Source organism: Tinamus guttatus, unplaced genomic scaffold (assembly GCF_059628265.1).
Source record: "Tinamus guttatus ecotype Peru unplaced genomic scaffold, ASM5962826v1 Tinamus_guttatus_pri_ptg000012l, whole genome shotgun sequence".
Lineage (NCBI taxonomy): Eukaryota > Metazoa > Chordata > Aves > Tinamiformes > Tinamidae > Tinamus > Tinamus guttatus.
This window is the reverse complement of record NW_028288546.1, coordinates 2,383,204-2,526,958: the sequence shown is the minus strand read 5'-3', so window position 1 is coordinate 2,526,958 and position 143,755 is coordinate 2,383,204. Positions and strand designations below refer to the sequence as shown.

At 41.1% G+C, this 143,755-nt stretch overlaps 6 protein-coding genes across 7 annotated transcripts; 2 read left to right on the top strand and 4 right to left on the bottom strand.

Annotated features, from left to right (window-relative positions):
• Positions 1 to 12,713: 12,713 nt before the first annotated feature.
• LOC104580128 (carbonic anhydrase 3) lies at positions 12,714 to 23,560 on the bottom strand. The gene is made up of 7 exons (XM_088522959.1): positions 23,519 to 23,560; positions 23,203 to 23,400; positions 19,484 to 19,602; positions 16,895 to 16,987; positions 14,960 to 15,025; positions 13,627 to 13,782; positions 12,714 to 12,855 (listed from the first exon to the last, which is right to left on the bottom strand). Exons 1-7 carry the CDS (start codon positions 23,553 to 23,555, stop codon positions 12,736 to 12,738), a joined length of 789 nt encoding a protein of 262 aa, XP_088379085.1. The 5' UTR covers positions 23,556 to 23,560; the 3' UTR covers positions 12,714 to 12,735.
• A 45,818-nt stretch (positions 23,561 to 69,378) lies between these two features.
• Positions 69,379 to 86,124, bottom strand: LOC104580129 (carbonic anhydrase 13). Of its 2 annotated transcripts, XM_088523117.1 has the most exons (9): positions 86,005 to 86,124; positions 80,554 to 80,751; positions 80,148 to 80,196; positions 79,224 to 79,249; positions 77,422 to 77,540; positions 74,039 to 74,134; positions 73,155 to 73,217; positions 72,371 to 72,526; positions 69,379 to 69,691 (listed from the first exon to the last, which is right to left on the bottom strand). In XM_088523117.1, exons 1-9 carry the CDS (start codon positions 86,033 to 86,035, stop codon positions 69,578 to 69,580), a joined length of 852 nt encoding a protein of 283 aa, XP_088379243.1. In that variant the 5' UTR covers positions 86,036 to 86,124; the 3' UTR covers positions 69,379 to 69,577. The 2 variants fall into 2 exon arrangements, with proteins under 2 accessions (XP_088379243.1, XP_088379251.1); XM_088523125.1 differs by lacking the exons at positions 79,224 to 79,249; positions 80,148 to 80,196 and having other exon boundaries at positions 86,005 to 86,121.
• Positions 86,125 to 86,996: 872 nt separating this feature from the next.
• On the top strand, positions 86,997 to 88,837 carry RBIS (ribosomal biogenesis factor). The gene is made up of 3 exons (XM_088523063.1): positions 86,997 to 87,125; positions 87,416 to 87,532; positions 88,737 to 88,837. The coding sequence occupies exons 1-3, from the start codon at positions 86,997 to 86,999 to the stop codon at positions 88,803 to 88,805; spliced, it is 315 nt and encodes a 104-aa protein (XP_088379189.1). The 3' UTR covers positions 88,806 to 88,837.
• A 19-nt stretch (positions 88,838 to 88,856) lies between these two features.
• E2F5 (E2F transcription factor 5) lies at positions 88,857 to 99,096 on the bottom strand. Its single transcript, XM_088523050.1, has 9 exons — positions 98,969 to 99,096; positions 96,607 to 96,716; positions 95,840 to 96,001; positions 95,039 to 95,082; positions 93,689 to 93,753; positions 91,845 to 92,112; positions 91,019 to 91,219; positions 90,523 to 90,567; positions 88,857 to 89,599 (listed from the first exon to the last, which is right to left on the bottom strand). The coding sequence occupies exons 1-9, from the start codon at positions 99,086 to 99,088 to the stop codon at positions 89,490 to 89,492; spliced, it is 1,125 nt and encodes a 374-aa protein (XP_088379176.1). The 5' UTR covers positions 99,089 to 99,096; the 3' UTR covers positions 88,857 to 89,489.
• Positions 99,097 to 100,963: 1,867 nt separating this feature from the next.
• Positions 100,964 to 119,946, bottom strand: LRRCC1 (leucine rich repeat and coiled-coil centrosomal protein 1). The gene is made up of 19 exons (XM_088523034.1): positions 119,881 to 119,946; positions 119,583 to 119,788; positions 119,167 to 119,232; positions 117,375 to 117,542; positions 116,173 to 116,336; positions 115,863 to 116,072; positions 114,904 to 115,106; positions 113,591 to 113,771; positions 113,082 to 113,230; positions 111,624 to 111,828; positions 109,529 to 109,668; positions 108,193 to 108,394; positions 107,194 to 107,379; positions 105,766 to 105,940; positions 104,775 to 104,938; positions 103,786 to 103,994; positions 103,457 to 103,594; positions 101,960 to 102,095; positions 100,964 to 101,171 (listed from the first exon to the last, which is right to left on the bottom strand). The coding sequence occupies exons 1-19, from the start codon at positions 119,943 to 119,945 to the stop codon at positions 101,049 to 101,051; spliced, it is 3,090 nt and encodes a 1,029-aa protein (XP_088379160.1). The 5' UTR covers position 119,946; the 3' UTR covers positions 100,964 to 101,048.
• A 2,301-nt stretch (positions 119,947 to 122,247) lies between these two features.
• Positions 122,248 to 128,768, top strand: SLC7A13 (solute carrier family 7 member 13). Its single transcript, XM_010220434.2, has 4 exons — positions 122,248 to 122,824; positions 125,652 to 125,783; positions 127,374 to 127,738; positions 128,494 to 128,768. The coding sequence occupies exons 1-4, from the start codon at positions 122,323 to 122,325 to the stop codon at positions 128,737 to 128,739; spliced, it is 1,245 nt and encodes a 414-aa protein (XP_010218736.2). The 5' UTR covers positions 122,248 to 122,322; the 3' UTR covers positions 128,740 to 128,768.
• The last annotated feature ends 14,987 nt before the right edge of the window (positions 128,769 to 143,755 follow it).

Here is a 143,755-nt window from a genome sequence, read left to right as displayed (position 1 = left end):
GGCTGGAATGCAGGGTAAAACACTTGCTGTATTTCAGCATATGTTCCCATCTACCCGCTTTGCAATGCAGTGCAGCCACGACACATAATTCTGAGCTCGTTTGGATACTTTCTGAATACCACCCAGCAGTTTCTTTCAAGTGTATTATTTTGCCTACTACCTTTTAATTTCTTTCAAAACTTTGGAAAATATTTGCTTCTGTACATACACATACACACATGTGCACATGCTGCCCATGGTTAATTGCCACAGCCAGTTTTTCCTTTATACAGAGGTTAGTGAAGCAACTAAGACATGCCTGGGAAGCAGACAGTGAAAGGACCATATTAGGTTTGGATAATAGGTGTAAGGTCAGCAGTGGCAATGCTTTTGAGAGACAAACCCAAACAAAGAACTTTTATTGAAAGATCTTATCTGAAAAGGTTATCTGGCCTTCCTATTAAGGGTCAGGGAGCTCATAAAGTGTGTAAAGTACAAGTTCAGCCAAAAAAGCCAATTAAATGCATGTTTCCTTCCCCGGTACAGACTGCAGCCTGGAATGACTATCTTCACAGCATGCTTTTCTAGACAGAAATAAGTAAAGAAGAAGACCTCACCAGAAGGAAGATTAATGGAAGAAGGGCCAAGAGCAAACCCTTTCAAAATTTAAAGAAAAAAATCACAAGAGCAGATTGGATCAGAGCCTGCTGCTATAGCAAGCCCTGGAACAACAGGCCAGTCTGGTGATGTGTTCTGGTGGTGTCAACAGGTACATGTACATACAGAAGGAGGAGGAACCACATGCGCAGCAAGATCAGAAACCAGATCCATACACTGAGCCATAGATCGTTTTGGAAAATGTAAGTGTGTATGTGTGTGTGTGTGGGAGGGAGGTGGGGAGTGTGTTCTGGACTATGTTTATGGAGTTGGATTTAACTTCTGTTGTGGTACCAGCTACTGTTCCCTTCCCTAGGTGCAATTCAGAGCAGATTCCAAAGGGAGAACTGCAATGGAGAACTGTACATAACAAAGCTATTTCTGTTTGTTGTTGTTGTTGTTGTTGTAAAACAGCAGCTCAAACACTTATGGAAAATCAGAATCAGATCACAAATTCCGGCAAAATCTAGGATAGATGGATCAAATGGTAATTATTAGTGACAAGGCATGGAAGGAAAATCTTTCTGCAGGCAGTGCTTAGTGCTCTATCCATCTGAGATGTTGGCAAATCTCCACAGCCTAGCTTAAAATTAGGTAAATATTCCCTTTCCCAATTCAGACTACTGATGCTTGATATTTTTCATGCAGAAGACAGACCGACCAGACCATGAGTCAGAAGCTGAGGCAAGCAGACATTCAGCAGTTCCTCTTCTAACTGGTTATACAACCATCCATTGCTATCCTGCTTATCTACCAGTCAGAAAATATGTTCTATGCATGCAGAAGTGGGAGTCACCTTTCTCCTTTTTGTCTCGTTTTCTGCCACATGACATATTCTTGAGTTCCCTTGTGGATATGGAAATATTTGCATTTAGATTCATGACACCTATCTAGGCAGCAGGTTTCAGAGGATGTTTTCCATTCAACATCTTGGTCAGTGTAAATACTGCCAAGTGAGGATGCTAAGTGTGTTATGATCCTGTAATATGAAGATATGAATGCAAATACTAATTTTAAAAAGTGAAGTAAATGAATCCACTGTTTAACTCTGAAAATTCTCAGATAATATGTATGGGATGCTATTGTGAGACAGCCCCATGCAAATGCTTTCTGAATCATGGGATTCCACTTGCCGATTAAAGGTGCTTAAATATAATATGAAATAAATATGAGTGCTTAGAGTGCAGTGATAGACCAAACCAAATGGAATTAGGAAATTTGAAAAATGGAATAGTATTGCTTTTTGTGATGCACCTAGAGATTTACAGAATAAGAAGATAACAGAAATGTATTTAAGAATTATTTCAGTCAGATCTGTGACAAACAAGCACCTTGTTTTCGGCATGGGTGACAGAGGAGAACTAGCAGAGCTGAGCTCATCAAAGTAACATGAGCAGCAGAATTTGTTGAGTTACTAGAAGTGGCTACTAACTAGTAACACTTTTATTAACTGCAATTGATAAGTTTTTAATGTTTTAATTTAAATTTATACTAATAAATGTAAACCTTGAATATTCATATTAAATGACATAGAAAGCAACAGAAACCAAAACTCTGTAATTCAGATCATATATGTGAAGAAACTGTTACTATCGGGGTCCTGCAAGAAGTCATTTTTGTAAATAACTGTTGTAAAAAACAAGATTAGATCTCACTCCTCATCTCCTCTAAGATGAGGAGGAGAACCCCTGTATCCATGGCGAATATATATTTTTTCATTTGTTTTTTAAAGCTATGAGAAGCACATATAGGAATTCTGCTTGGGAATGTTCCAAATATTTTATGGGACTTCTTACAGCAGCATTGATATGATGTGTTGATGACAGCTTATATAAGAGCCTAATTCTTTTCACTGTTAATTAATACAGTGCTGCATTCTCTTTAAGTCCTAGCACAACGGCTACCTTAAAGGCCAGATAATCATTCCGTATCCTCACCTTTATTTAGATTACACTGACTCCATGTTGTTTTTCAGAAATTTTCAACAGGAATTAGAGCAAAGTGCACTAATACGTCAGGCATGGAAAGTATTCTTTCTGAATTTGCATCTCCTGCATCTCTTGATAGAGACAATGAAATCAGTGTTTCAATTATAGGTCTTACACACAGTTAGGCAACAAATCAACTTTCTTCTGTTTATTCAGGTGTCAGTGACATTTGTTTAGCTATAAATTTAGGTATGCTGCAGACACTGATGCCATCTGTTGCTGTATTATGTCTGACAAGATAAGTTATCCATTCATTCTGTTCTTTTTTCCAACAGAGATTTATTACACAGACAATGCACAACACTGTGGAAGCTCTTAGATTGGGGCTTAATGGCAGCAAGGCAACATTGTTAGGAAAGAAACATCACTATTCTCTGAAAGAAGCATAGTTTCATGCAAATGTCTTTATTTTAAATTCTGCGGATATAAGAACACTAGCCAGAAGAATAATTGAGGCATCATGTGCACAGGGAAAAGGGATATGTAGAGAGAAGGAGATAGACAGGCTATGAATAGTATGCAGGGCAGTGTGTCCTGCAGTCCTGCTCTCATAATTATTCTCATCCTATTTGTTGCGTATCAATGAGAGAAAATTTCACCTGCAGCTTCTCATACCTTATAATAGGATCCTCTGGGACTTTTTGAATATTTACAGAACCCAGCTGGAATTTTCTCAGGCGGTAGAAGCAAAAGCATTGGTTGTGCATGCTGGCAAAAATAAGAGATTTTTCCATAGAAATAGATACCGATCTGTTACCTTCAGAATGTAATTAATCACAAGAACCCTATAGCCCAAGCATTAAGTAAGGCAGTATTAAGATAAAGGCAGCATTATTTTCTTAATAAATTCTATTCTAGACTCTTCCTGGCATGACTTTGCTCTCTGTTCTCTGCGAGATGGTGTATATGTGATTTTATGTTGAACTTTTGAGTTCGGCCTAGCAAGCAGGAGGAGATCCAGACCTGAAAAAAATTGAGGTTAGACTTAAAGGTCAACATGTAATAATGTATATTACATTATATTAATGTATAATAATAATAAACAGGGGCCAGGATCTGGTCAGACTTATGGTCTGGTCTCAGGTTCAGGGGCCTATGGACATGTGGATCATCTGTGGATCAACAGAGTGTGTGCATAGAGAAATCCCTAGAGAAATCAATCCCAATCAGCTGGAGGGGAGAAACTGGACATGTTTTTGGGAGTGCTGTTTATGTTCATCTGGGTGCAGGAAAAGGCCCTGCTCTCTGTGCTACCTGTGTGCCTGGCTCTGTATATGTGTACAGATGTGTATGTGTATGTGCATGTACCTGTTCAGTCACAGTACTGCCTGGGCCTGCAAATGGACCTGCAAACAGCCTGGGCAGGATTTAATTCCACAGGATTTTGTTTCCCCTAACAATGTGGTCAGTAGCTGAGAGAAGTTTGCCCAATGTAAGTCACATCTGACTGACTACGTTCTGCTTGTGGGGCCACTTTCAAACTGAGGGCCCCAATCCTACAGACCCATGTGTTAAGATAAATATCAGTGATTAAGGTAATCACTGATAGGAAACACTTTTAGGATACTAATATTTCCATAATTAAATCAGTAATGCTCTAACCAAGAGACTGTGCCTGAGTAGCACCTCCTGCATGTCCCAGATCTGATCCTAAGACCACTGAAGTTAGTAGGACAGAAGACAGGAACTACAGGGAAGTCAGCAGGACAGAAGACAAGAAATACAGGGACCTTGAAATATGTGAAGAAGGAGATTTCAGCTTCTCTCACAGATATTGCTTCCAGCTTCATCTTCTCAGAATTTTACTCAGGTGTCATATCTGTCCCTTAGGTAAGTGGCTGCTACACTTGTGAAGCTTGAGACACAGTATCTTTCAAGCTCAGTCACCAATTTCCTATTCAAGGCTCACAAGAGGAACTGTGGAGACGAGCCAGGATCTAGTCACCAGGTGGCTCAAAAGCAGGAGGGTATGTCAGAAACTGGCACCGTCAGTGAGAATCCAAATAGCGCAAGGAGTCCCAAGGGCAACAGTGTGGGAGATGTGCAGTGTGTGAAAGGGGTGTTGTCCTGTGGATGAGACTATGATAATCTCTCTCTCATTCTGTCCTTCTTTCTAGCTTTCCCAAATAATTCCCAAATTTATTCCATTTCTTGTACCACTATTTATTTCTGTCTCAAAACTGTTTCAGCTCAGTTATTAGATTTTGGACAGATTAATTTAACTTTGCTGTCATTCCTGGAGCCAGAAAGCAGAACAAAGGTTATCAGAGAGCTAGATGGCTATAGAAACCAGGGGGAGTCACAGAGTTGTGATTCTGATGGGTAAAAGTGCCTGCAGTTGGGGTAGCAGGCAAGGCTGCCGAAAGTGTGTGCCACACCATGGCTATGAACCTCCCTAGCCTGGCAAAGGCTGCCTCTTCTTTAGTCTGTGAATTCAAATTACTTTGAATTCCGAGGACCAAAATCTGAAGTCTTTATCATAAAACTAATTATAGTTGAATAGCTTTTCTATTGATTTCAAAAATATAGAGAGTACTGACAACCATAGTGATATTTTTCACCAAATGGAAGGAGACTATACCAACAACTTTGTATTAAGAGTGATGGTAGAGTTAAGAGCTTGAAGAGCTACAGAGAAATTAATCACATTGCCCATGTTGCTTCTGTGTCCTGTTGGTGCCTGTACTTCTGACTGCCCTTATCCAGAATAGGGTTTTAAATTGGTGAGGAAGAAAATATCTTCATTTCTGTGTCACGACACAGAAAAGAGACTGCTATTGCATGACAACAAGCTTTCTTTTTCTTTTTATAGATATTCCTTGAAGGATTTTAAGGAAAGTCTTACTGCTTGAGGCTAAAAGAAATCTCACCGATATAAAGGTTAGCAAATACTTCTTTCCACAGTAAGGATTTTGTATTTGTTTAGAAAGGAAGAAAAACTGCAGACCTCGAGAAGAATTTTGTACAGCCTGCAGTTGCCAAGAATTGCACAACCCAAGGAAATCAAAGGGAAAAGATAGCACCAGGATCTCACAGAAGGCAGTTGCTATAGGCAGTTTCTTTGGCAAAATGTTACGGGACAAAAGTAGTACAGTTTAATTCAGTAGAATTACCCTTACCTTGCTGCTGTGTAATCAGTGCAAGGTGACAGAAATCTTATTACTGCAGAACTCAAGCCTTAGTTTCAGCTTTATATTGTTACACTTCAGGCGCAGCATTCAGAAAATGTATATCCCAACACAGTACAGTTTCAATAAATCACAGAAATTTTCTTTCTGTTGATTCCTAGTGTGAGGTGGCATGAATCACTCCTTGGTAAAGAACACAAAGGAACATTACAGATGCTAGTTCTTGAATACACTCATATTTCATAAATTTCCAAGTTGTTTTGATCTTCAGCTGTGTTGATAGTATCCTTGAAAAAATCTGGTTATATTACCAAAACTGTAAGACTTCTTGAGAGTGGAGAGCAAGAGAGAAACTGGGTGATTTGATTATATTTGCCAAATGCAATCTTGAAGAAGGGACAGATATCAATGTTCTTCACACAGCAAATGATACAACTGCAGACATCCAGTGAAGCCCAAGAGCCGCCATGCAGCCCAAGAGGCCATCTCTTTGGTCTGAGGCATGCACATACGTGTCCCTGTATGGGGATCCTGTGGGTGTAAGCATGGTGTGTGGTAGTGGAAGTTATATGAGGAGAAAACAGTCTGAATAATGTGGGTTTTCTGGAGTCCAGAGGGAGCTTTGAGAATGGCCCTGAACTCCCTGAACACTGGACTTTGAAAGCAAATACTGCTTCTAACAGAAACGGTATCAACATGGAATGGCCAAGGTGGGAAGTGAAGATCAAAGTAAGTGATGCTAAACAGTCCAGCCACAGATATATGATATCTATTATCCTGCAATAGAGTTTTATTTTGATTTCCACCTTTAATTAACACATGGAACATGCTTAGATGATCAAACGTTTTTGCAGGAGTAGATCACCGTCATCACTGAACAGAATAAACCTCTTCCTGGCTTGCTTGAACAAGAACAGATATTTTGTAGGCCAAAGTACAATTTCACAGATTTTGTGACAAAAATTAACTCCCCAGAAACTTTAAGAATGCCTGGGTCATTTTCATTCACTAACTAGATGAACTTTGCTTCATTTTATTCAATGTTTGTTTACTTGTGCAGCTAGAGGAAATCTGCGCTACCTTGCAACTCATGCTGCCTCTGTTTACGAGCAGTGTCAGGAATGTGAATACTGAGGAACTGGCTCCCCCAAGTGGAGAATGGGAAATGAACATCAGAAACCAGCAAGAAACTTTAAGGAACTTCTGAATAACAATAATGAAATGTTTTCTAGTTAAAAAAAATAGCAAAATATGTTACCATTTCTATAGGTTGTTAATGTTACAATGGTTATGGGAGAGCTGCTCTCCAGAAGAACAGACTGTGGGAGACTAGAAGAGCAGTACAAATGAACGACATTTCTTCTCCTATGTGCACTTGAACTTAGAGGAAATAATAAAATGAAAATATTGATTTACTTCATTTCCATACAATATTACCAAGGTCCCAGATATTTCCTCGCAATATGCTAAACGTAGGTATCCTGTTGGTAATAAGAAGCAACAGCACTGGGGTTTATTTGTGAGGTGCTCGGTCCTGTTGTGGCCTCTCTTTTGAAAGAGCGATGGGATGTGCTCTTGGAGGGTGGTGGGGTTGGCGACGCAGAGAAAACCTGCCCGTTTTCTTGTTCTGGCTGCTTCACAGTGGCTCTGGATGGAAGGCCCGGTAGTGTCTGCCTCCTCGGGAGCAGGGGAATCTGCTGGGAGGAGCGGCTGGCAGGGCAGCCCCGCGGGGACGCGGTGAATAAGGAACCGGCAGCGCCAGCTCAGTCCTCAGAGGGCAGTGGGTAGAGGCACGGCCAGGCCTCCGAGGGGACCTCCGCTGGTCACCTACTACACTGAAATTGCTTCATTTTACCAATGTCATCAGCCGTTTAGGAGTCCCAAACCGGACTCCGTACTCGAGATGCAGCCTCACAAGTGCTGCTACCCTCAGCCCGCTGGCAACTCTGGTACTGCTGCAGCCTGCTTTGTGTGGCCTTCATCGCAGCCAGGGACTCGGGTTGAACCTGTTTGCTGCCCACCTGGACCTCTGCATCCTTTTCTGTACCACTGAGTGGGTTGTTCCTCCTCAGGTGTGGGACTTTGCATTTACCCTTGTTGAGCTTCATGAAGTTCTTGTCAGCCCAACTCTCCAGCCATTCTAGATCCCTCTGAACAGCAGCTCTAATTTCTAGAAAATAAGCTTCAACCCCCAATCCAGTACCCTCCACAAAGTCCCTGAGAGTGGACTACCTCTCCTCATTCAGGATGTTAATAGAGGCATTAAATAGTGTAAGAGAACTATCAGTAAAGAAAGCATGGTTTAGAAGTCAAGGGCAAGCATAAAGTGTGAACTGCCAAAAAATCAGACTAGCCTTAAATTAATGAGAGAAATTAAAACAAGCATTTAATACCTCCTTAATTATCTATCTAGAAAGAGAATGAAGAACTGTAATCCAGGGAGAATGGATAGGAATTAGTCTTCAAACCAAATGAAAACTTTCGCTTCAGTTTTCAGTAGGGTTGCTTATATTAGCTGTGGATAAACAGGATGAATAGAGGGAATGACAATGAAAAAAAAATAGAAAAAGAAAAAAGAATACTTGCAGGGATTGGAAGAAATCAAAAACATATTCTAGTAAAGCTACCTTATATCCACTATAGAGTTCTGAAAGAAGTGGCACACAACTCATTGGTCCAGCCCAGGGAGTTTAGAGAGCAGTTACTCAAAGCACAGCTTTCAGACAGATTTTCTGTAGTGTGTTCATTATTAACAGTGAAAGAATAAGTGTGCTGCTCAGATTCACCCAACGCATGATTTTTCTTTCTTTCTGTTAAGTTCCGCTTGAGGATGGTACAACAGTCTCTGACACAACTGATACAACTCTCTTAAAAACCAGTCTGGGAGATTAGTGCCCCGTCAGGAAGACTTAACTTGAAGAGTTCCTGTGCATGTAGCCTTCTGTACAAGCACTTCCACTTTCAGCAAGTCCAGGAATGCACTGATAGTATGACCTCTTATTTTGCACAACGTGGCACTTCCAACCTTTCTGCTGTATTTTCTCCTGGAAAGGCAGGATGCAATGTCCATAAAGATCTTGTCACATACAGTAATTAATGGGAGTGTTGCAATTCATTGTGTCAAACTTCAGCTTTCTAAAGCAGAGACAATCCCATCCACTGATGGAATTTGCTGTGCTGTCCTCTTTAATTTATGGCCTCACTTTTGGTAACCTTCATTCTCACATATACATTCTTATCATTCCTTCATCATTTACACCCATGTTCTGCAACATCATCCTTATTGAAAGTGACAGATTTATTTAGACTTATTGGACTGCACTTAAACCATCACTAATCTTTGTCTCATTCTCATTGCAAAGAAGCTGCATTCCCTTTTCTTCTATCTTTTTAAGGCTCATTTTTCATCTTACCAAGCACTTTTAATGTATTTCTTTCTGGGTCATAGTTGATCAGTAGATGGAATGCTCCTTTTCTCTGGTTCCAGGGATTTTAGAAGCAAGTGTTTTTCTTGTTTAAGGTAGTGGACTCTTAAATTCACTTGTGTAATTACTGCAAAGCTTGCCTGTTTTAAATTAAAAGCTTTAAAGACACATTTTATTTGCTCTTTTTAATTTAAATGGAAGCAATATAGGATAATATATGTAAGGTTAATTTCAAAGGCAAGCGCACAATTCACTAAAATCAAAACTGTAACTGTATATTGCAGCATCTCCCGTTGGATCCATGTACATGCAGGAGCAACATTACGGTGTTTGTCAAAATCTAATAGCTTGGAATTCATTAGAATCATTTGCTGTCCCGTTGAAAATTAATAGGTGCATTATATGCATTAAAATAGTCAAGCATTTAGTGTACCACACTATCCAAATGATTAGGATGGTTTTTAGAGTCTTGTTTTAACTGACCAGTGCTCAGAGGCTTTTTTACTCTATATATGATAGGTAAAGGGCAGGACTGGAGTCCACCTAACATTCTTCCTTGGTTACCAAGGTCATCAATACTAAGCTACACCATAGTTCAGTAAATGTAATGTCATTACAGGTATTCATCAAGGGAAAAGGCATTGGGGCAAAACTATCTGCATTGTACAACAGAAAAGTGAAAATCTAAAACATATTAACAATGAAATATTTGTGAGCAGTAGTAGTAAATGCAGAGACAGAACCGAATTAGAGCAAATGTATGGGGAAATATAAACTTCAGGCAACATTTTCCTATGTATCAAAATATTAACCACGTGTTTAGGGCTGGGACTACAGCTACCATGTCAGTAGTTAATTTACTTTTGTCTATTCTGCAAGGCAGAAGCAATAAAAGTAAAGAAAGTAATACAGAGAAAGTAACCTGCATTCAGAGTCTCATTGTGTGGATAATAACTGTACAGTATCACAAAATTGAGATAGTATTTAACTTTGGCAAATTTGTGTACTTAAGAAAATATAAATGAATTAGGAAACTTCAAAATGATGCAAAGGGTTTTCAGCAATTGTTCCATCTGCTTCTTGCAAAGCAACACAATTCATATCCAGGTTAGTGATACTCAAGGGGATTATTTATGGATATATGAATTTTGGGAAGATGCAAAAGAATATGTGTGTCCAAAGAAGAAGTAAATAGTTATTTTGCATCTGAAAAGAGGTACACCAGGGCAAGTATGTTTTAGTTGATGTCTCGTGTTTCTGAGAGGCTGTTCTATTAGACACACAGAAACCATGGGGGGATTTCAAAATAACTGCAAAATAAACTGCAACAGCTAAATGTGGCCATTAGTAGTGTGCCCATCTATCCATTACATTACAAGGACAAGTAAAATTTGTCTAGAAAGCTCTTGTCATTTTCATTACTCAACATTATAAATAAAACCCCAAAACACCTTTACTTTTTTACATAATTTATTGGTTCTCTGAAGACAAAAAAAGCTATTAATTCAATTGCAGAGAAATAATCCTGTTTTATTGTCCCAATAACAAGGAAATAAAATATCACAGTCAGTATTTTTTAGATAGAAAGATGGTCTCACATACATGTGTAGAAATTTCCTTGACACCAAGATCAATTGCCCATAGATATGAGAAGAAATTTCAAAAGTAAGACATAGCATAGTTTAAAAAATGTTGCTTACAAGCATTCTGTAGAACCATTTTTGTGTACTGAGAGGATGTGGAGATTCAGGAGATAATAGAAGGTAAGAGACTCAGTATTTTTGTAAATGCTGCACTAGTAAAAATCAGAAGTTGATTTGATATAAACACACCAATGCTAAAACATTTTAACTAGATTCAGACAATACTTTCTCCTGACATGAGTTTGATTTTTAAGATGAAACTGCTCAATACTAAGCAAGATATGCTCTCAATAAATTGCAATAATTATCAGTGGGAATTCAACAACTTTTTATCCTTTCTAAATTAATTAAAAGGACCAAATTCTGCCTTGTTTCACTTATGCATCCTTACTGAATTGTACTGTAATAGCAGCGGAATTTGGCCAATATTGCCTGTTTCATTAATTCATTAGTGGAACACTTTTTCTTTCTAGTAAGGGCAAAATGTGAATTAGTGAAGGATAAGTGGGAAATGCCTGCTCTAGCCATTTGTAACTTTGCTTTTTTCATCCTTTGGCATATTCCTTATGAATGTTGCTGTAAACACATCTCTGTCCAGAAGAAACTCCCTTAACCACCAATGAAAGAGTTAAAGGAAGACAAAGAATCCAAGAAGCTTCATTTGCAGGAGCTTTAGCCACCACAACACCTTTAACCATCCATCTCCTGTATGTAGGATACTCATCACCCTGATGGTGAACGTAAGACAGCAGATCTTTGCTCATACTCTGGATGAGGGGTCGATCTCAATGGTACTTGTGTTACACTGCTTAGGGAGCACACTGAAGTGTTGACACAAGGAAAGATGATTCAGAAATTCCTGTCTGCAGGTGTTTCTTTGGCTGCATCCTGCCTGTCAGCTGAGCTGTCTCCCCAGAAAGCAACAGAACTAAATAGACTTAAACTAAGCTTGAAGTCTCCAGCTACTCAGAGACATGGTAAGCAAACACCTAGGGACTTAACCTGGATTTCTTAGCTGTAGGGAACACAAATGACAAATATGAGTCATCAGCAAAGCCCTTCTCCCAATGCAACAAAGTTCCAAGTGGGTGAAATCACTATTATATAGACTTAGATGTGAAAAACCAACCAAATACACACACACGCATCCCAGCATTAAGGCTGAAATGTGTCATCCTGAGAGGTAACACAGTCAAAGCAGCAAAATAAAGGCACTCCCACAGCAATCCTCCATCTGCTATAGTGATTACAAGGCAACAAGACCCCAGCACTGCTCTATGGCTGGCTGGCTGAAGTAACAGCAGCACTAGAACAAGACCAGTGGGCAACAGTAAAAGATGGCAAAGAAATATAACAAGGTTATCTCTTTTCCTCTTGGCGCACAGAGGCCAAGTATATCTGAGTACCTCCAGAATACGAATCTTAGATAACAAGCTATGAACAAGAGCAAGAAAGAGAAAGTGGTTCCTTAAAGGAGAACTTATTCTTCAGAAGTTCACAATGGGGTATCTCAGAAGTTCACTACTGAGGATGCTGTATGAACAAGCATCTAACCTTGTGCTCATGTACTGTTGATCCACCATTAATCTACTTTCCTAAAATACTGGTTCATTTTTCTGCCTTTACTACATTTCTTTTGAACTTTATTTGAAATATTGAAGTATTTTCTTCAAAGATCATATGGCTTGCGCATTTGTGATGAATAATCACATCTATCCCACGTTTCCATGTTAAGGTTAGTACTTGTATGCAGTATATTTTTTTTTCTGGTTTAAATTCAGCTATCTGTCATGTTTCACCACTCAGATTTCAGGCTCGGAAACACAGATCTGGATCCAGAGGAAAAGCAGTAGAAGGCAAAAGCTGACTATGCTTTGGGATGCAGAGATTTTCTCACTCAGGTTCAGTGGGAGCTTTATTTGAATGAGGCTTTTACCACTCTGCCCTTCACAGGCTGAGGTGGGCGCCAGTTATCAACCAGGGGGATCATGGGTTCATTCTCAGGATTCTTGGAAAGGCTCCGTAACCTTGCCATCTGCAAGGAAGCAAAATCAAAGTGTCAGCATGAATAAACCTGGAAGCAATGTGGATCCTGCTGCCTACAACTAGAAACTAGAGGATTTTTTTTTACACCAGCATGACTGGTAGAAGCCTGTGCAGCCCCCTGTCTAGCCCAGGATGAAGCTGTGGAGCTTCATCCACAGACAGCAGATGATCTGACTGACCCTGGCCTCGGCTTTTCTAGATTTTTCATTGAGCTGCCTGCACAGGGTCAAACAAGGAGAGGGCCCTCCTTTGTGACCCAGCTGAAGTTCAGTTTGGTCTCTGGTGTAAAAATGGTGATCGATGATGGGGGATGCCAATCTAAGTGTGCACAAGGCAGTCTATAGGAACAGCTGGTCTGCAGAAGTCCAACAACTGGATTAATAATCTAAAATTTCAGATTATATTCAGAATATAGTAAAGCATAGAGCATGTTGCCTATACTTTCAGTAAAGACTCTCACAATAACTTCTAAGGCAACTGAATGTTCCTACAACGTTATAGTGCCATACTAGCTCCTGAGGCCAGTGGGCTCCACATGGCTGCAAAGAGGCTGCAGACTGCAGAAGAGATGGGCACTCAGAACAGCTACTCTTAGCAAACCTGCAGAGTTAGCAAGATTCTGAAACTATAAATCATCATAGGACCATTATCATCCTATACCCCTCCTCAGTATGGCAACACAGAGCTTGCAGATCATCACACCCACATGGTGAGAGAGCACTGAGAGCAGGAAAAGGAGGGCAGAGCTAGCAGCAGTTACCTGGTCTGGACTGACTTCAATGGGCTCCCTCAAGAGAATCCAGGTGATGCACTCTTCACAAGGAGGGGTAGTGAATGAGCCGTGGTATGTCCAGTAGTCCCGGGATTTGGGAAAAAGAATTGATGGATCGAAGTGCTGAAAAGGAGCCTCTTTCCCCTAAAATAAGACAAAGTAAAGCTCTGCAGTAACTCTAGAGATAGCCATGTTAAAAGACATCAGTATGTATGTTATTATGGAGGAAGCAATTAAATATGAAGACCAAGAGATCAACTCTTTTCTTCCTGTCAGGCATCTGCCCTGTAATAACAGACCTTGATTCCACTGACGTATAAAAAAAAAAGACAAAGTGAATTGTGCAAGACCAAGCAAATTCTTTGTTCCATTGTTCTATTCCCCATATCTTCTAAAATTCACTTGGTATTATCAAGATTTTGTTTTAGTTTGGGGTCAACTGGGGTAAAAGTTAAATGCTGGTGCACTGCAGCTGCAGGATACTTGCAGAAGTGAGAAGCTATATGTTTACTTAAGTAAAAGAAACAATCCTGCTCCACAATTCACAGTATTCTCTGGGACTACTCTTACATAACAGAATGATATCAAGACTTTAAATTTCTGATTTCTGCTTCTGTTGCTTTTAGCTATATTATAGCTAAAATGGACGACAAGTTGACCATGAGGCAGCAGTGTGCCCTCGTGTTCAAGAAGGCCAATGGGGTCCTCGGGTGCATTAAGAAGAGCGTCTCCAGCAGGTCGAGGGAGGTGATCCTGCCCCTCTACTCAGCCCTGGTGAGGCCACATCTGGAGTATTGTGTCCAGTTCTGGGCTCCACAGTACAAGAGGGATGTGGAGCTGCTGGAGAGAGTCCAGCGCAGGGCCACAAGGATGATCAGGGGCCTGGAACATCTGCCCTACGAGGAGAGGCTGAGGGAGCTGGACCTGTTCAGCCTGGAGAAGAAAAAGCTGAGAGGAGATCTGATCAGTGTATATAAGTACCTCAAGGGAGGCAGTGAAGAGGATGGTGCTGGTCTCTTTTCGGTGGTGGCCACTGACAGAACTAGAGGAAATGGCCACAAACTGAAGCACCAAAAGTTCCACAGGAACTTAAGGAAAAATTTCTTAACAGTGAGGGTGACAGAGCCCTGGAACAGGCTGCCCAGAGAAGTTGTGGAGTCTCCTTCTCTGGAGATCTTCAAAACCCGCTTGGACGCAGTCCTGTGCCACGTGCTCTAGGTGACCCTGCGTGTGCAGGGGGTTGGACTAGATGACCTCTAGAGGTCCCTTCCAACCTTAAGCATTCTATGATTCTATGATATTATAAAAAGCATTCTGATACCTTGGTCTTAATGTTATCAATTTCTTCAAGTATTCTCTTCATCTCTGGTTTGGGAGTTGTTCCAACCTGCAACACAGAGCACAAGTTCCACGATGTTTCATAATATGAAAAATGAATTCAGTACATCCCATCTGTCAAGGTAGGCAGGAATATTCTCAGGACATCTTGTACAGACTGGCATAAAATGGTGTCTGTTAAAATGCCATGCTGAGTAACAGACTTGAGTAGCTGGTTTTGTAATTCAGAAATGTACTGGAAGTCTCCACAAGGCATCTTCCTGTGACTCAGCAATCAACCACATGCTCAAACAATGTCATTTAGACCCCACAGTGCTTGTCCTAGGCCCCTGGTCTGAATGCAGGCCACAATGGCTGCGTGATGATATACAGATACTCAGCACAAGTGCTGTTAGTTTGAAGAGCTGGAGTTTCTGCACATGCTTAGGATATTCTGCAGCACACACACAGTCAGATCAGACTCAGCATAAAACAGTGATGAAATTCCTGTCACGGCCCCATCATGGAATGAGGGACTTTACACTTGTGTCCACAACATTCAAAGCTTCCAAAAGTTCTGAGGTGACTCTGCATCCAAGTAAACAGAGCATGTGTAAGATATGCTTTTGTTGTTATGTTTTGTTCCAGAATAGAATAAACTGAATTCTTCAGTAGGGAAATCAAACTCTGCCCTAGAAATAGAAAATCAGTCATGGAACACAACAAAACCTGAGCAAAACAACTGCTCCTACTGTACAGATCAAGGAGGACACAGAGGATGCAGTGATGCCACTTACTTCTTACTTTTGTGGACATTTTAGCTGACCTTAGCATGGTTAATAGGAACATAATTTTATACTTTATAAGTTGTGTTTTACAAGCTAAGGCTTTAGCCTAAAATAAAAGCGACAACAACAACAACAAAAAAAACAATCAAAGGACACAGGCATAAATGAAAATCTGTACAGGTGCTAAACCTTCAACTCGCATCATTTTAAAGTAACCACATGGAAAGAAAAGAACAGACTGGATGAGCTAATAACAGTATAACAGAATTAAAATAGCATTGGCTCTAGTGTCCAGGGACAGTGTGGCAAAGTTAATTATATCCACTTGCTACATATGTACAAAAGCAACTTACTATTAAACAATTATTAAACAATAGAAGGAGGGCTATTCCCTGACACTGATTCAAAAACTGTGTTCAAGCTGAAGTTGCCACCTACAGGTATAATGAGCCCTTTACTTCTCTACACAGCTGAAATCTGCCTAATTGATACCTATTAGGTTGTCTGCCCTCTAATATTTTCTGGTTTCATAGAAAGTTTTCAGATTTGATATTAGGACTTCTTTCTTTCTGTTGTATTAAAAATGCAAAATATCCATATTTTCTTATTTTTTATTAACCTGTTGTGTTTTGAGGTTTTAATTTTTTCAGTGAACTTCTGCAAACCATTCTTTGAGGTACCCAGTTCCTTTGGAGCAGTTCCTTGAACTTCCACCCCCAGCTCAAGCAGGGATCAGCAAGGAACCAAGCAAGTGACTCACTGAAGGTAACGCTGCTGATGGGTAAACAGAGCAGCCGCTGGCAGACTAATGGCAGGAAGGAACACTTTTCCTACGTGGCCTCGCTGCTCCCACTCGCCACGCGCAGTGCATGTCACAGCACACAGCTGGGGAACTCTGTGTGCTTCTTGTTCAGTGCCACCCATGCAAGGTGCCTCTGTTGCCATCCCTGCTGTCAGAAGTCTGTTCTGAATGGGCTTGCATGTGGAATCTGGAGAGCCCAAAGCACACGTGTGACTTCTGATTGTGCATCGCTTCCAGTTTCCTCTAAAATGATACAGTGCTGGGAAGCACAATGGGAACATTTTCCTCAAAGCTAAAAAAAAAGATGAAAAGTTAGAAAATCTGTAGAGACCAAATACTTGTCACTTACTTTCAGAAAAATGCCTACAACAGCCACACCATCAGGTTGTTTCAAAGCTCCTGCAAAATTACCATGTTTTGGATTCCAGTGGACCATATGTAGCTGAAAGAAAAAAAATTAGTCACTTGTAAGTGTAAGAAATTGCTAACAACTCAATCTTACAAACAGTTAAATTATACTGGGAAAAGTTTTCAGTACACAGTAAGTAAAGGAATGGATCTGAACAAGGAAACTGTATATTGTATTTTTGTTATTCCCATTCCCATGCTTTCATGTGCTCACATTTTCTATTAGCACCACTTTGTATATAACTGAAGCATGAAAGACAGAAAATGGAATTTAGCAAACTTTTTAAAAAAAATTATTCAGAAAGAATTAAATCATGGCCAGTTTAACTCATGCATGTGACATGCACACATGCAATGCAGGAACACCTACTGACATGCACCACTTAACCAAACCAAGTAGGTTTTTATATTGTCAGGCTACGCACATGTAAGATCGAGGTTTACACTGGGCTGTATGTAGTGCATATGATGCTGCTTTGCATCTTGTGCTACTTTTGCATATGTATATCACAGAATCACAGAATGGTTGAGGTTGGAAGGGACCTCTAGAGATCATCTAGTCCAAGCCCCGCTCTAGCAGGGACACCCAGAGCACAGGGCACAGGGTGGCATCCAGATGGGTTTTGAAGATCTCCAGAGAAGGAGACTCCACAACCTCTCTGGGCAGCTCTGTCACCCTCACAGGAAAGAAGTTCTTCCTCACATGGAGGTGGAACTTCCTGTGTTTCAGCTTACCCCTGTTACTCCTCGTCCTGTCACCAGCCAGCACGGAGAAGAGCCTGGCCCCATCCTCCCTACAATCACCCCTCAGGTACTTGAACATGTTGATCAAATCTTCTCTCAGTCTTCCTTACTCCAGACTGAACAGGCCCAGCTTGCTCAGTCTTTCATCATATGACAAATGCTCCAGTCCCTTAATCATCTTGATGGCTTTATGCTGGACCCTCTCTAGAAGCTCAGTGTCCTTCTTGTACTGGGGAGCCCAGAACTGCACCCAACACTCCAGGTGCGGCCTCACCAGAGCTGAGCAGAGGGGCAGGATCCCCTCCCTCGACCTGCTGGCAACGCTCCTCCTGATGCAGCCAGGATCCCATTGGCCTTCTTGGCCACAAGGGCACATTGCATATTTCACTGGAAGGCAGCAGAGGGAGTAACCTGGCATTTCTTTCTCAGTTTTACTTTGAGAATGCGCTATTTTCAGGGAGTAATTCAAGTTTTTACATTTCCTTCCAGAAAATCTCTGGCTTCTATATGTAGCCGCAACCAGCCATGTGGAATCTCAGGATAAGTTCTTTCTAGAATAAAATGCTGCACAAAAATTCGAATCTAAGGCATATTTTGAATGTCTTTTCTTTTGTTTGTTTTCTGAAGCACAGTCAAAATTATTTAAAATAGCAACAAAATAATTTCCCCTGAATGTTAAATAATATGTTGCTCAGTTTCTTCTCCTTGTGGATTAAGAGATCCTTCTCAAGGATAAATGAAGGGGGCCCATACATCTTTGGCAGTGTTCTAGCAGTTTCATGCATTCCAAGCAATTGTCTCCTGTCTATAAACACCAGATTACTTCAAACAAAAGCAAAGTAAATATCCCCTGTTTGAAATACCTAGGAAATAGCTTGAGGAAGCAAAATTTGTCCATCTACTCAGCCAGGAGAAGGCAGTATATTAATGCAGCTATGCTAAGGCATGGGGAAAACCAAAAAGCATCACCCACAGTCATCCCCACAATATTGGCACCCAGTGGCCCTGCGAAATATCTGCCAACATTTTTCTCTATGATAAGTGGGCAGAGCCCTTGGAAACTCTGCATCTTGACAGCATAAGTGGTTGTATAGTAGGAAGGCACTGTAGCAGGCTTTTCATGGACAGAAGCATGGATTATAGCCTGTTTTCAGATACTATAGAGAAAAAAAAACACATTTGTTAGTAAATGACTTCCATCACCAGTAAATTCACCCTTATTTATTATCCAAAAAAGTCTTCAGGGTTGAAATCGGCCATCAATTCTAGTAACTATGGATACTAGTTTGTATCAAAAAACACAAAACATCTCTTTGTCACAGTTCTTAAAAATAAATACAGAGATTTGAAAGCACAGATGTTTAGAAGGTAGAAAATATTCCCTACCTCTCTGAATGTTAAGGTACAGGAACATCAGCTTAGTGAAATGTGCCTTTAGCAAATTTTGCATTATCATCAGTAATGCTTTCTGAAACTTAGGAACAGAGCACTCTGTTATTTGAAAATAGTAGATCATTTCGTCACAAATATTTTGAAAAATATTTTTTTAAAAAAGTAAAATATCTTGCTGAAAGAAGCATATCCATTTTAGGATATATTTGCAAAGACATGTTTGTTGGCAGATACATCTTACCCCACTGTACATTGATGAATATTCACAAGTTTTATGAGAGATTTTAGAGAAAAATAAATAAATACTTGCAAAGGGAAAATAGTTAATCTCTTCAGATGCACAGTCAGTCAAATTCCAGTTAGTACCACATGATGCTCTCAAAAGAAGTCCTACCTCTGCTGCATATTTCACCCCATCTATAACATGCTCAGAGCCATGGTCGTCAGAGGAACCCCAGTGCAAGTGGAGCTGGCGCAGCCTGTAGGCTCCTGAGAGTGGCCCTCCTCTCAGCACTGCAAGTGACAATCTACATCAACACTGCCCTACAAAGTGGTGACACACACGTTTTACTGAAGAGGGATCCATACCTTAAAAGTGTGGAGCACCTCGTGCAAATCCAGCTAATTGCAGTGGGAGTCACAACGCTCCCCAATTCATGAGCCTGGGCCTGGAGGCCTTTATGGTTCAGGACAAAATTATTTGCTTTCAAAACTGCAAAAACCTGCTGTGAGCAAAGCACTGAATCAAACCCCAGCTGCCAAACACTACCCTTTCCTCTCGCAAGACATGTTCCCAGTAGGGGAGACAAGGAAAGTATTAGTAGCTTTTCCTTTCAAGAAAACATTCTCTTGGGATTAACTCTTGGGATGAAATTAATCCCAAAGTGTCATGTAGTGCCTTGAGACATGCTTATCATCCATGAAGAGTTTCAGCTCTAAATTTTATCTAACAGCCTGCAGAAACTTCATAATAGGAGCAGATGGGGCATCCAGAGGAATAAGGGACATGATAGGGATTGGAGGGAATGGGGGGAAGATGGGGAAGATGGTTTACATGAAGCATAGCAGTAAGCTTGGTAAAATCAAGGTTTTTCTTCAGCAATATTCCCTGGGCAGGCACTTCCTTGAGCAGCTTTTGTCTAAAAGTTTCCATCTTTAGGGAGCTATAAGGAAGACAGAGAAGAACTACCACATGAGAAGACCCATAATTGGTTTCCTTCATCACATCGTTTTGATGTTCGTATTGCCCTGAAATTCATTTGTCTCTTACTTACCCTAACACACATTTAGGATTTTCTATGCACAGAGCTGTGATATGGTTTCATAGGCTTGAAACACTAGCAGAATGGGGAAACAAAAGCTACGGTTTGTGGCTTTGATTTCTCTATATTGCAAATTTAGTACTATCTGGGGATAGTAAAGTAGGGAAAAAAAAATCTTCTCTCATAAATACTACTTGAAAAACATATTGTGATATAGGTGGTGCAGTAGACTTTTCTGAACATATGTTAAGGTCAATGGCTAGGGTCAATCAGGAAAAATGAGAAAAAAATAAAAAAAATAAAAACAAAAGATGTTTCGTTCATGGTATAGCACAGTAACCACATCCAAACCTGTGCAAAATGAGAAGTGCCAGGAGACACAAACCACCTGCACTGACCTGAGGTATTTTCAGGGTTTTTTTTTTTTTACTTCAGAACTAAACACTTAGTGAGTGGCTAATCTGGAAGATTTTTCTCTATACTTTCGAATAAAACAAACAGCATTGATTTCATACAGTTTTTGTGGTGGTTCATTCCATGTTATAAAAAAAAAAAAAAGAAGCACAATTTATTATTTGTCTGAGGCCACTGTGTATAGACTGCAGGCATGGCTATTAAAGCCCCATACAAATACAGATCAATAAGACAGTCCCAATTTGTTTACATTCTGTCTTCACAATGTGGAACAAAAGCAGGTAGCTGAAATGGTAAATGGAGGAGTCCAAGCAGACAAAGAGCTCAGCAAGATAAAAAATAGTGATAGCGATCTTTGAATACACTGCAGGTATGTCAATAATTACATACCTTACTAAAAATAAAATTCCAATACAAGTGCCAGAAAAGCTGATGCAGAAAAGTACAATGGAAAGTAACTGTATTTTCCATGGCTTAAGTTACCTTCCTTCTTCCTAAAGAACTGATCGGTAATGTTTGCTCTTGAGCTGTCTTCACATGACACAGCACGTGAAGTTTATTTTTTGTTTTGGCAGATCTTGCTCATCTACACTCAGAATTTTGCACTTATATAGCTCTGGAATCAAGTTTTGAACAATTGGACTCAGAAATGAAAGACTGATCCTAATTAGCAAAACCATTCCATAACTTTTCATAAAGGAGTTTTACAAAGTACAGGGGGAAGATTTATTACAAAATGTCAGAGTTTAAATCAAAAGAATTTAAATGTTTCTATTATATTGGAATCGCCCTTCAAAATAGATGATTGCTGCAATCATTAAGTTATGCTGTCTACATGTAGCACACCGAACACAGATGCAATGTTTCTGTAGTATTTTGTAGATCAGTAAGTAAGACTGATGATTAACACCAAGGATTTTCATGTAACTGTTTTCAATTACTTCCTTTTGTACCTATAGGTTTCAGTTCTCAGTTTATAAGCGGTCTATGTCATTTTGCTTGGGATTTGTGTAGCTGCTTTGTGCTATCAAAAGTATGGCTATACATGTTTTTAGATGATTGTGTTATGGCTCAAATAATAGTATACATATGCTATGAAAACATCACTCTATACAGTACATAAAAATGCATAATATTGGGCTTTACTGGATGTTGGACACAGTTGCTTCATTCAGCATAGCTGCAAGCATACTGACCTTCTTTAGGGACTAAAATAATTAAAACTGAAGAATAGGCTTATGAAGGACTCTCATAAAGGGGTCAGGATTTGTAGTTTAGGTTGATTTTAGAAAGAAGTAGCCTGTATGTATGAAAGAAGAGGGGGAATGTATTTGTATAATGAAAAGCTGTGTCAGCTTAAAAACAGATAAAAACCTAGCACTGTTTGAACAAGCATGGTGGTAACTATGACCACCAGGAAAAGAAATGAAAGGCCCCTATATAGTAAGAGGAACTGCAAACAGTTCTTTTTAGTTGCTTGCTTTGTTCTTTATTCATGGAAATCTGTCTTTGCAGATTCTTAAGATTAATTATAATTGCACTGGTGATTTGACTGCCTCATTCATTTTTCCTAACTGGAACAGTTAAGAAAACCTCACATTGTGCAATTGCTTCGTTCAAAAGCATTTAGGAGAATTTTGCCAGGAGTAAATTCAAGGTACAAAGTTTGATTTTTGTATCTTAATGCTCCTATGATAAAGCAGCAGTTGAGATACTTGCAAAAGTAGAAAAGAAGAAAAACAAAACACTCAGAAGGAGCTAAAGATCAAGACAACCATGTAGAAGTTTTCTTGAATTATCTAAAATACAACTCGCATATGGAGGTGATATCTCCACTGAAGAGAGAGGAGCTGTTTATGGTGTTCAAGGAGGACTCGAATACACTGGAACAGTCAGTTGCAAATGCCCGTCTGAAATAGCCCTAAGGCCAAACAAAGCCACCATTAACCTGCCTGTAGAGGATGGAAGCAACCAGGAGCAAAGTCACTGGAAACGTGAGGGTGAAACATCGTGCTTGCACGGTGTCTGTGGAGTACACGAATCCCTTCCAGGTGAAATCCTCTCCTCATACACAGTGCCTAAGCATTTGGTTCCATGTGGGAGGAGGCTACTCGGGGAAGAGAAATTGGCCTTCCACGCTTCCAGAGCTGAGGGTACCACTTGGCCAACGTTAGATGCCTCCCTTGCTGGCCCAGCCTCCACCTGAGAGCAGTCCCTGCAGCAACAGCCTCCCTGCCCCACATGCAGCACATCTACAAACAGCATGACCCACCTATAGACGCTCCTGGGCCAACTCTTTTCCCCACCCAAATAGTTTTTCTCTGCTAGCCTGTGTAGACCAGTGACTCAAGGATGGATTTTCACCTCAAGCACTTTGCAAACCTTAATTCAAAAATTAAAAACTTCCCCCAAAACTCCCAAACTCCCCCCAACTGACCTGATCTATCAAAACTGTCATCAAAGACAACTCTGCAGGTGCGCCCGTTGTTCAGGATGGTTTTGGCGGCGCCGGGGTCGTAGCTGGCGTGCCAGGCTGGCAGCGACGGCTCGTGCTTCACCTCCTTGCTGTTGATTTCAATGGGCGACTGCTTGTCCCCTTTGGCGTTGGGGTAGTTCTCGTGCCAGCGCGCGGGCCCTGGTGGGAAGGCGAGGGACTGTCACAGGAGCCCCCCCTGCCCGGCCCCCAACGGCTGCTCCCCGACGGCCGCGGTGCGCGGGCCGGAGCGGGGGCGGCAGCCGGCAGCCCCGCTCACCGTTGTCGCTGTCGTAGCCCCACGGGGACTGCGCCATGGTGCCGCCACTGCCTCCCTCGGCGGCTCTCCGCTCCCCGCAGGGCTTTTATAGTGTCCGGCGGCGGCGCGTCCCGCCTGGAGGCGAGCGGCAAGGGCAGGACCGGGGGCGGGCAGAGCCACACACCGCTGGTCTCCCGGAGGCAGGGCCCTCCCTTCCCCGGGAGCGCCTTTGATCCCACCCAAGGGGATAAACGCGGGTTCAATCCCGATTGTGCTGCCCCTTGGCGAGGCAGAGATGCTGACGGCTCTCCTGAAGGGCTCCAGAGGCAGCGCAGCCCGCACGGAGCCCGCTCACACCTGGGGGTCACTGTGGCTCTGGCTCCGTCACCCTTGGCAGCCCCTCTCCATCCTGTCAGGGCACGCAGCGCTGGAGCTGCCTCCCGGGAAGCTCCCCTGCCCCACAAACAGCAGGAGCAGCCAGGCAGGCAGAGCCTGCAGGGTTTCACCCTCTCTCTGTGGAGCTTGAGCTCGTGAGACCAAACACCCACGTACCTGCTATTCTTTACAGGTGTTTACTCTGATGGCGTCCCAAGAAAAGGAGCATGGAGGAGACGTAACTGGTGGAGATTCAGACTGAGTGTGTCCCAGAATATGTCTGTGTATCGAGAGAAATGAGAAGAGAGGGTGGATATTTTGCCTCCCTGAGTGAAAGCAAGCATTAGTCGATTTAGCAATTGATACTTCCTTCAGGAAAACACCCATTTTTAAGTGATGGAGAAGATGGACTATGGCTCTGATTGCTGGCCTTCCCTCTATATCTAGCAGTAGTCAAAGCTTCTTTCAAATACTAGTTTCACCAAAATCTTCAAAACCTTACCATTCCATGTTATGGCTGCTACAATCAAATCTACTTCTAGCCAAATACAAGCTCAAACTTGTACATACCTTAACTGGGAAATACCTCAAGCTAAATATTTTTTCTGCCAAGAGGTGTTGTGAGCAATGGAGATTTCCAACAGAACTGCAGCAAAGTTGCTCACATGCTCCGTGCTCCCTGTCAGCACGGGAAAGCAGTGAGAGAGCTCCAAGACTGCGGAAGTCGCACCGTGCCGGTTGGTGGAGTGGAGTTCAGAAGCTACAGCATTCAGGTCACTGGTTAATCTGGCCAGGTTTGATATCCCACAGCCAGCTGGAGGACAAGGGTTCCACTTCCAGCTTGTGTATGTTGTCGTTTTAATAAACAACTAAATTTTGACTTTGTTTAGAGTAACTACCATGGCTTCTTGGAAGTTACTTCTTTAATAAAGCTATATCTATATATATTTAATCTATATAGACTTTCCTTTCTTCTTGCTTTGAAATAAATCATGAATAGAAGACATTTTTCCTCAAATGATGCTCCTCACGTGAGAGCTGAGTGAAGCTTTGTAGGCAAATGGCTTGATGCACAGCCAAGGCTGACCAGGCAGACCCAGAGCAGACCCCAAAAGCCCCTAAAGGAACCCCTAGAAATACCAGATCATAGGTATGGACATGCTGATTTTTGTATTTGGAGTAAGACAGTTATTCTATTCACAGCCAGACTGGAGCACACATCATTTGCCAAAACAAAGCAGCACAAGAAGTGAAGCACTCTTGCAAACATACAAAACTTGTCAGTGAGCCCCACTGCTCCAGCTGGGACTCCTTTCCTTTATGTCTGTGAGCATTTTCCACCTCATTTGCCAACTACAAACATGAGTGAAAGTCAATTAAAGAACTTTTCACCAAACTGAAATTATGAAGGTTTTACATAATACCTTTGTGTATATACATACATATATATATGTTTATCTTATTGATCAAAACTCATAAAACTGCAGAGGTGCTGCTTGTCAGCTTTAAAGATACTAAAATAGACTCATTGTAAAAATGTCCTTCTATCTTATTTAGGTCGAATTAAATTAAGAAGATAATATGAAATGGTTTAGAAATGAGAGTATGAAAAATTATGCCTTTCGCTTTTAAAAAAGAACTCTTTAAAACAAAAGATAATGTAATCTTTTACTCCATCATCAATCAAATGCATAATGTCACATTTGTAAGGACAGACATATAAAATTGACACCTGTTGGAATTTTAATTCAGAAAGCTTAGACATTAATCCTTTTGAAATGGTTTCTACCTCATCTTGTTAGACAGAAGCATTTATGAGCTCATGAAATTCTAATTGGAGCAGTTTATTTTGTGTCTGCATAAACAGACAGCTTTAGGAGGCTTGTTTATTGAAGGCTCTCAGGGACATTTAATCAACTTCATGATGCTTACTCCAGCCTTTTATGGAGGTAAGGACATGATCTGTATTACACAGAAATAGATGAAAGACAATTCGTTCACTGAAGTTTCAGCTCATGGTTCTGAATGAGAATTTGCACAGTCTTCTCAACTAAGGAGTCCCACAACTACAGGGACTCCATAATTTAGTCTCCATAATTTAGCTTTCCAGTGAACTTTACCTGGTCCTGTTGCACACACAGAGGAAGCTCTTTGCCAGCTTCTGCACGTCGCAACTTCCAGGCACATGACAAACGTGAGGATCAGCACCTGGAATCAGCCCCAAACGCTGAGGCACATCACAGTGTTTCACTGACTTTTTGTTGTTGTTCTTTTGCTTTGGCTTTCCTCAGGAAAGGTGGAGCAAAAGTTGAAAATAGCACTTGCACTAAAGGATAATCACAATAAAATGACTTTTGCATCCCTTAGGTCCTTAATATTTATCTTTTTCTTCTAATATTGGCTCATTTTTTTTATTTATACGTATTATTTATGACCTCTCTTGCTCTAGAAAGTAAATGCTTCTGTAATTGAAAAGCCCAGAATAATAAAGAAATGCACAGAATTTAAAATGTTTAAGAAGATCAAAATTATCAAATATATTCACAGGTGCATTGAAATTGTTTATTTTTCTAAACTTCTGACATGTTTAGAAAGTCAACATGCATCTGAAATAGCAAAGATGAGAGCATAACAGGATCAGCTTAGTTAATTTGTGAAAAACAGAAGTTTTTCTGTCTACCCAGTTGCAAAACTACTCACAATGCTGCAGTTTCCTAATAAAGCATCTTCCAGTATCACCCAGAAAAGAGTATTATACCTAATATTCAGGTGGAGAATTGAAATGCAGATTTTTTAAGACAGATATTCATAAAAGTTGACCTCCATCTCTTACTTGCTTTTAAAAATCCTGTCTCAAGTTGTATATCTGAGTACATAAGAGTGCAAAACCACAGGGAATCCAGGGTGGATCCTCCTTAATCTGGCCTTAATCAGAAGGTTATTCTCCCTCAGGAATGCAATGCAGTAGTACTTGGTCTTGGCACTGTAGGAGTCCATGGAGCTCGTAGAAAATTGACATCTGTTTCTTCAGAAAGTTAAAGATTTTAGAATTCAGAGAAACAAAAGAAGAAAATAAGTGAATAGAACCAAACCAATCAAAGAGAATGGCAGTTTTCAGCAGCAGCATTAATGGTTGGGTCTAAAAAGTCTTAGTAAAGTTCATTTGTGATTTTACTTGCAGGAAGAAATTTGTACATTTGTTCCAACTCTTCTGATTTTGCTCTTAAAGACAGAAATGATCTGAGTGTCTGCTGGAGATTGCTAGGTGAAACACAGACTGCATAAATACTATCCCGGGCTTCTCTTAACCTGTGTTCACAGAAAGGTTCCATAATACAAGCATATATAGTATACAGAAAAATCTCAGTTACTTTATTTGCACCCTGTTTTTATTTGGGACTTAACTGAGCAGAAACCATGTGACATAAAATGGAAAGTGATTTAATTAAAGAGTGCTGCTGATATATTAGCTTTGAAAGATGGCTGACAGCTTCCATAACTGCTGTATCTGTAAATACATAATAATAAATAGTAGTAGAATCCAATCACAATGAAGCAAAACAGCTCTCTTCATGATAAACTGCCTCTCTCTTATACTAATAAACTTACTCACGCAAAACAGACAGGTACATGCATCACACATTCATGTAACCAAAGAGAAATATGGCAGGGTAAATGTGGCCAGCGGAGGAAAAAAGTGAGAGATTTTAGCTTACACATCAGTTGTAGACATAATCTTGTCTGAGCTGGTACCCAATCACAGGATCACAGTTTATTTCCAGAGCTTTTCAGAGTAAGTCAAACATGATCCTGTTAGATACATAACTATAAGGTACTATTCATCCAAAGGAGATTTTGCAGATTTGCCGTCTAAAACAAAGATCGACACAGGTGGACCAGTGCTAATTAATGTGCTGTCACTGTTCGATACTTTCTGTTGAATGTGCAATTCAGGCACAGGGTTCCTCTCTGCCAAGTAAACAACTGGCGCAATCTTGCTTATCTTTCTCATGAAGATAAGTGAAATCAAAGACACTGTCTTTGAGTAAGGAAAGGAGGAATAAGGAAAGTCTGGAAAATGGCTCAGACGCAAAGTGCGTGTGGAAGAAGGATGCATGGAAAAGTGACATACGGTGGCTTTGGACCCCTCCAGTCATGGTTGGCTTGGCCGATGCCTTGACATAACTAGAACAACCAAAGTGCTGCCCTGCCTTAGCAGGCCCATTTCCAGCAGTCTCCAGAGGCCAACATAACAGCTAAGAATGGCTGCCTGTAAGGGGACACAGAAGTAAATATACCAGCAGGATGTAATTCAAGAATTCCCCTGCTCAGAGCTAAGCTTCCCAGGTTCCACCGTGCTTAGGGCTATTTCACATGGGTGATTTCATACACAGGGCTTTACCAGAGCACACAACGTGCTCACAGTGAGCACATTGTTAAATGAGCAAGAGTATTTACTCAGTCCTTATAGCCTATCTAAATATAAAATATATTCCACTACATTTAATAGCTTGTGGAAGAAAACAATACAGCAGAAAGGAATCTGATAATACAAAATTTGGAAGGGGCAGCAATATTTTTTGACATATTGCACATTGCATTCCAGGCAGTGCAAGAAAGGCATGTCACGCTGCTTTTGATTGAGGGATGCCATGGTGACATGCACAGCCAAAAAGCCAGATTGTCATATGTCTTCCAGTCCACTGAGATGCATGCCACGCTATGGAAAACATTGTAGGCATGAATGGAAACCCCCATTAACAGCCAGATATTTGCTGGAAGATCTGCCAAAGAAGAAAGAGATATTGGGTCAATTTTGTTGTTTTTATACAATATGAGTTACTTAGCTATGTTTACTTAATTTAATGACGAGCAGAATCTAGCACACCTAGACAAACATTAGGCAGACTTTTAATGGACATTCCTATTTCAGGAAAGTGTATAGCCTAGCAGTGTATCTTCAGCTCTGTCTCTAGCCAATCACTTGCAAAATCCCTTCATTCCCGTGATATAGTTCAGAACCTACATTGCCATTTGCAAATCTTGCACATAGTCTGTGGGAGACAATAAATGTGAAAACAGTGAAAACAGGAAAAAGGAGTTCAAGTTTAGCAAACTGAAACTGAAAGATAACTGAAAGATAAACAAGGTTCCTTTTGGCAGCCTATTGACGTGCACATGGACTTAAACAGTAGTAAAAAAAAGTCTAGCGATTTATTAAATATCTCATAGAGATTTGGTAGAACGAAAATATACTGTCTGCATAAGACACATCTTTTAGATCTGATATCTGCAGGAAGATGACTCTCCTAGTTTCTCACAGGAATTTGTTTGTATGGCATTCACACTGAAATCCAAATCTGAGCTGGGCTGTCTACTTTTATACATGCTGGCACTGTCTGACTTGAAATAATCCAAGTATGAGAATATGACCTATACTGTTTGCTTTCATAAGCTCTGGACGTGTCCATTTGGAAATTTCTGCAGATTGGCAACTCTTCTACACCAAGGTAGAGCTTTATGCATGACCTTCATCTTGAACGGCAGTAACATCCACCTGAGAGCAGTCCTAAACAATCCACAGAAATGCTAAAATGAGGCTAGGAGAGTGTTTAAGATACAGACCCAAGCCTTGTGTAAGACATCTCAACGATACATGTGGAAAATCAGAAATGTTTCATACTTTTTTCTGTTTTTTCTCCTGTAAGACCCGTTTTCCTAAAAGGGTGTTCTGTTAGAAAATCAGTAGATGTGTTTCCAGTCCTTGAAATATGCCCTCTGCAGGCAGAAGAGATTTCGGCCCTTAATCATCTTCCAAAATTCCCTGGGTCCATGCATGTTCCCCAAAGCCCTGAGAAAAACATTTTTTATGAATCCATATAATTTGTGCACTTCTAAAGGTCAGAGCCCATCTGTTCCTATCAACGCTTGTGGTTCTACCCCTTTTAATGGAGTCAAGATTTTACTCTGAGACCACATAACAACTTTGCAAGTATCATCTCTAGGTCAGAAGAGGATGACTTGACGTATGGAAGTATAAACACTGCACAGGGCAAGTGTAAGGAGTGTGTACTTATAAAAGAGTATATGGAATCCTATCTGTGCCACAGAAGTTTCAGCAACACATAAAGAACATTAGTTCTTACCAGAAGAGAGGAGGCAAAAAAGAGAATGAAAAGTCTTCAGAGACTGAGAACAGTTTAGGAAAATAGCAATACATAAAAAAGACCAGCAGAAACAGACTAAAAGAATGATGTGCAAGAGATCCTACTATGTAGCTTTTGGAAATCTACTACAAAATTCAGTAAAAGAGCAGATCATTTTGCAGTTGGAAAAGTTTATTACAGTTACAGGTTTATGTGTAAAATTCCCAGGTTCAATTCTTTATGTTCTATTCTCCATTTCTATTAATTTTACTGATGCTTATGCAGAGACTCCTACTCTATTCACCTTAGTATGAACCCTTACAAGTTTAGGCTATGCATTCTGCAACAGATCTACACTTAAAGTTACTAGTGTAGCTAACTGAAATGCTGCTTATCTGACAGTTTAGCATGTCCAACAGTCTGGCTAGCACAAAAGATTTTGCTAGTTTCTGTCCACCATTCCTACCCTTCTATGTCTTTCTCTTCATCAACATCTTTATTTCTCCACAGTGTTTTTTCTGCATTCTTTACAAATGTGTCAGTCAATCCACTTGTACATCATAGTTTTAAAAAAATCTTTTCTCCTGAGTTGGTGCCAAGACTTTATGACTAGTTTTGATAAGAGATGTTGGATATATTTTATATGATTGAACCACAGGCTGCTATTCAAACCTTGTGGTCATTTTAGTACTATCCACATACCAACCGTGTATGGACCATGTAACAGCATACCATGTGCAGAAGTACAGAAATACATTTGAAATACAGAGCAAAAGCACTCAGGACCTTTCAAAACTAAACTCTTAAATTGTGACTTGAAAGATGTTTCAGTGCTACCTATAAAAGCAGTAGAAATATCAATGTACCTTCTGGATACTGTAGTGGAAAAGTTTTTATTTGTAAACACTGTATGTCATTGTGAAACTGTCCTAGTCAAGAACAGAGCATGTTGTAGCACAAACACCTCATATTTTCCTGACTTGTCTGCTAAGAAGACATGAAGGACCTTGATATAATAGGTTAGGGATAAGGAAATCAATGCTTTGTGCTCCCAAGACTGATAGTAACTGCTGTGATTTTGTGTTGCCCTCAAAGTTTTTTTGGAAACAGTGACAGCATCATTCCAAGGAGTGACACTGGGATGTGCTCTCTGGTATTAACTGCTGCTTCTGCAACTGCAGTGATGGTCGTGGTTTATAATCTACCCATAAAGAGCTCTGCTATAGTCACAACTTGTAGCATGCTGGGTGGAAAGAACTGCAGATTGTACATTGTGAGCAACACAAAATTTATGCTAATGTTTCTCTCAGCTTGCTCTCCTAAGGAAGGAAGTAACTATTTGACTAGCTATTTTCACTGTTTATTCTTCTTCTTTGAGCCTCTAACTGGGCACTTTCCCAGTCTTAGCTACGTGCTTTTTCAAAGGTTCTCTGCAGAAATTATAGCAAAGTATTCTAAGGCATTAGACATGGAAAATATTTTTCTAACCTTGCATCACTATACCTTTCCTGACAGAGGCAATGAACCCCGTGTTTCAATTATAGACCTCACGCACATAACTGGGCAACAAGCCAACAATTTTCATCTGTGTATTCCAGGACCAGTAGCATTTGTTTAGCTATAAATTCAGAGATACTGTAGGTTGTGATGCTCTACTGTGACTGGGAAAATGCATCCCATGATTAAGGCCTTTCTCAAAATAGTTGGATTCAATTAATTGCTTTCCAGTTGAACCCCAGTTACTAAAAACTACAACATGGACAACATGTAATAAAATCAGGAATTTCTGATGAGACATCAAGGGAGCATGTGCAACTGTAGTCATTCTATGTCTTCCAGTTCAACAGCAATGTTAATATCAAGTCTTACCACAGGGTAAAAGGAGAGGCAGAGGTTATAGAAGAGAACATTATGGTCATGTCTTTCCCCTATTACCTGGAATATTTAGCATTAATTCAAGCAAAGCAGCAGGACAGTTCAAGACAAATCTTGACTTTCTCAAGAGATTGGGACTAGATAACTTATCCATCTGTTACTTGGGTCATTTTATCATTTGAAAACATTAGACTGCAAAGGTAGAGCCAATCTACATGTAGACATGTTTTCATTTTCTGGTAACAAATTTGCATACATAAAAACACATATATTTGCATAACCACATATGTGTGTAAATATTTGCAAGGTACTACTTAATACTAAATTCTGAGTAATAAAAGGTATAAAATCAGAGCTACATGTTAGTATCACCAGAGATGTTCTGAATTAATGTGTGAATTAATAATGTCAGTTGCTAAAGGGTAAAAGTTGCTAAAAAACGTGGTGAAAATATGTTTGAGTTAATATGATTTTTTTAATTCAATGGATCACGGGCCCTGGTTCTCATGGGGGCTTTGACCACCCAGATCGTGGCTGGTGAGGAAGGTCAAGGGATTTGGAATTAGCATTAGCAAGAGATGTCAGGGACAATAGGAAGGGCTTCAACAAATCCATTTTGAATATATGCTGTTATTTGAAAGTGAAAATGAATGTGTCAAAACAAAATGCTTTTCTTTCTCTTATTTGTTTTAATGGCACCTATCCCCAAATTCAGCTCAAACACGCTGATTGGAAACTGCATAGATTGCTTGCATGAATAATTTTGCTGAGCTCTTTTTAGCATTACAAACCCCAGAGACCAGTATGAGATTCCAAAAAGTTTTATCATTCTACGTAAACCAAATGCAGGAAGACCTGTGATCTGCAAGTATCTGCAGCTGAAGGTTACATCTCTACTGCAAGATGTTCAAGATTAGACTCTTACATTTTACCCAAATCATTCCTTCACCCTCAGAGTTTCTGTAATAATTTCCAACAGGTATCTTCATGTTCTTCTTATGGAATAACCTCAGCTAAATAGCTTACCTGCATCTACCCTGCAAATAGCATTCCAGAGTTCAAATCTCAACCATCTTCTTTGGAAGATAGATGACATCTGTAGCTCTCCAGAACTGCCAGTCAGTTGCTGCTGACTCCAATCAAAGATGTTCTCAGTTGGCAGCTGGCTGCAGGGGAAAATACTCATCTCAATAAACACCTGAAAGGGAAAATGCAAGTTTTAGTGTTTTGACTACTGAAGTAAGAACGTTCATCACTAAGGTTACTCAGCTAAGCTCTCAAAGGGCTAAACAGTCACATGGAAAGGTAAAGTATGAAACCCAGAGATCAGGTCACTCTTCCAAGGAGCTGAGCAGCTTCCCAGTCACTGGCTCCTCCTCTGGTATCTTCGTTCTTCCATGAGGAGGTTTTCCCAGAAAGCAAAGGAAAGCAGTTTTCCAAGAGGTCTCCTTGGCTGTGGTACTGAAACTGCAGACAACCTTGGGCGATCACCCCCAGGCCACCCCAGGGAACGCATGTGTGAAGCCATGGGTGAGCTCGTGTGGGTGGATGTGCACCAGCTGGAGCTCCCCAGACAGCACTACCTGCTGTGGTCGCTGACAGTCACAGCGCAGGTGATGGTGCTGCTGCTGGTTGACACGAGTTCAGCACTGATGACAAAATAATCTGCAGCTAAGGGTTCCCTCGGGTCCTCAAGGTCTAATTAGATTTGTTTATGGAGGAATGACACCTCAGGTTGCTCCTCTTCCTTCTCTCTTCTAATTTTAATATGGCCACCAAGCATGGAGAAATTGTAAGATAAGAAAATGTTTAGGAGCCTTGTAATATTGCTTTATCAACTCTACACACGAATGCACCGTCATTTGTTCCTCACATGCGTTTCTTTCAATAACTTGACATCCATTTTCACCATGTAAAAGTATTTTATTCTAAATTACAGTTTGTAAAAAAAATACGTAAGAAATAAAAGAAATGAACCGTCTCCTGAGTCCTGAGAACTATGTGTCCTCTTGACTGGACAAATTCTGTCAGTGATTTATCAGTGTTGAAAGTGCCAAGAATATTTTTGCAAGCTCCTTTCCAAAGAAACCTCACTTAGACAGAAGATATTCTTTTTCTTAGGTCAGAGATCCTTTTGCATGAGTAGCATTCTCACAGAGTCAAATCATTGCATTGGGAAGTGTGGGAGTGTCAATATTTTATCTTTATGAACAAGTTTAGTTTTACTTAATGATTTTATTGCAGTACTCCAGATTGCCTTGAGATGCTCAAACACAACAAAGATTTAAGTAATCTCTTAACACCACCTCAGCATCCAGTGCATTGCTCTCAAGTTTTTATTTCTACTTGTCTGAGGTTAACAAAGTTTCACTTTTAGATTGGGAGTAGAAAAACAAAAACTTAATCATGACAAAATATTGTGTTCAAATACAGCAAAATAGCAATCTACCTGAACCACACAAATAAATAGAAAGAATTCAACTTATATTGTTGGATATATTATCTGAGAAATCAGCTAACCTTTACCCAACACAATCTCTGAAGTCAATCAGATGTTAAACCATTTCTGTGTGAACTAGTAGTGCTTTTAAAAAAGCAAGAAAAATAGCAGTATCTTAAGTATTTTTACACATCAGTTTATTTCACAACATTTCACTGTGTTCAGGACATCATCTTTATTGAATCCTACCAAATTTACCAGCTTTGACAGCAAGCTGCTGCTTTTGATAATAATTTATAGCCTTCTTACTTTGTGTGGTAAACACTTAAGCAAGTGTTGCACTTGCTATCAAATATTCTGAAATTACAGAAAGTTGAAATTCTGGATATACAGAGTAATTTGATATGTACATGACGTACTGCCATTCTGCAAACATTTTCTTGTTTATTATATTTGACTTTTGGATTTGCATGTGGAGTTCAGCAGCGCAGTGTGTGGGCAATGGCTTGATGTGTGGCATAAGTAGTGGGCAGAGGAGCTTTAGCCTCTTAACCCAGCTGACCACCTGGGTCCTGTCCTTTCCTTTCCTTTCCCTTTCGTTTCCCTTTCATTTCCCTTCCCTTCCCTTCCCTCCCCTTCCCTTTTCATTGCAGGCCTGCTGCATGAGTCAGTTGATATTATGAATATTTTCTTGATTTCTAGATACAAGATGCATTAGACATAACGATGCCTCTCCATTGCAAACTGCCATTTTAGCACTGGTGTCTCAGTCGAGACAAGTAAAATCCTCTTTAACATGCTTGAATAACCTCCGGTCGTAGAACTAGATTAGGTATGAAAATCTGCAAGTATTTTACAAAGATCTGGATGTAGATACTAAAAAAGATTAGATCCATTTCCTTTAAAAGGAAAAAAAAAAAAAAAAAAAAAAAAAGTATCTATTGATGCACAGCAAGAGCTAAAGGGCCAGCTCTGAGCACTCCCGGCAGTCCCCGCTATTTCCAGTAGCCTGGACAGCCGGCTCCCCCCAGTGGAACAGCTGTGGAATGGGACTTCAATGTTCATAGCTGCACAAAACCTTCTAATAAACCTTCCTATGCCATAGACAACTTCCTATTCTGTTTATCCTATATGCAAACTTAAAATGTGGATTAAAAACAGTTGCTATCACAGATTATTTTGAGAAAATAAGGAATATGAATAAATATTTCATCAGAATAGCTCATAATTGCAGAGCAGGCTTTTTTCAGACTCATTTACTATAGTTGCTGTAAAAGAGCTACTTTGGTCTACAAGCATCTATCGTATGAGGAAAGACTAAGCAAGCTGGGCCTGTTTGGCCTAGAGAAGAGAAGATTAAGAGGAGGTCTGATCAACATGTACAAGTACCTTAGGGATGAATGACGATGGGGCCGGGCTCTTCTCCCTGATGGCCAGTGACAGGACAGCGGGTAACAGGTGCAGGTTGAAACACTGGAAGTTCCACCTCTAGGTGAGGAAGAACTTCTTTCCTGTGAGGGTGACAGAGCCCTGGAACAGGCTACCCAGAGAGGCTGTGGAGTCTCCTTCTCTGGAGATCTTCAAAACCCGCCTGGATGCCACCCTGTGCCACGTGCTCTGGGTGTCCCTGCTGGAGCAGGGGGGTTGGACTAGATGATCTCTAGAGGTCCCTTCCAACCTCAACCATTCTGTGATTCTGCGATCCTGTGGTCATATCACATCAAATATATGATGTGATGTGACACATCATTTTTCATATAAGCAGATCATGAAGTCTTAGCCTTGACTTAAGACTAGCATTTCACAGATTTTTTTAGGCAATCACTTAGGTATTCATCAAATCATTTCTTCCTATTGCCTAATAATTAAAGCTTTTGCTTGTTTAGTGTGATGAGGAAGAAAACAGTAGAGATGGGCCAATGATACACTGTCATAGTGGCCAATCTGTGCTACGGAGGACAAGGTGCAGCCAAGATGCTCTCTAACTGTTTCCTGCCTCCAAAACAAGCAAGAAAGGACTGGGTAGGAAACCAGCTAGCACGCTGACCCAACCAGACACAGCATTTAGGAACAGGCAGAATTCCAAGTTTACCATTAGCTCTTCTGATTTCAGACTCCTCACAATATGTGTCAGCAGCAAAGGCCAAGGCAGCACTTCACTGGTCTATGGGAGGAAATGAGGGGAAAAATCTTCCATGTCCTGTGTTCTATCAGCATCTGAATAGTACCCTAGCTGTGTCCTCGAGAAAATTTTGGAGACACAGAATGTGATCCATGCAGAAGGGACAATGTCATCCTTCATCAGATTTTTTTTTATATTGTTATTATTAATATTTGTAAATTGTCATTAAAAAAGTAATGAGAACACATTTGAGAAGAACAAGTTTTCTTTTAAAGAAAAAGGGTCCTGTTTTCTTCAGTAATTCAACTACTTTCATAATCATTTACAATACAGGTTATAGATCTTAAAAGTGTCATCTATAGACATGTAAATCAAATTAACATAAATTGATGACAATTAGTTCTGATGTAATAACTATATTCCAACATGATTAGTAAACAGTCCTTTGGAAATCTGAGCATCATTAAAAGCAAGGTATCCGTTACAGCAGACTTACAGGACTGTCCTAAAATAATGGCAGATGAGACGAGGCTTGTAAGATTTTTTTCCCTGTCTGTACTTACTACATGACACTTGATCTCACTATGGTATTACACTTTGGAATGGAAAAAACCCAACAGTTTAGTTAGGCTTTTCGGAAGCATTAGCTAATTATAGCTTTTATAATCCCCTTCATTTAGAACTAGTCTCTTGTAATAGCTGAGATCATCTCTATCTTGTAACATCCACACAGTCACTTGCTGGATAATCTGTTTTTCCTACAAATATGCCTGTCTAACTCTCAATTCTATCAGTTCCTCTTAAGCAAATTTAAACATTCTGGACTGTTTGCTATTTTAATTTATTAACATGGTTAACAGATACACAGATAAAAATTCAGAGAACAGCCGTTTATCTACAAAATTTATTTATGTCTTACTCTAAATATTATAAAATACAAAAATCATTACACAGCAGTCTTCCCAATTCCATAGAAGATATCTATATCTTTGATTCATTCTCCTTATTCTTTAACTCAGAGTGTACTTTGTACAATGACTTTTTAATTCCTATACTTGATCGCACAAGAAAACAAAAATTATGTATGTTAAAATTTGATATAATTCCTACCTATTTTTCTTTATTTTTCAGGAAAATACTTTTTAACATTTCAGACAAAATTTCAATTATGGGACATAGAAAAATTCAGGTTGGAAGGATCTTTCAGGTTGAAAGGGACCTCAAGGAGTCAAACAGTCCAAACTCCTGCACAAGTAGCTACCCAAAAAATATTTCAGATATGCTTCAGAATTTACATTAAAACAGCGTATTGTTAATTTATCTTAGCTCACACATCCATGCAAAAGCTATTCTTGAAGTGGTTACTGAATTAATTCTGGTTTCATTTCATTTATTGATATAAAATTTGGGAAGTAAAAGAATAAGTAGTATCAGTGGAAAAAATTGCATCAAAAAATATATGGTTAGCCCCATAAAAAATGTGCAGTGCAGTGTTAATGCATAGGAACCGTCAAGATAGACCATAAACTGATGTTCAATAAGATAATACTGAAAAAGTAAAGGAAAATAGTATTTCTGAGGTCCAAAGTCTCATGTTAGATAAGGTTAGCATCCCTACAAGGGCAGCTGGTTCTAATGCAAAGACAATAACAATATCACATTGGACAAACAAGAAAACTCTCAGAGTAACACACCTAGTAAGGAAAATAGAAAACAAATTTTGTGGCTGCTGTATTTGACAAAGAGAAATACAAAGATAAGAAAAAGAAGAACCCACTCTCAGTTACCATTAGCATCTCCATCAGCTGAAAATAGTATCAAAGAAAAAAGTTTATTGCTGCAGAAACATAAATTGCTAACATCAAACTTGGTAAGATATCCTAGTTATTTGAGCCTGCATTAGAGATACTCAAGGCAAAGGAGGGAGTCACAAGCCAAAACACTTACCCACCACGTACATCTCCTCCCATCTTGCTGCATGTCTTCAGTTCCAGTCTGGCCTCATTTTATTTTGCACCTCTCAGACTTTTTTCTGCATCCTTAATGCAGAAAAGTTCTTCAGTTCCTTATTCCTGTTGGCATCCAGGCATCTCCCTGAGGCTCTTCACAAATTTTTGGTCAGGATCTAAATAACAGAACTCAAAATTTCCCTATTTACAACTGTTTCCTTGGCACCTAAGAAAGTTTTCAAAGACTATTAGTCTTTTTTTTTTTGAGAGGATTTAAGTGACTTCAATATTTCACAAAAGAAACACGAGGCAACAATCAGTTCCAGTAAGAACTTTTTAAGACACTGCTGTTGGGAAATATAAAATTAGGGAAAACTGTAAAGAAATGCACAGAATTTGGATTCTTAACAACTAATGATTAAGGTTTTTGACTAGTAATCATACCAGGTACAGATGTTATTCAGAGCTGAAATGAAATAGTTGGAAGGCTTTTCTGTGGCAAATTGCTCTGTGTTGGCTAGGACTGGTAGTGAATGTCCTGTGTTTTTAGTTAGTGAGAAAACAGAGCTGAAAAAAAAAAAATCCTTGGGGTAGTGAAGTTGACTGGAATTTCAAGGTGTTTCTTCATAGTGTCATCTTAGACTCCAAGAGGGAGGAGGTGACTGTCCGTATCCCTGCTCTGTGAGCAACCAATGGAACAGCAAAGTGGTGAAGAGCAGAGAGGCTCTTCGGCACTGCTTCTTACTTATTTTTTCCAAAAAAGAGTAAGAGTGCAAACATATTGGTCTACAAACCTGCATTCTACCTTCAGTAACATTCATGTATTGAGTGCGTTAAGCTGTGCTCTGCTCATTGGCTCCTTTCCTCCACCTCAGTCTGTTCACATCATTTCAGGTTTTGAAGACCTGAAAAGGGCTGGAAAACTTTTCTTTTTTTAAAGTGAGAGGAGACCCACAGTCTGCTCTGTTGACCTGAGGTTTGCACAATACTGTCTCATCCTTTGCCAGAACATCAGAGGTGGTTGGGGTATTTTTTCATCTTTTAGAGGAGCATAGCTTGATAGTGCTGGGTGTGATTTCATGTTGATGGGGAGCATGCAATATGTGGTTTCTCTAAACCGCTGCAGATATTGAAACACTGGTGGAAACAGGGCAAGCAGGTCTTATTTTTGACATTTTCAGGCCTGTTTAGCATCCTGGGCTCTCTTATGTCCCAGGGCGACTGCCAGTGGTGAAGAAGGCTTGTACTCAATATGTGCTCAATATGTGTGGCTGCTGCAAATATCTTGCTCATTTCCTATACAATATGCATTAAATTCTAATTATTCAGCACATTTCTGCATTCCAGGTTTGCACAAAGGGATTCCCAGTTAGGGTGCCTGTTATTTCCACTTTTGTAAGAACTTTGAGTGTGAATAAAGTTTATGTTGTTTTCTAATGCAGATACACAAGTGGGTTGGCTGTAAGCAGCAGCGTTGGTCTAACTGTTATTATGGAGCACTCATGGATTCTGTGGCATTCCTGAATCTATTTCCAATTTTTAGATTACAATTGCCAAATCACAGGAAACAAACTGCTGTGGAAAGGCAGAGGTACTGACCTTGCACCATCCATGCTGCAGACATGCCCTCAAAGAGGTGCCTGCAACTACAATTCGTACTGAGTTTGTGAGATTTAATGTAGAGCTCTCAAGTACAATACATGGCTAGAGCCATAATATCTTTAGAAACTAATGACATGACATCTGTGATACATGTTTATTTGCATATGTATATATCTGCCTTATATATTTGAAAAAAATCTACTATATGTTACATACGTTACAGTACCCCCAGAAGAGAAATACTTCCACAGAACTAAGTTTTGCGACACTGAAATTATATTCCCTTCATGTGACTTCATTATTAACGACTCTTTCTGGAAATTTAAGAAATTAAAAGAGAATCATCACAGTCTTAACAGGCTCACAGAGGACTATTTATATATGCCACCAATGAGAACAGTAAAATTAAAAGGTATGGCAAATTAAAGACAGAATAACCAGCCAGAAAACATTTCCAAGCCATATACAGCCTTGAACCAAGATTTAAGCAGGATTTGATGAAAAAGGTCCATTAATCATAAAATTAAGCTTTCAAAAGCTATGTATTTGTTTTTCACTGGTGTTTTGAAGGAAGAGTTGGCTTTTTTTTTTTTCCTTTACCAACTCTTCCTGAAGACATAATGAATTTTCATGCTTTGTCACTGATGGAAGAAAAAGCTACTCAAAATTGCTACCACCCCCCCCCTTTTTTTTTTCACTATATGAGATATGGCTTAATCTCTCAGGAGACTAGAAACAAAAAATATTCACAACCAACAAATACGGATTACAGTGAAATTTAAACTTTCTATAACAGTTTGACAAAAATCCCAACATCAAAAATTGCTTTCAGGCAAAACCTTAAGCCAGTAGCTACGCTAGAAATGCTGCTGACTTGTCCCATTTCACCCATGTTTCGGGGTAAAGGTGCTTGATTTCTTGCAGCTGCTCCTTCCTCCTGTTCAAGCAGGCAGCAGAGGGCACAGTTCACTGCTGCAGCCCTTCAAAGCAGGAGGCTCTGTGGCTGTGCCTCATCCTGGCTTCCATCCATCACAAGTGCAAGCTTTCATTAAAATACCCACAGCCAGTAACTCAGAAGTACCTCTGAAAGAAGGCATTTGTCTGTCTGTATTTCTCCCCGTAAATGGGTATAAATACACAGAACCATGGGATTTAGCTACGCCTAATTTACCTTCCAAAACACACGTGTTACCACACGTCACTGAAGTAATCACTGACATCCTCTTTCTGCTGAACTCTCAAAATTGAATGCATTTCATATAAAAACTGCTGGCCACTTAGGACAAATGTCTCCATGCTCAATTTGTTTACCAGCAGGAGCAGTAACTCGAGGCAAGGCCGTACTGCAGCTGCTCAGAGGGCCCAAATCTTGAGCATTTATGCTCAAAGGGCCCAAATCTTGAGCATTTATCATGCAGAAAACTACCTTGCCCAGTCCCATGGCACGGAAATGTAATTTTCGATTTCTGACTTCAGATCTTGGGATCTATAAATTCTTTTCAAAAGAAAGGGAACTAAATGCAAGCCTGCATTCAGTAGGCTTGGATTTTACTTTTCTTTGCAGGTAAATGTTTAAAGGTCTGGAAGACAGAGTCTTGAAAACCCTTAATACAGGAGAAGAAAGATTCACCATCATTTGATACAGACACATGCCATTCTGCATCTGTATATACTTCTTACATACCAAGAACAGATTTTAAAAGGAAAGAAACATAGAATTCCTCCATTATTTCTCACACTGATTGTTTAATGCTGCATCAGTATAGCTGCAAATGGATAAAACTTGTATTTATTAGACACACCATGTCTACCATATGAAGTTGTTTTTTGTTTGGAGCTTCAGGCCTGTTTTAGTATTGAAATGTATTGAAATATCTTAGATCAAATTCAATAAACTCTGTGAATATAAGATGCGAAATAACACTAAATGTTCTGTTGCCATTTGCTAGGTTGGCTCATTGAACACCTAGAAAAGGACTGGATATCTTGTTACTTGGGCATAATTTCTTTTTTTTTTTTTTTTTTTTTTGGGGGGCTTCAGACTTTGATTGTTTTCACAACTAGGACAGGGAGTTATACAACCAACAGTATTATATTTTATCAGTCTGTCTGCAAATAGAAATAAAGAGATATATTATCTTTCATCGCTTGTAACTGAATGCTCTGTTAGTGTCAAGAACCCAAGTCTCTAGCTCGTACCAAGTAAAACTCTTCTGTTAGGCACCACTTTCCCGCACACGAAAGGACGCCAGGTTTGATCCCGAACGCACTAACCAGACACACACAGACAAATTGGGCTGCATCTCTCCCCTCAAAGAAACCCAGGGTGTGAAGCATGTACAAGATAAAATGACCCAATAGCTCTTCCACAGCCCTACACAACCTGCTGCTTCCCTCCTCTATGCCACAGGACAACACTTACCTCCTCCTCCTCCTCGCAGTTAAGTCCCAAACTTTCTCCACCTTGTCATGTTCCAACCACTACAGTATCTGCAACATCAACAGGGGAAGATTATCTAATACCTCCTATGTCATTTAATCTAATAACAATGATATCTTGATAGTCTGTAAACAAGGATTAGAAATGAGCACTACAGAAGCTAGTGAAGAATATTTGAAACTTCTACTATTTCATTGGAATTTTTACACAAAAAAGTCACTATGGAGAAATGCAGTGTTTGACACTTTGAAAATGCTAGTTCTTTCAGCTTAATATTTTTCAGAATTGCTTTCCACTTTTCTGGACAATGTCCTTAAAACATGACTGTTTTTCGTTAATTCTTATAATAATATTCATGTTTAATTTAACATCAGGCAAGTGTCTTCCTATGTATAAACACACCTGTAGTATTTTGCAGAATTAGAGCTTTCTACATAAAAACTTGGTCTACACTGGTCTGGAAAGCCAGGGACCCACTTCTATTTATACTGTGAAAGTTTTGCCAAGGATATCACATTTCTTTAATCTAGTTTCCTGGAAAGGTGCTAACACTTTCCCTGCAGAGTGTGGATTGCCTAAAATGTGGAGGCAATAATCAGTAGCTGGTGGAATATAGACTTGTTTTTTTAAGAAGCTTATTATCATCTGTGATCCTCAAACTTTTTAGTCTCGGTACTTGTGGGACTTTTTTTTTTTTTTGTGGTTACAGACTTAGCAATTTATTTTCCTGATTCTAATGCATTAGTATAATGTGACAAAGTTTGGACCGCAAGTACTCTAGAGTAATGCACAAAAGCCACAAATTAATTATGCAATGCTTTAAATCATGTTATTTTAAATTACATTTATAGATATTTATAGGCATTTTACTGCAATCATGATTGCAATTTGTAGAAGTTTTTTATTTCAGAATAATCTTCTTTGGGCTTTGCATTCAGAATACTTTCCTCCATTAAGTCTTTTTTTTTAATCTTTTAATTTTCTTTTTCAGGTAGAAGAGAGAACAGAAGTTGCCCAAAGTGCATGTGCTGTGCAGCAAGCAATAACGAGTGTCAACCACCCTTCCTAAGTTGCCTCAATTGACATCCAGTGACTTTGTCTAAAGTCAAACACAATTGCCAAACTGTATCTCCAGGAATCAACAAGTCATGAGAGTCTATTTACAGAAATATTACCTTTGTGTTTTGTTTCAAGAGCTCTTAAAAAGTGCTCCTTCATAATTTTCACATTTTTAATCTACATTCATGCAGCAAAACTGTATTTTTATTTACAGTTCTTGACAATTAAAATTGTAAGAACCAGCAGCTTAGGCTAGAATTAAAACAATACAAATAATGAATCCATTCAGCAACATGGATAGAGTCATAGTTAAAAACTGAAGTACACTTAGTGGGTATAAAAAGGTGCAAGGGAGGAGTCATAAGCCAGTTGTGTTAAGTTTCAAGAAGAAAACCAGTTGTCCTGTCAGTCACACATGATCTGCAGTGTTTGAATTAGAGATCTAGAATTACTTTAGAGACTGTCTGATGAGCCAGTAAAAAGGTCATAACTGTGAAAATTGGCTCCTGTTCCAAGCGATCATTTTACTGAATCTGTGCCATGCTCACCTCGCACAGAAGGAATATTTTTCATAGTCAGAAAATTGTCATTGATTATCTGAGCAAGCAAAAGATACTATGGCAGTTTTTCCACATTAAATTCCTATTGCATCTGTCTAATAGGACAAGATTTATGTTTCCCTCGGCTTTATTCCTAATATTTAATTTCCTTCTTTGTTAGAAAATTCAGAATGAATCTCCCCAGCCTTCTTTGTCACCACATTTCTTAATATTATATTTTCCCCATAACATGGTGGAATTCAACAGCTGTTTAACTCAAATTATAAACACGATTTAAGATCTCTTTGGATGACTCCTAATAGGTCACTTCACTTATGTTTTACCACGGTCTAGAAAGTAGTTCTCAACTATTGACAGAAGGTCTTTGACTTCACCTTCATTGCTGCCTCTCACTGGCCACCACTGCCTACCAATTACTTGTACAAGGAATTGAGGGGTCTCCTGCTCTTGTTACCAACTGTAATAAGGATGTTTCCTCTGCTCGGTGTATTAGCTATATTATTCTTAAGGAAGAGTAATGATTAACACAAGACCGGGTCAAAGATCAGGATTTCTGTTCTGCAAGATACATGTTTCAAAATGGTTCTTTAAAGAATTCACAAATTTTACTGATGGCTGCTCAATTCCTCCCATCCCCAAATTTGGTGGAAAGAGTTCTGATCTCAAAAGGAGAAACTATTGACCCTTGTGGATCTGTGCCCCAACTTCCCAGGCTTGGCCTTGCAGGTTCAGGAGGCATGCAGGAGGCTGCACACTTCATGCCATTAAAAACAGAACTTTGCGACTCAGAATCCCAACTCCTTCTTCAACAGGAGAAAGGCTGCAAGCCCTGAACCTCTTTTGAACCAAGAGAGGATATGAGGGGCAGCAATTTTTCAGGCTCCTCCTGGATGAATCAGACCGGAACCAGGATTCCTCATGTTTTCAGGTGCTCTGCCAATTTTGGTGCTGTGGTTGATCATGTACCTCACAGAGCAAGGTTGCCCAAGGGCAGTAATTCATGCACCCTTCACACTAAGCAGAAATATCCTAGCATAGCAAAGCACTTAGTGGTCTGGTTAGAAAATCGGCCAGGGATGGAACAGGTGAAGCTGTCTTTTTCCAACTTGTGGTGGTAATTTTCTTCTTAATGTTTACATTCTGGTAAATCATAATTTCCAAATAGAAATTTAACAGAAAATTGCTATCCACCTACAACTCAGATGCATCTAAAAGGTATTATATTTCTAGGTATCAGTGCCACAAGTCATACAGGTTATTACATTACTTGCACAATAGTATCTGAAATTCCTGTCGTCAGCTGCGGATGTCTGCAAAACCAGATATCAGTAGTTTCCTATTACCGAGAATACTCTGTAAAAAAACAGGAAAATGTCAACAGGTTCCATTTCTGCAACTCAGGATGACAAGGCAATGCTCACATAGTCGGTGATAAACCTTATTCTATATAGAGGTAATTACTCAATATGCTCAATTAAAATGGTTTAAAATACAGATAATAGCAGAACTCTTTAATTTCACTATGGGACTTATAAAGCATATGGTCCTAAAAATACAATCCTGCTTTTAAACACTTATGAGAACAGAGTGTAAGCCAAACAAAATCCCATACGTACTAGCAGAACTTAGCTTTACAGAAAGGAGTTATATCTCATTACTGAAGAGACAAGTGATGGTACATAAATCTTCTCAAAGTACATGACAGGCCCTACTTCAAGCAGAGAACTTGGAGTGCTGTTCCTCAGTTATGCACTTCAGTAGGTTTTAATTCCAAAGAAGATGACATTGAAGGTTCCTATCACTATGAAAATGGCTTGACATAGTTCCCAAAATAGCTGAGGCTGGTAAGACCTAATAGGTTCTGGACACCCTCTTCTATTAATGAGAGCATTGCTAGTAATTTTATAGTGATATTTGGTAATATCATTCGTCATTTTTATTAGACATTGACATTATTATTTGCTTTCCATCACTAAAAAACACTGAGTTTTTTTTTTTTTTTAGTGCATGCCTATAGTTTAGGATCCTTAATCCACATATGGACTTCTCATTGACTCCTATGCCAAAATTATCTTTTGACTTGGGGAGTTTGAGTGTATAAGTCCATAGCCAACATTTAAGTTAGAATGATTTATCTTTGCCATGTAACTCTTGTCATATCTGCCTTAAGATATGCACTTAAACAAAAAGTAAACAAACTGCAAGCTACTGTTTCCTTTTACAATGCTTTCTCTCGTTAGAATTTCTTATGTTGTTCTGAAATCATATGAAATCAATAAAGGTTTATAGAAAAGCCCAGGCATAAGCCAGAAGTTCAGAAGAAAATCAGAGCAAATTTCTTGTCTTTGCAAAAGCTTTTATCAGCACCAGTACCTTTTTAAAAAAGACAGCATTTTGCAAGCAGGAGAAAAAAAAAAGTTAAATTTGAACTGGGCTTATCAAGGCAACAATGGTACAAACTTTCTTTAATAATAAATCAAATTTATTTAAAATATTGAATATTTCTTTATTTTCTTTATAAAAAGTCCTTACGGATTGAGTATTAATCTAAACATATATCTGTTAGGAATACAACTGGTTTCAAGAGAAAGTGTCATCATTGGTATAGAATTTAAAGCAGAAAACTTATTTTTTTTTTGATTTTTGATTTTATTTATTTTTTCATTTTTACTTGTGCTTGGCCACTGGCAGAAGTTATACCCTATTGCCAATGGAGACCATCAATCTCCCGTAGATATTAAAACCAAGGACATCAAAAATGATGCCTTTCTGGGGCTTCTCCAGATCACCTAGAAGCTTTCCATCTGCAAAGAGGTTGTCAACGTTGGATATTCTTTCCATGTGAATTTTGAGGATAAGGATAATCAATCAGGTTAGTAAAAATGCCATCTGCAGAAGGGAACTGGAAACATTTTTTCAATGTTTTTCTTTAATTTGCATTGAAAACAAGAATAGTGTTTTTTCAGGAGTATTTGTAAAGCTCAGGGTATGCTTTTGGATTCTGTAAGCTATATCAGCTGCCAGTAGCCATTGAGCACAAGGGATCCAACTTATGTCCTTTAAATGTATGATTTCTTGGCAAGTGTTCCTGTGCCAATGTCCAAAGGGCTGGTGATTGCCCAGTAGAAAGCCTTAGGATGATCCCCGGTTTTAGAGGGTGGGCAGTAGGAGAAGAATTTCTAGACACAAACATATTTCTGTGTTTGTTTGTTTAACCAACACGGAGTTGGAGATATATCAAAGTTACTGACATGTCTAACTCCATATGGAGACACTCTGGATTACACCATTTTCCTCAAAGAATCTTACTACTAGGGGCCGTTGTGCAAATAATATCACAAGGACGGTCCCATGAGAGCTCCAGGAACACATTTCTAAGCATCATGCACAAGCAAATACAGAACAAGAGCATGAACACAGAGCTACCTGCTTGTAATCAGAGGAGCCTATAATGACCTATAAACAACACCATCAATAATATCCAGGTATCCCTCTAACATTTTAAAAGTTAAATTCAGAAAGCAGGAAAAGCTCTGTGTAGAAAGGGACGGTTAATACTAACACAAATGAGACAAATTTGAAAGGGAAGTGAACTCCGTGAGGTAGGAGTTTTCATTTGCAGCTATTAAAATCTTATTCTTTCTAGAAAATAGCTGAGTTTTTTACTTTTGTTTTCACTCGGGAGCGGCTGGTCTTGTCATATGCCTTTGATCTGAATTTTGGAACTGCATCTGGGAGACGTGCAGGTTTGCTATACCAAAGCCCTCTCATGCACACGTATTTGGAACTGAGGCCTTCAGTAACTGTGGCTTAAGGGCCCAAAATTGTTTTCTTCTTCTATCAATGACTAAATAACTAGTCTACTAGATAAATATGTTAACTTCTAATATCAAAAAAAGGTGCTCATATGTTTCCAAATCTGACTGTCAGGAAGACTTTACTGCTTAATGTTTTTAACTTGTTCCATGTGTTCGCAGTGCTCTGATGGACCACTCACCAGAAATTATGGATTGTGCCAGTTTCACTTCCACTGGGGCCAGACCAACAAGCGAGGCTCTGAGCATGCCATGGATGGTGCAAAATATGCCTCAGAGGTAAAGTGAATCAAAGGCACTATTACAAATTCCAGTCATATACTGCATCCCCAGAAGAAATAAAATTGCATGTGCAAAACTGCTCTAGTAATTATAATTTTGCAAAACAGCATCATCTCTGCATGTGCAAAGCTGACTTCACAGCAGCAAGTTTGGCTCTACGGTCAATACTTAATAAGATAAATTTAGATAATGCAAATCTATGTTTAAATAATGATTTAGGGATGAAAGGTGCACGTACACAAGGCAGTATCCTAACTTTCCAGTGGAAAAAAAAGGTCACATATAGAGGCACATTTGGCTTTTGTCTCAATTAACTTCTTTTCAAAGAGTCTGATCGCTCATTTCGCTACTGTTAGTGTAGCTGGAGATGTACAACTCCTCACAGGTAAAAGTCAGGTAATGATTTTAAGGTGCTATTCTTAGGTATTTTAAGAAAAATAGCAAATAAAGAAAAACAGAAGAAAATGAAGAGAAAGAGGTAGAAAAAGGTATTTAACAAGGGTCCCAGCTGTTTTCAAGTACATTAACCATCTTCAGAGAATGAAGCAAGGTCCATTTTATAGGAAATAAACACCTGCAAACTAACTTCTTTTCACGGATCTTAGTGTCATGCACAGGGTCTTAGTGCCATGCCATTACTTAACAATATGCCAAAATACAATCCACGTTCACCACGTTATTTTCGGCAGCTCTTTGGATTTTAAGGACATTACTACATGCAAACCTAAGGAGGCAGATTAAAGTATTCATATTTAATTTAAGCATTAGGAAAAGACAGCCAAGAGAAGGTTCATAATAGGAAATTTTCCACTGTTGAGAATGCTAGAGCTATCTCATTTGATAGAGCCAAGATATGAAAGGGGTGTTCCTTTAGAATTGCTTCCTGCCATAAAGAGATAGGGCACTTTTAAGCTGTGTTTGAGCAGCACATGATTAAAAGTGTTTATTCATTTTCTTTGAATCAGTGGTTTAAAATACTTTATAATAGTAAAGATGTTATATTGAAAAAACAGCAATTGAGCTTTAAAACATGAAGATTACAAAGATGAAACCACAGTTTTAAAATTATGTGCATTACACAACGAATCTCATGATCTATCTCTAATTGTAGAACCACCCCCTTGTATTTTAAGAAGCTTTGATAATTTCTGTAACCATACTGCTGAAACACTATAGAAATAATCCTGGATAAGACTAATACTGTCGATTTACATAGGTGCTAAAGAATTGCTAAGCCTGCTCCAGTGTTCATGGTTGAGAAGATACTTAAAGAAATTATTATGATTTCCAACTTCTGTAAGTTTTGGAACATTGAATTTCACACTTGAAAAAAATCTCAAGATAAAATAAGCAACACACTAGGCCGAAAAAAAATCATGAAATTTGAAATTCTATGAAAGAAATACCATCAAAACTGCAAATGCTGCAAGGTGTGTTGAATACAATTCATCCACAGCTACGATGTGCCTGGCTCAGCCAGGAGTCTACTGCAGAAAATGGAGCTAGTGTAAATAAATAGTGCATCCCGGGTGACAATGGATTACACTCCTTAAAGCACAGAATCACACACACAATCACAGAATGGTTGAGGATGGAGGAGACCTCTAGAGATCATCTAGTCCAATCCCCTGTTCAAGCAGTATTCAAGCAGAGGACAAGCCGCTTGGTTTGGCAGTTACCACTGCTTTCCTGAAGGTTGGTTAAAGACATCCTGAAAACACATGTGTCTCTTCCCTGTCTTTATCGAAGTTGTTCTCAGTATTAAGAATTAGAAAAAAAAATAGAAAAAAAAAACACATCTTTGAGGGAAATCAGTGGAGATAACCATCCCCTATATTGATTTAGCCCATATTGCCAACTTTGCCCGTGCTTGGACATAAACCCAAGCCCCAGTTTCACCTATACAACCTTCAAGCAGATCTGTGCTTTGGTCTTTGAGAGCTTGGGCTGCTTCATCCACCTTCGTGGCAGTCAGAGCTCCCACCTTTGGGGTTTGCTTTTCACTCCATGTGAACTTTCCCAGGGGGACAGTTGCAGTCACCTATGCAAATACTACCAGAAAAGAAATCTTTAAATCGTAATTTCAAGAAGCCTTGAAGACATGTATGTGGCATATTTGACCTATCAAATCCAGCTGAAGCAGACCAAATAATTCCTTATGACTATATAAGGAATTGTGATATAGCAATATCACAATATAGTGCTAAATAATATAGTGCTAAAATATAATTATTCACAATTCTCTTTGTAAAAAAGTTCAGAGCAGGTACAGTATTGCAAAGAACAAAAACCTCCCTTGTTGTTTAGCTTTAGTGTTGGTATCACCAGCCTCTTTTGACCTTTCACTAGTGCATGTCCATGAAAAAGTAAAGCACCTTGGTATGGTTATACATTTAAGTCACACAGTTACACTTTTACAAAATTCACTTTCTATTTTTTTTTCCCCCAAGCTGAGCAGTACATACCTTTGCAAATGGTTCCAGCACTGGTGACTGAATTGTTCAATAACCAACAGTGGCAACTTTTTGAAGAAGATAAGGTCAGATTTCACAAGGAGTTCCTTGCATTAGAGCAGAAATTAAGTTTTCAGTTGACCCTATTATGTAACTTTAATGGTATTTAACTAAAACGGTGAAGTACCTTCATTAAATTACATTGGTAATTAATATTTATTGGGAAATTATTGTGTTGCTACACAGTTTCTTTTTAATGTTTGTATGCCTTTGACTATACAGCAAAAGTGGTGCTGTAAACATTTACAGTTCCTCACATTTTTTATAAGCTACAGAAAATTTTCAAATGTTTCTTTCCACCACATTCAAAAGCAGAATTGCTTTAAATGCAAAATACCATCTGTGCTGCATTCAGTAGGACGCATCCCCTGATGTGCTCTTCAGTCAGCAAGTGTGTGAAACCAGTGGCTGTAGCAGTGAGTCTGTGACTAGGATTTCCTGAGAATTTCACCATAATATAGTGGCAATGGCATCAGAACATACAAAATTAACAACTAATTACTCACGCTGATAAAATTATCCTATACCTGTTTTGCTTCTATGTCATTTCATTGCTACATTCCTGCATTGTGCCACTGGCCTCTTAATCATAACATTTAAAGTACAAGGATATAGACAAGACTCCAACTTAATCTAATAAAATGCGTTTGTAAAAAACATACTAAAATCACACCTAAATCCCTTATTTCAAGCCCTATTAAAGCTATAAAACCTTTATTTATTACATTTCTAAATAAATGTCACATTTATGGCTGACTTCATACGAAACAGGTCTGAGAGATCACACATAAATTTACATCTAAAACCAGAAATGAAAAATGATAATGAGTTTTTTTAAAGCTCAGAAAAGTGAGCACAAACTACAGATGTGAACATGGTGGTAAAATATAATCCTTAAGTAGAGTCTTGAGACCTCTACCTTTATTAACAAGAATTTCCCTCCTTCAGAAAAGCTTTTCCTAATATCATTTCCGAAAGCAGAATCATATGTAAAATGTGAACTGACTGCTCAAAAGTATCCTCCACTTTTGTGGAGATTAGGAAGAATCGCAGAAAACAGCATTCATTGAAATATGTCAGACATTTCTGCCATTCACATCAGCAATATCTATTCCTATGCCCTTATGTAGCAAAGACAGTATAGTGTTGTTACCTCTTTCTGCCCACTGACTCATACAGAAGATTACAGAGACCCCCAGTTACCTTCTTAATTGATAACTGATACCTTCTTAATGAGCAATCCTGCAACTGCCCGACTTGTCCCTGCCTCGATGCAACAACTGTTTCATTCCTATAACTGCCATGAGTAGGGAAATGATCGTTTTCATTCACCTCAGTTCTCTGAAAATAAAACTAATAGTGTTTTGGGGAAAAAATGAGAAGAGAAACACAGCTATATCCACCGGATTGTGTTCAGAGACGTTTTCCTTGTGGTGGTAAATAATTTAAGTAAACTTCACCTAAAATTCTTGATAGGCACATATTTGAGAAATGGGAACAAATTGATTAGGCAAAACAACAGGTTCTTTAAAAACAAAGGTGTTTCACTCAGTCTCCTTGCTGAGCTAACTAGTTTCCTGAGTTATCATGTGCAATTTCTCAGGCTCAACGTGAACCACAAATCTACAATTTCCCATGTGGAGACATCCACATGTGGCATGGACACGATGGTGGCAGGAGGGGCAGCTGCAGCCAACCACTCATCTTGAGCCCATCTTCAGCATAAATGATTTTACCGCATTTCTTCTTGTGCAAATCCCCTGATAAATTACTTTAACAAAAGCAAAAATCAAACGCATTGGACCAGTAGGAAAATGAACAAGCAATTCCACACCTAGGAAACTGTAAGGCAAAGGAAATGTCCCTGATACATGGTCAAGGGAAAACACGCTCCTGTTATCTCTGGACTTTGACTACCAGTTAATCCAAGATCTCCTATCTTTATGACACAGAAAGTTTAAACAGGAGTTTATTCTGAGGCATAAAACTACCCCTATATTGACTTATACTGATACTTCCTGATAAAATAAAATAAAATAAAATAAAATAAAATAAAATAAAATAAAATAAAATAAAATGAAGGAAAGGAAAATTGCCTATTGCAGTAGTTTAAATGAGTGATTTCCCAATGTGAAACACCTGAGAAAATTCAACAGATGAATGTAAGTATTTTAAGCTTTATTTTAAGATATCATTTCCTGCCTTAACCAGAATGAATTATTTTCTCGTCTGCTGCTCAATACCTTATCCATACAGAGAAATATTTCAGTATCTGTGTGCTATGCCAATAGCCAAACCCAACAGCAAATCATCTATAGTTGCAAATAATAGTAACATAGGCAAATGCAAGCTACCATTTACACAACTCATGCTGCAGTGCTGCTGCTAAGCTTTACCTTAACCTGAAAAGGATTGAAATGTTTCATTTTGCTAAAGCTAAGGTCCCTCAGGTAGTTCCACAACTGTGGAAAAATTAATTACACTTAACATTTAGCATCTGATCAACAGGCTTCTGGCCAGGTTCCAGCAAGAGTTCCCATCTCTGGATGGCACAAACTCTAACAGGCTCATTGCAGAAATAAAACAAAAATATGCTGGTTAAAGTTCCGCACTCATTTCTGCTCTGGCAAATCTCTCCTAGTTCAATTTTTCCTTCCTGCTGAAGGAAGAAGTGCACTATTATAAACATGTAGGTGGTAAATAAACAATGTGAAGCTGGTTGCCTTGAGCCAGTTACAAAAGCTGCCTGCTTTCAGCATATTCTGCTGGATTTTCAGTTTCTCCTCAACTGTCAGCTGTTGCGTGTGGGGTTGTTCCACAGCTTTACAGGAAGAGGTCAGAACATTTCTCTTTTAAAAGCTGGAACTCTTGACCTACTGTTGCTGGTCCTGCTTTTATGTCTTCTTTTTCCAGTATTTTATTATCTAGTTCCTTCACTGTGTTATTACAGGCTAATAAAACACATGAAAATCCCATTGGATATTTTTTGTTGTACGATACAGAAGTTGGTTTAATAGCAACATCCATTTTCAGAAACAAAATGTACAGTTGCAGTCTCCAATATACAAGAGACCTATAAGTAGACAAGTAAAACATGCTTTGCTACACTTGTTAATTCACCATGGCTGCCAAACCTCTGAAAGCAGTGTAAATTGCATTTAAGTAAAGAAAAATGCCTGTTAACTGAAATGAATGCAACAGGGGTGGCTCCACGCGTTATGTAGTAAGCTTAGTTCAATACTTAAATACTTAGTTCAGTGCCGAATGTCCTGAAAATTGCCTTTTTACAAAGGTTTCTCTGAAGGAGCTTTATACTCATACCTCACAGGAGAAGTGAACATTCATTACAAGACTGGAGCTGGTGTATCCTCTTTCTATGAAGAATTTCAAGGCCCCTGGACTACAAAGTCAGGCTCATAAATGCTTGTTGAAACATAGGACTAGGCACAGATTTGCTAGGTCAGTTACAGAGGCTGCAGCACAGCCCTTCCAGAGGGATATTAAGCTTCTAGTCCTGTGATCAGTCTAGCCATGCATCAGAGCAGTGCCCTACCCATGCTGTTCCCCCACCAACCCTGCTGTCAATAGAAAAACTCAACAGTTGGACTGGACATCTATTTGCAAGATTAAAATCCAGTTTACCACAATCCTACAGAGATCCTCATATAATAGGAGAGCGTCATTGCTCTCATCTCTCTCTTGTCTGGGGCCAATGTGCTCTGAGCACGCCTGCTAGGTAAGTTCCTTGATGAGACATTCTGAGAAGGGCCTAGTTAACAACTCCTGTAGAGCTTAGGGACTTTACCTACGGTCTGTAGATCTTTAGGAAATTGAAGGACATTATAGGAAGCACTTACTGGGAATTCTCTGCCACACTGATCCACTCAGCACCAGGTGAAGCAGTGCTGGGAGCACAGCGCGCAGAAAGCCCAGCAGCATGGTACAGGAAACTCAAGGAGCAGAAGCAGCTAACAGCAGTGGCTGGTGTAAGCAACCACTTAAAACTGAAGTCAATCACAGTAGGTCATTTAGGAAATGTACAATGTCTTGAATCTTTTAAAATTATTTTCCAATAAAAACTACTTGTCAAAGTAGTTCCCATTCCCTAGCTATTTTAAAGTTCTTAATTGCATTCTTTATAAAAAAATAAAAGAAGATTTGGAAGGGACCCCTGGAATTCATCTAGTCCAACCCCCCTACTCAAGCAGGGTCACCTAGAGCATGTGGCACAGGATTGTGTATGGACACCTTCTGAATTTCTCTGAGGAAGGAGATGCCAAAACCTCTCTGCGCAACCTGCTCCACTGCTCTGTCACCCTCAACGTAAAGTTCTCCCTTACATTCATACAAAACCTCCTATTTGTGGCCTTTACCTCTTGTCCTTTCATTGGGCACCACTGAAAAGGGTCTGGCCCCATCGTCTTGAAACCCTTCTTTTAAAGTATTTGTACACCCTGGTAAGATTCCACCCCTCAGCCTTCTCTTCTCCAGGCTGAACAGGCCCAGCTCCCTCAGCCTCTCCTCATAGGGCAGATGTTCCAGGCCCCTGATCATCCTTGTGGCCCTGCGCTGGACTCTCTCCAGCAGCTCCACATCCCTCTTGTACTGTGGAGCCCAGAACTGGACACAATACTCCAGAGGTGGCCTTACCAGGGCTGAGTAGAGGGGCAGGATCCCCTCCCTCAACCTGCTGGATACGCTCATCTTAATGCAGCCCAGGATATCCTTGGCCTTCTTGACCACAAGGGCACATTGCTGGCTCATGATCAGCTTGTTCACCAGGAAGCCCAGGCCTTCTCTGAAGAGCTGCTCTCCAGCAGGTCACCCCCAGCCTGTCCTGGTGCCTGAGGGTTATCCCTTCCCAGGTGTTGCAGGACCCTGCACTTGCACTTGTGGAAGCTCATGAGGTTCCTCCCTGCCCATCTCTCCATCCTGTCCAGGTCCCGCTGAATGGCAGCACAGTCCTCTGGGGTATCAGCTCCTGCTCCCAGTTTGGTATTATCAGCAAATTTGCTGAGGGTGCACTGTCCATTTCTTCCAGGTGTTTCCACAAGATACAGAGTCTATTGGCCCAGTTGCTTCCCTTGAAGTCATGCCCAGCTTCTCCTCAGCCTGGAGGGCATGAAACCTGTTCCTCAACTGCAAGTCTGCAGGAGTAAGAGCCTTTCTCATTCTACAAGAAGTCACATTTTCCATCCTTCTTCTACAGATGTACCATTCCACATGACACAGAGCCCTCTGACATTTCCACTGGTGTGGGGGTTAGGACTCCAGTAGCTGTGTGGTCTCTGGGAATACCCTGCCTATCTCTTGCCCACCTTCTCAAATGCTACACAGCCTGCTTACTTCCTCCTGTAACTCCTTTGAGATGACACAACTCGACACCTTCTGCAGAATCATAGAATCATAGAATCATAGAATGCCTAGGGTTGGAAGGGACCTCCAGAGATCATCCAGTCCAACCCCCCTGCATACGCAGGGACACCTAGAGCACGTGGCACAGGACTGCATCCAAGCGGGTTTTGAAGATCTCCAGAGAAGGAGACTCTACAACCTCTCTGGGCAGCCTGTTCCAGGGCTCTGTCACCCTCACTGTTAAGAAATTTTTCCTTAAGTTCCTATGGAATTTTTGATGTTTCAGTTTCCGGCCATTTCCTCTAGTCCTATCAGTGGCCACCACTGAAAAGAGACCAGCACCATCCTCTTCACTCCCTCCCTTGAGGTATTTATAGACACTGATTAGATCCCCTCTCAGCCTTCTCTTCTCCAGGCTGAACAGGCCCAGCTCCCTCAGCCTCTCCTCATAGGGCAGATGTTCCAGGCCCCTGATCATCCTTGTAGCCCTGTGCTGGACTCTCTCCAGCAGCTCCACATCCCTCTTGTACTGTGGAGCCCAGAACTGGACACAGTACTCCAGATGCGGCCTCACCAGGGCTGAGTAGAGGGGCAGGATCACCTCCCTCGACCAAAGAGGAGAAGAGTGGATTGACACCAGGATGAATAGCACACTGCTGCCTATGGTCAGGTAAGGGTTTATAGCCTCATTTGGCCTCATTCGAGTTTTTCTGCATTTACACAGAGGTCAAGTAAAATGCTTTCATTTTTCGATTCCCTTAGCAATTTAGTCTTTTGCAGTCCTCTGAAGTAGACAAAATATAACATCATAAACACAGTGAAGTCAATAAACCAAATTGTATCACTAAGTCCACCATATATCTAATATAGAGTCAAGTCAGCAAAAACAATGGTGTTGTAGGGTGCATGCACTGGTGCAGTTACGTTTGTGTCCATACAATATGGCTTGACAGCTCATGGCGTGGCGGTGGCATCGGGAGCAGACACCGGAGCTGCCGGCGGGCTCTCGCGTCCCCAGGGTGTCCAGACAGCCCAGCACCGGGGGCCATAGCATGCCTTAGCCATTTTGAGACCTGCTCCTGTGCTCCGAAACAAACGCTTCCCTCATGGGTAAGCTATCGCCACCTGATGCCTGCTTCTCACATCTATCACATTCACTTCCTATTTTGTCTGTGGAGCGCCGCCGCTTGCTTTTGGATAAATCCAGGAAATCAGGAGGCTCGGATCTTATCTCTAGCATTCACTGTGCCATGCAGGGGCAGCAGCTACCTCATTTTCCTCATAAACACACATCTGGGTGAAAAATAAGAGAAAACTTGGGGAAAAAGCCTAAGTTTATCTTTCCCTGCAAGGAGGAATGATATTAATTTGTCACATACCCTTTGAACAGTAGTCACCCCACTTCAAAGGACCCATGAACTTAAACTGATCCTGCCCAAGCAGGAGAAACTTGAGGATGAGCAATGGGTTACCCACCGTGGCGCGAGCCCCGTGGCTCCTGGCGCACGTCGCTCTGCAGGGCTCACACGATGCCCCTGTAACTGGATATGGTAGGGAGGGTAGCCTGGTTCCTCCAACAAAAAGCCGCAGAATATGGCCTGAAAGACGGGCCCGCAGCTTGGCTATGCAGGCTGCATGCCATGGCTAGGCCCGTGGCGTCCTGGCTGCTGTTGCGTAACTGAACTTAACAGCAGAGCCCTGGGCCACAGTGCAATGAAACCCCAGCTCCGTCTGGTACATTTGGTAACAGCAGTAACATAATAATGCGAACAAGCATAAAAGACCAAATCACTCATTGCCAATATTGTTACAGAGAGTACCTCTGAATGCATCCTTCCCACTCCACTGTTAGCCCCCTTCTTAGGCCACAGTTGTGCTAATCGAGAGGTGATAGTGGAGGAGCTGGGAAATCCGCTCATCTGGGCTGCTCATAAAGCCAAACTGCTTCCTCGTGATAAGGAGAAACCAGCCCTTGGCACGCAGACAGGTCAGGAAACATTTAGATTTACCCCTGAAAAATGCAGTAGGGAGATTGGGTAGTAGCAGCACAAAGATCCATCAGTAACAGGATCATGTTGTCCTGTCAAGTGGTTCTCCACATGGACGAGCAAGAAGCAGGATACCCACTGCATTCAATTGCAGTAGAGGTGTGTTCCACAAGCATGGGGTGGCAAAGGCCAAAATCAGCACGTTTCCAGCTTTGTTGTGCACACTCTTCTCCTGATTCCTCTGTAAGGTGTTGTACAACATCATATTTCAAAATCATATTTTTCTAAATTGTCTTCATGGCACCATATAAGCTGTTTCTGCAAAGGTCTCATCCTTTTGAGGCACGATCCAATGGAACCGTTGTGTCATCTACCTATAAAAACACACATATGTAAGAGGAATACCTGAAATGGTCACACTCTTTCCACTATTCAGAGTGTTTTCAGTCCTTGAACAGGCCTTTTATGTTACCTTTAAGTAGAATCTTTGCAGGGCTGCCAGCTATTACATTACATTTTGTCTCTTTCCATTACATCTCCCACAGCAAAGTTTGCAACTTAGATTCCTTTGTGATTTGATCAAGAGAAAGCAAGCCTCCAGGGAAAGCCTCCAGACAGCTTTGGATAATTATCGCAAAAGAAAGCTCTGCCAAGTTCTACAGAATTGTTTCCTATTTCACTCATTGTACCCTGCTTCTGGCCTCCTAGGTTTTCCTGGTATGAACACTGCTGACCTATCTCTGATCCCCTAGTCCTCCTTCCAAGTATTTATTGTATGCACATTTCTTTATTCAAGTGACATTTTAACGCATTTGAGCTTACTTGATTGATGAGAGGGGGCAGGGAACAGATGTTTGGCTCAAGCAGTTGCAGGACCAGAAACACATGTATAGGATATCAAGCTCTAGGCCTGCAATCTTATTTCTGTGATATTACAGCAAGTTAGGCAATTTATGAAAGAAGTATAGATTGAATTAAAATAAGTGATTCAAAATTTACATTTTTAGTATAAACAAGTCTATATTAAAACCTAATAGTGGTGAAGAATGACAGGCATACCATTCATATTAGCGTACTTCTCTAGCTCTAGAATAAAAGGATAGCTGTAGAATAGAGATATTGTTATTCTGATGGGATGATTAAACTATTTAGATTTGTAGTAGATTTGACATCTGCTCCCAAACTCCTGTGCCTAAAGGTTATGCTTTAAAATCTTTAAGCATTTCAGCAGAAATGACCCAGCTTGCTGCATACAGGAGCTGCTGTTGACTAGAAGATCTCTTTGAGAGTTGGTACTTCATGAAAATGAGAAGCTTCTTTTAAAAATGTAAGCTCCTAATTTCAGGAAAACAGCTTAAAAATATTAACATTATGTGACTAGTGCAAAGTCACACCAAAAAAAAAAAAAAAAAGAAGTTACAAAATTGGGGAGATAGGACAGAATTTCTGCCCTGATATCCCACATTAGCAATGGTTCAGCTCCAACCAGTAAAACACAGCTTTTTAAAGCTACCTTCTACTGCTCCCTCTGAGATAGATTCATGGCCCACACAGGCTGAAAGTCAACTCCTTCCCACCCAGCCTTCCAGGCTGTGAACCAGGAGGTCCCTATCTCCCCATAAAGAAAGGAACTGAGAGAGGATCCAGAAGATTCAGTTTGGCACTGAAAATGAAACTTAAGCTAAATGTAGGTGGCTAAATTCAGTAAAGAATTCCAGAAAGCATATGCCAACCTGTCTCTCATTTACAAGCCACCTAAATATCACCGTTGTGCAGGAATGCAACGCACATCAGCCAGCTTACAGAGACTTAAGTGTCCAGATCCAGTGGGAACAAGATGCAGAGGCTCCCCTGGGACTCAGAAAGGGAGAGGTCCTCGTGACACCCATGTCATACAGCCAGGCACAGCACTACGGTCAGGCTCTGGATGTGGTCTCTTCTGCTTGGAAGTTGTGAGGAAGCTCCTCCACATGGTTGTGGCAGATGTCCCTGTGCTCTGCCACGGGTGTGTGGTGGGGGTGGAGTATGGGCCAGCCATGGTCCTCTGTGGAGACTACCATGGCCTTGTGGAGGCCTTGTGGAGAAAGGGGCCACAGGTCACATGTTCAGCTGGGCACACGCAGGGCAGCACATGCCACCATACTTGTTCTGAGGACCACAAGGGGCCCTGGCCTGTTCCATTTTCCCCAAGAGCCATACCTAGCAAATTCATTGCGAATCACAGCAGGCCCACGCACTTTCCTCTCTGGAAAAGCAGGGGCTGTTAGCAATTAAAATACTCCTCTGAGAAGCAGGTGGATTTTCCCCACTCCAGCTGAGGAAATCCCAACCGGTAGGTTTTGGAAAAGTCCATTCCAGGGCACCTGCTCCCTCTGTGGTGCGAGCAGGCCCTATACAAGAAGGGATGCTCCCAAGGCTAGTGAAGGTGGGGATGCTCAGCCTTGCAGTCAGGCAACGGCTCCAGTTTTCAGAGCATTTATTTACATCACACAGTCGGTGAGGAAAAACTGGAGTCTGTCACTGGATCAGTCCTGGGAGCAGGGACAGGAAACTCGTCTCTCCCTTGTTGCCTGCTTCCCTTTCCATCTGCCATCTCATTCACCCATGTCTGCCAGCAAAACATCATATTGGCTCACTCAGTTGCACGAAAGAGCTTTTGGTTAGTAGCAAGTTAAGTTGGTATGGCTGTGAACATAGTCTTTTCCCACATGTTACATGATGTCAGTGGTTCTTTATATGATCCCTCCCTGTCATGGCTGCACAGCACTTACGCAGCCAGTGTGATATTATGCTTCCCGATAAATTCAAAAATATAATTAAATTTATAGCACTGAGAAATCATTGCTTCATCTGTCAGGCCATTTATTCTGCTAGTGTTTTTGTGCTTTGACTGGGTAGTTTTTCTCCTGTCAAACATGACAGCTCAGTAACAAGCATTAGCTAATGCTTGCACTGCACCTACCGGTGGGGCTAAACGTTAGAAGTGAAACATGTCTTGGGACTCAGAGCAGTGCAGGTTAAATAATGGATTCATTGCACAGACTGGGACATGTTTGAATCCACAGAAGTCGAATATAGACTTAGCAGAAAAGAGTCCAGGCCCACCATCAGACTTCGGTGCTACGTAGGCAGTATCACACATGGGCCAGGCTTGTCCCCGCGGGCTGCTCAGCCCTGATAGCCTGGGTGTTCCCGCTCCCCTTTAAATGGCCAGGCTGCAGCACCAGATTATTTCCTGATTGCCATAAGGCAGCACGGGTGGTGTTCATCCTCCATGCACTGACGCAGGGAGACAAGATCAGTGGAAATGCTGCCACGAAAGCCAGTGGTGCCCGGATTTCATTCCAGTTTGTGCTGGCTGGCTTAAGGTATCTAATATAACATACCCACATGCTGCACGTGGACCACTTCTGTAGCCACATGGGATAGCTCTATGGCTACTATGGCAAGCACAGACTGATAATATAGGCATTTGTTAGATGTCTAAGAATAAATGGTGCCAATGGTCTTTAACAATCACAGAATCACAGAATGCTTAGGGTTAGAAGGGACCTCTAGGGATCACCTAGTCCAACCCCCTCCTCCAGCAGGGACACCTAGAGCATTTGGCACAGGGTGGCATCCAGGTGGGTTTGGAAGATCTCCAGAGAAGGAGATGCCACAACCTCTCTGGGCAGCCTGTTCCAGGGCTCTGTCACCCTCACAGGAAAGAAGCTCTTCCTCTTATGGAGGTGGAACTTCCTGTGTTTCAACTTACACCTGTTACCCCTCGTCCTGTCACCAGCCACCACGGAGAAGGGTCTGGTCCCATCCTCCCTACAATCACCCCTCAGGTACTTGAACATATTGATCAAATCTCCTCTCAGTCTTCTCTTCTCCAGACTAAACAGGCCCAGCTCGCTCAGTCTTTCCTCATAAGATAGATGTTCCAGTCCCTTAATCATCTTCGTAGCTCTATGCTGGACCCTCTCTAGAAGCTCAATATCCTTCTTGTACTGTGTAGCCCGGAACTGCACCCAATACTCCAGGTGCGGCCTCACCAGAGCTGAGTAGAGGGAGAGGATCCCTTGACCTGCTGGCAATGCTCCTTCTGATGCAGGCCAGTACCTTATTGGCCTTCCTGGCCATGAGGACACATTGGTGACTCATGGTTAACCTGTTGTCAACCAGAACTCCCAAATCCCTCTCCGTGGAGCTGCTTTCCAGCAGGTCAACCCCTAATCTGTACTGATGCCCAGGGTTATTCCTCCCCAGGTGCACTTGTCCTTGTTGAACCTCATAAGGTTCCTCTCTGCCCAACTCTCCATCCTTTCCAGGTCTCTCTGACTGGCAGCCCAGCCCTCGGGAGTGTCGGCCGCTCCTCCCAGTTTGGTGTCATCTGCAAACTTGCTGAGGGTGCACTCTGTGCCCTCGTCCAAATCATTGATGAGCAAGCTGAAGAACACCGGGCCCAGTACTGACCTCTAAGGGACACCACTGGCCACAGGCCTCCAACCAGACTCGGCACCATTTATTACCACCCTCTGGGCCCTGCCATCCAGCCAGTCCTCAATCCACGCTACCAAAGCTTTCTTATGAGGATATTATGGGAGACTGTCGAAAGCCTTGCTGAAGTCAAAGTGGACAACATCCACAGCTCTCGTATCACCTATCCAGCCCGTTACCTCATCGTAGAAGGCTATCACGTTCGTCAGACACGACTTTCCCTTGGTGAATCCATGCTGACTACTCCTGATCACCTTCTTTTCCTTGACATACCTAGAGATGGTCTCTAGGATGAGTTGCTCCATCATCTTTCCGGGGAGAGAGGTGAGGCTGACCGGCCTGCAGTTTCCTGGCTCCTCCCTCTTGCCTTTCTTGAAGACTGGAGTGACATTAGCTTTCTTCCAGTCCTCCATGAGCTCTCAAATATGATGGAGAGGGAGAGCGGCTGAGCAATGACCCCTGCCAGTTCCCTCAGCACTCCTGGGTGCATCCCATCTGGGTCCATAGATTTATGGGTGCCCTGTTTGCCTAAATAATCCCTAACCCAGTCCTCCTCAACCATTGGAAAGTCCCCCTCTCTCTTGGTTCTCTCTCTTTTCTCCAGGCTCAGTACATGGGGACTGGCCTTAGCAGTAAAAACTGAGGCAAAGAAGGCATTTAGTAACTCTGCCTTCTCTGCATCCTCCGCCACCAAGGCACCCTCCCCATTCAGCAGAGGACTAACATTTTCCCTAATCTTCCTCTTGCTATTGATGTATTTATAGAAGCCCTTCCTGTTGTCCCTGACATCTCTTGCTAACTCTAATTCCAAACAGGCCTTGGCAATTCCTCACTGCATCCTTGCATTCTCTGACAATGTTCCTATACTCTTCTCATGTGGCCTGGCCCCTCTTCCATATTGCATATATGCTCTTTTTCTCATTAAGTTTACCCAACAGCTCCTTGCCCATCCACACAGGTCTCCTGCCCGCCTTGCTTGACTTCTTTCTTATAGGAATGCACCGATCCTGAGCTTGGAGAAAGTGGTGCTTGAATAGTAGCCAGCTCTCCTGGACCCCCCTTCCTTCTAGGACCCTTGCCCTGAGGATTCCTCCAAGGAGCTCCCTGAAAAGGTCAAAGTTAGCTCCCTTAAAGTCCAGGGTTGCAATCCTACTTCTTGTCCAGCTTCCTCCTTGCAGAATCATGAATTCCATCATCTCGTGGTCACTGCAGCCAAGACTACCCCCAAACCTCACATTTCCCATTAGACCATCTCTGTTAGCTAGCATCAGGTCTAGCAGCGCCCTTCCCCTTGTTGGCTCATCAACCACCTGCATCAAGAAGTTATCTACAATGTTCTGCAGGAACCTCCTGGACTGTCTGCTCCTAGCTGTGTGATTATCCCAGCAGACATCAGGGTGGTTGAAGCTCCCCATAAGGACCTGGGATTGTGAGGCTCCTTGCAGCTGCCTGTAGAAGGCCTCATCCACTTCCTCTCCCTGATCAGGAGGCCTGTAGTAAACTCCGATGACAGTGTCGCCCCTGCGCTTCGTCCCCCTACGCTGAGCTCCATACATTCCAGTTGCTCTCTCACATAAAGAGCAATCCCACCACCTTCCTTCCTGGCCTGTCCTTCCTGAAAAGCCTAAAGCCATCCATGGCCACGTTCCAGTCATGAGAGCAGTCCCACCATGTCTCAGTAATTGCAACAAGATCATGGCCCTGCAATCACACATGCATCTCCAGTTTGGCTTGTTTATTCCCCATGCTGCATGCGTTTACATAGAGGCATTTGAGTTGGGCACCCAATGTGCCTCTCTTTCTAGCTGGGGCAGCTGGAACATTTATTGAAATTGTCTTCAAATTTATTTAAATTGTCTATGGTGTGCTTTAATTAATTTCTTTTTTCAATGACGTAGAACAAATACGCTTAACTCAGACTTGTGCAGAGCTGTCTAAATGCTACCCATTGTTACCCAGTTGTTAACACTAAAATATCCTTGATGGTCCATAATCTTCCAGAATACACATGAAGTGAAATCCCATTCTCTTGAGTCCCAGGCAAATCTTGTATAAGAGTTTATACAGATGAAAGAGTAGCACTGGCCCATGGAATTTCATGAATAATGGGAGAGTACTTCTCAAGCAATTAAAAATTTGTTTTGAGTGCAGTACCAGAATATCAGCCCAACTCCAAGGATTGAGCTTCTGTGTGGCAGGAAAGCCCAGCTCATCCTGAATCTGCTCTGTTCTATGCTTGGTAGCACTGACTTGGCCAGGCACAGCCAGGGTTCCCAGTACCCTAGTGACCTCAATTCTCCTTTTCTTTAATGCCTTTGAGAAATTTCCATTTGAAAGAAAACACAGAAAAACTTGATCATATAGAGGTCATTTGCACCAAAAAGCTGTTAGGCATGTGCAAACCTATTGTTTATGGAGAACAGGTAAATATTGAAATGTACAGATTTGCCTAAATGTGACAGTTTAGATTTGCACATGGTTTTTGTTATGTATCTAAAACTCATCCTTTTTTGCATAATCCTTCTTTCACTTTTATGAAAAATAAGTAAGTCCTACCCCATGGCATGTCCCTAGTCCCTGAGTTAGTTACATTCCTCAGCCTCATCCCCAGCCGACAGCAGGTTATTCCTGCTGTCACATGGGTGCCCAGACACCCATTGCCTGGCTTGCAGTGACACCTGATGGCAAGAGCAATTTGCAAAGGACCTTTTATTCTATTATAATATTTTCCCAGTGTTTACTCCCTAACTTTTCTATTTTCTGTGTTTTTGTTTGTTGGCTGTAGGTCTCTGCCTTCGGATTTCAGGATTGGTGGAATTCTGTCTTTGTTCAGTTCCACGATGCTCTTTCTTTATAGTCTGCTGAGCTACACAGCCCAGATTTTCCTACAGCCCACACAGAGTCTAGCACAGGCTGCATAATTAAATATGTTGCTTAATAGCACAGCATCAGGACTCTTGTATTATTAACTTTGATGTCAAAAGATATCAATGAGATATTGCTTTTATTTCTGACTATATTTGCAATAAGATGGGTAACTAAAATACAATTTAAATAGTTTTCAGCAATTTGGGGATTGTCAAAGCCATCCACAGATTTGAGAACACAGTAGTCTTTTAACTGTTTATACATAGGCTACTGTTTTATGCATAACCCTGAAAATATTTAAAAGTTTTAAATATAAATTTGGATGCTGAGACTTTCAGTGATTTCTAACTAGATTCTTTATCCAAGACATCACAAAATACATAAGAAGCTGGATTTAAACAGGGCACGAAAAAAACAACAAATAATGAATAGATTCTCTAAGGAAAACTGGTTCCATCTATCCCAAAATAATAACCAATTTATTAAGTTCAGCTACCCACACCTAGATGCCTAGTGCCATTTGAGGTGCTCCAAGTGCTGAAGACATTTGCAGTAGGCTAGTAGATACAACACAGGTCCTAAGCGAGGTCGGCTGAACTGAGCTCTAGCATGTGCCTTGAAACCCTAAGTTTACTAAAAAAAAATAAAAATGCATTTATTTTACACATTCCAAAGTGGAGGTTCAAAATTAGTGAATGTATTTTACTCTCACCCATCATTGCCTCTGCTTCCCTCCTTGAAAGAGATAATGCTGTTGCCTGTTAATGCAGAAGCATTTTGTATATAAAATAGTGAAGAAAACACCTGGATACTATTGCAATGGATGGCACAGAACAGAAAAGCAGTATCTCCTCTTTTGGACCAACCTGCAACAACGTACAGTGAGCAAAGCCTAGGGGAAAGAGGAGGATGCAAAATGTAGCTCATGAGATGAGCGTTCCTGGCACGTACGCAGAATGATGCAGGGATGCTGCAGAAACTACAGTATCTCAGTCTGCAATTCCAAAAAACATATTTAAAGTGTTGGGGGCAGGGCTTGTATTGCTTTCATTTCTGACATTTTGATCTTTTATACATGGTTCTCAACAATGTTACTGCTTACCTCCATATTCACACTTGGTAGCACAAGCCATCATTTCTCCCTCACCCAGGAAAATATACAATAAAAAATTGTTTTGCTTTGCATCTCTGTCACCCTAAAACAGAATATTTATAATCCAGATTGCTCCTCACCTTGCCAATTTACAGAGTTAAGAGTAGTTGATAGACTGGTGAATGAAGACCAAAATCTTGCATCAGCTCTTTGTCTGATTGCCTCTGCCCAGTTTTCTTATTTTTCTATCTCTTCCTTTGCTTATTCACTTTTCATTTCACATCCACGTTATCCCATACTACTTCTGCTCCCAGAACACGGTAGTCACAATACTAATTTTGGAAGCCGCCGGCAGGACACGTGAACTTGTCTCCCCCTTTTCCATGGTCAGTGTTTCCGTCTCACCTGGATTACACCTGCGCCTGAATCTCCTGGGCGAACTTCATCCTGGGCGAATTTCATCCAAGTCACTTGTTTCTCACAGGCACGGTAACATCAGGAATTCGTGCCTGCTGAAAATGAGATATGAAACCGGGAGAGATTAACATGTTATATTTGATTTACATCCAAAAAAACAAGCTTTCAGCAGCATTGAAAAAATATTCAAATTTTATCTATCCGAGTATGTGGATGAGCTTTGATAAAGCAGAAGCCTTGGTCTGACCCTACAGCGCCGCCAGGCCTGTTACACTAGGGTGGAGAATCTCTGTTTTCAGGGGAGAGCCAAGGACCTTTCTGCTGGACTTCCTCTCAGCTGCCTTGAATTTCCTCACTGTTAAGTTTATACAAAATGTCTTATATGTTTCTTTCACACCCTATTTCTGTCATTTTATTGTTTTGCCATATTCAATTATTTACAGTAATTTAAAAAATCAAGTATTTGGAAGACTCTTTTTTTCTGCAGTTGATTCCTTGAATTCCTCTGGATCCCCGTTTCCTGTCTAGAAGATTGACAAAGTCCATTTTGCTAGAACGTGAGAGACACAAACTACGCAGTGGCAGAGGAAGCAGGCAGAGCAAGCGGGTGCACCGCAGCAGACACCGTTGGCCGGGCTGATCCCCATCCCGGCTCCCAGGACGCTGCAGCCAGGGCAGCTCAGGGATCCCAAGGGCACATCCAGCTGCACAGGCTGTGGAAGCCCTGGCTCCCACCCCTTGCTTTGTTCCCACCTCATTCAAAACTTCTTTCCTGGTCACTTGAGTTTGTGGTTGAGTTGTAATAGGTTTTTACCTGAGCCATATAGATGAGAAGGCGGTAAGTGCATGTGCCCTCCCAAGTAGATGAGAGCAAGGGAGCACTGTCCTGCATGACCAAAACGATGTGCAGCACTGGATTCCTCCTTGTGCATTTACAGAGCAGGCCGAGGGCAGCCCAAAAGACCTATTTAAGCCTGTAAGAAGAGGCACTGTATACAGGCTTCTCTGCACAGCTCCAAACTCTTTAACACAAAATACAACACACATTCATAAAATCCATTTTTATTTTGGTAAAATCCTTATTAATATTAAAGCTCTGGATCAACTCCACTGTTTACAATGTGTAAAAACCTCTAACATTTTTGCTTCTGATAAAAAGTAGAAGGTTGACTACTTCCTCTTCTCAAGCAAACCAGCTCTAGAACCTTCATACAACTTGTAAACAATTTGGTCGTGTTCTGCAGCTCCTTACACAACAGAGAATACATCAGATGCAAAACTAAATCTTGAAAAAAAGGGGTGTGAAAATACACAACACACTTGCGCTCTCTCCATGCACACTTTCCACAGGCCCTCCTTCAGGGGCTCAGATCTCTCCAGCTGGATTCTCCTCCCATGCTGGAAAACAAAAAAGTACCTGAAGGTTTCTCCCCGTGGTTAGTACCTGCACTAGCTGCTGCCAAATACCTTTTATTTCTCCCCTGACCTATTTGTGCTTGTTCCTTCAGAATGCACTTATAAGGCAGAGAGGTCTTGCAGCAATCTTAGCTATATTCTGGGGAGGAGAGTGTAAAAATTCACCTATCTTAAGCTAAGCTATAATATCTATGTCTCTATGTCTACTTTATTCATAAAAATGATCATAAAGTCAATCCAGTTAGTTTGTGATTTCCCTCGCAATTGTCCATCTGAGGTCAAAAGAGCTGTTGAGGCAAGAGGCACAGCCTATAAAACCTGTGAAAGAACAAATTTATGGATGTCAATAGCGGAAAATTACTTTAATCAGAAGTATTACAGAGGTTGGTGCTCCTGGTTGCCCATGAAATCTCTGGTTGCCTCTCAGGTATCTTTGGCTTTCACTACGTACTTCTCACAGTCTGAGGGTAATCTATTCCTCTACTAGCTACATCCTATGACAAGTTCATTAAAATCAATAAGAATAAAATTGGCAGAAAACAATTACATTCAATTAACAAAAATTCCTGAGAGAAGCACGGGATTAAGTCAATCCACAAAGACAGTCACTTCAAGATATTGCTATTAAGGTTGATCTTTTATATTGACTTGACTAAGATTTCTTTGTTGTGCTCTGAAGGCTGTCTTTGGTCTGGAACATTAAAAGTGCAGCTATTTGGGCCACCTACACTGCCAGCAAAGCTTTAGCAGGTTTTGCAGGAGATATCAGGTGCCAAAGTAGGGCTCTTGGGGCTCTCCCTTTGCCCTTAGGACATGCCCTCAGTGACAGACTAGTGTATGGACCACCTACAGTGTGGGACTATAACGTGCAGTCCCTTCAAGTCCAGCCTTGAAATATTTTTTCCTTAAAAGCTCATGTAGAGGCTACATCTTATGTTAGAGAAGCATAGTCTTACAATACCCTTTACTGCCACTAGCATCAGGGATCCTCTTCAGTAATTTGGTGGCAAATTCAGAACAACTTCACCCTTTCTGACCGATAAGGTTAGCACTGCACTCCGTGCATGTAACACTACAACGCACTCAAATACACTCGGATCAGCTAATATGGATGAAATTGTAACAGGTCAGGATGTACTTGTCTGTGAGAAATGACAATAATAAAACAATACCTATTTGTTATAGCAACTCACAAAAAAAAAATACAAAGCGTATTATCTATTAAAATTAATTCAGCCTCCTAAATGGTTTTGGGGATGGCGGATTCTCGCTTGATTCCTTTAATTCCTTCTGACTTCTCGTCCCTTCAAAGGCTGGGGCGGGCGGTAGTTCCTCAGCAGGCAGCAGGCTGCCTCGTCCTCAGCCGTGCTCAGCAGGCTGCGGAACTTGGCCAGCTGCAAAGGAAAAGAGGCAGAAGGTTCAGCGGAAAAATGGCACACTCATGGCAAGGAAAAGGCTGTGTAGGAAACATGGAAGATGCTTCTTCACCTTTTTTTCTCCACCACGAAGAACGGAATCGCATTTTTCTATGGTATGTGTGGAATGGCAATTCTACCATTTCTCTCCTTGTGAACATAAAACAGTGACTAACAAAAAAAAATCTCCTGAAACACGTCAGCATGAAATTGCACATGCAGTTTTCTGTATTCTTTGAGTTTGATTCTACTGTTTGGAGATTCTAGACTATTTTGTGCCAAAATCAGATTTCTTACGTACACGTGCTTACGTCCTCTTATTCAAAGATTATATTCACAGTTAACCTGGAATAATAGGTGCTGTGCTATAGAAAGCTTCTGTTATGTGTCCCACCGCCTGGACACATTAAACATGCGCCCAAATCAGGGTAAATCAGAACTTTTCCCATATGCAGACAAAGAATTGGCAGTTATTTAAATCTCAGCATAAACTTCTCTGCTTAAGCCTGTCTCAGCAGAAACCCAGATCAGACCTCCATGTCTAACCCCCATAAAATCAGAATCTTTTTATTATTTTGTCCCATTTCTAATATACTAATTCCATATTCTTATACCAACTTAATATTGAACATTTGATATTTGATAGTCTTATTTCCTGTCTACATTACCATGAGTAGAAGAGCACAAAAATAATCCCATTTAATAGTACCTTATTTTGTAGTTGTTCAGCACATTAGGAGCTTCAGGAACTACTACTGAGGCAAATGAAACATCTTCCTTCAGAAACAGAACCATTTTAAAATAAAAGTAATGCAAACTATAAAATATCCAGATTTTGTCTCCTTTACTCATGAGTGAGTGGAACTCCTGAAACTGTCCCTTTCATTTTGTCCAGGTCTCTTCCTTCAGTTTAGGGTTAAGTCAGTATAAAATCTAGCTTGTTAGTAGAGCTATAGGATGAGCCAAGAGGCCCTGGGGATGCTCTGTGCATGAGGTAGTGTGCGTATTTGTTACACCAATAAATACAAACATATTTCCAGCTGTTCACCATCCCACAGAACAAAAATATCAGCTGCCAACTACTTCCAAAATCACATTTTCATTGGCAGGACACTTTACTTTTGCATCAAAGTTGAGAACTTTCACCATTATGTCAGACTACTTAAATAATCAAAATTAATGCCATGCTGAACTAAGACACACATTTTATAATGACTTTCTTAAGGAAAAAAAAAAGTCCATATTATCTTCCTCCACCTCATTTGCAATTCTAAGTCTCTCAAACTCCCTGTGAGTTTCTACAAGCTTAACATTTATTTTTCATTTCTGTAAAGCATACCAAAAAGGTATGAAGAAAAATGCAAAGTCCAAAAGAAATTCAAACAAAAGAATAAATGTAAATGGTCATGGTATGAATCAGAATTGTGGGCATTACTGGAAAGTAACCCTGGATGCACGTTTGTGACAGTATAGTACATTTATACTTTAATATATAGAAGGTTATACACAATAGTGTGTGAAAAACAGCAAGCAAAGAATCACTTTGCATTATTTCCAGCACTGTATCCTCTTGCCATGCATGGATGTTTACATTCAATATTTCATATTATAGAGCATATTAATGATAGTTTAGCCCAAATAACCTTCAAATCAGAACAACATCTTGTCTTTGGGAAGTTCAATGCAAACTTTGCACCCTATGTGCTTATGTACTGTAAGAAGTTTCACATAGCGAGACTGTGGGGTCGAGGGAAGAGATACAGATGCAGAAAATAGAAGTGCTGTGTGAATACACAGCTTAAAATCATTTACAAAGGGCGCTGAAGGCCTCCTGACTACCTGGCATCCCAGTCAGTGATTATCCTAATCCACTCTTGGGCAAACACTGAGGTCCTCAATTCTGCTTTCTGAGCAGGGGACTTGGGGCACTTAATTTTTCTGAGATATTTGTAATATTGACCATGAAATAGACAAATGCTATGGCACAAAGATCTACAGTGGGCCCAGCATGTTGATGAATTATATTACAGGTGAACTGTATCAGCTGTCAACTTGCAAAATTAGAAGTTAATCTTTAGCATCCCCACGGGGAAAAATCCTTGAGCCACATAGTGATGAGCCCACTGGATGTCACTGTTGCAGCACTGCAGACAGCAAGAAGCTTCAGTGAACAGGTAAGTGCACTATCCTACTTCTAAGCAAACATAACTAAAAAACAAACAACATAATACACTAGCACTTGCTATTCGTTATTCGAGTAGAGTCACAGAGATGTGCACATCTGGAACGGGAGAAATTTATTGTTGACCTGCCACATTAGAGTGCCAGAGCATCGCTGTCAGTAAGAAAAGGAAATAACCAAACTGAGCAGTTTTCCAGCATTTCCCAGCATCACCAGAGTTGCAAAAATAAGCTTTTTTCCGTAAGAATTTTGTCTTTTTTTTTTTGACAGGTTTTTTTTTTATAGAGTATGCAGATTAACAAAAAAAAATGTTACACAAAGAAAGCCAACAAGTAGTCAGGACAAATTTGATAGATACATTTTGTCCTTTGAAAATCTGATAAGATAAGCCATGTCATGTTCTGCAAATCAATTTATTTTGGGGTGGTATTTAAAAAAAATGAACCTTTTTAGAGCACTAAAGGATTAAAACAAACCTGTTCAGAGCAAACATTTATGGGTTCTCTCAGAACAATCCAGATAACACTTTCAAGCAGAGGTGGAACAGTGAGAGAGCCAAAATATGTCCAGTAGTCCAAAGATTTGGGAAGCAGACAGGTAGGATCAAAGTTTGTGAACAGTGCTCTTTTACCCTGAAAAAAAAATCAAAAAAGCAGCTAATTATGGTTCTGGAATAAATATATTTAGCAAATTATTTCTTACACAAGTTCATTGATGCTTCATGTTCACGAATAATATTTTTAAAGTCAAAACGATATTATTCAAAAGCAACAGGCTAGCAAAATAAATTGTATCAAAGGATGTAGAGCTTGTGCAACTACGCATAAACCTTTCTGTGGCATCCTGAATGATCACAGCAGATGAGCTAGTGTCTTCAAATGAAGTCCTACCTCCTATGCAACCTTTGCTACTAATATTTTTGACTAGTATCCTTCTCACCCTGTACCTCAGCAAAACCAGGGAGAAAAACCTTTCTTTTGATTAGTACGTTCTTGTCCTGTCAATGATCTTTGCCAGAGATTATGTTCTGCAAGGAATTTGCCTTTTCCTCTGACCTCTTATGATTTAAAAATTACCCTTTGCTAGCCTGTTCTTAGCCAGAATGCTCCTGAACTGTCCCAAAACAGAGCTAGAAATGAACAGTGAGGAAATTAGAGACTAGGGACCACAGCTGTGAAGCGACGAGTAACCCAGTTACTGGCAAACACATCCTCAAAACCAGCCAGCCCTGCTCGTGTTCCTGCAGTAGCATTTGTTCACCTTGACTCTGATCGTGTCCAAGCGGTCCGTGATCTTCTTCAGCTGAGGGTTACATTCACCAATCTATTACAAAAAAGAGAGATAAGAAAAGAAATACTTGGTCTCCGAAGAAAATAACCAAAGTGAATGACTGGAAAGCAAGTACATATTGGAATGGATCCTCATACAGTTTTGCTTAAATATCTGCGAAATCTGAATAATTTTGTGAGTATGAGTCTCTGATCGGAACAAAAACTTTTCGTAAAGAAGATCCTCTCCTCTGCTGACAATACTCATTCTGGCTATCATTTACTTCAGATACAAAAAAAAAAAAAAAAAAAAAAAAAAAAAGAACTTTACGATACAGGGAAAGTAAAGAAGTTTACTTCTGCATCTTTTTCTATGAAAAACTTCATGGTTTTAGGCTTACAATGAAATCCGAATTCCTTAAAACACAGTGAGAAATTCAGAAACACAGTTTTTGTGTATCCCAAGCAGAAACCTGGTGAAACAGGAATCATTGCAGCATAAACTGGAAATAAGTCTGGAGCTTCCTTTGCGATGGCAGGATGCCGCCCGCTCGCCGGGGCCCCGGCGTCCCTGGCCAGGCAGACACCGCGCGTTTGGCCACGGCCCTGTCCCGTGTCACAAGCTGAGTGAATCCTCCATCGGCTTCTTTGTACCAAGGTTCATGAAGCTGCGACAAGAGTTGGATGTTGCCTCGAGTGGGTACGGGGCAAGGAGGAATATGAAGGAACTTTTCCAATATTTTTGTGTATTACGAAGAAAACACAGTGTTGTAATGCCCATATAAAACACAGATCTCTCGCAGCAGTTACTCCACCCCTCAGTGCTATCCCGTTGTCTGGGCAGGTGTTAGGAGGGCTGAGCCCTTCTTTCCTCACCTTTAGGAATACGGCCATGACTGCTAATCCGTCAGACTGACGAGCTGCCTCCACAAAACTGGAATACTTTTCTGCGTTCCAGTGAACCACGTGAAGCTGAAAAGCAAGAGGCACAGACAGCATCAACTCCTGCTGAACGGCACCAGCGACAGAGCAACACGAGAACCGCACCGGGGTCGACTTTCTACTTCTCTTGCTGGTATTTCGAACCTTTCCAGTCATTAAACTGCAAGTACTTATTGAAACCAGTAAACATGTAATTCAAACAATCAGAAGTAAAAAAAAAAAAAAAAGGCACTGCAATGGTGGGATTAGAGTCAGACTGGATTTGGCAGTTGTGCTTGCACTAATTCAGTCCCTCCCAAAATCAAAATTTAGCTGCAATCAAGACACTACAGTCCTGGGGAAACTGCTGAGAGCTCTCCAGCACTTTGACTTTGAGGCTAAGACAAGATATCCCATGTCTATATATCTAAAGCTAGGATTTTAAATCCATTTTTAGTACAGCTGATTACAAAAGTGCTTGAAAAGCATGAAGACGTCATTAGTATTTTGCCCCTTCTTTTGCTTAATCAAATCTCAAGCTTTCAATAACATTAGTCAGCCACACAGACAGCTACAAAAGAGGCACAGAAACACACATTAAACTTTCACTGATCCCTTCTCCCTTGTTTATTTTCAGTGGAATATCAAAATGCTATCTTTGATACTTTCCAAATGTCATTTTTCAGGGATGGTTAGCATTTAGGCACTCAGCATTGGCTTGATTTTGCTGAGCATTTGCATTTCCAATACCACATTTGCTGCAACTGTCCCACAGTAGCTGCTTCAGCAGCTCAAAGGCACCTTGACCACATGAAATATAATTGCTTGAATGCTCAAAAAAAATGCTTAAAGTTCAGCATGGCCAGGCGGGGAAAGGAGAAGGTAGTGATCTCTGCCCCCACATGGCTTCGGCTCCTCCTGCGGAGCTGGAGCTGAAGGTCCTTGTTGGGAGCTCCAGCTTCCCGGGAAGAGCTGCCCAGCCCAAGAGGCCACCACACTCGCACCATGCTCACACTAAGCACTCCACAAGCCCAAATTGCTCTCACAAATCCTCAGGGATCAGTAAATCCTATTACCCATTGTTTTTAGAGAAGGAAATAGAGGCTCTGAAGTAGGGCGTGGGATTAGTTTTCTAAAACCCTTTTGGAAATCCTGAAGAAAAGACTCCCGTTTGACGACTCCCGTTTGACAAACAGTGCCTGCAGAGCCCTAAAAAAAGGCAGTTTAGGAAGGCTGGAACTTGCTTTAAGTGATGGTGGGAGGCAACATCACTCTCAGGACCCAGCAGTGCAAAGATTTTGCTACCACTCTTGCCTTGTTTCTATGAGCTTGAATTTTCCATATCTGCAAGGTTCTAGGACTTGATGCAATGGGGCTGAACCGACATTTGCTAAACACTTGGGCTCTGAACCGCTGAAACTTTACTTTCAGCACGTAAGGACTCCCATGAAATCACTAATAATGCACAGATGCTCACAGGGAAACGTGCTGGATGGCAGCCTCAGAGATCCCTGCAGGAAAGTGCCTACTCATGGCTCATTGGTTTAGGTTCACAGAAGTTACATGGAACAACTTTTAAACAGTTACATTTTTACATATGCAAAAAGGAAACAGATACTCACAGTCGGAATTGACTTTATTGTAGATTTAAAAAAAAAAAAAAAACAAGCAACAAAAATTAAAATTCCCACGGATAAATAAATCTCACTCTCACTCCCTCACAACTTCACCCCCACCAAAACCCCAAACCAACCAACCAATTAAAGAAACATCAAAAACCCCAAAACAAACAGAGCTGGGAAGCACTTTTTTGGGTAGAGCCCCCATTCTCAATGGCTTGTGACTTCTCTTTTAAGGAATATATACCGTCTTACCACCGCTCTGTCACCGCAGCTTGTGGCGAGGCCTTGATCAGACCATACGTTGCACAAAGAATGGAGCCAGGGATCCTTTCTGCTTCCCAGCAGGTTTAGGGGACTGAAACTTGAGGTCTTCTTTACCTGTAAACTTCTTCGTTCTGTGGCTCGGTAGATGTTTCTTTTCTTGGTATCTTACACATCTTGCTCATGAAGGTGAGCACCGAAACCATCTTCATATCTCCTTCTGAGGTATTTTCTTTTGTGTGGACAGTGCTCAGAAGCCATGATCTTAATTCTGGGTTCCTTATCCCAAAACCAATGTGACATCTAGAGAGCTTCTTGTGGAAGGTTACCAAATCAACAGGTAACGGAAAGGTTTTTAGACTGGCTAGAAATTCAGAGATATTTTCTCCTTCCATTTGGTTTCTTAGATGGGAAACATCTATATATTTTCTCAGCTAGAAATTTGGTTTGGGTACTTAATTAATAGCACCGCTATTAATTCTTTATATTCCATCTCACCTGGTTCCTGTGGAAAACATAAGCCTTTAAACACTGCAAATGTCACTTTTCCCCATTAGTGTTAGAAAACTGCTTTTTTTTCTCCTGGCCATTCTGTCTTACAGCATTTGCAATAGAATCTGATTACACTACTGTGCACACATTTTTTTTCCTTTCTAGTTGCACACATTCAATTTTTCCCCCTTTAGCATTATTTAAGTCTTTTAGCTTTCCATTAACTTTTATTTTTATACTTTTCCCCCACTTCTTTTAATAACAAAACACTCTTCACTGTCTGAGTATACGTTGTTAAAGATCTCAGTCTCATCCAAATAGCCTGTGTTCCTTCCAGTGGCAAAGAGAAAACACTTCGAGACTACTTCTTACAGTAGACTATTAAAATGCACCAAAGGAGAAAGAGGAAAAGCAACCTCTCTGCAGCAGAAGCAGAAGGTACATTGCTCCCACAGCATACCCTGCCTTGGCTGCAACCCCATGCAAAGGCTGCCATCCTCCACAGACCCCACAAATTTTAAAGGTGCATTTCCCAAAATAATGACCATTGCATTGCTCTATCCATTCACCACAAGAAACATTGTTCCTACGTCTTCCATAAGCATTAGACTGCATTGGCCAAAAGCTGAATAATCTTGTGGTTTGTAACTGAAGCTGACCTAGAAAATATTCTCCAAGGAACAGATTGTGAAAGACAAAGATTAAGACAGCTCTTCAACATTAAATCTCTGAATATCAAGTTTTTGTCTTCTGTATTCCTTTTTTTTTTAATCCTCTCCAAAGCTTTCAGACAGGTTCTTGTTTGAGAAAGGACCAGACACGCAACACTTCAAGAAGACTGATGACTTGTGATAAAATGGGGGAGAAGGAAAAACAAGGAGCGAGGGGGCAAGATAAGTCTTGCAGGAAGCAGAAACCTAGCCCCAGCGGGCGCGTGCAGGCGGGCACCGCGCGAGGCCTCACCTCAGCCGCGTACTTCACGCCGTCCACGGCGTGCTCCGAGCCGGCTTCGTCGCTGGAGCCCCAGTGGAAGTGGACCTGGCGCAGGCGGTACGTCCCGCTGAGCGGCCCCCCCGTCAGCACTAGGAGGCAAAACACACAAAAAGCCTCAGTTGAGGGATCCACACTCCAGCACCAGGTCCTCTACCCTTACACCAGGCTGCCGCTGTCAGACCTCCCCCTCCTTCTGTGCAAAACATCTCAGAGGAGTCTCATTTCCCTGAAGTGATTTAGAAATTCCCACTCATCAAGAGCGACTTCCGAACAGCACTTACGTGTAGACAAGTTACTGCCTCTAAAAGACCTGGTGTCATCACCAGCTCCTGTCTGGCTATGGACTGGGTGATTTAAAACCCATCAAATGGGTTTTAAATTAAGAGCACCAGGGTGAAGAATGTTCTTTGCTTGTCCCTTCTAGGTTTAGTACAAAACTTGACTTTGTTAGGAGCTAAATATCACCAAACAATGGTAAAAGAAGAAATTCCTCCATTGCCTTTCTGCTAAGAGAAGTATCCTGGCTAACAAACAGAAACTGTAACTGTTTACCCATGGGGAGAAGTATTTGACCTACTTAAAACTTCAACATAGAAAGATGCTTTCACAGAGCCTGTAAATCTAGTGAACAAAGCGAGTGGGGAAGTGGCAGTCCTAGACAAATTCCTTCTTCCAGGAACCGAAAACTTGGAAGCAAATGCCCTTGAAGTGCATAGAGATCAGTACTCTGCCCAGCTTGGGGAAAATGACTACAGGGAAATGTATTCAGTGAATTGCGTCTGCTGAATAATGTGGAAAGGGGACTGATGGTGTATTTGTGTCACAACGCACAATGATGATGAAAACCTTCCATTCCAGCAGTTATTAAGGAGAAAGTTAACCAGAAGCTTCTCACAACAACTATCAGTATCGCAAAGCTTGAACAGAGCCTTATGAAGAGGCCTTTGAAACACTAATGGGGCAATTTTGCAGAATGGAGCTTATGTGGCATCACAGTGGATAAACAGAATTACACAAATAAATACAGTCCTGACAGTCTAATTGCAGTACTGGGCAAAGTAAAGAAACAGTTTTTACAGAATTCAGGTAATAATGAATTAAAAGATGACAGTGTATTTAGCACCAATAATTGGATTTCTTTTTCACAAAACCATCATATGGCAGGAGTGTTTGCTTCACAGGGGTACCCCAGAGACCGAATTTTGACCCTAGAAAATTCAGTATTTGATTTTTTGACCTGAAAGAAAACAAAAACACTACAAACTTTTTCTGAGGCAAATATTAAGGGCAATGACAAGTAACTAAGTCTGTAGATACAGAAGGTTTTGGATTTTTATAAGGTATGATTCTGGCCAAAATGCAAGCTGTGCATGTGTGAAGAATGGATCTATGCCATGTACAGAAGAAATGGAGTCTCCCAAAAGGCACTAGGGATTGCAACTCCTTAATTATCTGATCGTCAGATAGATACCAGTGCTTTGCAGTGACAGGGATAACAACTTTGGATTTATGGCCTGAGGAGGGCAGTAGAAAGATGCTCTCCTTACCCCTACTTTGTACCAGTGTCAGTCTACAGAAAAACTAAGTTCAGTTGCTGTCACCTCATGGAGGGAGCGAAAAAATGGAATAGTTTCTTGGTGTTTTCATATTCAATTTTACTTCCTTTAAAAAGGAAATGAATTTAAGGTTGAGCTGATGAAACTCCCACCAGAAATAAAGCATGGTTTCTATTTTTTTACTTGGGAAGGTAATTAATAATTAGAATAACTTACCAAAGGCTGTGGTAGATTTGTCATCGCTGGAAATTTTGAAATCAAGTTTGTATTTTTCTAACAGATGTGCTTTAGTTCATCCACACCTACTAGACTTGAAGCAGAAATTAATTCTGGAAGTCCTGTGGTGTCTGACCCTCATGAGGTCAGATTAGATGACTGATGTTCAGCTGTTGGCTTTCAGGCAACATCCCAATGTTGCTTCCATCAACAGGAAATTTAAGAGTTTTACTAAGACTGTTGGGAAAGCAAAATATGATGTTGTCTCTATCTAAGTCTCTCTCTGTTGCCACAATAAGACAAAAATATAGCTGATCAAGTTTGTCAGTGGCAAATATTAAGGGAAATAGTGAACAACTGAGCTTATGGCTACAAAAGGATTTGGATTTTGGTATAAGGCATGATTCTGGCCAAAGTATAAACTATGTGTGAGCAACTGAAGAACCTAGGCCATACACAGAAGATACAGAATCTCCTGAAGGAGACAGGTGATTACAATGGTTTAATAATACTGGAGACTAAATGTTAGCATGATCACAAATTAGCCCTCGTCATCTCTGACATTTGTGAATGTATTACTTGGGCTTGGATCCTCAGCTATACCTAATGCAACCACAAAAGGACTTTGCTTGAAGTAGCTGCACTCCTGCAGTTTCAGGAAAGGTATTCACATTACCATCCAAGAGAAGTAACTAAAGAAGAGGCATTAACATTGCAGAGACTGTCCTAAAGCAGAGAACATCTTCATAATTACTGCTTTCAAAAAGGGAGCCTGTGTGCACCTCAAAGATCAGGACAACAACACTTTCCAGAGAAGAAAAGGGATCTCTTGGGATATATTTCATTTGTTCTGCATTGGCGCTTTCCTGACATAACAAGTTCAGGCATGGATTACAAAGGGGAAAAAAATATATATAACCAAACCTGCAGCTAAAGTCAGATAAGAGACTTGAGTGATTCAGTTGGAATGAACCTGTAATGAGACACAAAGGATTCATCTGCAGTGAGAGGCAGCAGCATTTGAGAAAACGTACAACAACACTGTTCAAACAGGGTGCTGACATGAGCCCGCTAGCTGGGGTGGATCAAACCATCCAGGAGAAAAGGACATCCTACCGCTCTCTGAAAACCACAACCTAGTGCTTCTGTTGCAATACATTCCCAAATTGTAAAGTGCTGAAAGACAAGGGAAAAAAGGGACTCTCTCACGCAGAGGACCAAAGCCTTACTGTCTAGGAGAAGTCATGTGTCTAGCAGTGAGGCATGCCCAGGCCATTCTCTAGCCAAGGAAAGGAGAAGGAAAACATGGAGCAATGTAAAAGGAACAAACCTGACTTGTTCACGGTGTCGTCGAATTCAACGCTGGTGGAATGGCCATTGTTCAGGATGATTTTTGCAGAAGCTGGGTCGTAGCTGGGATTTAGGGGGCGGAGAGAGGGATCGTATTTGGTTTCCTCGGTTTTGATGTCGATAGGGGACTGGCGGTCTCCATTGGCGATAGGAAAAACCTCCTTCCAGTGGGCAGGCCCTGAAAGGAGGAGGAGAGAAGGGAGGAGATGTCTGAACTTCGGTTTTGTAGGGAAGAAGGCTCTGCTTGAATCGTTCTTGTTCACATGATTTTCTAGCTCAGAACAAGCGCATTCAGAAAAACACATCAAAATATTCAGCTGCTTTGGTTGCACCTCCTGTAACAGCATCTCTCAAGGGCCCAGCTAGATACATCTACCATGTACCACATGTTTAACTGTATAGGGCCAGTCTACGTGCAGTAGGAAGGTAGTTAGGACTCAGTTATGCATCAAACATATATCAAACAAATCCTCCTTTGAAGGATGCCCAGATCCTTCTCTCTAGAGCTGCTCTCCAGCAGATCACCCTGAGCCAGTTCTGGCACCTGGGGTTATCCCTCCCAGGTGTTGCAGGACCCTGCACTTGTCTTTGCTGAACTTCACGAAGTTCCTCCCTGCCCATCTCTCCAGCCTGTCCAGGTCCCTCTGGATGGCAGCGCAGCCCTCTGGGGTATCAGCCGCTGCTCCCAGTTTGGTATCATCAGCAAACTTGCTGAGGGTGCACCCTGTCCCTTCATCCAGGTCATTGATGAGTAAATTGAGCAGGATTAGACCTGATACTGATTCCTAGGGGGTTCTGCTAGCTACAGGTCTCCAACTAGACTAGTCACCATTTATCACAACCCTCTGAGCTCTGCCGTCCAGCCAGTTCTCAATCCACCTCACTGTCCACTCATTCCTGAACTTTCCCAGTAGGATGCTATGCAAGACGGTGTCAAAAGCCTTGCTGAAGTCAAGGCAGACAATATCCACTGCTCTCCCCTCATCCAGCCAGCCAGTCATTCCATCATAGAAGATTGGTTAAGCATGATTTCCTCTTGGTGAATCCATGCTGACTGCACCTGATCACCTTCTTGTCCTACACATTCTTAGAGACAGGATGAACTATTCCATCACTTTTCCAGGGATGGAGTTGAGGCTGAGTGGCCTGTGGTTTCCTGGGTCCTCCTTCTTGCCCTTTTTGAAGAGTGGAGGGACACTGGCTTTCTTCCAGTCCTCAGGCACCTCTCCTGTTCCCTGGGACCCTTCAAAGATGACCAGCTTAATAATGACATCTGCCATTTCCCTCATGGGTGCTTCCCATCAGGACACACAGACTTCTGGATGTCCAGTTTGCTTAAATGATCTCTAGCTCTATCCTCCCCCACCAAGGAAAAGTCTTCCTTTCTCCAGACTTTCTCTCTTGTCTTCAGCATCTGGGATAGCTGAGGGTTGGCCTTAGCAGTAAAGACTGAAGCTACCCAGTATCTCTCCCTTCTCTGTACTGTTTGTCACCAGGGCACTCACCTCATTCAGCAGTGGGCCCACATTCTCCCTCACCTCTCCCTCTTCCTTTTGTTGCTGAAGAAGCCCTTTTATTTGAAGAAGCCCTTCTCGATGTCGTTGACATTTCTTGCCAAATTCAATTCTAAATGGGTCTTAGTCTTCCTAGTCACATCTCTGCATACTCAAATGATGTCTCTATATTCCTTCCAAGCTGCCTGTACTCACTTCCACCTACTTTACACTTTGTTATGTGTTTGAGTTTGCTAGGAGCTCCTTGCTCATCCATGAAACACTCCTGCCGCCTTTGGTAGTTTTTTTGCTCATTGGGATGCATCAATATTAAGCTTGAAGAAAGCAATCCCTCAATATTAACTAGCTCTCTTGGACCCCTCTTCTTTCTAGGACTCTAACCCATAGGATCCTTCCAAACAGGACCCTGAGGAGGGACCCACATCAGTGTCACTGATGTTGGCTTGCTCTTTAATAAAGCTTGCTCATAAAGCTCTCAACCTGCTCATAGAATCATAGAATCATTGTAGCTGGAAAAGATCTTTGAGATCATGGGGTCCAACCGTAAGCCCTTCAACACCAGGCCTGCTAACCCCAAGTGCCTCATCTGCACGTTGCCTGAACACTGCCAGGGACAGTGACTCCACCACTTCCCTGGGCAGCCTGTTCCAATGCCTCATCGCCCACCTCCAGCCTTCTGAGCATCTCAGAAAAAGCAAGAGGGAAGGAGGACTTCCTAAAAGGCAGCTAAGGCTTAAATTTCAAGCAGAACAAAGTCATTTAGTTAATGACTTAATTAACTAAGATCATTAAGCCACTACTAAGATAGTAGGTGTTAAGTTTGAACACATAAATGTGTGAATAAATATTTCAAGCTAGTAGGGTGTTTATTACTTCCAAAATGATTAATTTTAACTATATTTAGATTCTAGTACCTTCTAGTTAGTGACGCAGTGTACAAATTTTTTCAGTTAAGAAGCAAGTTCCCATCATTTATACCTTACTGCCACAATTTAAGATGCTTAGAAAAAACTTATTGCTACTTTGAATATGCTTAGGATATTGCTAAGATGAGGAAAAGCAAAATATATTTATGTGCTTAATTATGCCCTACTGCTCCAGCTCAGCAATAGCTACAGTTATCATGCAGTACAGTTATCATGCAGTAAATAATATGAATTATTTGCAATATAGCCACACAAATTTATGAATCATGAAGTTTATGCAAACAAAGTATTAGTTAAACAAAAACAGGGTCCCTCATTGGCTTCTCCACATCAAATCTGCTCAGTTGTCTAAGAGGAACCTGGAATGAAAAGGTATGATTTAAGCAACCTACAAAATCCACAGTGATGGTGAAAAAATACATATATGCTCTCTCTGAATCTGATTTATCTAAATAACTCCACCTTTTGGCAGAAAATAAAGTAGCATAATTTAGATTAGGACTATTTTAATCTCTTGGATTTGGACAACAAGAGGACCCAGATTGGTAATCCTAGCACCAACTAATTGCTCTACAATAAACTTGGTTCTAAAAAGACACCGTATCTGCATCCATACTTGTCCTTAGTTCAGATTATCAGAATCATATCTTTGCTTTTGATTTTGCTTTTTGTATTTCCAAGCAACATGAGACTGCCAAAAATCTGGCCTATATGGGAAAATAGCAAAAAAAAACGTTCATTTTTCCTCTGTTATATGGAGCATTCCCATTGCAGGACCATGGACACGGTGGTCATATTGTAATGCAGGTCTCGCAGTCGGATTTACGCCTGGTGACCTCCAGGGTGGGAATCGCTTCTGAATTTGGACCTTAGCTCTCGGCCTCCATTTCAGCGTAACAGACATTTTAACTTTTTGGGTACATATTTAAGATGTACTCTCTCTGCAGGACCACATCCTCAGCTGTTTCTAAAGAGAACTCAGTGCTCAATTTATCACAGGGAAAACGCTCACATTTGTAATGTCAGGTTTGCAAGTGGTTTAGTTATGTGGTAGCTTACAAAAATATTAGCACTAATGAAACCATTTCCAATTTCATAATGGCGTAGATTCAATGGCACCTTTCAAATCAGACATCAAAACTATGTAACGGTCCCCAAAGACAAAAAGACTAAAATCAGGCCCCTTTTTCATTTATAAGCCACTTGAGTGTCAGACTTGTAAGGGAGCTAAGGACATTTCTGCAGTCAAACACAACATACATAAGTACTTTCCATACATTTGATTAAGTAAGTCATAAACTAAAGGCAATTGATTCTGAATTTGTTTTGTAACTAAAGCAATTGCGCGGTTATCTAAAAAGGAAAGTTTATGTGAAGGGGTGAGGACATTTGTCCCTCCGCAGGAGCCCCAAGTGCATAATGTTGGGCAGAGGCAGCTCTCTGGAGCTCAGGATTATGCCTCCACATGCAAACACCCTCAAAACTGCAAAGAACCAGAAAACAAAGACCAAGGTTTGCATAGAAATTAAATAACGTCTCTTAGCATCTTAGCAATGCAGGCATCAAAGCACCGTTTTGTTCCGTGCATACCACTCAGCCCATGCCTATACATACATATACTATATATGTAGGCATAGGTGTGGAATACTTGAAAGTTTAGGAACCAAATAACTTCTGTTGTGCTCATTATTGCTAAGGAGGCTGGAGAGTTTTCCCCCAGGTTTGAAAAAGAAGCAGTTTTATCTCTACAGAGAATAAAGGCAGAGTTGGAAGCGAATGCAGATGTCTTCAGGAAGTCACTTCTAGTATATGACTGTGGCCAAATTTGATTAATTTTACTCTGTCGCTACTTCTTTAAATTGCAAAAGCTCATCTTAGCATTGGAGAAATTTCTCACAGCCTGGTGAGGGAACAAAATCCGCCACGATTTGGTGCAATCTCACTTATCTGCTACTCAGCAAAACTGGAAACAGGCTCAAATGAATGTGTGGAAAGAGAAGAGCAACAGCTAAGGGAGCTGCCGGGGAGGCACCGGCTACCAGAGCCCCAGTGCTCTCCTCCCTTGGGATGAGAGGAGGGGATGCAGGAGAGGGGAGGCTGCAGGGGAGGTGAGGGCACCCGCCACCCCATGCACCTTATCAGCGAGAAAACAGAGTTGGACACTGGAGCTGGGGCCTCCGGCCAGGTCCACGCAGCTGCCTGATAGGAGCTGCCACAGCCTCCCCTTCCTGGAAGCTGGGACGGCCAGGGAGGGGGCCAGGATAAGGGAGGGAGAGAGAACCCCTTATCTGGAGCGTGCAGGTGAGGTCCTCGCACTCTTGGAAAACATACGGAGACACAAATTTGCAAAACAAGCCCCGCTTGTGCCTTGCGGGGAGGGGTGCCGCACCTGCAGAGTATCCAACAGCACGTCTCAGCATTGCAACAGCACCCAGTTTTTCTGGAAAAGTAGATCCATCCCAAAAAGACTGAACAAAGGGATCTGAAGGACAGGCAGGACTTGCACACACAGTATTTCTAATGAGAAACAATCATGAAAAAGTAGCACGCTGCTGCAGGCATGGTGTGTGCAAATACGCACCCTGCAAACACAGCCCTTGCAAACGCCCTCATGTCCCCTCGGCCGTCACGGTGCCTCCTCTCCCGAGGTGAGGGCAGACGTAAAGCCCAGGACCTGCCCGGGTGCCTGCGCGCCAGGCACGCTGGCCGTGCAAACGTGCGGCGAGGCCGTCGGTGGGAGCTGCGTGTGCAGCGCCTCTACGGACTCCGGTAGAGGGAGCGGACTGAGGAAACCATGGAGTAACCACGATGTGAAAGTTTCCCCTCCCGCGTGCCGGTTCGGAGCTCAGAGTCTCCGACACGTCGTGTTTCCCGCGGGAAGGAGCTCAGCCCTCCCCGACGCTGCCAACGTCCAGGGAACGTTTGTGCTGCCCGGCCCGGGGCGACGCCGCAGCCCGGCAGCCTCCCGCGCTCCCCGCGTCCCGGCCCTACCGTTGTGCTCCTCGTAGCCCCAGTGCAGCATCCTGCGGGTCTGTGCCGGGCCGAACCGGGCCGCGCCGAACCGAGCCGCGCCGAACCGGGCTGCGCGCCAAGAGCGGCCGTGGCGGCTCCGCCGCCCGCTTTGAAGGAGCGAGCGGCGACGCCCCGATGCTCGGGCACCGATAAGGAACCTGCTGCGCACCCGCGCAGCCCGCCCCGTCCCGTCCCATCCCATCCCATCCCGTCGCATCCCATCTCATCCCCTCCCATCCCATCCCATCCCGTCGCATCCCCTCCCGTCCCATCCCATCCCATCCCATCCCATCCCATCCCGTCCTGTCTCATCCCATTCCATCCTGCCCCCGCCGGGTCCGTCCCGTCCCGTTTCCAGACGCCTGCGCGGAGGGTCGGGGGCGGCTCCGCGGGGCCCCCGCAGCGTCTGCACCCGCGAGCGGGGCCGCGCCGAGGTCCCCCCGTCTCCCCCCGAGGTGCCCAAGGGAAACTGCCCCCACGGCGCCCGGACACGGGAGCGCGCGCGGCGCGGGCCAAAGGGCGCGAGCGCGGGAGCGCGCGCAGGGCTGCGGGCGCGCGGGGCGAGGAGGCGCCGCGACGGGTCCCCCCCGGCCCGGGGCGCGTCCGCGGCAGCGCCGCCCGCGCCCCGCGACCGCGGCGGGCATCCCAATCGGATAAAAGTAATGAAAAATGGAATGAGGAAAATGACAAATAACAGAAAAATAGAACAATGTAAATGGAAAAAACAAAATAAAGTAAAATAAAATAAAATAAAATAAAATAAAATAAAATAAAATAAAATAAAATAAAATAAAATAAAATAAAATAAAATAAAATAAAATAAAAACAAACAGAGCCCCGCGCCGGGCCGAGCCCCGCGCTCGCGCACCGGGGGGGCGGGGCTAGGGGCGGGGCAGGGGCGGGGCCCCAGCAGCCGCGCGCGTCACCGCCGCCCCGTGACGTCATGGCCGCGTGACGGCAGCGGCGCGGCCATGGGCAGGAGCCGCGGCGGGAGCGCGCGCGGGCGCGGCGCGGGCAGCGTGTTCCGCGCGGCCGGGGGGCGCGCGGCCAAGGCGCGCGCGCGGCGCGGGGCGCAGCCCGTGACCAGGGCCCTGCGCAAGGTGCGGGCGGGGGGCAGCGCGGGGGCAGCGCGGGCCTCGGGGCGCTCCGGGAGCGGGGGGGCTGCCCGCGGAGCCGCTGCCCGTGTCGGGGCGGCCCCGGGGCGCGGGGGAGGCGCCGGGGGGCAGCGGCCGCCGGGGCCGGCAGCGGCCGGAGCTCCCCGCGGCAGCAGGAGCGCGGCCGGGCCCGCTGGGAACGTGCCCAGGGCGGGCACTGCTGGGCGAGCAGCGTCTCCTTCCCGAATACCAACCTCTGCTGGGTTTTTTTTTTTTTTTTTTTTTTTTTCTCGCAGATCAACATTGTAAATGAGGAGAAAGTCAGAGCTCTAAACAAAGCGTTTACCGAAATTCAGGAAGAAGTGCAGCAGCTATCCAAAGGCACAGCCGCAGAAGCTCAGAAGGAACCTCAGGTAACTCCTGCCGCATTCAGAGCGTTTTGCTCCATCCCTAAGACTGCAGCTCTCCATCCTGTTGCTATCACGCTATAAACCCACCTTTTTTAATTTCAGTTGCGTGTTAATGTTGAAATCTGGTTAGCATCAAGTCAGGGGTGTAGAGGGTGGGCAGCCAAGCCCGAGCCTGCTCCGGCATTTTGATGATGCTCTAGTTTTATTTCTAAAGGATTTTCTAAAGACCGGTCTAGCTACTGACCCTGGCTGTGAGGCGTGTGTCTCACCATGAATAGACTCACAAGTGACTCGTCCTGCGCCCAGGAGCTCTTCGGAACCAAGTGAACAGAGCCCCTGTCTGCTCCGCATCGCCCAGCCCGCAGCCGCCCCCATCACAAGGGCCGGCACCGGGAACAGCGCAGGGCTGTGCGGAACCTCCTGCCCGCAGCACCTGGGGATCAAGGGAGCGCCTGGCTCCTCTGCTCCGTCTAGCCCAGCCCAGTGAACAGGGCTAGGCAGTCTCACAGTTAAATTGCTGACAAACTCCTCTTGCCAACTGCCTTTGAGCTGGTCATGGTTTGGGGATGGAAGAAGCCCCAGCCAAGCCCAGCAGGAAGCAAAGATGAATCCATGCGGACCCGGGGGGAGGTGGAAAAATTAGTTCAGTAACACAGGCACAAGTTGTGTTTGCTGTGTCTGGGGTGTTGGAGTTTCTGTAGGGCTGGGAGCAACAGAGCCAGCGCCAAACGCCTTAAGGAGAGGCTGAAAGGAGAGAAATGGGAAGAGGGGAGCGCAGGCGGTGGTGCCGGCGGCAGGGTGCGGGTGTCAGGGAGCTGGGACGTGGGACCGCCTCGCTCCTCGTGGGCTGGCCCTGGTCACGCAGGCGCCACAGACAGGACTCCTTCCAAGGCGTCAAAATTCCACCAAATTCCAAAATTCTCCCGAGCGGGATTCCCTCAACAGGCTGGGCCTGTTTCCCCGTATGTTACTGGCACAGCGCTCTGTCCTTCCCCTGGAGCGCACAGTATCGCTGTCTGTCAGATTTAGGGAATGCTGGGATCCTCTCCCAAATGCTGAATTGACTGCAGCGTTAGACTAAATTAAGTATACCAAAGACTAATCTTCTAGACAGCAGTATTTGTTAAATCTGTTTCTTTTTTTTTTTTTCCCAAAAAGCTGTTTAAAAAAATGCACTCTACTTAAAAGTGAAACTTCTTATTTTCAGGTTTCCAACGATCTGGAACATGAACCAGCAAACGTGGATGCTGCCACAAACCTATTATCTCAGCTGTAATGCATAATAAATGATGCAGGGATTCCAAGAAAGGCGGAGTGCACAGAGTGGTTGCTTTGTTTGTACAATTTTATTAAAAAAATCTTGTTAATATACAAGTATTGGCACACTTTAATACAAACTACAAACAGGCCTTTCCTATGACCTAGGAAAGTGGAATGTAAGAAGTCAGTGTGAGAAACTTAAAGTGCTAAAACAGAAGGCACTTCACAAAATTGGTTCACTGAAACGATTTAGCATAACTCAAGTTGATATCCTTCACTTCTCAGCTTGGCAGTGAAAGCTTCAAAATTGATTGAAAGGTTATTGATTGAAAGGTACAGAAAGCGTCTTGGCAGTAAAGCCTCAAAAATGCTGATAACTGTGAGCAGGAAGCCAAATCATCTTTTTTTTCAAATGATCAAAAGGCTATAAAGCGTTTTCGCTTTTCTTACAAAAGAAAACTCTGAATCATTGGATTACACAAAGGATACACAAGTGAAAAAATGCCAGAATTTTTGATGAAAGCCCTTTTCTCTGGTTGTTCCATTTGTTTTGTGAAGCAGTTAAAGGAAGCAAGAGGAAATATACTCCCAGAGTGAGTGAACTAAGAAGTTATACATTCATTATTCAAATACTTAGGTTATGAAGAAGTCTAGAATGTTATAGTTAGAGGTAGATAAGATAGTCTGGTTGACACAATATCTAATAATTTAGTATCTGCACATCAAAGAGATCACAGACTCCTTCATTATCCTCCAGGTTAAAGTTGTAGTCATCTCCGGGAGTAGGAGAGAGTCGTAAGAGAGGAAAAACTGTAAAGCAGGAATAGTTCAGTTGAAATTAAAGCACTTCTGGAATATGAGCCCTATCTCATAATTCAGCATGTCTGTCATCCCCAGTGTCAGACTTGGTCTTAATGATTTAAATACTGTCTTTGACACTGTGACAGACACGCTGGGATACCTGCATTGCCTTAAAACTAACGCAGTAAATGACACGTCTCATTTTCTCCTGAATGTTTAAGTGTTTAAATGTTTTACTTTGGTGGCAGGGAGTGACTGCTGTGGAACACAGACTAACCTCTCCTTGTGCAGCAAGGGAGCTGCTGAGCAGCTTGTGAGATTTCCATCAGAAAGCCATCGCTCACATCATAGGTATTTCCTTCTTCCTGTTACAGCACTCTGGTCTTCAAACATTTATGATTTCACCTAAGGAAGTTACCGCTGTCCCCATTTTACACGTGGAAAACGGAGGCTGGCAGGCTGTCTGCGCGCTGCGTTCCAAGACCTGAGGCAGCTTTTGGGCAACGCAAGAAGAGGGGGTTTCGTTCCTCTGCTCTACAGCTGGCCACGTACCAGTCCGTGGGCAGGCAGGCAAACATGCTCTGAAATATCTACTAAAAACTCCTGCAGGAAGCCTGCAGCAGAACAAAACTAAACCCGGGTATTTTCTAAGGCATCACCCTGGTCGCCAGCCTGTTCTTTCTTTGCCCCTGAACGAAGGGCTGCTGAGTTACTTGTGCATGGCTAGTGCTGGCTTGAGACATTCACATTTTTATTGTTAAATAAAACTTTTACAGGGGAACTGAAAGGGGAGCAAAGACCAGAATGACGAGGATAGAGGAGGCAGTACAGGGGGAATAAGCAGGCTGACCCACGGCATGGGGTGTCACAGATGCCACCAAGGGTACTGCGCAGACAGAACCCACTGAAAAGCAAAGATACTCAGTACTCACCGTCAGAAGACATGAGTTCATCAATAATATCCCCACTGACAGTCCCTGTGAAAGACAGGAGCAGGCATTTATGGCAGCTAATGCAGGTTCTCTGCATGAAAACACTGACCTGCAAAGTACAGTCCGGCTCACGTGCACACTGCAGGAGCTCTGGAGATGGTCTCTGTGCTGTGTATACACAAAAGATACTTCTCTTTTTATCCCTTAGCTGTTCCCACCAGATTTCCCCTCCTCTCTTTGGGCTGAACAGTTGGTCTTTTATAACATCAACACTGGGTGCAATACAAAGCTTATTTTGCCAGGAGCAGGGTATTTTGCTCAGAATGGGACTGCTACTCAGAAGTGGTTCGGTGGCTCTGTTAGGAGGTGGGCAAAGGCCTGTTCTCTGCGGCAGGAGCTTTCATCTTTACTCCTTGATAACTCATGGGTAACTTGGTAGCAGAGAATGGCTCCGGAAACCAGTAAAACAGTTAAAATAGTAACTGTTTCTGCCTACCTGCAGGCTCATCCATCTTTGCTACATCAAACGAATTTGGCTTGAGAATACAGTTGACATCCAACGGGAGCAAGGCCTGGTAGTCACTGGAGCCGCCTGTAGCTTGGGCACCTTCTCCTGAAAGGCTGGGGAATAACGCGGGCTCCGGAAGGCTGGAATAAGCAGTTGCTGAAGCTGCACTGTTCTGCTGCAAACTGCTGTCTACAACGAGGGAAAAACACACTATTAGGGCTGTTTTAGTAAAAAAGGAACACAGCGCATCTGCATCTAGCTTTGTCCTACCAGGAGGACATGGCCAATGTCAGGGTTGAAGTGAGACTCTCCCTATCGAGCACAGCCTCATCAGGGCTCCTCAGAAAGCTCCTTTGCTATAATTGACAGTGTTTTCTTAGTATCTCTATATCATCCCACCATTATTATGAAAAAAAAAAACAACCCCAAACCCACAGCCCACGCCATTGGCATTCAGTGCCTCTGAGGACTGTGCAGGTGGTGAGCAGTCTCGTGGCTCAAGGGCAGGAGCTGCTGAACACACAGCCAGGCTCCTGAAAAGATGCAGGTCACATCGGATCCCCGCGGGGATCCTTACACCAATGCTTTTGGTGTAAGATGACAAGGTACCAAGCGATAATCTGCTTTACCAAATGAAAGATAGAAGAGGAAGAAGCTTCCCTGAAACCTCCAGAGAGCTCTTGGTATGCCCTGGGGTAGCTTCTTCAGCTAGGTGCTGTGTCATGCAAACTGTTCCCTGCATTTCCTTTACTTTCTCCCTCCAGTGCCCTTGCTCCTGCTACCCAAATGAAGTGGAAAACAACCCTGGACCTACCTGAGGGTGTTTCTGTAACTGGTGTTTGTGGCAAATGTTGCTCCTGGTTAAGACTGCCTTGTTCGGGTGGGTTCGGGGTGGCAGGAGCAGGTTTAGGGGGGGTCACTGGAGTCGCAGGTTGGGACGGGGGTTGTGCAAGGTCATCAGGAGGAGGGACTGGAAACACCATGGGCTTGGAGGAACTTGATTCTTTATTTATAAGCAGCACTTGGATGGGTCCTGAACTACTCTTAAGGTTGATCTGATATTTCTTTTGTCCACTCTGTCCCTGTGAAGTAGCAGATGAGGAAAGTTACAATTCCTTGAGAGCTTAAAACTTACAAAAAATAGCAATAACTGCCTGGAGTTATTTCCCATAGCAAGTCAGGAAGGCATTTAAATTGGGATTTCTCCAACTGTGCTTTTTTACCTTCTAGGAAGTAAGCGCAGTGCTCTTCTGGTCAGAACATAGCAAGAGATAACTGACATATGTATTAGATCATACTCAGGAAGAAAACAAGTAATTTAAAACAGGTACGTAACCTAATAAATAACAGGTCACAAACCTGTTATATATTTACCTGACCAGAACACAGTCACAGAATACAAAAATACACAACCCTCTGTAGTGCTTAGCTGATCTTGAATTAAAGTTACATGAGACTTACAGCAGGGCTACATCTTATTAGTGGTGATAAGTAATGATTTCTGTACACTTAGATTTGCTTCCTTTTAAACTGAGTTTCAGAATTACCTTAGCTGGGACTAACCATCCAATTACACCTGAGCTCTGACTCAGTGAACACAGGATCACGAGTGAGTAGAAACAATTTTTTAGCTGATTTGCCCGGGCTTCTCATTGAAAAGTTACTTGAGCAACTTAGCTAGGACCAGCTTCCTGCAGCACAGTCTCAGTGAGACGGCTGACCTCACAGCAAATAGCAGCAAATACATTCAGGGAAAAAAATAGGATGAGGAAAGTGGGGACAGAGGCAGGGAAGGAGAACCAAAGCCACAACATCCCTTTTGAAGCTGCAGGTGACACCTGTGATGAGCTGTTTTAGCTAAAGCAGGCAACTCTGGTGGCATCGAGAGCCTCATGCTGCCTGAGCTGCCTTTAGCACAGATGGACAGAGACAGTGTCACTGCATCGGCCTCATGACTCTGGTTTTGGCTGTTCCTGGGTTATCAGTGTGGGCTAGAGCCTCAGTAAAAACACCTTGTGAAAACCCATCACACAGACCCCATCCTTCAGGCTAACGTGGGTCCCTAACGTGCTTCATACAGCACCTTCTCCCAGCTGCATAAGCCCTATTTAAAACAGGGCACTGCAGTACAAAAATTAAAGGTGGACAGAGATAAGCAATTTGAGTTCCTACTTTAAGGCTGCTCTTCAAGGCCTCTGGCAGAAGCAAGACTGCAGTCTGTGTCGTATATCCAGTCTAATGGCACAGGACTAAACACACCTCTGCTAGTAAATCTAAAGGGCTTTTCCATATGGGATCCAATGCACAGGGAAAACTTGACCGAAGAAGTCAATGCTAATAAATTCTCAACTTTAATTGCAATTCAATTGGAATTGGAAATGAACTAGGATTCAAACAAGTACATCAAGCTGCAGAGCTGCAGCTTTTAGGAGTAACAGAAAAGGCGGGGGGGCAGAGAAATTTTCCATTACACATTAATACAGTCTATCTAGGTGTACAAAAGTTCTTACTCCCCACCCTGCCCATCCACTCTCAAATGAGATCATCTTAATTTTTCCCCTCTAACACATGGCTAGAAACAAACCCTCAGCTCTAACATAGCTCTTCTGTTCCACTGCCAGCCTCCAACACTCAGGTAAACAAGAAACCAGTACCTACCATTTCGGGTATAGGTACTTCTAACTGTGTACCAGAAGGTGCTTGAATTGCTAGAAGTGTGTCTCCTGGTTAAATAGCAATTTTTAAGAAAGCGTTAACTGTGCATATGTGAAGTCTTGCATGGCACATACTGAAACGAGAAATGGTAATTCTCTAAGGCCACATACTGCAAAGTTCTAGTAAAAACAGAAAGTTTGGGGTGGGAACTCACACAGGTCCCTTGTAGATCCAAGTAGCTCACAGTATTCCAACACTTAGACCGCAGCTGCAAGGGCCTTTTCTGGTAGCAGTGCTTGTTGCCATATCCTTATCTCCCACTTGTATACATAATGTGATGTGAAAATATTTACTTAATTAACTAGGTCATTTTTCAACTAAAACAGTTCTGTGATACAGCTCCCTCTAGGGCTGTGAAGAATGATGGGAATAGAGGGAGAATTCACAAGGGCAGGAAACAAAGGTCCTGCAGGTTTTCTTCTGTGCCAGCACTTCCAAGCATGTGAGTTCAAAACCTCTGCAGCACAAACTACTAAGATGTCAAAGGTGATACCTCCTTCACCTGCAGCGCACTGTACACGCAGTTCCATTTACTGCTTGAAGCAGGAGGTCACAGCTGTATCAACGAGCTGACACAAACTGCCTGATGCTGCAGGTCACACACTTATCTGCGCCTCATCCTCCCTTGTTCACAAGGTGCAGTGATGCTCCTCTCTGCTATGAGGAATTTACATCAAGTGCTTCGTGACTGACACGCTGAACATCTCCACACTTTGTAATTACTAGCTCTTTTTACTAAGAGCTCGCACTACCTGTCTAAACTTGCACTTTTATTCAAAAACAAACCCAATCTTCACTGTCACAAAGCAGCAAGAGGTGGTACTGAGACTTGCCGAAAGCTGAAAAACAATCTTTCCTTAGCTGGCTCCATTTATCCAATATCATAAGGAATTTCCTCTGGCTGCAGCTGCCACCAGAAAATGTTGTGATGTTTGGATCTGCTTGGACTTTCTGATGTGTTGGACCAACGTACTCTGCACCTGGTTCTGTCAGTGACCTGAGGCAAGCCCCAAACGGTGCCCTGGAAACTGATGAAACTCTACTCTGTACAACTTGTTTCTACAACTACAAAATAAGTTTCTTTATCTGTCAGAAGTCGTAAGTCATGAACACTAGCATTTACTACTGATCAATACTGGACATTTTCTAAATTCAAATTAATTTCAGGGAAAAAGCAATTGCTTTTTGTTTCTTGCATTACTGGAAGATAGAAAAAAAATCCCATGCAAAACATACAAGTCAATTTTCAATATGAACATTAGAAAATCCCTAACTTGTCTAGCAGGAACTTACCATTGAAGCAATTACAGACATCTTCATGGGTGACATATGAAAATGTAACTTTTGTCAAGGAAGTTTTCTTCAAACAACATAAAACTGCTATTTATTGCACTTCAAAAGACATTTGTCCAAACTTTGCCTAAATTGTACACTGGCTGCTGCTATTCAGAGATGCAATGAGGCCATGATTTCTGGCTGTCAGAATGGCTATTTAAAAACAGCACAGTTCTGTACTGTAAAAAACAAACTATGTATGTGAGGAAAATACTAGGAGGAGAAAAAATAAGTAGCGTGAAATAAAACGAGTGAGACTGTTTTAAAATATAAAATGTAAAGTCTTGTTTTTAAGAGTACCTCTTGCCTCACAGACTTGCCAATGGAGAACTCAGCAGTGCATCTGGACCTACCAGAATCACAGACACAAACTCCCAGAGGGGGCTTGGTGGTTCATCCACAGTCCTCTCCCTTTGCCTCAAGATAGCACCAGCAGGTAAGACATTCCAGACAGGTGTTTGCATTATACTATTTATAATTTGGGTTATATTACTATATTACATTACGGATTTAAATTATACTATTATTATATTATGGATTTAAAAACTACTGCCATATACACATATGCCAGATCATTTTCAGAACAGCTACAAAGGTGAGGTCATGTAAATGAAACTTCTTCTCTTCTAATGTTAAAACAAAACCAGGAAAAAATATCCTTCCCTTGCTTATGGATAAATGAGCTACATTAGTTTTACCACACAACTGTTGTTTTAATTGTACTTCCAAGATGTGCACAGTACTTGTTTAAAAGGATATTGATGATTTGTAGAGTCATCCATAACATTCTTGATACTTTGCTGGAGCCACAGTTTCTGCTGATCCAATTCTTTTTCTTTTAGCTCTAGATCTTCGATTTCAGCTTCAAGATATCTCAGTCTGTCTACGACTTCCTTCGTATTGCAGCCAGCACCTACTCCTCTTGAAAAGGTACAAGGGTTCATGAAAACAGAGCATGTGAAAATCTAAAGCAAACATGAAACCATCATTCATGAAGCCTACTTTACATATTTAAAAATAATCTACCAATACTCAGGATGAAGGAAATGAATGTTTATCTTCTCAGCAGCGTTTTAACAACAACAACAACAAAAATCTAAATTTAAGATCAAATTTAGAATTCACTTATACTTAATTTTGTTTTGGTTTTGGTACCTAAGTCCCTCTGCGTTAGACCGGGTTTGTATGGCCTTTAACAAGCATGGCATAAAGGCACGAACAGAGGTGGAGACAGCATGTCCCAGTAACTTCCCCAAATCCACCCAGTGTAAATTTTTCAGCTGTCAGTGCAGTTGTAAGGTGGCCACACAAGTTTCCCAGAAGCTTCCCTTGTACAGGCTTCAAACCAAACCTGGCATCAAGGATGCAAGCTAAAGGAACACAAAGGCACTCGCAACTTTACAGGGATTCCAACCGGCTGCGGTGCTCGTTGCTGACCATAACATCTATTCTCTGTCAGCACATCTAGCTAGGAGAAGTGGAAGGGAGTTGCTCTCAAGCAGAGGAGACGGGCAGGATGGACTTACTTCCACTGAATGCTGTTTTTTGACTTTTTCTCAATGAGATCAATTCCTTCCAAAACGTTGGTGATATCATAGATCCTCCTCTTTTGTCTCACAGCAAGAGTATCAGCAGCCTGTTAAGGAAAGGGGGACAAGTGTCAGCAACCTGATTTTTGAGGGCAAAACACAGACCCAGCCACTTTCTGGAGGCAGGAGGGAACGCCAAGTAATAAATCTGTATTTCTGAAGGGAAAAGACTCATCTTTTCAAAGCCAGATGCTCAATCAGGAGAACCAAATCCTTCTTGTTACAGAAGGAATATAACATCCTTATAAGCAAAACACACGTACCTCTTTTTATAGTATTTCTGAGCCATAAAGAAACTTGCTGGCCTTCCAAAAGAAACCAAACAAACTGCATTTTCCAACTAGAAAGTTAATGCCTAGGAATTAGTAGTCCAATTGATATTGGCAAATGTTTTGCGGTGAAGGAAAAAGGAAGGAAAAAGGGAGCAGAACGGAGCTTAAGAAACACTCCGGCAGCGCGAGCACCGTTCTCTGCAGCGCGTCGCCTCCCGTTCCTGCTGGCGCCACCGTCCCGTCCCGTCCCCGCGGACGGGCTGCGAGGCTGAAGCCGCATCCCGCAGCCCTCCCGCAGGACACGACCCCGCGGCCGCGACGGCACCCTGCGCTGCTGCTGCTGCTGGCACTGCTGCCCACGGGGGCCACAGGCCAAGCCCTCCGTGCCCAGCAGGCGACAAGGCATGGGCACCCTTCCCACACACCCCGCAGGGTCCGTACGGTGTAGGGAGGCTGTGCTGATGTTAACACATTTCCAAACGCCAAACGTGTAGCTATACCACCAAAGCATATTAAGGTTTTAAAAATCCACTATTTTGAGTGCCCAAACTCAGGTGTTTCAATCTCGGGGCACTTTTAGCACTCCAAACTCACGTGCACTCTGTATGCCTGGAGCTGTCGCTAGCACCAGCAGTGGGGATGCAGCCTGGACTGCAGGGTCCCAGCTCAGGCACTGGGCCAATGAAGGACTTGGCAGCAGGTCCCACATGTCTGAGGGGAACGGGCCCCACACACAAACCCAGTAAGAGAATATAAAACTTAACAGGTGGGTTTTTCTTCTTCTCACAGCAAGGGCAGTGCAGTTGTTGTTCACTCCTGCCAACACATTTCTAAGGCAGAGGGAAGCAGAGCTCCCACATGGCTGCAGCCCGTGAACCTCGCGCTCACCGAGAAGGCGCTGCCGGCGAGACGCACACGAAGCCCCCAACACCAAGCCAGGCTTTAAAACGCTAACGGCCTAACGCGCTCGAGAGGCTACGTATAGATCAGAATTTGTGGAGAACGAGGAAATCACTGATGACAAATTTCAGTGACAGTCTGGTTTCCGGGGTGTGAATACGCTGTACCCAAACGCCAAGCGCAGTAAGGTTCCGATCCGAGCTGAGCAGTGAGAGCCGCGCAGCCGGCAGGGAATCAGGCAGGCGTTCCTCTCCGTGCTACCACATCACAGGATGCCCGGCACTTTTGTGAGAAACGCTGCCTAGCCTGGGCCAGAGTCGGCCTTACCTGATACTACGAGCTGAGCCCAGCCCAGCTAAGAAACGTAGGCAGAAGCAGCACTGCTACGGAAGGGAGGAAATTCAGTACGTTTGGGAGCCATTTTAGGCGATTTATTCACTCATTTTCCTCTTTCTGCCTTTTTCTATTTCTGTCTCCCTGGTCATCGATGACCTGCAGATCAGGGAAATGTTCCCCTTGGTCTTCTTCACCCCCTGCCTGCCTCACCTTGCTCCCTTACCTAGATCTGCCTCCACCTGTCTGTCCAACAGGCGCTACAGACAGGAACGAAGCCTTTCAGGAAAAGCTGTTTAATTTTAAAAACGAACGTTGCAGAGTTTGAATTCCAAGCAGAGGGAACCCCTGCGATTCCTCCCCAGGGCACGGACGGGCGGCGAGGCCGGGCAGCGGGCAGCGGCAGCGCGTCCCGCACCTGCAGCGCAGCCACCGCGCGGGGCCACACTCCTCCGGGGACAGTCACCACCACAGAGCAAGGCCAGCCCCGAGGCCCGGCTTTGCTGCTCCGGGCCTATGTCAAATGCGGGCTGCAGGCCGCTGCCTCGCGCCCACGGGCGGGTTTTAGCATCTCGAGTGGAGCTGGAGGGTCACGAAGCGCGTGGCGGATCCCAGCGGGTCTCCATGGCCGGAGCATAGAGCCAAGGGGTAAACGAACCCTATGGCGCTCATCCACCCACAGCCCACCCGCGTCCGTGCGCTCCACGCGTGCTCTGTGCTGCACAGGGAGGTCCGCAGCAGCTCCCGCCCCGGCCCCCCCGCAGCCGGCAGCCGCTCCCCGCCGCGCCGCGCACCGCCTTGAGGTCGAGCACGCCGTCCTTGGCCTCCTGCAGCAGCGACACGAACTTGGTGGTGAGCAGCCCCAGGCTCTTCTCGTGCCGGCTGCTCCCGCCGCCCGCCTCGGCCGCGGCCATGGTGCCGCCCCCGCCGCCGCAACCGCCCGGCGCGGCCCGGCCCGGCCCGGCGCGGCCCGCAGGAAGTGACGCGCCGCCGCCGCCGTTGCCGGGAGACCGCGGCCCGGCGGAGCGGGAGGCGGCGCCGCGGGCGGGGCGGGGTAGACGTGGTGGCCCCGCCTGGGGTAGACGTGGTGGCCCCGCGGCAGGGCGCGGAGCGCGGGGGCTGCCCCTTGGGGACGGGGTTTTGCAGCCGGTCCCGCCCGAAGGCGCGTCCTCCCCCCTAGGGAGCGTGCAAATACAGCTTCCCTATCTCTGTACATTCCTATACCCATGAATATAGCTTCCTCGGTATAGGAAATACAACTGAGGGCCAATGAAAAGTAGCCACTTTCGTACCTGTTAGATGATGAATATTCCATCTACACACATATATATGTTTTTGCATGTATTTTTCCATGCAGGCATTTGGGTTCCTCAGCAGTAACGTTATTAGGCTATTGTCCAAAACCATCACTTGAGGGCTCCTGCAGCAACAGCCCCGCCTGCGGCACCCCCAGTGAGCGCCGCTCTGCCCCTGCCTTGCTGTGCGCTCCCAGCTCGGGCTCCCCAGAGCTTTTTCAGCAAGGAGAGCATGCGGAAACGGAGGAAGCAAAATCTGTGATAGGAACAGCTCTTGTCCCCCTTTCCACGGCTGCACTGCAAGGTCAGCTGCACAACTTGCTGTTTTCTCCTTTTTCTTGCCAAGACAAAGTCACACCCAAAGCAAACAAAAACTGTGTGGACATATATATACATACACACAGACACTATTTCCTCACAATAGCCTATATATAAATATATGTCACTTGCATTCCTGCACAATCAACACCTCTTCTAACACCAGAGAAGAAATGTTTCTAACCTATTTTATACACATTGATTTAAATAGAAGTATTATCTTGTCTGGAAATGCAAACAAAGCTGAAGGGCCTAGGCTCCAGTACTAGCCAATAGTATGTTTGTGAGCTGCTAGGCAAAAAAATGCTTGTAACACTTATGCTACATAGTTTGTTTGAGTTCAAAACAAACTCAGGTAAAGTCAGCTGAGGGGCTTCTGCTTTCATTAGTGCAATAACTTCTGGTTTAGGAACAGTGAGTTGAGTTGGGAAGAAATAGCTCCACCTTGTGTACCAACAAATAACTGATTATTGCTGTTACTGCAGCATTTAACACTCCAGATTACAGTGTAATGACCATGTGTAGCTTCTGCAAATAAGCAAAGAGAATAAGATGTTAATTCATTAGTTCATACATTTGCAAAGCCTGTTTGGAAACCTGTTTCTGCAGAAAACCAAAATGGAGTAAAACAAGTAGGCACAGTAATGAAGACCATGTTTGTTACTTAGTGATTTACTTCCTAATGTTCCAGAACCATGTTTTTGTCCAGAAGCAAATGCATGTTAATAAAATAAAAACACACCATTAAAAATAACTTGTTAAAGGAAACTTAACATCATAACCCAGAAGCAATCTATTCAGCACAAAAAGTGTGTTTTCTCAGCTCTGGTGGAAGAAAGCTTCAAGATCCTCTTTCCATTTTTCTATTCCTGTGCTTAGGCCCTTCTTTGTATTGGATCTCCTTTCCCTTTACCTTCTTGTCTTGGATTAGACATAACTTCATGAAGTTCCTGACTTCATCTGGTGCTTTGCAGTAGACTTGTTTTGACCCACTGTGACAGAACAGTCATTAAAAAAAAAAAAAAAGAAGACCAGATACACAATTCAGAAGTAACAATTTATTACGAAAATATTGTAAAAATACTAATGTCTGATTCCTGAACCTTCAAAATAAACATCCCAGACAATGTTTTCTTAAAGTATTTCAAAGAAAATAAGGGAAAAAAAAGTGCATCATAGCATACTTATATGCTTACTTCATACACTTTCTTAGTGCATATGTTTAAGAACAGGTAAACTCTCAGACGTAAGGCATACTATTTTAAAGATCTTGTTGAATATCATTCAGTGCATTTGTAAGTCGTCTTATTTTATTTTCCATGGCTATTTTGTTGTTTGCCATTTCCTGTAGAAGCTGACGCATTTCTTCTTCAACATGGTACACCTGAAACAGCATATAGAGAAAAAATATAATTCTTGCTTTTCCTTATTATACCAAACAGTATTTTGATATTTTTTAACATTGATGAAAAGGTTGGAATTATGTACTTATATTAGCAAAGAACTCATGTTATAACTTTGTATTATAGCACACAGTTTTGACTAAAGCTGTCATCAGAAGTAAAAGTATTTCCTTGAAGAATTGCATGGAACTACCACAAATCCAGACAGGGTAGGCTAAACAATTTCTGAGTTACAAAAAGAAAAGTCCATGATATATGGCATCAGATGTCTAAATAAGTGACATGCTACCTTTGCCAGTATGTGCAGTAGAAAAGTTTGGCTTTAAAGTTTGGCTCCATCTCATTTGCTAGGAGATGGCCAGTTTTCAGACGTAAAGCATCTGCCATGTACAGTAAGTGCTAGTTAACACACCATAAAAAAGAAAGAATAGAAAAAAATAGAACAGACCACATCAGGAAACTACTAAAATGAACAGTAGCTTTTTAATCTGATATAATCTGCTATATCACCAGTGCTCTTTCCTCCATAATGTTTAGGTATTGAGCATTGGGATCTACAGGGCATGCCAAGCTTCCTTCAGCAGAGGACCTCTAACATGACTCTAACATTCCAGAGATTCACCATCTGCACCAGGAAAGCTCTACCCTGGGGGCTGTGTCCACAAAGAGATCAGCTATACAGATAAGAACAGGCAACCTGATGTACCACTGCTGGGGTAGCTGTATGATAAAAATAAAAAGACACATAATAATTTAGTTTTAAAATTACTTTTTCATTTGCTTCTTCAATTTGCCTTTCTTTTTCATTTGCCAGCTGCAACAGTTCTGCCTGATGAGCTGCTATTGCTGACTCAAGTTGCTTTCTAAAAGCATCATCCATTGCATGAAGCTTCTCCACCGCAACTCTAAAAATAAATAAGTAAATAAATAAAAAACAAAAACAACAACAACAAAAAAGCTTCACCAGGCAAACAAAAAAGGATTAGGCTTTGCCCAATTCTTCCTTTGATGATGCTTCTAATAACATGGGCACAAAGAAATAACATTGGCACCAAGACAATTATTTTAGTATCTACCTTCGAAAGATTTTCTCTTTGCTCAAAAAACACATTCTTGTTTTAGGCATCACAACTAGGGCTCGGGTACTCCTAGCCGAAGATTTAATCACTAGCAAACAATAAAAGGATTCCAGCTTGCTGTCAACATGGATAAGTCATCCACGTGCTTTCGAACATTTACTTACCATGGAGGACAGTGCTGCTTCCTGAGAAGGGGAGGCCTAGACTATACAATCCTGTAAATCACCTGGAGGCTTTTGTTTCACAAAAACAGAAAAAGCATTTGCTTGGTAGAAGTGGAGAGAGAAGCCTGGTTCTACTATGCTCACCCTTACAGGATGTTGTTTCCTTGGTTCCAAACAAAGTCTGCTTTGGACAGGGGGGAATTCAAAAATATGCAAGAACAAAACCCAAGGATACTTATTTCAGTTTCACTACTGAAACTAAGTATTCCCAAATCTAGTACTATCAATAATTCGAGTTCTTCAAATCGAATGTCACCTCACCACCTATCTTCCTCACTTCTTAATCAGATGACAATTTTATTTCACCTTTCTTAAAATAATAGTGAAAGCGTGGTTTAAAAAGTCCTTGTTTCCCTTAAAAAGATAAAGCAACAATCCTTAGTAATACAAGGTCATTCCTTCAGTTACAATAGGGTTCATGCTGCGTATTTATACAGTCTGAAAAGAGTTCCTTTCTTAAGGATGGAAAAAGAAAAAAAATGAGAGAAAGGGGCAAGTAAATAAAAATACTCCTAACAATCTAGGCTTATCACAGGGAGTGGTTTACCTTACTTCTCTATACTTCCAAAAGAGTAATTTAGCGTCATTTAAATCCTTGCTTATTTTCTAGGTGCGAACAACACGTGAATGACATAGAGTGTGAATATTTGTTTCCCAGTTCTCACATTTACTATCAAGTGCTCTAAAAAAACTGACAGTACAAGAAGGGTATAAAAGAAATTAAAAACCCATTACTAATTATATGAGAAAAGAATGATAGGTAATTTATATTTCAATTTCTCTTAAATAGCCCATCAATTTATTCAAAATTGAAACATATGCACACATATCCTCATTTAATCCTACCACTATAGCCAATTGCTGTTTCCCTTGATTCTCTCGTGGTATAATCAAACTTTTTGCATACATATTAAAATTGAAACTCTGTAATAACTGAAGAGATATTCATGTTAAGATATTTACTTCTGAGCTTGAAGACTTTTATTTCTCTCATCAATCAACTTCTTCTCTTTGGCATCAAAGCTCTCCTTCATTTGTTTAACTTGTACCTCCAGCTCTCTAAGTAGTTCTCCTTTACCTTGCCACTTCTTTTTCAGTGCACTGAAAATAAAATGGACACATTTACAGTTAATATAGATCTTACCACTCCTAAGGAGTGCAGAAAAAAAAAATCCTTGTTTCCATTTTTCTACATTATGTATTTTACTAACAAGCAGGTTCTTTTTCAACTGGAATTTCACAGGAGAAACAGTTCATACTGTCAGCAGTAGCTTTTTAGAATTATACATCACCTGTGTGCTTCCTTAATATCATCAAGTTCTATTTCTTTTTCTTCTAGCAGCTGCTTTAATTCCTCTTTTCTTTCATTTTGCCTTTCCAATTTTTCCATTAGTTCTTCAGATTCAGCAGCTTTTTCATCCAACTGCATCTGAAAAATCTTTTGAGCTTCAGTATTCTCTTCATGTTGTCTCCTAATATGTTGATCTTTTTCTTTTAAACCCTTTAGAAGACAAATGCTTTAGAACACACAAAATAATAAACTTTGTTACCTGCTAAGCATATCCACTTACTCTATCTAGAATAAATCAGAGACTGATATGTGAAAATTTGCTCTTACAAACATTAATATGTCTAAATAATGATATCATGTTATGGTATTTGAATTTTAATACATTTGTTTCTACATACATTAATTGCAGAGTCACATTCTGTGACCCTTAAGAATATACATATCTAGTTTAACAAATAATGTATCCAATCTCGACTGGGTTAGCATACCTTAAAACTTTATTCTGATTAATGAGCTAGAGACTTGAGGCTGTAAATGAGATGAACAGAATAAATGGAAAAAACAGCTGCTCCACTGTTTTAATACTGAATTACAAAAACAAAAGAGAAAAAAATTCACACTGTAAAGTAAACATGAAGCTAACTTGAGTTTAGTTGCTTTTTTACATACACATACATAGAACATACACTGAAAACTGCTTTCCTGCTTTTTATCTTCCAAAATCCTCATCAGGAATGGGTTGTTTGGAAGTGATGCAAAGAGAAGCATAAATATGCTTCAACTAGAGTTTCAGAGTGATGCCCCTGACACTCCAGCAAGGTAATACAGGTCCTCTGCCACTCTCGGATGATTCAGTTGCCTCCGAGAGCCTCTTTACACTTTCTGAATTGGTAAAACTAGGAGTGTGGAGCCAGCTCTTATCAGAGCCTAGAGCATAACTTTGTAAGTCTCATTTGTATAAGCACAGTAACTATCAAACACCTGACTTACTTCTTTTAATTTCCTAATCGTTTCTGTCTGATCATCCACTATTTTGGTTTTAATTCGCAGAGCATCACTGTCCTGTTCCTTTTGCTTTTTTAAAGTCTCAATCTCATTTGTTAAAACCTCAATTTTTGCCTCCAGTTTTCCCCGATCTTGAGCAAGATGAGCTCCTGGATAAAACGGGATATTCACATTAAAGCACTTCAATATATGTAATTTCAAGAAAATAAATAAAATAAGACACAATAATTTGGCTCACAAGAAGCACTGAAGAGTTTTAATCTGTACATAGGCAATATCTGGGAGGAAATACAGAATTAAGGATGGTGTTTTATCCTTTGAAGACTTATTTGACATAAACCATAGTGCTTACAGACTCAAGCCACCTTAAAGAATCCACAATATGGAGCCAATTCTATATTACAATTCATATTGACTACAGTGGAGCAGGGGCATAGTTATTTTAAGAGGTCTACTGAAATCATAGATTTTACACTAAACTGTAAAGCTACACAACTAGTAGCTATCACTTAAGTATATTCTTAAGTGACCATAAGCTATCACATAAAGCTATTTATGAAAAGATATTTCAGAAGTTTTACATTTAGAAGTGCTTCATATAACACATAGTGGAACTTGGGGTAAAAAGAACTACTGAACCCAAATTCTAAGTGGAAAACAAACTGCATTTTTATACATATATGCAATTTATACCCAGGTTTCACTTCTTGTTTTTTCAGCATCCCTTAAGATCATCAGTTTAAAGTGACAGTATTTTTATTTTGTCCTCTGCATAGGGCTAACTCCTCAAATATTTTTAGAGTTGGCCTGTCTTCTACAGTAAATGTAAAGATGTCTCACAAAAATACAACTGGACTGCATCAACAAAGCACCAAGGGACCCTGTGATCATTAAACCTATCCCGGAATGCTCACTGGAAAAGGGATGACAATAAGCACTAGTATTTTTTACCCCAACACACAATTTTATATTTTACCCTGTTGTGCCAGCTCCTGTCCCCATATTTTTCTTTCCATTTTTAATCCATCAATCAGAGATTCCTGGGCTGTCAGCTGAGAAGTAAGTTTTGCATTTTCCTTCTTTAGGAGTTCAATTTGAACAGCCTTCTGCTTGTCCTCCTCAGCCACAGTTTCAAGTTCTCCAGTTCGACACTGCATGAAAATTCAGTAAGATCCATTAAAAAAAAAAAAAAAATAGTGAAAACTTCATTGATCTTAACTTGCCTGGAAAGCAACATTGACATGCATTGGATTACCGCTACTGAGAAGTATCCTGCTTACAAAAATTATGATTAAAGCAAGCAGCTTGATGCAAATGCGTCTCAAATAGGCATAATTCATTCCCAGGAAATTTTATTTATATAAAGGCGATTTCTAAATAGTCATCTTAATTTCTGATGCCTTTATAAAAAAAATATAAAGCTTTAGAATGATAAACCCGAAAGTCAGAATGAAGACAAAGTCAAGATAAAATACTAAAAAAGCAAATTCCAAAAAGACTTAGAGAGGCTGTGCTGAGCTTCCACTTCCCATGAGAAAGTATTATTATAAATCACACAGGCTATTTTTAGTGTTTTATAGATTACTACTGCTTAACAATGCTTTTTTGTACTTTTTTGTGCTTTTTCACGATAATTTTTTTAAAGCAATACCACTCACTAACAGAATCCTACTGCATCTATCGGCAGTGTTTGCACAACAAAAGCGTGAGCTGCCACAAGGAGACCAGAGGCTGCTGGGGCTGCACTGCAGTGATAATCATCACGACACATGGACTGTTACAAGAAGTTATTAACAGTTATATATTCTGAGGAACATGGATTATCGTATTTGTGGATATTATAGTACTGTATGATAGATCAGTAGTATGAGATAAAGCAATTGCGCAAAAAGTGATTAATATTAAATTATACATAATTGTTGGATAATGACTCTGATATTGCTAATTTCATTTAATCCTGAGACATTATGTTGCCAATACTATCTATGAATATTAGCGTAGTTTAGCTTTTACTCTGTATATAATGACCTCTTAATACTTTATCTGCAGAACCATATTTCATTATTTTGACCATGCAGAACTTCAGAGATATTAACATAGGTTTGTAAATCTCAGTTTAGAGTCACCACTTGATTAGATACAATATGCTATCAGGAAGAAAGCTTTTGAGGATGTCAATGTCTGTTTAAATTTTGCTGTATTGGGAACTTGGTGTTTGTGAGAAATGGGAAGTGCCATGATGTAAAATTAAAGTTTGATGTGGGTATTAAGTACGGGATCTTGGTGTGACAGGAAACATTTCTTTTAGTTAACCTACCTTGTATGGACTTACTTCTTTTATACACGAAAACTTACAAAAAGTCATATATACATGTATGTAGTTGAAATGCTTGTGAACAAGTACCTTGAGATTTGCTGTGGCTTCTTGCTTTGATTTTAATAATTCTGTAATTTTTTCTTTCTGTTCTTTCACTATGCTTGTCAGGTCTTGGATCAGACTTGCCATCTGCTCTTCCTTTTGTTCAGACTGAAAGAGGGCCTGTTTATGTTCAGCTAGCTCAGCAGCAACATTTTCAAACGCATCTTTAACCTAAAGATTTAAAATAAAAACTACCCTTGAAAAATATTAACTTCAACAATATCACCACCAAAATAAAGTAACACGCATGTGCGTGCACACGCTCACAAATAACTTTTGAATTTCAAATAAAGAAATATTATTTGATCAGGAGTTTGCAAAATTAATAAACATAGAAAGCTAGTTTTTTATGAGTTCTTTGATGATATTTCATCTAAGACAGTTCTACTCAGATGCAAATTTGTACAAAAAAATTTAAAAATTGAATGGTAAAAAAAAAAGTCTCTCCTCTTCTCTAGCTTATTTAAAATGGGGCGAAGCAATTTTTAATTAAAGATGAAACATTTTATATTTTGTGCCTTTTAATTTCCGTATAAAATTGTATCAACGGTAGTGACATAGGACTTCAGGAAAAAAATTCCTGAGGAACTTTGAAGATTAAAACAGCAGGGAACTTTGTTATTAAATATACCAGTAAACATGTAGCCATAGCTGTCCAAAAAGAAAGAGTATTTTTTAAGCAGAAAATATTATATTAGGAGATCAGCATATTAAAAAAAAAAAAAAAAAAAAAAAAAAAAAAAAAAAAACACATAACCACCTGACAGGAGTTTCGCTGATGTCATTTTAACTTTTACTCATAGACAAAAATGCATTTTTTTCAAGTGCTGTTGTATCAAAGCTTAAAGCATAAGTACCAAAAGTTACTTCAAAGTTTACTACAGACTTTCCAGATGAATCCTTAAGATCAGAAGATTTTGACACTGAAATTTAAGAGCTCCTCAACACTACCCAGTTCAAAATGGAATACCCTTTCAGTCTTACCTCTTTAAACCTTTTTGCTTCAATAGTTAAAGCTAAACGAAATTCATCTTCTAACTCCATATATTTCTGGTTTAACCCATTAATTTTCTCCTGCAATTCTTTAACACGCTCTTCATGTCTCTGCTCTTCTTTAGCCATTTCCTTTGACAAGACATGCTGGAATTCAGGTCCATGTAAAACAACTCGAGTTTCAAGTTCTTTCCTAGAGTTACCAAATACATATGTAAGACTGCAACATCAAACAATGCTACTTTAGTTGGTTTTCTTAGTATCCCTTAAAAGCAGAATAATGAATTAGATAAAGGGAGATATATTCCTTAGTTTCACTGACAGATTTCAGTCCTCCCTGACACTGTTCCTGTGATACATTGATTACTATCAAATAGTCACAGAAAGGAACAACCCTGCTTTTAAATTCAAATTTTAGTAGAAATTATTCAACTGCTCTTCTGCTGTTAGTGAATAGTAAGGAACCATAAGGATCTGGAAGCTATACAGGGACTTGGGAAATCACCCTCAACCAAAAATCACTGCTCCTTTTTCAACTCCAAAACTTGAAGAGTAGCAGCAACAAGGACTGAAAGAGCTCTGGGGTATCTGTCTCCTTCCTGTCTGGAAGCACCTGTAGAGGGGCATGATGAAGCAAAAATCACCCTGTAACTTAACTCTCTCCTATTTACTATTTCTGTTCATCATTTAAGAAACAACAAAAGACATCTGCTGCCCTCACATTAACTCTTTTGGCGATTTATGAAGGAATTATTGAAAATTCTCAAAATGCAATTATCAAATCTTCCCCATTTATACCTGAAATTGTTTGGGTATTTGTGTACATTTATTCTTGAAAAATTGAGTAAGTATTCTCAACTTATTAATTAAGCTACATACACAGTTATATTGCACATTACATTCCCCTCTAGTTCTTACACATATTTGATTATTTTACTAAATTAGTCTGTGTTTATTCCTAAAAGGTTTTTTTTTTTTTTTTTTAAAAAAAGTCAGATATCCTCTAAAAAAGGCAAAATTGGAAAGAAAATGGGAAAAGAGCCAAAAAAACATAACCAACCACACTAAAGCAAGACGCTATGAAACTCAATACTTTTGGGGGAACATTTTGTATGACTATAGTACACACAAATCTTCAGATTTTCAAATGCAATTCTATTTTTGCCTGTTTTTTTCCTGCCTTAAAGACCAAGTATTTTAAAACAACAGAAGTTTAACTATTTAATAATAAAAAGCTACCAAAAGAAAAATTAGAAGAACATAATTCGCTTATGTCCTTTGATATCTCCATTAGCTTGCTGTTAAAACAAAATAAAAAACTCCATACCTCTGTTCTTGCTCTCTTAATATGAGAAGTTCATGTAGTTGTTTTACCTTCTCCTTCTGTTGTCGAATTGATACCCGGAGCAATTGTACTTCTCTTTCATTTGCTGATGCTCTAAGCTCTGCTTCTTGAACCTGCTTCATCTGTAGAGAATTCATAAAAATGAGAGAAACAAGATTCTTAAAACTGTCATCTATTTGTTATGTCTTATATGAGAACAAATCAGTTACTTTATTAATGCTTTAATGTCTGTCTAGGCTATTATGTTTATAGCATGCTCCACAACTATCAATTGTTTCCTTAAATTTTAAAGAATTTTCTAGCGTTATCTATCTGAAACAAAGCTTTAACTTTTATGCAAGTATAATAACACATGTAGCAATAAAATAAGGCATATATGTCTACAGTTGGCTTAAATTACCACAAAACAAAGCAAAAAAGCAAAATAACAAAACAAAAAGAAAAACAACAAAAAGACTTCTCTGAAGAACCAAGGACATTTACTGGAAGAATTTAGAAGTCTTCCTAGACTTAGAAGTGGGACACGTGTATTGGCAGAATGATTTCCTCCAATTAAGAACTCTTGTATTGCAACTCTTATATTAGTTTCAAGGAAAACATTTTAGATGTATTCAACACTATATATATAAAAACATATATTTTTTATTATTTTTATTTATTTTACACACTCCAATTAGAACAGGTATCATTAAAGTCTGCATCTTACTGAGTTTTACATTTTAACATTGCTGAACAGCGTTGCCTTCTAGCAATCTTACGAAAACAGAATCACAGCATGAACGCAATATGGCAGAGTCTGCTGTGTCTTTTTGGACTTGACAAGTCAAAAAGAAGGATCATACGGATAAAATATGAGAGGCTTTATTTACTCATGAATGGTAATTCAGAATCAAGACATTTTAGAAGATGCAAGCTAGAACACGAAGCATAAACAACATAGGTGGTAAAGTGTGTTTCTGCTCCTCCTAATGATAACTTGAAAAATCCACCTCCATCCCTGCATGCTTAAGCAGAGATTGCTAAGCAATTAATTTGCTTGTCTATTTGTCCTGCAGAGCAAAGCATTTGGCAAATCATGTTCTCCATGCTCTGTGCTTAAACAGTTCTAATCTCTTTGCTTTCCAGGGTACAAGAGCTGTAAGGAATTCCTGATTAATGAACTACTCGAGACTACTCGAATGTTAGTTATCCAAAGCAGAGCTGGAATGCAACAAGGTCTGCCTAGTTTACATTTAAACTCCTGGAAGAAAAGCGAAACAAAAGCAAAATCTATTTTCATATAGAATTATATTTTCCGTTTTCCCCCCCACCCATTCTATAAATTTTTTAGTGAGGCTTTTGAATGTTTATTTCTAAACCGTCATATTCTACATGTGAAGTTTCTTCTTGAGTACTATTTAGGCATTGCCCAATGTGTCCCCAGTGTATCCCTATTGTTTTGGAGATTAAATGAAGCACTTCTCTCTTAAATTGAAGAACATAAAACAAACAAACAATCAAGTGAGAACACATGTGCATTTAAAGAAAGACAGAAAATAGTAATAACATGAGTGTCTTGCATTCTTTGAAGCAGTAATCTCGTCATGTTGACTCAAATTAACATCAACTCTATATGCAGTAACTGTCATTCATCACTGATGGCTATAGTTTCTGGCCACATATTCATCTTCTTAAGCTAAATTTCCATGCATACTGCAAGAGCAGCTCTAAAAAATATGAACCATCAGATTTCCATTTTTACTAGTGCAGTTACAATCTATTTATCTACTTAAATATTATAAGAAACCTCTTTTCAGTACTATATAATTTTAGAAAATAGCAGGTGTGAGGGCTCAGCATCTAGGATTTAAACTCTTTAATCTTAAAGACAACATCATATGCAATGTATTTACATTTTAAAGGCTAAAACATTACTTAATAATTAAAACGGAAGTTTATTATTAACTAGCACTGTGTAGAAAAATCAGCTTATACTGCGAAAAAGTCAGGCATAAGCCTTGTGACACCTAGAGCACGTTAGCATCTAGGAACGCAATAGCCCTCCTGTCACCATCATTTACCCTTTAAAAAATGTTACCTCTGCTGTTCGTTGCTGCAGTCTCTGGGTCTCCATCTTAGCCAGTGTTTCTTCTAAAGCTTGCATGGCCTTCTGATATTCCGCTTCTTTATTTTTTGCCTGATTTAACTCATTAGTAAGTCTTTCAGCTTCACCTTTCAATTGCTGGACATCTGCTTGCAATCTTGTTTTAACCTCTCTCTCTTTCAGTATCAATTCCTTTAATCTGAAAATTAATGCAACAATGTTGTCATAAACCTAATACTTATGTTAGTATTTAGTCAGGCACCACTGAAAAAAACAAACAAACAAACAAAAAACCCCACATGTTTAAAGTGTTGCACTTTGTTCTTTGCTGAGTTTTCCCACATGCAGGATCACAATGCAGGACTGCTTAGTAATAAGTAAAATATTACTGAAATACGTAGCCTGACTATATTGAACTTATCTTGAAAAGAAACTAAGTTGGAGACAACCAGATAGACATGTCTTTAATGTAAAGTCATACTGGAAAGGTCATTTCTTTACATTGGAACTCAATAATAACAAATAGTAATTTTGATATATTTACTTTAGAAAACATAGATAATTTATCCAACATTATTGCAATCTTCAAGAATAATTAAATCACCAAAGAAAAGGAGATTAATACAAGGTGATAACAAATGAGCACTGGAAAGGAACTTAAACCTAAGGCAAAAAAACGGAAAGGATTATACAGTCAGTCATGGATGGTAAATAGAAAAAAGTTTAATTTGTTTCTTCCTTACAAGAAAGTGTGCCTTTTATACACACACCAGAATTAAGAAGAGGAGGAGTAGAACAGCTCTCGGGCACTGCTGAGAACACACAATACACTTTGTTAGACAGGCCAGCTTTTGCAGGAGAGAAGAATGTTAGCCAGAACTGATAAGGATTTGGAAGACAGTCTACCCAAGAGCTGTTAGACCAGACTGGGACAACATACACCCTAGTGATTGACTGGTCTGCCAGAAATGTCTTGGCTCAACTGGACCACACAGGATTGAGAACTCCGTGTACAGACAGAAGGGGAGCTTGGAAATAAAAAGCTGGAATTATGACATGAGCCAACGTACCATACATAGGGCATGAGCTGAGAGGGAAAGTACAAATACAATAAGGATTGCTTGGAAAGCAGAGAGCTAGAATTAGAGGTAAGCAGGGTACGGATTACTAGAGACACAGAGAAGAACTGGGGAGTAAGCAAGGTCAGAATTTCTTGTTTTCCCACCTCTTATCGAATTAATAATGATAACTCATCAGGTTTTGCACTGCAGTTGCTTATAGCACAGTAGCAGGAACACTTAATCATTAAGTAGTACTGAGAAATTTCCAGCAATATTTCTTGATGGATCGTTTTCCAAGCACATTCTTAAAACTGTTCTCATTTCTTGATCCATATCACACTAAGATTCAGTTAAAAACAAAAACAAACACTACAGCACTTTGCTTCCATACCTATCTGTAGTGTACACAGCCATACTCTGAATATTCTTTTCTTCTTTTGCATGTTTCTCTAGTTCTTTGACATGTTCTATTAGTTTCTTCTCAGCTTGTTCTGCTTTCCACCTCCTTTCTTTCTCCTGATCCAATTCCTGAATCAGTGCCTAAGCAAGACCATATTAAACATCAGCTTACTAGGAAACATTGAACTGTAGCCAAAACTGTTGTAAACAGTAAACAATTGTAAAACAGCCTTTTTTTTTTTTTTTTCCTCTCCCCCTGGAGCAGATGGAAGACGAACAAGGCAGACAAGGCAATAAACGAAACCTCCTTCTGAAAGCTAAATACGATAACTTCTCTTCCTGATTATAGTTTATGAACATCATTTTTTAATGCCATTTTAATGCCAATGCTACATGCAATTACTTTTGCCACCTCTAACATTAGAGTTTCAGAAGGAGACATCTGCTTGACTTCAAGGAAGAAATATGCTGCTATTCAACTTGAAATGATGTAAAACATACTCGGTATGTGGATTCCCCTGGGGCATTTGAAGTAGTTTCTTCTATTTTTTCTGTATGGTTCTGCTTTCCTATTAATAATTCAGCTCTTCTTCCCATTACTTCCAGGTCTGGGGTATCCGATGAACTGACATGAGAGTTTCTCTGATTGGAGCATGGACACTTGGACAAAACTTTCTCTTCTCTGTATTGTCAAAAAAAAAATCAATATACATATATGTTTATGTAGAATTGAAGCATCATCTTCTACATTATCATCAAAGGTACAAGAGATTAAGAATAATTCCATAGAACAAAACTTTTACAGTACTACATAGGACCTGAATTGTATACACATGCAAAATAATGGGTAAATTGGTCAGGATACAAACTAAACTCAAATCTTCAACTCAAAACTGTTATAATATTGAGTACCAGTAGATACTCTTTGAAAAGATCATCAGATAGTTATGAAACAACTTTAGAAACAGGGTACTTCCAGAGCCACAGGGGCTGACTAAACAGTGCAATGTATATTCTTTTCTTTGCTATACTTTTGATATTTACTATATAACCAACAATAAATTATTATAGCAATCTCCGTTTCATCGCAAAACAAAGAGCTGTATTCTCAGGTCAGCAATCTGGCTTTGTACACACACATACGTACACATACATAGATATTCAAACTTGTCTCAGGCAGTCGTTAATATATATATATACACACATAATTTTTACATAAACAGAATTCTGCCTCTGGAAATTAGAGCAAAGATAAAGCTATGAGCTGCTACAATTTTGAAAGTGTTGATTTTGGAAGATCATTTTCCCAAGCTTCAATTCGGTTTCCTTTTAAACTAAGGACAGAAAATTCTCATATGGGGAAATGATTGGAGTGAAGAATGAATATGAAAATTTCAAATAAGCTTAGCTTTGTAGTGTTTATATATAAATACCATTAAAAGACATTTTACTATTTCACAAACAAGAGAAGTGAAAAACTAAGGAAACAAAGGTATAGGAGATTATGTGAGGCAGGGTGGCAGATTAAGAAAAAAAATTCCATATATTTAATAAGTTATTAGTTAATTTAATAAATTAAATAACAGTAGTGCCTGCTATTTTTTTTTTCTAGGGGAGGGCAGGAAACATTGAAGAGTTCAATGCAACTGTCGTCCCAACCATCAGATTTATTATAAAGCTTCAGTAACTTCACTTTTAGAGCATTACCAACAGAAATCAATCTAATCTATCATTTTCAGTATAACAAATTAAAATATATTTACCCAGAAAACATTCGTCTTAATTTTCACTTCCTATGACAAACCTGGAAATACCTGTTAGTTACTTTGCTCTTGGGATGACTGGAATGACTCTTAGTAGATGAAGCAGTTCTTCGGCAGGGAGGGATCTTGCTTCTTTTCACAACTTTTCGGTCATTTTCTTTCCCACTCTCATGGTCACTCTCAGAAGTTGGATCTGTGTCTCTCTTAGCTTTGAGAACATGTGGAGGAGCATCCTTCTTTGAGTCATCAGATACCTAAGAACAGATCTACACACTTTAAAATCTCTAATCAACTAATCTCTAACATATATTGAGGTGTTATGTTGGAAATGACTTAATGGTTTCCAAACTACCTAGTCCCTCCTTACTAAAACATTTAGTTATTTTCAAAAAGAACATAAGACAATAGAACAGCATATTTGAGAATAAATAATTGCTTATTTTCAAAATACCTGAAGTTTATTAAAATCCTTGGGCACAGAGGCACATTATTATGCTTAGCGTGAAATATAAAACAGATGCAAACATGCTAGGCACAAGATAAATTATTATGAAAATACATTTCTTATGAATGCTTTCCTATGTAATTTAACACCAGCTTGACCTATTATTTGACAAAATTAGTTTTTACAAGTTTTAGAATCCAGTCATTGGATTGTATTTCATATTTCATCTTGGTTTAATTACATACATTAATGGCTTCAAAATAAATTGCTTTCTGGGTTTGTTTTCTATCCAATACAATGTAATCAGATTGTATTTTGAATCATGGAAACTTCTGTACTGTATAAAAAATACAGGACTAGAAAAAGCTTAAGCTTTAAATTCTTGCTTTTGTCTTATTAAGTTTTTCAAAATCATTAAGCACACATTAGCACCAAGCCAGTGCATACCTACCAAGGAAAATACTCAAGTCACTCATGGTGAATTTCTGCATCATAAAGACACACCTCATTTTACAAACAAAAATGTCTGTACATTTAAGAGGGAAACAAACAAACCAAATATCACCTTTTGCAATATCTGGGAAATCTGATCTTCTATTTTTTTAATCCTCATCTCACTGTGTATTTTATCCTGTTTGGCCTTTTCTGGTTCTGAAGAGGAGATGGCCTCCGTAGAGGAGCTGACAGCACTTTGCAGTGACATTCTTGTTCGTTGACGAAAATGGGCTAACGCCTGGTCAATATGAGGTGTCACCATAGGCAACGTAGCACAGTTCTATTAAAATGAGAGACAGTCCCTGCAACATTAATGAGTTGTATGCAAGATAAAAATCTGCTGTATCAATTTTAAGATCAGTACATGCAAACTATAGCACCTTATGTTCATATATGGGGTTTGTAGATGAAACCAAGTAGTCCAAAATATCGTCTAAACACTGCAAGTTTTCTTCTGCCTTTTCTTCTACTGGTTCACCATAAGTATTTCTTCCATCTAGAACTTTTAGCTGGGGCAAAGTCTGAAGAACAACTTCTCTGTAACCTTGAGGGGACAAAAAAAAAAAAGTTTAAACTGAAATGAATAGGTGAAAAAGGTTCCTGATGTAGTCTAGGTACCCTATCATCTATTAAAAATGCAATGCACATTTTAAGAAAAGGAGCAGTGGATTATCTAGATGTTCCCATTTCCCCACCCTCAAAGCCTACTAACAGGAAACATTTCTGAAGATATGATCTGGGAAGCTATCTCCATATTCCTGGTCTACACTGGGATTTCCCTACCATCACAGTATCAGTGCAGTGCAATAAAAAAAAAATGAAAAAAAAAAGGAGAATTTTTACAAACTTTCATAAAACTTTATTTTTGAAGACAGCAGACAGTTTCAGTCAGACGGAAAATCTTCATAACAAAGCCCTCAACTCAAGAAAGCAATGGGAGAAGATGCAGCAGTTCGTTTGAATTCAAGGTACTGAATTTAACTGACTCATCCCTCTTTCTCCCTCTCCCCACCCCATCCTCAAGAAAAAATCAAACACACACACACACACAGAAGCTCTAAACAAAACACGTCAAACTGATACATCTACAAACATTCCTTGAACTCTCCAAGCTGCCAAGCAAATTCCATGCCTACTTTGATGACAAACATCATTTACCACAGAGCATGTTACAGACTATCACTGCCCACAGAAGCTGTGGTAAAGTAGCAAGGGCTGAAAGTGTTTATTACAGATCTCTCTCCGAGATCTCTAGCAAAAGACCATCTACTGCCCATGTCTTCCTTTTCTTGTGGTTCTTTACATTTTTAGCTGTCCCACTCCAATACCCACACTCCCTTCTACCTATTTTTGCAATACTTTCTGTTCCTACAGTTGTTATACATCCTGATTTACAATTCTGAAAATATTCTTGGTGGGAAAAAAATGTCTATGCAGAACTATTAATTTTGACAGAACTAGATTTCTGCAGGCTGGCCAATTTATGAATTAATTTACAAGCTTCAGAACCTGGCTTACCGTTTAACAAAAAATCATCCACCTGTAGAGTATGAAGTGGCTACCTAAAAAACAAGATCCATACCTGCTGTGTGGCAAACTGGGTTGGTCTTTCCATTTTTCTCTAATGTGAGACTGGTCAAAGAGTGCAGCCCCTTTGTGCACTGAAGTAAATGATTAATATCATTTATGCAGTTACCATGCAGTTCAATATGACTCATCTTGCTGCTGGTTCCATGAAGGCACTTAAGTCCTGAAAATTAGATAAAAACACAAAATAATGATTTCTGTTCTGGTCCAAGTTCAGTAGTCTATGATCATTCAACATCTTGTTGAAAAATAGTAAAAACACATGTTAACTTGAAATGGTGCCAGAACTATTGCTCTACATTCCTGGCTAGATGTATTAATTACAGGACACTACAACACCTACACTAGTTGAGAAGGCTAACTTTAAAAACACAGGTATGTTTCCATCTGTTAAGAAGCTCAAGAAAATGAACATATTTTGCTTTGTGAATTTGTTGTTGTAACTTAGTTCATTAACAGAGTTGATAGAAAATAAAGTTTGTATTTTGTTTTACCAACCCAAGCTGTGGATTTCGCAGCTTAAAACAAATTGCTCATTTAGAAAAGTAGTTTAGGAAAGCACAATCACATTGTAAAAAAGCTTTATTTTCATTGTAAATAAAGGAAAAATTAATCCTTTGGAAGTATTTTGTAAGATATTTTTCACTTTACAGATGAGTTTGAAATACTTACTGTACTTCTGTGTGAACCTAGTATACAGTTCAATAAAGAAACCACAAGACTAAGATTTTCCAAAATTTTATGCACAGAATACTAGCATAGCACCAACAATGACTAGCAATATAAGATCTCTTTAAGTTTCAGATCTTTTGCACAGCAAAAAATAAATAAATCTTTTTATGGAAGTAAAAAAATTTGCCTTCAGGATCCATTTCATTCAGTTTGTACTTATAATTCAAAAAAAAAAAAAAAGAACACAAAGAAATTGAAACAACATATTTGTTCGGCAAATTAATAAAATTATTCAGTTTCCAGATTCAGATTATTATAGAATGTAAACCTAAGGAAAAAAAATAATTTAGTCCTTTAATGTACACGTGAGAAAAATAGCGCATAATCCTTTTTAAATCGTTACCTATGGACAACGCACATTCATGTTTTAGCATTACAAACATGAAAGAGAACCAAACCAAATGAGAATCACCACAGAGAGCACCAAAAACTTAAACTTTAGAAGTTTAACTAAATAATTAAGTTTCTGGAGAATTAAATACTGCCTTTCTTCTCTATAAATAAATAAATAATGGGACAAAGGATCCTGACACACAGTGAGGTCATGAGAAAATGGAAAAAGGTTTCACTTAACGGTTAATTTTGTGAAATTGTCCAGGCTGGCTCTATTTAGGCCCACACCACACAACAGTTTTGCTTTATGTAAAAGCTATGTATCGGAGAACAGATAATAGTGTTGCTATGTTGTACAAAAAGGGAACTTCTCGGCTCTCAAGGGGAGCCTTAGCAAGGCTTGTGGCAGATACAGCAGCCTGAGGTCATGTTCTGCATGCAACATCTGGTGGGGATGTTGGATTTTTCACCTCTACTAGCCATGGAGCTAAATCTGAGCAGCTCCAGACTGGCAGCTACACAGCCAGGTTTACAGAGATGAAGCTCAGGCTGGTCAGAGCAACCCAACTCTCAGACACATGAGAGTCACAGCAGTTGTGACCTTTGGCAGCATGTCAATAGCACTGAACTCTTGGAAATCCTTAAAAAGGCACCTGGTGAATTGCTTTGAAATTAAAGAGAGACAGACCTTTCCTATTGCATGGAACATGCCAGTCACTTACCAGAGAGATCATGTATGCGGTTATACGACAAGTTCAGTACAGTTAAATTAAGGAGATTTTCCAGTCCTAAACAAAGCAAGGGAAGAAGAAAAAGAGTACGATTTACTTCAGAAGCGTGCTCTGCTTTCATCAAAGCAAAAGCTTGCAAAACAAGCCAGGCTTTCACAGCAATAATAACAACATATGACTACAAATTATAACAGTAATATAAAGGGCACTATAGCTTTCTCTTCTCAAGTTAGGGATCTTTATATGATAAAGGATACAGAGACTACACACTCATCTTAAAACTCAGAACATAACATGGCTGGTAATTAAGATTAGCTTAGCATAACCTTCATAGCTTAGCATGACCTTCATTATAAGCAAGACTTCCCAGGAAGTTCCCCAGGAGGAGGGAAGCAGAGGCTGCCGACCTTGCACGCTGTCGATGAGGTTGCAGGAGAGGTTGAGCGTGCGCAGGCTGCGCAGGGCGCCGAGCCCCTCCATGCGGCGGATGCGGTTGGAGGAGAGGTCCAGGTGCTGCAGGCCCCGCAGCTGCGCGAGCCCCTCGATGCGGGCGACGCGGTTTCCGTGCAGGTTCAGCGTGCGCAGGCCCGGGCTCAGCGAGAGCTCCAGCAGGCTGCGGGACGAGAAGCGGCCCGTCACCCGCACCCAGCAGCCGCGGCCCCGCTCCCCCCCGACCCCAGCTCGCGGCGGCGCCCCGCTCCGCACCTCCGCACGCCCCTGTCCATGAGGCTGAGCTCGCCACAAACGGCCCCGGGCCCGGGTCCCGGCATGGCGCCGCTGCCGCCGCTTCAAACGTCCCTCGCGCCCAACGGCCGCGCATGCGCGGGGGGAGAGGGGACAATGGTGTGCGCAGCAGGGCGCATGCGCCTGGCAGCCACGGGTGTCACCAGCGCCCTGCTGTGGTGTCACCAGCGAGTGTCACCCGTGTGTCACTCGTGTCACCCGTGTGTCACCCGCGTGAGTCACCGTGCTCACAGCAGGAGCGCGGGCAGCAGTGAGCGGCCTGGGCCGCCCGCACGGCTACTGCTGCGACGCGAACGCGCCCGCAGGCCGCGAATGGCGGCGCCGGGGGCTGAGCCGGTGGCTGTGACCTGCGCCCGCTTTCCCTGCCGGGAGCGAAGCAGAGCGATGACATCTGCCCACATTGATTTATTTTATTTTTTTAGGTGTGTGTTGAGTGGCACGGTGGTTTGCCGAAGGTGCAGGTGTCAGGTGCAGTGCCCTTCTGGAGATGTGGGCCCTGTCACTGCCTGCTCCACAGCACTGTGTGGTGATGGACGCTCACTGTAACCAGATTCTCAGGGCTGGTAAATAAGGACAGCATTCAGTTGCCTACGATGGGTGATGAATGTTCTAGATGCCCATCCAAGCCTCTACCTGCCACTCCAGGAGAGGACTATGATGCAGATTTTGCATCATATTTGTCAAGATACAAAGATGGCTTTCCACCCAAGACCATATAAAATGGCATTCAAAACTGTGTTTATTCACCTAAATTATTCCTTATGTTTACTTTTTTTTTTTTCTGAATACCCAGCACTTTTTCATAGGTACCCAATCTGATTTGAAGAACTGTTCAACAGTTCAACTGTTCAACATACATTTTCACAGAATCACAGAATGGTTGAGTTTGGAAGGGACCTCTAGAGATCATCTAGTCCAACCCCCCTGCTCCAGCAGGGACACCCAGAGCACGTGGCACAGGGTGGCATCCAGGCGGGGTTTGAAGATCTCCAGAGAAGGAGGCTCCACGACCTCTCTGGGCAGCCTGTTCCAGGGCTCTGTCACCTTCACAGGAAAGAAGTTCTTCCTCACATGGAGGTGGAACTTCCCGTGTTTTAGCTTACACCCGTTACCCCTTGTCCTGTCACTGGCCACCACGGAGAACAGCCTGCCTGGCTCCATCTTCCCTACTATCAACCCTGAGGTGCTTGAACATGTTGATCAAATCTCCTCTCATCCTTCTCTTCTCCAGACTAAACAGGCCCAGCTCGCTTAGTCTTTCCTCATATGACAAACGCTCCAGTCCCTTAATCATCTTTGCGGCTCTCTGCTGGACCCTCTCTAGAAGCTCAATGTCCTTCTTGTACTGGGGAGCCCAGAAGTGCACCCAGTATTCCAGGCGCCGCCTCACCAGAGCTGAGGAGAGGGAGAGGATCTCTCGACCTGCTGGCAACGCTCCTCCTGATGCAGGCCTCCTTGTCCTTCTTGGCAACCAGGGCACATTGCTGGCTCATGGTTAACCTGTTGTCAACCAGGACTCGCGGAGCTGCTTTACAGCAGGTCAACCCCTAATCTGTACTGATGTCTGGGGTTATTCCTACCTCGGTGCAGGATCCTGCATGAGCTTAATTCAGGACTCATCTGACTAGTCAGGATTCAGCAAAACATATTGGGGTGTGCTAGCGATCCCTGTCCTTTTTATGTATTGACTGTGGAAAAATAATCAAGAACTATTGAATACCCTCAAGAAGTACTTGACTCTTTCCCAATCAATACCAGAAGGAGGGTTGACTTTCTTGATGCTTGCCACCTCCGACTCCTTTCCCTAGCTCTGATGGAGAGGTAACACATACCACCTCACAGAACCACTTCTGAAGACAAAAATATTTTCAAATCATGTGGTGAGAATCACCAGCAAAAAGAAAAGCATTTACTGTATATTATTGTTATGCCAGTTTCTTTAAAAAATGCCCAGACCTTAAGAGTTTGTGAAGTAAGTATTAAACCAGCCTTTATGTGAGTTGCCAACATTTCTGGAAGTAGGTGGTTAATGATCTTCACACACAAGGCATCAAAACCCAAAGTGTGCTATCCCTTTTCTGAATGATTAAACCAGGCTTTCCGTAGCGTTTCACTAGCAGGGCCATGACCGTCTTCTAACAGCAAAGCGAATGGCAAGTACGTGTCGTCCAGTCTCTGAAGTCATCTGAACTGCTGTTGAAAATGGGGAAAGATGTGAAAAGAAAAGATAAGGGGAAGATGCGACTCAAAAGAAATATTGGTTATTTTGATGGGGTGAGTTTTATCATAGGAACGATCGTGGGGGCAGGGATCTTCGTGTCTCCCACGGGAGTGCTGAAGCACTGCGTGCTGAACGTCGGCGTGGCCCTCGTCATCTGGACCGCGTCGGGGCTGGTGTCCCTCATGGGCTCCCTGTGCTACGCCGAGCTGGGAACCGCGCTGCCCCTCTCCGGAGGCGAATACAGCCACATTAAGAGAGGCCTCGGAGGCCTGCCAGCCTTCATGTTCATCTGGACGTCGATGCTCACGAAGCCGGCATCGAACGCCGCTCGAGCCTTGCTCTTCGCTGAGTACGCCACGCAGCCCTTCTACGGCAGGTGCCCGGCACCAGAAGTGCTCAAGAAATGCTTGGCCTTGGCGACTCTCTGGAGCCTGGGCATCCTGAACGGGCGCAGCGTCAGGATGGCCGCGTGGGTGCAGAGCGTCTTCACGGTGCTGAAGATGGTGGCACTGTCGGTGATTGCTGGGGGCGGCATCATGCTGCTCGTCGCGGGCCGCAAGGAGCACCTGGCGAGATTCAAGGACGCGTTTGGCTCCGAGGTCCCCAACGTGTCGCAGATCGCCGAAGCCTTCTTCCAGGGGCTGTACGCGTACGGTGGTTGGTGGTCCCTCAATTACATGGCAGGTAGCTCGCTATTTTCCTATAGATTTTATTCCGCAGACGGGCATACGTTGCCTGGCTGGTGTTAGCAGAACTTGTGTCTCAGGCAAAACGGTGGAGTCTGTGTCTCCATAAACTCTGCAAAGCGACCTGCTGTTCACGTTGATAAAACAGGCATTGCTCTTCCCATGGAAATTTCTTCTTTCATGTGCAGTCTCCAGAATCACTGATTTTTAAACAGTAATACAGGCACAAAAAGGTAATAGCATATCTTTTAATCACACATAAAAATAGAGTTTTGCACACCAAAAAATAATTCTCTCTCTCAATCTCATTGCCTTTCTAGATATGGATGCTTGTATTAACGTGTCTATGCCAAGCCATGCACACAGGAAGAAGCAAGCTCATAAAGATAATTAAGTTCTAAATTTGTATTTAGATAACTACACCATCTCTGAAATTATCCTGTTGATTTTTACATAGACATTTCATTTGGAATTGTAGTAAAATATATCAATTTAAAGGGATATATAGGATGGTCTGTAGGTAATCATTTCCTCAGGAAAATACAGTTTTGAAGAGAGGGTAGATAAAAATGTGAGGAAAGTGATATGCTCAATTTTAAACATTCAGAATCTTTTTAAATATTCATTTCCTTATCCTGTTTTACACCTGATGGCACCTATGGTAATAATAAATAGAGCAACCATGAGTTCCATGAAAGCTGCAAAGAGGTGGTATTTACCATGTTGGTTATGCACTTCACAACTGGTTAAATGAATAGTGTTTTACACTAGGTCTACAGAATTAAGTGGTAAACTAATGGATATTACTGTTATACCTTTACCCTTATTTATCCTGTCTGGCCTGTATCAGATGTCAAACATTAAATAAACTTAAGTACATGAAATGCATAACACAAAGTTCAGTGGTGAGAAGAGGCTGAAAATTGGGTTAATGTTTAAAGAAATGGCTGTTACTATTAAAATTCCTGCCTTGGAAATATGCTGAAGTTGAAGTGGTATAATCAGAAAATATAATTTTGAAAATTTAAGGTTTTCTTAAAGCAAGCATTTGGCTTTGTAACCTCCCCCAAAAATGCAAAATATTCATAAAATGATTTATTTCTGTTAAGAGTAGTAATAAATACAATGCTTTAAGCAGCACAACTGTTTAGGCAGATGCGAGCAGTGTAGTAGCCCTCTAGCACTGATTTTTTTGTTTTTGAACAATAACTTTCATTCCTATGAGCTCGAGCTAAAGAATCAAGTGCCTCAAACTGGATGACAGAGCTGTAACGAGCAACGAAAGAGAGTGATGAATTTAAATCCGCAGTTCTGGGGTTGTTTCTTTCTGTGCTGGCAGTCACCAACTGCATTTCTTACATGTTAAATAAGTCCCAAATCCCCTACTAGACCACCTGATTTCACTGTTGTGCTCATGTAGTCATGGTGGCTCCGTGCACTACACACTGTTGGCTGGGATAAAAAATCGAGTGCTGAACAGGAGATGGGAATGATAATTGAGGGAGGAAGAAGCATCTCTCTCCTAGCAGCTTAAGCCTGTTACATCCCTGTTTGGCTTTTCTCCTTCCCTTGTGACCTGTCACATTTGGAAGATTGGAAAAGAGTGGGAGAGAAGGGGAAAAGAATGGGTTGAAAGAGAAGAAATAGACCTGTCTTCTCCAATCCTTTTTGACTGAGAAGAGGAACAAGAATTGGGGTTTTGGAGAGTCTTTATGTGCAACTCCATTTAGAGATGAGGCTGGATATACATTAGGATATTCCTGTTTGTAGAAATCAATTCCCATCTTTTGCTGGGCCAGCACAGTCACTTGTTAGGAATATGTGCAGATGCTTCAGTTGTTCAAATGTGAAGTTGGAGCCTTTTCTTACTGTAATAAGGGCAGTTTTAAGCTAAGATGACAGCCTCAGCACAGTAGTTTTCTTCTGCCAGCTTTGTCCTGGCAGGGAGAATCAACAGCAGAACCCAGCTGGAAACAGTCCCATTTAAAATCACTGCATTACTGCCCTTCTGACAGCACTCTCCTGTTATATTTTATGCATTTCCTGAAATAACAGCCAAGTTTTGCACAGGAATAGGAAACTGAGGATAATACTTCAAATCGGGAGTCAGTTGATGTATGAATAAATAAACTAGTTTTAGAGTCTCATGTTCATTCTTGTGTTGTAAAAATGGGGTTACTTTAAAATATCCAATCTTTCTTTTTTTTCAGTGCAAAGTCATATTTTTGGATTCATCAAATCAGAGAAAAAATGCCTTTATCTGTCCCTTCTCCCAAGATATGTGATAGTTGAAAATTAGCTAAATAAGAAAAAAATAAGCTATTATTTTTTGTTTGTTAAATAAGCTACTTGAGAATCATGGTAAGACCTCACAGGCAATGTAGTTCAGGAGGTGTGATTGTGCTTTGGGACATGACTTCAGGATCTTTGTCAGCTCAGCATGGAAAACTGGGGGGAGAGTGTGAAGAGAAAGGGGCCAAACTCTTCTCGGTGGTGGCCAATGACAGGACAAGGGGTAATGGGTACAAATTAAAACACAGGAAGTTCCACCTCCATGTGAGGAAGAACTTCTTTCCTGTGAGGGTGACAGAGCCCTGGAACAGGCTGCCCAGAGAGGTTGTGGAGTCTCCTTCTCTGGAGATCTTCCAAACCCCACCTGGATGCCACCCTGTGCCACGTGCTCTAGGTGACCCTGCTGGAGCAGGGGGGTTGGACTAGGTAATCTCTAGAGGTCCCTTCCAACCTCAACCTTCTGTTGTTCTGGGAAACACACTTGCAGTATGTTGCTTGCTTTATTAAATTTCTTTTTAAATTGTATTTTTCAGAAGAGATGAAAAACCCTAGCAGAAATATCCCTTTAACTGTGATGACTGCTGTTCCTGCAGTAATGGTGTTTTATTTGCTGGTAAATGTCTCATATCTGACTGTCCTCACTCCTAAGGAAATTGTCTCCTCAGGTATGTATTTTATTCTGTCTCATTAATAAGGGGTGGCTTGTTAACATACCCACCTGCTGCCAGCTTAGTGGGTAACTTGTGTGCACTGAGCATCACTGGCAGCAAGCTGCTGTTTCATTCTGTGTTTTAGCAGAGAAGTTTGTTTAATTTTATCATATGGCACAAATTGGACGGAATACACACAGTGTTACATATTGAAAATGTTTCTCATTTCTGTCTAAAGAGAAATCTGAAATGTGTGAAAAGCTGCAAGGTGAGGTGGAGGTCAGGGCTGCGTTTAGTATAGATGAGAGCTCTGTTTTCCTGTAGTTTTAATCTTCTGTCCCTCTTCCTTCCCAGCTGTAAGGCTATCACTATTTAGGAGATGGACAAGTCTGACATGATAAGCAATACAGAAGAGACTGTAGACTCCCAGATTGTAGCCCTTTTAGGTTGGGTTTTTCATGATAAATATTCTCATTTTTTAGAAATTCAAAAATTCTATTTATGTGAAGTCTGTCTCAGATGCGGTACCTAAGCCGTCCTTAAAATGTTAAAGAAGAATTGTAGTTATTCTTGATTGTCCAAACAGTACCTTTTAAATGCCACCCTAATGAGACTGAGCCTGCGGACCCGTCCTGCAGGAGAGACTATAGACATATCGCATTTAGGTGGAGCCGTTATTTTTCTTTTTGACTATAAATGGGAGTTTTGAAGCTGTCATTCAGCAACTTCAAATTGCCCCTCAGGCCATTACCAGCTGTGAGAAGTGCATGTGTTTGCAGAGCCCTTCTGAAATGAAACAAATAGCAAATACCAGAATATCAGTGAATACCAGCTGCTCAGCTGGCTCTGACAGTACCAAACATGTCAGGGAAGCTCTGCTTATTTATTCAACTGAGGAGACAGCTTTAAAATTATAAAATTATATTCAAACACTGCTATATATTGTTGCAGTTCTTGTACAGTCACTATAGTTTTTTCTTCCTCCTTCATTTGCTGTGCACGTAGCTGCAAGACCTATGTTTCCCATGGCATTTGGTTATAGGCGCTCTAAATAGCAGATCTCCCTACAATATGGGCCCATTTCCAAGAAATACTGAGAATCTTTTGTTCAAAAATTCTCTTTCGTATTTTTCTAGTTCCACCCCAAAGCAAAGCCCCATTAGTAACACGCTCCCTGACTTGTCTGCATGCACATGCAGTCATTTGGGTAGCTTTTAGTAGTAGATCATGTCACCGCTGTGGTCTTGCAGGAAGCTAATTATTCATTTTCTTTCCTCAAATGGCCTTGCCCATGGGGTATATTTGTGATTCATGATGTTAACGTTGCAGCCAAACTGTTGGCTTCCATGGGGCCCTTTCACTGCCCTGATACTGGCACAGCAGGTGTACCCAGCTCTCTTCAGCAGGCAGCAGTACTTCCTAACATCATCCTTCAGGTAATTTTTAACTCCTAATTTAAACACCCTGAAGATTAGATTGATTGTCATTGATTGTTGTAACAAAGAATAGACTGCTAGTAAATGATGCAGACTTCGTGTTTGTTAGGTTTTGTTCCTGTGGAGCCTGTTGCTAATACACTGTCACTCATGCTTTGCCCTCTTGCAGTGGCTGTGGCAGTCACCTGGGCTGACCGAGTGATCCCTTCTGCTGCCTGGATCATTCCTCTGTCTGTTGCTGTCTCCATATTTGGTGCCCTCAACAGCAGCATGTTCACGTTAGGACGGCTAAGCTACGCTGGCAGTCAGTCAGGACATTTACCTGTTTTAATATCCATGCTGAATGTCCACTCCTGCACTCCAGCACCGGCCATGATTTTTTCAACCATCATCGCATCCATTTTTGTTATCCCCTCTGACCTTATTATGTTAACAAATTACTTTGGATTTTCTACCTGGCTCATGGTTGGATTGACTTGTGCAAGCCTGATTGTACTTCGGTACCGGGAGCCCAATCTACATCGGCCATACAAGGTAGGTGGAGATAAGTTATTAAGTGTTTTTTCGTATATATATATTCTATAGTCATGGGTTGTATCCAAAAGTTACAGAACAAGTGCAGTGATAGCAGCAATCATACACTGATAGTCACTAAAAACATAATCATCACATTGTTTAGAGTCCTATTCACAGTCTGGAATACCTTTGCTTTCATACACTGTGCAAAGAGGGCACAAAACCAGATGGTCCCTGCCCCAGAGAGCGTAAAATTGAGGGTTTAAAATTGAGAACAAGAGATGGATTTAGAGGGATGGGGGAGCTACACAGTCAAGGCAAAAGAGAAAATTCTCATAGTGCAATAGGCAACAGTGCGTTCATGGCAGACTGCCAGGCAAAGGCTATTCTCATCTTTCTTGACACAGCCACAGGCATTAAAACAGATAGAATTTCTCTACATTTAGCTGTCAGGAAGCTGGGTTGAAAGTGTATTTGAACTTCTAGGTGCATAAGCTTCAGTTTCTTTTAAGTGCCCATATTAACATGTGGATGAATGACTAACGATGCCAACTTCTTTCCCATGATAGTAGAAGGAGCCTATACAGGTGTTTTAGAAAAGACACCTATCTTATACAATTTTAGGTGCATGAATTTCATCCAGGGTAAGACTGCAGCACATTGAGAAATGGTATTTATAGTGTAGCAAAGATTGTATTATTATTCTTATGCCTGAAATCACAGCTGCTCAGTTTACTTCCTCAAACAGTTTTTTTTTTTTCCTTCTTTTGCAGGTGTTTCTGCCAGTTGCATTTGTGATGGTGGCAATGTCTTTCTTCTTAGTTTTGGCTTCTATCATCTGGGCTCCAAACCTGCAATATGTTTATGCTTTCCTGTTTATGCTGGGAAGCATTGTTGTTTATTTGCCTTTTATACATTTTAAAATGCATTTTGCATTTGTTGATAAAATCACTTGCTACTTACAGTTACTGTTGGAAGTTTCTCCTGCTGATGCATGTGATGACAGCAAATATGAGTAATGTCAAGAGTTTCATCCTTGTACAACTAACAGCAGGAGGGGATTTTCTTTGCCCAAGGTTGCTGAAGCCACAAACTACATTAGGTGTCAGATGTGCATGTGCCTCTCTATGTGTGTGCATATATATATTTATATGCATATATATTTATGGAAACATCTAATTTCATGAGTTTATATGTGTATATAATGTGTGTGCATATGTATGTGTATATATACACAGTTAAGTTAGTACTTCAGTACATACAAATGAAACACAAGTACTTAAGTGTGTATATTTGTTTATATATACACATACCTATGTTTAATAAGTGCAAACAAGCTTCTTGAAACAGGTAGAGTCTGTAAAATGCTGCCTCTTGCTCTTGAAACCAGGATTAAAGTTAGGTATATATTTACGTAAGATTTATCTAATAGAATTAAGACTAAATTACAATACAAATATTTGCCAGTATTATCATAGAAGAAATACTTAAATACCTACTTATCAGCATCATTGTATACATATACTTTCGTCTCCAAAGTAAGTTCTTCCAATTATTTTTAGTTCTTAGTAGTTTCCTTATTAGACTTTCTTTGTTTAAAGGCTTATTGTTCTGTTCCCCTTCTGTTTTTTGCCTGAATGTATTTTGAACACAAAACTTTGAAGAGCACTGTAATCTTTTTTTTAATCACAGGAGAATGTACAAGGTGTGCCTTAGCGATTTTAGAATAACACAAGCAAATAGAGTGAAATATTACTAAATATCAAATAAGGTAATAATTATTTCTCCCTTTTGTCAGACTGATAAAACTCAGATCTTGAAAGACTTCACTGTTTTTTAAGTGTATCTAAGCCTTTCTATTGCAATATTCCTTAGTTTATGTTTTACTGAGAAGAGGGAACTTTATTAGACCCTTCCTCTCCATTTTTATTTTATGAAAATAAAGAACTTCTTGCCTATTTCATTTCAGTAATTGGACCCTGACTCAGCCCACCAAGTAATTAAATTTTAAAAAAACAAGCACACAGGAAACATCACATTCTTGGGAGAGTAATCTATGAATACATGCTCTTACTGTTTTTATAATTGCAATAGGACGATGTGTGTAGATTGGTTTTCCAGATCTGGCTGTCTAGGGCTCACCAGCACAACCGCTGGTGACCCTAGACTAATGCTCCTCTTACAACATGATCACCAGGTTATGGGTGGATTCACCTGGATACCAGGTGAATGTTGTGTTAGTGAGTGAAATTGTACTACAGAACATCCGTTGTAACACAGTAAAATAAGTTAATTCGATGCTTAGAAAATTCCCTTCTTTGACGGATCAGAAATTTGGAGGTCAGGATGGTAGATGGCTGGGTTGAATGTAGCAATTCAAAATATAAAGTATCCATCAGCAATGATGGAAAATATTTTAGCTTTGAGGAGGATTTAATTTTCCACCAGAATGGGCCTCCAAATGAACACAAGTGAAGGAGGTGGGTGAAAATGCACAGCTGAAGATGTGCACAGAATAACAATTGGAGGTTAAAATAAGACCTTTTTACTGCTGTAGGAATAAAAGTCCATGCAAAAAAGGAGTGAAATGAACACAGCTGAGGCCCTGGAGACTGGATCCTGCTCAAAGCAAGGGTATTGAATTTCACTCAACGAAACCATCAGAAGAGCATTCGTCTTGCTATTTTGACTTAAAAAATCACAAAATTAGACAAAATTTTATTGCTCTAAAATTTTAAGAGCTGAAGTCTGCTGAGCATTAAAAGAAATGAAGGATTTTATGATGACTATAGCACCGACCAGGAAAAAATGTAAGTGTGGTACTTGGTTCTGCCCCAAATATTCAATTGACCTTGATCATATCATCTGTTTAAAACTCATGTTTTAATACCTAAGTAAAAATGGGAGTCATAAGAAGTAAAAGGGATGAGTCAATAATATCATAATGAAGATCCCAGGGTTTGAGAAAACAGATGGTAATGGGATAATGCTCAATTGCACATACATTTCTACATGAATTCCTGTCAATGGATCTACCTTTCTGCTTGGATTTGTTTGTGCAGTTCAATGTTGTAATGAGTTGCTGTACTTAGCAAATAGGTATGTGAGTGTATATTTGGGGCATGTATCTGTTAATGGTACAAATCTTGAATTCACAGTGTTAGTATTCTCAGCAAACCAGGGAAACTTAATACTCTCAAATTTAGTATGAGATAGTTTGTGTCTATGCACCTTTTTATAATAGTAAATACTTTTATACACAGTAGTCTTGCGAAAGGGCACATATACATGCATACCCCCAAATTCTAAGTTTAATACCGAAGGATCACCAAAGAGAAGAACCCAACAGTTAGAAAAGGTCAGAACTAAAGCTGCCTGTGTAAACTTAATAAATGACTATCCATTTCCATACCTGTTGATAGGGATTGATGCCACTCAATATTGATCCCTATCAATACCAAGTGATATCAATCAGACCCCATCAGACCAGCAATATATATTGCTTAATTTTCCTGATTCTGGATGTTAATCATCACACCCCAAACAAGCACAGCTACTTAATTATTGCCTTGTCTCTAAGAGTAGTAAATGCCAGTAATGGAAAGTACACTCTAAAATAATTTAAATATACTTCGCTAGTATTGGGAATTATACATTTTTCTTGATCTTGTACTTAAAATATAATTTTATCATTCCTACTCATTGTTCTGAAATTTTCTTGCTTTTCTTGATTTTTCCCTCAAGGAAAAGCCTGGGTCAGTAATCTTTTTGTGCTAACTGCAACACTTTGTAAATAAAAATGTAATAGAAGTTAGTTAATTGAAGACAATGAAAACAAAATTAGACAAAACAAAACAACAGATCTAACTGTTGTCTTCAGTGTCACTTCTGCATGCAGCCACACCATCTAGAAAACATTTGAAAGTAAAATCTAGTAATAATAACAGAGTAATCCCCAATACTAGCTCTATGGGGTTATTTGAAGAGAAATAGCAGAAGATGATCCTGTCAAAAAACTTTTATCTTCAATCTGTCCATGAGGCCATGCCAGCTCTGCTCTCAGGGTTCACAGAATCACAGAAGGTTGAGGTTGGAAGGGACCTCTAGAGATCATCTAGTCCAACCCCCCTGCTCCAGCAGGGACACCCAGAGCACGTGGCACAGGGTGGCATCCAGGCGGGGTTTGAAGATCTCCAGAGAAGGAGACTCCACAACCTCTTTGGGCAGCCTGTTCCAGGGCTCTGTCACCCTCACAGGAAAGAAGTTCTTCCTCACCTAGAGATGGAACTGTCTGTGCTTCAGTTTGTGGCCTTGGTACCACTGAAGTAGTGTAGCGCCAACCTCTTGACACTCTCCCTTAAGGTATTTGGATATATTGATCAGATCCACTCTCAGTCTTCTCTGCTCCAGGCTAAACGGGCCCAGCTCCCATTCTCTCCTCATAGGAGAGATGCTCCCATCCACTGATGACCTTGGAAGCCCTGTGCTTGACTCTTTCTAGTGGCTCCGTGTCATGGAAAGTAGCTTGTGTTATGGAAATCTTTCACTTCAGAGTTCATTTGTTATAGCCACTCTTCCAGCAGACTTATAAAATATTTCGTAGGTCTATTAAAAATAAAAACTAAAATAAATAAAAGGGAAAGAAATGTCCAAGACTTGCATTGTGACTGGAAGAGGGCTAAGGGTTAAGAGTCTGCTTGTGACCTAGGCCAGTTTCCTGAGACCGCTAAGGCTATCCAGTGCAACAGCAGATGCTTATTCACTTGGCACAAAACAGTCAACAAAATGGTCAGGAAATACATCTTCCATTTTTCAGAACGTTTCTCCCTGTGCTGAAAAGAGTGATTAGCACTGTCTTTCCATTTTACATCTTGGTGCTGTTTATCAGGTAGTATTTGTTTTCCTATGGAAAGATCACATCCCATGAGCCTAGGTACGGCTATGAGGATTTCCAGATTTGACCAGACTACAGGCAAAATCAGCAGGGCAGAAAAGCATCTCAGGTTTTATTAGGCTTTGAGTATTGGACAATGCTTTATCAGTATGGCCAGAGAAGATGTAAGGGTAATACCCAAAATGAAACTTCTTATCATGCCACTTCTCATTTAGCTATACCATTAAGTGGAAGAAAAATCAAAGCTGGAACTGAGAATGGAACTCCTCTTGAATATAATCTGAACTGAGGCTAAAAAATACTGTGATGCATCATGCAACTTTTCCTTAACAGAAGAACAATTCTTCTTCTTGTTGTTTCTTTGGAAACTGAATTAAATATGTGTACTTTTTTGATCTTTTTTTTCATTTAGAAGAACACACGCACAGAAACAATTCAGGTTACAGCCTCTATGAAACAGCTATTAGCACTGTAGGATATATATTGGATGAAAACAGCTCCCATCCAGAGGGGACATATGCCATAACAAAACATAAAAATAATGCAGTTTCGCCCCACAAAAATTTCATTGTGCTTTCAGCAGGGCTCAAAAAGAAAGCAAAAATCACACAGAGTTTTGAAAAATATCCTCATGTGAAATATTGCCTCCTTTCAGAATTGCATTCTTTCTTTATGGTTTTTACAGCTATGTGTTGTCAACTGTTTATCATCAATACTTTGCAGAATTATTTGCACACATACGTGTAGCCACATTTTGGTTGTTTGGATAATACAGAAAACACCACTGAGTGGAAAGCAAGGATCGACACTTGAGGCATTCATTCTTGGTTAATTTAGCTGACTGAGCACAGATACACTTATAAAAGTGGGTTGTGAGGAACTGTAATTGATGTGGTGTTATTTATTTTGATGTTTTCTATTGTGCTGTTAAGCTTGGAAATCAATAGCTTAAAATCAGGCAGTCACAGCTGTGGAAGATGTATGGTTTTGCTTGTGATGGGAAATGTGTCTCATTAATCAGGATGATGCAGCCCCACTGCTCGTCTGAAGTTGCTCTAATTTGTTCCCCCCAGCCCTCCCGTGGAAATGCTGGTGTATGAATTACGACTCCTGATGCGCTATTTTTTTTCTGTTGCCTGATAAGAAGAGGGTAAGTGAAAGATTTAAGAGCCAGGATCTTTTCACATTACCCATATAAAACAAACACTGGGATCCTAAAGGATGAAAAAGTCTCCATAAATCTATGATAGTCGCAGAGGTCTCAGGAAGCCGGGATAAATCCATTTGAAGTGATGGGATCCTGCACAGCAGTTCTTGGCACAGGCCACAGCGCGGCAGCAGCCGCCCGCTGACTGCTCCCTCCTGGGCACCTCGCGGGGAATGACGGAGCGGGATCTGCAGCCCATTTATTGCTACCCAGAAAGGTCTTTTCTATCAGAAAATATTTCTAATCCCAAATGTTTCTTAGAACTACCCAATTCTAGCAGTTCTAATCTCAATGTTTCTTAGCAACTAAAACAAAGCAAAGCATGCTTGTATGAGCTGTGTGGAAGCTGTATAATAATTTTTATCCTTGGCTCTAGTCATGCTGCAACTCCCAAAAAAGCATTCCAATGCATTCCACAGTATTCCAATATTTCTAATCATGTATGAAGTATTAAAATCAATACACACACACACACACAATTCTGCTTTTGCTTCAGGCAAAGCTGAAGAATCAGGAATTGCTCCTTTTTATCAAAAATCTTGTCCTCACCTACAACAATGTGCAACAGACACATATGCCTGTTGATGTCTTAGAAGATGTTCCTTAGACAAAGTTTTTTGGATTTTGTTTTGTCAATCTTTTGAATAAAAATGTCACTGAGACAATAAAACCAAATCTGTTAAAACTTCTTTCAGAACTTTTCTAGGTTTAGTAGATTTGACATAGCTCTTCATTATGGTGTTTTTGCAAGTAGGAAATGAGATACCATTTTGATGCTAAAAACTACATCAGCAAAATCATTCATCTTTCCTCATCTTAAATTTTTTTTTCCTTCTTCAATTCAATTATGTCTCATTGGCCAGGTAGTATTTAACATGAGGGAAAGAGCAACTCGCCTTTATTTTGTGCAAAAATGGAATTCAAATTAACAAAAAATCTAGGCTCTAAAACATCTTTGGCACATGTAACTGCTATTTTTACAGTACCTTTTATAATGTTGTTGAAGAGAACAGACTGTGTTCTGGGCTCATCACTACTTGCATAGGAAGAGCCTTTTGTAACTGAGTTGAGGCAGAGTGAAGAACTTATGGACTTCATTTTGTAAAAGAGCAAACAGTTTGCTGCCTCCACAGGATTGCTCACAAATCTTCATTTGATTACTCTCAGAGGAAGCAGTGGTGAATTTTGACCAATTGCCTTATTTTCAAAAAGTGTTTATTTTGGGTCTAGTCCCTTTGAGATTCCTTTTGAAGACTTGTATGATGTGGGTTCTTTGTGAAATCTAATCTGTTAAGCTTTTTAGGATGCAAAACTGTTAAACTGTTAGGAAGAAGTCACACACGAACATAATGTTGTTAAATAATAATGTTCTACTATACTATACAGTAACAAACTGTTCAGAGAATACACATGGGATGAAGGTAAATAATTGGCTCCTCATTACCTATCCCAAAAGACTAACAGCAGTCGTTCTCCTTAGTGCTGTAATTTCCTGTGGCAGATACAGCAGCACAAATGTAATAAATGTGGGCAGTTGATCCTGAAAATGTACAATTAAATGGTATTTGGAAAAGCATGGCTGTTCATCAGAAATGAACAGGAAAAGAGAATATCCAAGCTGCATTTTGAGAGCAACTCGGAGGTGGCACTAGAGCCCAAAATCTCACATTTACATGGAGTGAACACAAACCACAGAGGGAAGCTTTAGGCAAGACCAATGATATTATGCAAGAAACAGCCTTGATCCAGTTTTATCCTTTAGCATGAACCCGTGAAGTACAGTGCGGAGAATACAGTTTATGACTATTTCTCATCTGCCCTTATAATAAAATCAGGTGACTGGCAGCTAAGAGAGCCCCATCCAAAAGAGCCCATCCTTTGACACGAAGGCGCCAAGCAGAGCCGGCAGCCACCCCAGCACACCCTGTATCCCACATCCTGGTGATGCTGACCACGAGGCATGAGCCACAATATATGCCTGCCTTTATTCTGTCCCCTTGCCCAAGTACAAAGTTGGCAAAATTAAATTTTAGTGTTCTGATGACCATAAATACTAAGAGAGTTCAGCTCCTCTGGAATACCCAGTTTATGAAGCATTTCACTGGAAATTTAGGCAAGGCAGTGGAACAATTTATCTGCAATGGCCAGATAAAGCAATGCAACATGCTTTGCAAGACCAATGGTAAATGATGATCTTACAAAAAGGTAAGATGTTTCTTACCCATAAGTCTTGTATGACAGGTAGACATAGCAGTGTTTTTCATGGGGTTTGAGACCAAGGAATGAGAAGTCCCAGCCAACCAAAGCACTGAGTGCTTTTCATTCCTACCCATGCAGAGTAAGGAACCTGGAAATCCATTTGCTTGAGCTAGAAAATAATAGTCAAACAATAAATCTTTCAAAATTCTCTTTCAGTAATGGAATATCATTGCATTAATACCAAAGCAGCAGGCAACTTATTATTTCTGAAGTAAAAGGGAGACTATTGCACAAAATCATGGTAAAAGTTAAGATCAGAGGAACTGAGACATGGGTCATACGAAGAGGGTGTTCATAAAATCCTAGGAAGTGATGTGCTCAAAGCATTCTGCTTTCCCATCTCCCTGGAGGGAGCAGACAGAATGCTGTGGGAAAGCCTGTTATAAAAATTAATCTTTTTCCACATTTCTTGGGGGCAGTGCTTGACATTTGTAACAGAAGGGGCTCCAGGACGGCTGTTTGCTACTGTGCAGTCTGCATCGTGCCCCTCTCTGCAGTCACATGCTCCACTTAAGTCAGTCCCTTCAGACAGTCTGTGGCCTTCTGCAGGGACACACCAAAGTCCCTGGAGTGGAGCCTCTCCAACTTTCCATTTTCCTTTGAAGATTTGTCAGCCTCTCTCTGGGTGACAATTCACTTCTTCATAGGGTTAGTTCTGCAGTCGCTAAGGGAAATGATAAAAAGAACATTTTGTGCATCCCGTATTTTACATGCTAACTAGGAGAAAAATGTTTCTGATCAGAGCTTTAGAATGCTGTTGCCTTCTTCCTCCTATACAGTGGGTTTAGGTCTAGTCCAAAAAGGCCTGGACAAACTAAAAAGAAATGAAGTGCTACTATTCACTTGGTGACATTTATTATAGGCATGGATACAAACAACAGCTCGTCGCACCTTCTGAGTGCTGTTTGACTTGCAATTTGTACAACAAAGTAAAACACCCTCCTCGGTTTCTATTCAGTTTTATGATACATGCCAAATTTAGCATCATCACCACTGCAGAACTCTTTTAAACAAAATACATCATATTTTATACCTTTGTACATTCTGAGTCATCAACTATTTGTTGATTTAAATATATGCCTCTTGAAGCTTAGGCTAAATTAACATTAATAAATCTTAAGTTTATTACTGCATCTTTGAGCTAATACATCATTTATAATTAGTATTTACGTACATTCTTGGTTATCTTCCATATAATAAATATTTTCATTGTGCGTTGCAGAAATATTGTCTCTTGTTTTGTGCAGAGGGCTTGAATTAAAGGACAACCACAGAGTGGGAGAATATTATAGCAGACAACAACTCAGGAAAAGTGTATGAAGGGAAAAAAATAAGATCAGTATTTGAAGATTTCATGTGCCCAATATTGGTGCCTGAGAAAATCTGCTGAAAAGTATCTGATTACTTTGATAAATCTCATCCTGGCCAGATCTCCAGGGTGGAGGAGGAAGGTGGGAATTCAGTTATGAAAAGTGTTACTGGGGACGTTTTAATGCGAAAATTCACCCCCGTGACCATGACACATTGTCAGGACTCTGTGTCTGTCTTTGGTTTTTTCTCCCAGCAGTATTTCTGCCCACGTTCCTTTCACTTGTTTCAGCACTGGGGCCTGCTTTGACTGTGCCCTTTCTCTTGGCCAGTGCATGACAAGAAAGTGCCATGGAGATAGTGGCATCCTCCAACTGCTCTCCAGTCAAGGTTGAACATTTCTCTCTCCCTTGATGCCATCCGGTTCAGCATCTCTGAAGGGCTCCCTAGAGACACAGCAGGAGATAAGAGAGAAGAGCTACAACAGTTGTACTGCACACAGTAGTTGCGTGATGTTACTACTTATTGACATCAAGAGAAACTCCTGCGTCCTCACTAATTTAAGTCAAAATGGTAACATCTAGCCAAAGAGAAGCACAGAGAGGTCAAACAAGCATTTGAAGAGTGCTAGAAAAAGACCACTTAAGAATATAACCATGTAACCCTTTAGTCCCAAGTTTTTGGGAAACTTGAGGCTGAGAGAGAAAACCTGTCCTCAAAAATTCCACAGCGAGAAACAGTTTTTCCTCCAGTCTTTCACTCAAGCTATATAACTCTTGAACCACATGTTCTTTATGATGCAGATTATTAAATAAAATGACAGGTTTGCACAGCATGTTTCCATGTATAACATTGTGGCTTCAGTGCTTACTAGAGTGACTCACTCCTGAGATGAGATCTAACACTGCAAAATGCCCAGCTGTGAAAAATTAGCAGTACTCTTACTGGTTAGGCCAGAAAAACCTGCAGTTTTTGCCTTAGTTTGGCTCACCTATGCAAGCAACTGCTTGCTCAACATGGAAGTATCAACTTGCATTGGCTCTGCTGCGTGAGGGATACTTCACACGCAAGGTGTTCACCAAGAACCCTCTATAAACCAAGGCCTATAGGTCAGGTTGTTTTGAACTGACCCTCACCTACTAGATGGAACAGTAACGCAACCAGAGATCCTGTAACACCGGAGCACTTGAGAACACCTATTTTTGTAAAGTCAAGCATCTGTTTCTATTCTCCATTACTGTCTCCATTACTGTCAGCAAAAAATATTACTAGCTACTGCTTGATGCTGACTATGGGACAATGAAATGCAACTACTAAATGAGTTCTTTATTAAAAGCCCTTTAATTCCCCCCCCTTTTTTTTTTAGTACTGCTGTTAGATTTTCACTCGGAGATTGAAACTCATCTGTTCCAATGGCACTCTCTCCAAATGAATCATTGCAGACAGCAAATTACCTGGAAATATTCACATACCACCTCTGCTGGGATTTCAAGGAAGCAAAAAAATAAATATTAAGCTGTCAACAAACCCAGGACACTTCATTTCCTTTACTACTGCCTTATCAAGATTGTTTGGTTTTTCGTATTGAAAGAAAAATTTACTTGACTGATGCGCTAGTCCTTCTTTGACCTTTTTATAAAAATATAATAAATAAAAATTAATCAATTAATTAATTAATTAAAATAAATAAAAATATTCGGTTCTCTAACCCTAATGGTGCTAACAGTGGCACTCCGGGCCAACCTTCTCAGGCTGTGCAGATATTTCTAACTAGCAGCGCAGCTGCACTAAACTCACTTGAAATTCAACTGGCTGCAACTGCTTGTCCCAATGCTGCTGTGCTGTGGTGGTACCTGCTTGTCTGTTTGCTCCCTGTTTCTTTGATCCCAATGAGGAGACGGAGCAGACCAGGACCAATCCCGACTGCTCATCTATGTGGGCAAGACATTTGGGAAGTCGCTTTCACCAGGGAACACCAGTTTGTCCATGCAGGCTGGCTGCAGAGGTTCCCACCAGCACTTCAAAACACTGAAAAGCAAAATAAATAAATTGCAAAATAAATATTGAAATTAAGGTTTTGCATATGAAACTGGGGCCTCAGCTCTATCAGCTCTACCAGTCTATCTCATCCTCTGCTGCTGTGGGCAAAGCAGTCTTTATTTAAGGAATTTGACTTGTGTATTTTAGTGACAACCAGCAAAGAAACCTCTTATGATGAATTAGGCTATTGAGAGAAAGAAGACAAATAAAAAATACTTACATTAACAGTAAACCTCCTCCATCCCAGTCTTACTTCGCTCATTTCTGCTGTGGGTTTGTGTATGTGAAAAAATAAAACACTTGGAAAGAGTAAAAATGTGCTGAAGAAGAGTTGCACATGCCAGGTAATTTTTAGAAAGCAGCTGAATTTCTAATTCTGGGGGCATTTATGCTGTTCTTGTGTGCATCGTTCTCCAAGAGATTTCTGTTCAGAAGAATCACATGAACTTTTTAAGCTTGTATATAAAGTAGACAGTTTTTTGTTTTTTCCTAATTCAAAAAGTATTTTTGCCAACTGACAGGTATTGCCCATACTCTAGCTTTGGTAGCTGCTCGCTGTTGTGCCCCTTTGAATCATTGCATCAGATAAACTGCACATGGAAGAAAAGCTATTTTTAACTTTCCTACCAACAAGAAAAGCAAAGAGGAAAGGCCTGGAAGTCTCTCTAAGGAGCCAAGCAGCAGTTAGAAAGTTCATGGCCTTCTCCACAGTCACTTGTACAAGTGGCCTCAGCCTCAGGCAGGGCTCTCGGTGTGTGGAGAGGTCCATGTCTCACGCGCCCTTCCCATCTCGCCCAGGATCCGGAGGCACCAGAACTAATTTAAGTTATATTCCTGAGAGACAGCTATCCTGTGAGGGAGAAAGGAGGTCATCAACAGAATATTTCAGAAGCATTAGGCTTATATCATTTTTTCAGTTGGTGATGTCTGTCATTGTTGTTGAATTAGTGATTATATTATATAAATTATAAATTATGTTTTTCGTGCAGGCCAGAAAAAAGATTTATTTTCCTGCAAGGTACAAGGTTTACCTTGAGCCAAATGCACATAGTGCCCTGTCTTGCTTTACTACTGCTCATAACAACATACCTACACTTACTAATGACAGTAGCATGTAAACCATGCTGATGGTTTCTGTCTTTATCTGCATCTGAATAAGTGTCAGTGTGAATTTTTCGCTAAAAAATGGCATTGTATTTTGGATACCACCCTGGGCTCTATCTAGGTGTATCTAGATCCAAGTCTGACATATCAGCTATTGATGCTTAATGGGCACGAAAGTATTGTGGATAAAATGGTAACATATAATTTGTAGGTAAAGGAGATTTCTCTCCATTAGTCCCCATGTGAATATTTTTTTTTTTTAAATATTTATTGAGTACCCTAAGTGCAAGTCTCTCTTAATTTTTTTTTCCTTTGGATTTTTGCATCAGAATTTCCAAGATTTAAAACCAAAGAAATCCTCACAATTTTTTTTTTAAATGGTCAATATAGTTAGAGTCTTGCTACTAAGGAGTTAAATAGCAGAAAACACCATGAAGCACTTTTTCTAATAGTTCCCAAAATAAACAGTTCAAAAATAAGCTGAAACAGATAGAAACACTCTTCTTTTCAAGCCCATATGAACCTGATTTGGGTAGAGGTGTAAATTAAAGCCATGCCCTTTACCAGTCCATGTGATACGTAGAGCACTGCCAAGAGCAGACTCTTTTTCCCATTCCCAGTAGTAGTTTGGGCTCTGATCCTCGTACCGCAGGGTGTACGGCATTCACAAATGTGTGGTGCCACTAAAAGGGAGTCTGGTCTTGGAAACATGACTCTACTTCTTCTGCCAATTTTCGAACATTTTGGTCAAAGTGGACCAAAACTGTTTCATAAAGGGAATTATTTCACATAATTTTATGGAAGTAAAGGTCTTAAGTCCTGGTAAATATGCCCAGTCAATAATTGATCCATTAGAGGTGATCCCAAGACTGTAGCAGTAGCATCATGTTCCACACTAAATTTAAGCAGGTTATGGCTTCTTAAACTCATGACATTTCATTGAAGCATCTCTGGAGCTTTTGTAAACTCAGAAAATATTGTTTTGCACTGCCCTTCTCTTCAGCAGTCCTTCAGAATAGAACATACAGGGTTATCACGTATGCCTTTCAAGCAACCAGTGTCCCTTGCAAATTGCTTGGGTGATGGGTTTTATCATCACATGGATTACAAAAGAGTTCTTAGTAGGCCAGGCTAGGTGAAGCTTTCACGGGCTCTATATGCACTTAGATGGATTTGCTATCAAGTTTCACCTGGAGATCTATTCTTCACTTTCTGATAAGCAGTTGCATGGTGTTGAGAGCACCACGCAGGCGTGTTTTGCCTAGTTGTTGCCATGTGGAAAACATGGGGGTGCTGTGTTTAAAACAGTGTGAGATGTTTCATTAGCAAAACTTTCTGTGCAACTCTCGCTCAGTGAACACCTTCAGTGAAGGCACTTCTTCAATCAACAGCCAACCAAAATTAGCAGGAAAGGGCTTCTACATTAGCATAAGAGAATTAGAAGCCTATAAGTGACAGAACAGAAGATAAGTGCGTTTAGTGCTATGTATAACGTATCAGTGAGAAGGAAATTCATTAAAATTAACACTGCCACAATCAAATGTCGAATTTCACCCAGTAGGTTTCTCCAGGCATTTCATTCTACCTAATCAAGGCACCTTGTCCCCTTCCCAGCAAGGGCAGAAGGTGCACACAGTGCCATGTGTACAAACCTCGCTGCGGCAGACATTACCTCGAGGACAGTTGCACTGCTGAGGAGTGCCAGCTAGTCTTGAAATCTTTCACCTATCTATACAAGGCCGTGGTGGCCTAAGAGTGTCTACAGAGGAGGAGAGTGACTTCTGCTTGGCAGACAGCATTGGAAACTGGCTATAGCCAGGGGACAATTCTGCTGTTCTACAATTGTGGGAAGAATTAGGCAGCTGAAAGAAGTCTGTAGGAAGGTGCTCCCACCATCAGCTTGATGTGAAAAGAAGGAATGGTTTGCTCTTTTTGAGACAAACTCTAAAGGAGAAAAGCAGGTTTTAGGAAGTATGTTGTGTGTCCTGCTATATTTTGCAGTAGAAATTCTGCAGAGGAATCAGAACTGTCTGGTTCCAGATTTTAAGTCACATTCTAAGAAGATGCTGCATTTCAAGACTGGTCTTGAAAGTCTCAAAGGTACAAAAACCCAGGCTGAAATACACATAGACACATGCCTCTTCAGTGTTAGTAAAGGATTCACCAACCTCAAATGCTCTGTATTTGCCTAGTTACCTGTTCAAGAAGCCTTCATCTCTACTTGCATCTGTCAAATTGCCATTTACATAAGGAAAAGTTAATATGGGTTTGTGATAAGATTATGTGTGGCAGAGGGTTCTAGTCTATTCTATAGCCAAGTTGTCCAGCTCCTCTCTGTACTTAGTACAGTAATATTCTATTTATAAATTTTATAAATAATGTTATGAGATTGTAAATATTCTATTTAAGAACACACTGGTATTCTTCAGTGCCATTATGGTCAAAGATCTCATTTTTCTAAGAAATTAGCCAGGAAGCTTGCCACACTGTATATATGCCCTTTCTTCTTGCATGACACCTCAGAAAATGAAGCTGATTAGAGAAATGGTAAGAATCAATATATATTTTTTTGTCATGCATGCACTATCTACTTTGTCTGCATGACACCTCAGAAAATGAAGCTGATTAGAGAAATGGCAAGAATCAATATATATTTTTTTGTCATGCATGCACTATCTACTTTGTCGTGCTCTTTCTGAACAACATCTGGGTTTTCTTCAGAGTGGCTGGCTGCCTAACTAGGAAATACATGCCAAAACATCTGCAAGTCAGCTACATGTTGCAAAGCATCTGCAGGCTAGAGCTCATGGGAGTTCCCTAAGCTATGGCCTAGGGAGCACTATGAAGCAGGAGGGAAGAGGAATAAAGACAAGGAAAAAAGCCCAAACCCTTGTACTGCGTTATTTGTATTAATAAGCATAGAAACTAACCCAGAACTACAGCAGAAATGTACAGCACTGCTTCTCAACAGGACATGGAGTTATATGGAGTTAAAGTTGATGAATAAAAGGAAATAATAAGCATAATATGATATAATAATAATGAAAAATAATAACAAAATGGGAATAAGAATAAAGAATGATTGCTTATTAAACTAATAGGATTTCAGAGTTGCAGCTCTTATTTATAACTAGAAGAAACATAATTTTGAATCTTGGGTGTATCAGTAGAGATTTTTAAAATACTATCCTTTAGTATTCATGAATGGCTAGCACAACTGCAT

Bases quoted from the DNA above. Each gene is read 5' to 3' on its own strand.
- LOC104580128 (XM_088522959.1), bottom strand. From the start codon at position 23,555: ATGGCGCAGTCCCCGTGGGGCTACGACAGCGACAACG. The intron at 23,401-23,518 runs GTGAGCGGGGCT...CCTTCCCACCAG, and splicing joins GGGCTACGACAGCGACAACG to GGCCCGCGCGCTGGCACGAG. The intron at 15,026-16,894 runs GTAAGTGACAAG...TCTGTGTTGCAG, and splicing joins TTGTAGGCATTTTTCTGAAA to GTTGGAACAACTCCCAAACC.
- LOC104580129 (XM_088523117.1), bottom strand. From the start codon at position 86,035: ATGCTGCACTGGGGCTACGAGGAGCACAACG. The intron at 79,250-80,147 runs GTTTGGTTATAT...CAAAATTTCCAG, and splicing joins TTATCTGACTTTAGCTGCAG to CGATGACAAATCTACCACAG. The intron at 73,218-74,038 runs GTGAGGAAAGAA...TTTTTGTAATAG, and splicing joins TCATGGCCGTATTCCTAAAG to ATTGGTGAATGTAACCCTCA.
- RBIS (XM_088523063.1), top strand. From the start codon at position 86,997: ATGGGCAGGAGCCGCGGCGGGAGCGCGCGCGGGCGCGGCGCGGGCAGC. The intron at 87,126-87,415 runs GTGCGGGCGGGG...TTTTTCTCGCAG, and splicing joins TGACCAGGGCCCTGCGCAAG to ATCAACATTGTAAATGAGGA. The intron at 87,533-88,736 runs GTAACTCCTGCC...TCTTATTTTCAG, and splicing joins AAGCTCAGAAGGAACCTCAG to GTTTCCAACGATCTGGAACA.
- E2F5 (XM_088523050.1), bottom strand. From the start codon at position 99,088: ATGGCCGCGGCCGAGGCGGGCGGCGGGAGCAGCCGGCACGAGAAGAGC. The intron at 95,083-95,839 runs ATATCCTTTTAA...GACAAAAGTTAC, and splicing joins GATGACTCTACAAATCATCA to ATTTTCATATGTCACCCATG. The intron at 91,220-91,844 runs GTAGGTCCAGGG...CCCTCGTTGTAG, and splicing joins AGTTACAGAAACACCCTCAG to ACAGCAGTTTGCAGCAGAAC.
- LRRCC1 (XM_088523034.1), bottom strand. From the start codon at position 119,945: ATGCCGGGACCCGGGCCCGGGGCCGTTTGTGGCGAGCTCAGCCTCATG. The intron at 116,073-116,172 runs GTGCTATAGTTT...TCATTTTAATAG, and splicing joins ACCCCATATATGAACATAAG to AACTGTGCTACGTTGCCTAT. The intron at 109,669-111,623 runs GTAACATTTTTT...AATTCTCTACAG, and splicing joins TGCAGCAACGAACAGCAGAG to ATGAAGCAGGTTCAAGAAGC.
- SLC7A13 (XM_010220434.2), top strand. From the start codon at position 122,323: ATGGGCTCCCTGTGCTACGCCGAGCTGGGAACCGCGCTGCCCCTCTCC. The intron at 122,825-125,651 runs GTAGCTCGCTAT...TGTATTTTTCAG, and splicing joins GTCCCTCAATTACATGGCAG to AAGAGATGAAAAACCCTAGC. The intron at 127,739-128,493 runs GTAGGTGGAGAT...CTTCTTTTGCAG, and splicing joins ATCTACATCGGCCATACAAG to GTGTTTCTGCCAGTTGCATT.